This window comes from Labeo rohita, chromosome 25 (assembly GCF_022985175.1).
Source record: "Labeo rohita strain BAU-BD-2019 chromosome 25, IGBB_LRoh.1.0, whole genome shotgun sequence".
Taxonomy (NCBI): Eukaryota; Metazoa; Chordata; class Actinopteri; order Cypriniformes; family Cyprinidae; genus Labeo; species Labeo rohita.
In genome coordinates this window covers 23,211,158-23,355,336 of record NC_066893.1, presented here as the reverse complement: position 1 = coordinate 23,355,336, position 144,179 = coordinate 23,211,158, and the positions used below count along the sequence as shown (strand labels likewise).

The 144,179-nt window shown below is 34.7% G+C and overlaps 7 protein-coding genes and 1 long non-coding RNA gene across 10 annotated transcripts in view; 4 read left to right on the top strand and 4 right to left on the bottom strand.

Annotated features, from left to right (window-relative positions):
• Positions 1 to 2,637, bottom strand: part of rbpms2a (RNA binding protein, mRNA processing factor 2a) — a 15,462-nt gene extending 12,825 nt beyond the window's left edge. The window contains exon 1 of one of the 2 annotated variants that reach the window (XM_051099411.1): positions 2,218 to 2,637. In XM_051099411.1, the coding sequence (XP_050955368.1) occupies positions 2,218 to 2,271 (54 nt within the window). In that variant the 5' untranslated portion in view covers positions 2,272 to 2,637. The remainder of the gene's footprint in view (positions 1 to 2,217) is intronic. The other variant, XM_051099412.1, reaches the window with a different exon arrangement.
• A 3,161-nt stretch (positions 2,638 to 5,798) lies between these two features.
• On the top strand, positions 5,799 to 33,310 carry LOC127156526 (uncharacterized). 2 transcript variants are annotated; one of them, XR_007825758.1, is made up of 8 exons: positions 5,799 to 5,946; positions 13,420 to 13,483; positions 15,088 to 15,424; positions 21,070 to 21,233; positions 23,406 to 23,691; positions 24,573 to 32,695; positions 32,801 to 32,922; positions 33,049 to 33,310. It is a non-coding gene; the product is annotated as an uncharacterized LOC127156526 (long non-coding RNA). The 2 variants fall into 2 exon arrangements; XR_007825759.1 differs by lacking the exon at positions 5,799 to 5,946 and adding an exon at positions 13,284 to 13,326.
• Positions 33,311 to 50,449: 17,139 nt separating this feature from the next.
• On the top strand, positions 50,450 to 63,125 carry oaz2a (ornithine decarboxylase antizyme 2a). Its single transcript, XM_051099701.1, is given in 6 exon segments — positions 50,450 to 50,612; positions 54,910 to 54,961; positions 54,963 to 55,040; positions 58,189 to 58,361; positions 58,795 to 58,880; positions 61,122 to 63,125. Coding segments are annotated over 6 exon segments (618 nt in total). The 5' UTR covers positions 50,450 to 50,514; the 3' UTR covers positions 61,253 to 63,125.
• Positions 63,126 to 65,744: 2,619 nt separating this feature from the next.
• Positions 65,745 to 72,547, bottom strand: psma4 (proteasome 20S subunit alpha 4). The gene is made up of 9 exons (XM_051100391.1): positions 72,458 to 72,547; positions 71,962 to 71,987; positions 71,838 to 71,880; positions 71,569 to 71,731; positions 68,678 to 68,755; positions 68,500 to 68,588; positions 68,276 to 68,406; positions 66,484 to 66,607; positions 65,745 to 66,018 (listed from the first exon to the last, which is right to left on the bottom strand). The coding sequence occupies exons 2-9, from the start codon at positions 71,962 to 71,964 to the stop codon at positions 65,864 to 65,866; spliced, it is 786 nt and encodes a 261-aa protein (XP_050956348.1). The 5' UTR covers positions 71,965 to 71,987; positions 72,458 to 72,547; the 3' UTR covers positions 65,745 to 65,863.
• A 2,559-nt stretch (positions 72,548 to 75,106) lies between these two features.
• On the bottom strand, positions 75,107 to 90,051 carry ireb2 (iron-responsive element binding protein 2). The gene is made up of 21 exons (XM_051099906.1): positions 89,981 to 90,051; positions 86,413 to 86,508; positions 86,103 to 86,268; positions 85,326 to 85,463; positions 84,826 to 85,068; positions 84,664 to 84,733; positions 84,299 to 84,482; positions 84,082 to 84,221; positions 83,511 to 83,682; positions 83,323 to 83,423; positions 82,125 to 82,241; positions 81,866 to 82,025; positions 81,643 to 81,778; positions 80,331 to 80,415; positions 79,969 to 80,250; positions 79,750 to 79,854; positions 78,351 to 78,493; positions 78,113 to 78,260; positions 77,910 to 78,032; positions 77,615 to 77,800; positions 75,107 to 76,109 (listed from the first exon to the last, which is right to left on the bottom strand). The coding sequence occupies exons 1-21, from the start codon at positions 90,003 to 90,005 to the stop codon at positions 75,996 to 75,998; spliced, it is 2,934 nt and encodes a 977-aa protein (XP_050955863.1). The 5' UTR covers positions 90,006 to 90,051; the 3' UTR covers positions 75,107 to 75,995.
• A 2,104-nt stretch (positions 90,052 to 92,155) lies between these two features.
• slc25a44a (solute carrier family 25 member 44a) lies at positions 92,156 to 100,190 on the top strand. Its single transcript, XM_051098905.1, has 4 exons — positions 92,156 to 92,321; positions 95,120 to 95,819; positions 97,430 to 97,557; positions 98,934 to 100,190. Exons 2-4 carry the CDS (start codon positions 95,183 to 95,185, stop codon positions 99,123 to 99,125), a joined length of 957 nt encoding a protein of 318 aa, XP_050954862.1. The 5' UTR covers positions 92,156 to 92,321; positions 95,120 to 95,182; the 3' UTR covers positions 99,126 to 100,190.
• A 1,514-nt stretch (positions 100,191 to 101,704) lies between these two features.
• On the bottom strand, positions 101,705 to 107,784 carry skic8 (SKI8 subunit of superkiller complex). The gene is made up of 10 exons (XM_051098986.1): positions 107,450 to 107,784; positions 107,314 to 107,341; positions 107,095 to 107,200; positions 106,839 to 107,011; positions 105,572 to 105,720; positions 104,088 to 104,181; positions 102,586 to 102,679; positions 102,409 to 102,501; positions 102,250 to 102,328; positions 101,705 to 101,941 (listed from the first exon to the last, which is right to left on the bottom strand). Exons 1-10 carry the CDS (start codon positions 107,459 to 107,461, stop codon positions 101,852 to 101,854), a joined length of 918 nt encoding a protein of 305 aa, XP_050954943.1. The 5' UTR covers positions 107,462 to 107,784; the 3' UTR covers positions 101,705 to 101,851.
• An 8,067-nt stretch (positions 107,785 to 115,851) lies between these two features.
• crabp1a (cellular retinoic acid binding protein 1a) lies at positions 115,852 to 131,338 on the top strand. Its single transcript, XM_051100293.1, has 4 exons — positions 115,852 to 116,048; positions 118,365 to 118,543; positions 127,956 to 128,069; positions 131,049 to 131,338. The coding sequence occupies exons 1-4, from the start codon at positions 115,976 to 115,978 to the stop codon at positions 131,097 to 131,099; spliced, it is 417 nt and encodes a 138-aa protein (XP_050956250.1). The 5' UTR covers positions 115,852 to 115,975; the 3' UTR covers positions 131,100 to 131,338.
• The last annotated feature ends 12,841 nt before the right edge of the window (positions 131,339 to 144,179 follow it).

The window sequence follows — 144,179 nt, the reverse complement described above, 5'->3', positions numbered from 1 at the left end:
AATAATAATAATAATAATAATAATAATAATAATAATAATAAGAAGAAGAAGAAGAACTAAAATATATAATGTATTATTCTCAGTGCAGATTGGCAATGAAACTGCACTTGTTTCTTAGTTATTAAAAAGCAGTAATGATGATGATGATAATAATAATAATAATAATAATAATAATAATAATAATAATGTCATTTATCCTGTAAAGTAAAAGCAGCATACACAATAATAATAAGATCAATAAGTCATGATGCAAAAAATAAATCTAATGCCTATTTTAATTTACCAGTAAGAAAAAAAAAAAATAAAAAAAAATAAAATAATAATAATAATAATAATAATAATAATAATAATAATAATAATAATAATAATAGTTTATTTATTTATTTATTTATTTATTTATTTATTTATTTATTTTAAATCGTAAAATATTTTACCTTGTTTGTTTTAATCGTAAAATATTTTACCTTGTTTAATGCACCCATCTATCCACCGTGACAATACCATGATGTTATGGGCACATACCACAATATTCTTTGAAGTATCAAAGGCCATGGTACAAGAACGAACATCATGTACGGAACGGTAACGACTGAACACCATGGTACATAAAATGCATGCTACCACCAATAAAAACCTAAAAACATCGTGTCAGCGTGCTAAAACATCCAATCATCAGTGTATAACTGGACAAGCATCTATCACTTAAATTCCTACACATCATTTCCACCAATACATCAGCCACTGAAAGCCGTCATTTCCTGAGCGGCTCAGAGGAGCGAGCGACAGAACGGCTGCAGGGGACGACAGTCGCACAGTTCAGACTCAAGTCAGTTTAAAACCCCTCAGCAGAAACTTTGATTATCCTCAATGTTCCTGAAACATGAAACACGAGTGCAGCGCTCGAGCGCTGCCAGCAGCTGAGAGGGTAAACAAACAACAGGAATTTAATCAAAAAGGAATAAACACTCCACAAACACAAATAATGGACAATGTGCCACTTAATAACCTAAATAAACAGTCGATTCCGTCGACGGTCGGAAAAACGGGATGCGGGTTTCGCAGGACAGAAACAAAGGCCTCGTACGGGGATGTGAGCGACCGGTTCGAGGCACAGAGAGGAAACCCCTGTCCTAATTACTGCAGGTTGAACACAATGAACAATCCCAAACAAATGCTCTGACCCAGCGGAACAATGACAGGACACAACTCCCACCCCAAACACTCAACCAGAGTCCAACTAAAACTACACCATTTACACAAAGATCACTTCAACACCAAAAAACTTGCTCAAGACTGATTTGTTCTGACAGGGAGTGTTTGCGAACTGCCTTGTATGGTCTTAAGCTAGTAAAATAATACACTGAACTGCAGGAAATGCCTCTACAAGAGGTCAGAGGTGACATTACACTCAAGAGCTAGAAACTAGTGTAGAATGTAACTAAAAATAAAACTTTATAGAGTAAGTTTTCTGTGGGGACTCGCTTGTTTACCTCACTCATTTGACTGCAAATGCTGAAATATCTACTCCTTTTAAAATGAAGAGGCCAAATTAAAAACAAGCTGCCTCCATTAGAAGTCAGATATGACATCTACTTGAAACAAATACTTAAAAATGACAGAAATTATAACATATACGCGCAATTAACCTATAGGAATATTTTCGAAATAAATAAAAATAAACCTAAAAATGCCGACAACACTTTTCACACATATTAAAAAAAAGTTAAAATCAAAATACAAGACTCCAACTGAAAAAGTAGCGTTTTAATTTTGAATTTTTAAAAAAAATAACGATCTCGCAAACGGACGTTCAGTACGTCACTGCGCGTCTTCAACGAAACCATGAGAATGACGGCAGAAAAACTTGACAGAAACAGAAAAGCGTCGAAAGAAGAGCCACTATAGTATTTGCTCGTTAAATCCGGCTTTAAAACTTTATCCACACAGTCACACAAGAGTGTGTCTCTCATCAGGTGAGTCTCATATTTCAATGCCAACTTTAAGATTAATCATCAACAGACTCCACATTCCTCTCCAGCTTTTCCACAGCAAACGCTTTTCCTCAAAGCGCCAAACGCGTCCGAAACGCTTTAAACGCGACTTTTTAAACGTCATGTCAAACGCCAAAACAGTTTTCCACAGTCAGTCATCCGCCGGCAGAGTGTTGAACTTCACTAAATGAAGTTTATGTTTACCAAAAGAGTTTATTTCTCTTACCTCCTCCTCTAATGAAACACTGGTGTTCGTCTCTGAATCTGACTTCAGACTCATTGTGTAACTTTAACGCTTCTTTGTGCCAGAAAAATAAAAAAACTCAGTTTCCCTGTCGGTGATTTTGTCCCTGGTGTGCGTTAAAGTTGCAGAAGAGAATCTCGTGTCGTTTTGTGCCCAGTGAAGCCGTGAGTTAAAGCCACAATCCGAAAGTAAAGGTGAGAGGTGCTCTGTGAGGGTGACAGAAGGGAAAGGAGGTGATTTTTGGAGTTTTTTCCCCCCTCGCTCACATCAAGCTCGTTTGAGTTGAAGTGGAAAGAAAGGAGGAAAGAGGAACCGTGGGTAGATTTAAAGCTGAAGTTGTGCGTCTGCTCTTCTGTCCTATTAGCGGATCAATCATGTTAAATGCGCGCACCCGAGCTTCAGATGGGACTCAGCTGCGCGAGGCCCGGCCCACTTTACCACCATCATCACCATATCTAACCCCTCCTTTACATCCATGCCTGCCTTTATGTCTAACCCTGCCTACATAATGGCTGTGTCTGAAACCAAGGAGGTTTATAACAACTAGAGAATGTTTACCAGTGTCTACTATTCATCCCAAGTACGCCACTCTAGCTGTTTTGAACTTATGGCATATATGTCAGAGAAAAGGGCCTAAACCAATTCAATGCTTTTAGGAGCTTCCAGTATCAAAAATCTGTTATGATATAATGAAATGTATAAACAATTCTGCCAAAAATAGTCTGAATATGGCTCCTTTTAAATTCTTGTCAATAGAGAATATATATATATATATATGACCCTGGACCACAAAACCAGTCTTAAGCCAAAAAAAAACAGTCTAAATAGCCAAAAATACATAGTATGGGTCAAAATTATTGATTTTTGTTTTATGCCAAAAATCATTATGATATTACACAAAGATTATGTTCCATGAAGATATTTAGTAAAATTCCTACTGTAAATATATCAAAACTTAATTTTTGATTAGTAATATGCAATGTTAAGAACTTTATTTGGACAATTTTAAAGGTGATTTTCTCAATATTTTAATTTTTTTGCACCCTCAGATTCCAGATTTTCAAATAGTTGTATCTCGGCCAAATATTTGTCTATTATAGCAAACCATTCATCAGTGGAAAGCTTATGTATTAAGCTTTCAGATGATGTGCAAATCTCAGTTTGGAAAAACTGACCCTTATGACTGGTTCTGTGGTCCAGGGTCATATATATATATATATATATATATATATATATAGACTGTTGTAGTCATCATTATATATTATAATAATCTGTATAAATAAATTATTTCAATGCATATTTCACAACAACAGAGTAAAATATACAGAATTATAATTTGAGAAAAAGAAAAACTGATATTTATAGATTAATTTACTTCTATCCATTTTTTTTAGTATCATTGATATAGTTTCTTGTAGTTGAATATTGAATATTTTATGCTTTCACTTTAAAGTTTAAGTTTTAGTAAATTTGTTGTGTATTTTTGTCATTTTTAGTATTTTTTATTATATGTCTGTATAGTTTTTACTGATTATTGTAGTCATCATTTCAATAATTTGATTTATTTTATAGTTAAATATGATTTATCTGATTTTAATAATTTGATATGTTTATCATTAAATATGATTTAAATGCTTATTTCACAACAGAAGTATAGGTGATTATATATTTTTTAATCATTTAATTTATTTTAGAGGTAAATATGATGTATTTATAGTAATTTGATTTTAATAATTTGATTTATTTTTAGTAACATGATTTCAGTGCTTATTTCACAACAGAAATATAGAGAAAGATATGTTTTTAATTATATGATTTATTTTATATTTAAATATTATTTATTTATAGTAATCTGATTTTAATAGTTTGATTTATTTATCGTTAAATATGATTTCAATGCTTACTTCACAATAGAAATATAGAGAATTGTATACATAATTTTTTAAAAGTGGACACATTTGTATTTATAGAGTAATTTACTTCTATTCCATTTTTTTAGTATCATAGATATACTATTATAGTTTTTGGTAATATCTGAATATTAAATACATTCTGCTTTGACTTTAAAGTTTAAGTTTTAGTAATTTTGTTGTGTATTTGTTACATTTACATTTTTTATTACATGTTTGTATAGTTTTTACTGATTAATGTAGTCATCATTATATATTTCAATAATTTAATTTATTTTATAGTTAAATATGATTTATTAATAGTAATTTGATTTATTTATAGTAAAATTATTTCAGTGCTTATTGCACAACAAAATTATAGAGAATTGTATACAGAATTATTATGTAAAAAATATATATTTATAGATTAATTTACTTTTATCCATTTTTTAGTATTATTTAGTTTCTTGTAGTTGAATATTGAATATTTTCTGTAGTCATCATTTCAATAATTTGATTTATTTTGTAGTTAAATATGATTTATAGTAATCTGATTGTAATAATTTGATATGTTTATCATTAAATATGATTTAAATGCTTATTTCACAACAGAAATATAGAGGATTATATATTTTAATCATTTAATTTATTTTATAGGTAAATATGATTTATTTGTAGTAATTTGATTTTAATAATTTGATTTATTTTTAGTAAAATGACTTTAGTGCTTATTTCACAACAGAAATATAGAGAATGATATATTTTAATTATTTGATTTATTTTATAGTTAAATACGATTTATTTATAGTAATCTGATTTTAACAGTTTGATTTACTTATCGTTAAATATGATTTCAATGCTTATTTCACAACAGAAATATAGAGAATAGTGTACATAATAATCATTTTTTATCGTAATAATTTTGTATTTATAGAGTAATTTACTTCTATTCCATTTTTTAGTATCATAGATATACTATTATAGTTTTTAGTAATATTTGATTATAAAATACTTTCTGCTTTGACTTAATTTTGTTGTGTATTTGTTACATTTACATTTTTTTATTACATGTTTATATAGTTTATACTGATTAATGTTGTCATCATTATATATTTCAATAATTTAATTTATTTTATAGTTAAATATGATTTATTAATAGTAATTTGATTTTAATAATTAGATTTATTTTATAGTTCAATGATTTCAGTGCTTATTTCACAACAAAATTATAGAGAGTTGTATACAGAATTATAATGTAAAAAATGATATTTATAGATTAATTTACTTCTATCCATTTTTTAGTATCATTGATATATTATAGTTTTTGTTGATATTTGAATATTAAATATTTTCTGCTTTCACTTTAAAGTTTAAGTTTTAGTCATTTTTGTCATTTTTAGTATTTTTTATTATACGTCTCTGTAGTTTTGTTTATTTAGTTTTAGTTACTTAGTTTTAGTTACTTCAAGTTAAACTAAACGAAAATGAGAAATGCTGCCTTGGCAGCATTCTCTGAATCTGAAATAAAGTGTTAAACACTGCAAAATCATTCCACCTAACCCTGGATCAATCATCTAACTGTGCCTCTTTCTGATCTTATATCTTATTTACATGAACGCCACATATCTAAACCTGCCTACAGATCATTTAACTGTCTTTTAATCTAACCAGGACCATTGGGACCAGTGCTAAAATCCAAAAGGCCCAGGACAGCATTTTATGGGTGGACCCCCTCTCTCCTTGGGCCTAATGGGTGAATAATACCACAGAGGACCTTGGTGGGACCCCTCATCGCCCTCATCACAACATCGACAACAGCCCTGTATGTACCCCTCCCTTTTTCCTTTCTGTCTAACTTCTGTACTGCACAACTGAACGTTTTATTTATTGCTATGTCTTTCATTCCAGACATCATGGGAATTTCTGTAGGTTTAATTTTGAATGTTCAGAGTTGTGTGTGTGTATATGTGTGGATAAAATGCCCTGGTTTCCTTGACTGTAATGTGAGACAGAATCAACTCTACATGCATTTTAACTGCTGAACTATTGCTCTGGGGTTTTGGCCCCAGATTACCAAAATGAACTGAATTTGTTCTGTCCACATGTGACGTAAGTACTAGATATGGGTTACACTTCGTTTCTGATGAAATATTCCACATTGCTTGTTATCTAAATATCCTCTGAGGTCTGTGAGATCTCGCGGCTGTCCCGCGTGACGCGCTCGGCTCGGTCTCGTGACAGACTCTTGATTTCCCTCGCATGTTTTATGGTAAATGTGCTTGAGTGTGAAACATTTACAATCCTGTTAAAGCATTTACCAGACAGTTTCCTGACTCGTGTTAAAGCAGAGAAACAAAAAAGAAAAGAAAAACAGTCAGATTAAACATCATCTTTACAGTTTTTTCCATTTCTGTATTTAACTAATGCTCCATTATTTTTTGTAATTTCAGTGCTGCTTTGCACAAAATAGATATAAAAAAATTGTAAATCTTATAGTATGAACTTTCTATAAATATTGTAGTATTTGCCTCTGTAAATATCATAATTTTTCAAATTAAACTGTAATAATTTAAAGAATAATAGATTATGTAGTAAGTTATATAAAGATGAAAACAAGAAGTTTGGTACATGATAATATATAACAATATATAGACTATGAATGTAAATTTTAATCACATTTCAATAATTTTTTCAATATAAAAATATACATTTAAATTTAAATACATTATAAAATTATAATTAACATTAAAATGTTTATTTTTAACATTTATTTAAATATATTCATTGTATTCACTATTTTGCTATTGTTTTTGAGCATATTTCTATGTAATATTTCTATGAAAGAAAGAGTTGTTTTCAAGTTCTGATCTGTAATATATATAGAGAGAGAGAGAGAGGGAGAGATTTTAAATATAAATATATTATAAAATTATAATTTTAAATATTTTTTTTAAATTATTTATTTAAATGTATTTTTAATTTATATTATATTATATTATATTATACTGTATTATATTATATTATATTATATTATATTATTATATTGTTATGCATTATATTATATTATATTAAAATTATTCTTTTCAACATTAATAAATTCATTGATATTTTACAGTGTTGGGCAAAGACTATTTTGCTATTGTTTTTGAGCATATTTCTATGTTGTTTTCAAATTCTGATCTGTAATACATATATATATATAGATAGATAGATAGATAGATAGATAGATAGATTTTTAATATAAATATATTAAAAAATATAATTTTAAATTATAATTTTTTACTATTATGTATTTAAATGTATTTTTAATATATTATATTATATTATATTATATTTATGATTTTTATTGAAATATATTCATTGTTAGATTTCAATAAATAACTGCTTAGAGCCAGTCTTTGTGTTTAAGTCTGTGATACAACTGGTGTAATATGTACACAGGCAAGGCTAAAGTCAGTTTCCGTCTGAAGTGTGTGTGTAAAGGTGCTTGTGTGAGAGTGTGTCGGAGTGTGTGTTAATGCATGCTCAGCCTGTGTGTGTGTGTGCAGGAACGACTGGTTTCCTGACTTTGTATTGGAGCACAATTACTCAGAGACCAGAAACCTGCTGCCGGGATTCTGAGGCCTTAACAATCATTTACCGACTTACTGCTTAACTAAAACAATCTCTGACCTTCCTAGTTTATATGTGAAGAGGAAAAGATGCCACAATATCTGCATTTAACATCTTTAGTCACTGATGTTCTGGTGTCATTTCACTGATTGTAGATAATATTGACAATTACAATTAATGACAATTAATTATTACAGCTGTAGAGTGTTTATTTACAGTCCCTCCCTGTGCAGAATATTTACATGTACCATTTCAGTAATTGTCTGTTTTTAAGATATTGCACAGATCAGCCAGTTTGAGTTGTAAAAGTACTTATTTATTGCGTTATTTTTTCCATTCTTAAGTTTCAAGTGCTGAATATTCATGAGGATTGCTAAAAGTATTTTGAGTCACTGATTAACCCATGACTGACAAATGCACACTCATGTCTTAGGATTTCATTGAGAGTTTATGTAGAAAAGGTCTCTTTAAAGGGATAGTTCAAAAATTAACTCACCCTCATGTTGTTCCAAACCTGTAAGACCTTCGTTCATCTTCGGAACACAAATTAAGATATTTTCGATGAAATCCAAGAGCTTTCTGACCCTGCATAAGACAGCAACGCAACTGACACATTTGAGGCCCAGAAAGGCAGTGTCTTAAAAAAGGCCTTGAAAATGATGCAGTTAGATTTTTTATTTATTTATTTTTTACACATTTCTATATTTAATGAATGCTCCTTTATTTATTGTAATTTCTTTGCACAAAATCAAATAGATAAAGAACAAATTGAACAATTATCTCTAATAATTTTTTTTTTTTTTCTGTAATTTTGTAGGTAATTATTAGCAGGTTTTACTTCTATAAATGTCAAGAGACTAAACTTGTTTTGAACATGTTTCAACCACACATTCTTAAATATTTACATTGTTTTTTATTATTAAAATGTAATAAAAATAAAAATTATTTGAGTACATTTTGCAAGAAAGTACTATTTCAGTGTTTCTACTTCAAAATTTCCACCACAGGATAAAAAAATAAAAAAGGTGATTTATGTTTTATCTCACAAATAGAATTCTGAGGGGAAAAAACTTAGAATTATGAAATATAAACTTGCAATTGTAAGTAAAAGTACAAATTGTGAGAGAAATTGCAATTACCTTTTTTATTTTAATTCTGTGGCAGAAACAGAATCTTATGTCTGGTGATTTTGGCTTTTTTTCTCAGGAATGCAAGTTTATACTTATGCTAAGTTTCTTTTATGTTTTTTAAAGAAATCTCTTCCACTCACCAAGCCTGCATTTATCTGAGCCAAAGTACAGCAAAAATAGTGACATTTTGAAATATATTTTCTAGTTTAATATATTTTAAAATGTAATTTATTCCTTTGATTTCAAAGCTGAATTTTTAGCCTCATTACTCCAGTCACATGATCCTTCAGAAATCATTCTAATATTCTGATTTGCTGCTTAAAAAACATTTATTATTATTGTGTTGAAAACAGCTGAGTAGAATTTTGTCAGGTTTCTTTGAATAGAAAGTTCAAAAAAACAGTATTGTTCTAAAATACAAATGTTTTGTAACATTATAAATTGTCTTTATCATCACTTTAGATCAATTTAAAGCATCCTTGCTAAATAAAAGTATTAATTTCTATAATTTCTTTCTTAAAAAAACATAAAATAAATAAATAAGTAAACAATTATACTGACTTCAAGCTGTTGGTATAATGGCATAGTGCACATTGTTACAAAAGCTTTTTATTTCAGATAAATGCTGATCTTTGGATCTTTCTATTCATCAAAGAATCCTGAAAAATGTACTCAACTGTTTTAAATGTTTATAATAATATTAATAATAAAACATGTTTCTCGAACAGCAAATCAGCATATTAGAATGATTTCTGAAGGATCATGTGACACTGAAGACTAGAGTAATGATGCTGAAGATTTAGCGTTGATCACAGGAATAAATTACATTTTAAAATATATTTAAATAGAATATAGTTATTTTAAATAGTACATTTTTTTCAAAATTGTACTGTTTTTGCTGTACTTTGGCTCAAATAAATGCAGGCTTGGTGAGCAGAAGAGACTTCTTCTCCTTCTTTAAAAATTTAAAATTAAAAATCTTACTGTTCAAAAACTTTTGACTGGTAGTGAATAGATATGATAGTGAATATATAGTGAAAAGTCTGAATTGTAAGTTAAAAAGCCAGAACTGATTTTCACATTTTTTTAATTCTGTGGCAGTAATTGGCTTCCAAGTAATGTTACTTGCTGTTTGTGAAATTTACGAGCAATTTCTAAATGTTTTTCCAAATGTTCTAAATCTCTCTTTAGATCAGTCTGGAAATGTCCTTCTCACGTAATCGAGATATCAGATAAACACTTTAATTAGCAGAGGGCGTGATTTGGGCGTTGCTTTTACCCTGTAGTGTCCCAGCGGGGATCTGCATCCCTTGCAGACCACCCTGCCCCCTTCGTAATCAAGAAAACACTGGCAGAGATAAACAAGTCTGCCACCGTCACCTTGCTATCAGACGCCAGGGGTATAAATAACAACCTCTAACATTCTTCATCGCCACAGAGATAACAGCAAGAGGACCTAAATGAGAGCACTCACACCCTGTTCATGTTCAGAGGAACTGCAGGGGTCACTCAGGGGGTCAGTAATAAAATTCGAAGGATGTAAAACATCATAAACAAATGGAGGGATTCTGGTTTTCTTAAGGAGTAGCGAATAAGCGAAAGGAATAGAGCGTCAGCTCCGGGCCTGTGCGCTCGCGTTCTCCGCTATAAATCGTGTTTGTGTATAGCTGTGTTCCTCTGTTATGCTCAAAATGACAGTGTACAGATCTCTACTACACGAGAAGAGCGGCAAATCAGGCACGTTTGTTTGACAGAGGCAGGCGAGATGTTCTCGCTCTGGTCTGCAATTTACACAGCCTCAGGATTACAGCATTAATGCTTATGAACAGGCAGAACATTCATGTCATCCGAAGTTGTAAATAAAGATAGTTGGAGTATGTTTCACAAGAAACTGTTTTGGTTTTACTTTAAAATTTAATGTTTAATGTTCACAGTGTTACTTGCTGTTCATTTGTGGAATTTACTAGCAATTTCTATGTAATTTTGTTTTTCAGTGTACAAGTACAAAAACCTATGAAAGCCCATTTTCAATACTGAATAAAAAATAAAAAAAGTAAATGTTACATGTAAATCTCACAATTCTGACTTTTTTCACAATTGGGAGTTTACATGTCGTAATCCTGACTTTTTTTTTTCAGAATTGTAAGGTATAAACTCACAATTACGAGTTATAAAGTGAGACTGCGAGACAATAAATAACTGTTTAGTCGAACTTCTGAGAAATTAAGTCATAATTGCAAGATATAAACTTACAATTCTTTTTTCTCGGAATTATGAGATTTAAACTCGCAATTCTGAGGACATATCAGTCCTTTTTTCCCTTTCCAAAATGGACTTTATAACTTGGAATTACGAGTTTATCTCACAATTATGAGAAAAGGTCAGAATTGTGAGAAAAAAAGTCAGAACTGTGAGATACAAACTCGCATTTGCGAGGAAAAAAAGTCACAATTGCAAGATACAAACTCGCATTTGAGAGAAAAAGTCAGAATTGCATGTTTTTAGCTCACAATTTTTTTTTTAATCTCACAATTCTTAATTTATTTCTCGCAATTGTGAGTTGATATCACACAATTCCGAGGAAAAAAGTCAGAATGTGAGATAAAAATCACAATAACCTTTTTTATTAAAAAAAGAAAAGCTTAAAGGCTTGTTTTCACTCTAGTATAAAAAAGAAAAAAAAAGTGAATTTCCACTTTTTTTCTCACAATTCTGACTTTTTTTCTAGCAAGTGCAAGTTTATATTTGACTTTTTTCTCAGAATAGCGAGTTTATATCTCACAATTGTGACTTTTTTTCTCAGAATGACGAGTTGCGAGTAAAGTGAAAATTGTGAGATATAAACGCGTAATTCTGAGAACATATCAGTCCTTTTTTCCCTTTCCAAATTGGACTTTATAACTTGGAATTACGAGTTTATCTCACAATTATGAGAAAAGGTCAGAATTGTGAGGAAAAAAGTCAGAATTGTGAGATAAAAAGTCACAATAACCTTTTTTATTAAAAAAAAAAAAAAAAATTCATAATTATGAGAAAAGAATTGTGAGATACAAAGATGCATTTGCGAGAAAAAAACGTTACAGTTGCAAGATACAAACTCACATTTGTGAGAAAAAGTCAGAATTGAACATTTTTATCTTGCAATTCTGACTTTATTTCTCACAATTGTGAGTTTATATCATGCAATTCTGAGGAAAAAGTCAGAATTGCGAGTTTATATCTCACTTCTGAGGAAAAAAAGTCAAAATCGTAAGATAAAAAGTCACAATAATCTTTTTATTTAAAAAAAAAACTTAAAAGTTTGTTTCCACTGGTAAAATAGAACAAAAAAGGTCATTTTTCACATTTTTCCTCACAATTCTGACTTTTCTTCTCAGAATTATAACTTTTTATCCAACAATTCTGAATAAAGTCATAATAAACTCAACATATATTGCAATACTTAGTTGTGAGACAAAAAGTCTGAATTGTGAGATAAAAAGTGGGAATGACCTTTTTTTTCTTTTTTAGTCCATGGTAGAAAATGGAAAAGAAAAACATAAAAAAAAAAAATCTCAGAATTGCAAGGAAAAAATTTGAATTGTGAAATAAAAAGTTGCAAGCAGTGCTGAAAACATTCAGTTCATTATGAAGATGCATTGTACAACAAAATAATACTGTTAAAAATGCAACAACAAGAGAGAAATATTTTGGGTTAAATGAGTGAAATGAGTTCAAATTTCAGTTTGTGTTGAGTTTTATTGGGTGAACGTAAGTGAAAACTCCCATAAATGCAAACTTTCTTAACATTAACTTGGAATATGAAAAATTAAAATCTATCAAAGTAAATATTAACTCAGTTCAGCTGAAACTGTCATGTTGGACTACAGCCGGCTGATCTCAGATCAGCGGTGGATCGCTGAAAACTTCCTCAGACACCAACTTTAATGTGCGCTGTATCTCTCAGTGCTGTCAGAGCTGCGTGTAAAATATTCAAAACCTCTTATTGCAGTTTCGTGTCTGTCTGAAGATGGTTTCGAGATTCTTAAAGCCTAAATTTGCTCCTGTTATAAACCACATTTCCATTTATATCCAGATGATGCACCTAGTCTAGCAACACAATAAAAAGCACGACGTCATTGCGTTTTTGTTGTCATTGTGGTTTGTGTCAACACAAAATATTCAAATTTATGTTTAATTTCAAAGTCACCTGGAATGGTTACCAATAAAATGCACGCTTATAGCTGTCAACACTGCTGTTTGCATCAAATATAGCGTTTTTTGTGTTTAAACCCCAAGTAAAATATCTTATGAATTACATTAGTTTTCATAAATTGTCAGGATGGCCACCTAGGATCATATATTGCAAAAAAAGAAATCATTTTCTGACCCCTCTTGACCCTTTAACATGTAGCATAATCTGGTTTTATGGTTTTAGAGGTATTTTGAGCACAAGACCAAGCTGCACCAGCTAAAACCAGGTAAGATCAGGATTGCAGGAAGGTTTAACAATGATTTTTCTCAAATTGGAGAATTTGAGGTGTAATCACATATAATCCTGTGATTTATTTTAGGTGTTTATCTGAGATGCTTTGATGCCCAGAGAACATCTTCAACTAACAAAACAAGACATGCTAGGTAAGTCATTTTCTGTATTTTTCACACAGAGATCAAAGTTTTATTCATCACATGCTTGTCTGGTGGCCCAACGGTGAGTGGTTTGTTGTGTAAGCTGGGCATCAGACAGTAAAAAAAGACAATAGATGATATGTGACTGTAAAAAGGACAATAAAAACACACAGAAGTCTCTAAGAAAGTAAAATCACGCAAATACGGACTCTCTCACACACACACTCAGAAAAACAGACGTCGAGTATCTATTTAAGAAGTGCTAGAGTGACTGTAAACTGTTTCATGCAGTTGTATATACACTCTTGGCTCTCTTGGGTTTATAGAGACTCAAGATTGGCTCCTTTTAAGGTGAATTCCCTGTTTGCTCTCTGCATTGAACTTCGGGCTGCCAAGAGCTGTTGGGAGACCATTTCCAATGAAATCTCCCTGAGAAAGAAAGAAGTACTCATAGAAATATAAAAATAAGACCACAATTAAAAATAAGATCTCACTTGCTTCCTCTAAACAGCAGTAATAGAGAAATTTACCTAATGCAAGTCAATATGTCATTTATAAGGGATAATTCAACAACTTTAAATTCAACAACAGATGCAACTTTCACATTCAAAGCCCAGAAAGGTAGTAAGGAAATTGTTAAAAAAGTCCGTGTGACATCAGTGGTTCGATCTTAATTTTATGAAGCTATGAGAATACTTTTTGTGCACAAGAAAACAAAAATAACGACTTTAACAATTTCTTCTCTTCCGTGTCAGTCTTTGATGCATGTTCACTGGACAACCATGATATATGCGTAAAGTCGTTATTTTTGTTTTCTTTACGCACAAAAAGTATTCTCATAAAAGTAGCTTTATAAAATTAAGGTTGACAGTAAGACCAGTGATGTCACGAGGTCTTACTGTATCTTCTGGCTGATTTGTTTTTATTTGTATGATTTCGGCAAAAACATCTGAGGAAAAGTTGATGCTTAACTGGAACATGACTAAGATCTCTCTCCTCATTTCCTCCCAAAACATTCATAAATATCCCCTTCCTCTGCTTTTCAGCACGACTGGACACAGAAGTTCATAGCTGTTGACACACATCAACTAAATAAACCAGCCCGCTGAGTGATTCCTCACCCAGATATGAGATACGCGAGAAGGAAAGCACAGATAGCTGATAAGCAAAGCTTAAACATTCTTTACGACATCCATTCGTTTTTTATTCCTATTGTTTTAGAATCTGTTTTTATATCTAACGTCCAAGAGCTCAAATGTAAACAAATGACTTTCAGAAGACCAAGGCCTTTTATGGAGTCCGGAGCAGCTGAGATAAATTAAACTGTCAGTGTTTATTTTCCAACAAATCAGCAGTTGAGCACTCCAGCCCTTCGTCAGCTGATAAAACACACTGACGGAGAGCAAGAGACGGAATCAAACTAATATAAAAAGCAGAAAACCCTGACTTAAAAGGATAAGCTGAAAAAATGGTTTACTACGTAACCCTGCATTATCGGAATGGAAGATCTGGGTCTTGTAAACCTGTGTGGTCAAGAAGCTTGAAAGTCTTTTATTAGCTTGAGGATTTTAATGTTCTATTTCTGAGCTAATAGATCCTCTCTGTCCTTTTAGGGAGGAGAGGCGCTCATGTACATCAAAGCATGAAGAGAAATATGAGTCCTGACTATTGTTACACACCGAGGCCTGTGTGTTCATACAGTGGGGAGTTCATTTGTGTGTTACTGGTCATTTCGATCTTTTTTTCTGCCTTAAAAGGTCTGGCTGTCAGTCGTATTGTTGACTAGGGGCCGGAGTGACACTGGCCCCCTGAAGCGTCCACCTGATATAGCAGCGAAAGATCACAGAGATGGACTTTTCAGTCCAGTCCAAACTTGAGAAAACTGTACTAAGCAAATTTTAATGGATATCCCTGCTGAAAAGACCAGCGTGTACAATTTCCAAACCAACAGTAAGTTCAAATAGGTTCCCAGCAGGGTTGTGATCTGAGTTAAGAATGTCTTTTATATTGGCCAATTTCAAATTTAATTTGACTTCATTTTCCAGAATGCGTCAACTCTGTTGAATTCCTCTTCCTGTCATAACAATTCCATTTCCCATTTCCTGTGCAGGTTGGCCAATGCAATTCAAATCCCAACTCATGAACTAAAATGAAGCCAATTCTGAATTTGAACTTTGGTTCTCACACATTTTGACTACTAAATTTGCACAACTTTTTAACTTTTTAACTTTTTTTCCAAATTGTAGTTTCAGTGCAGCTTCAAAGGGCTCTACACGATTCCAGCTGAGAAATAAGTGTCTTATCCAGCAAAATGAAAAAAAAAAAAAAAGTATATACTTTTTAACCACAAGTGCTAGCTTGCACTAGCTCGATGTAACGCATTACGCAATCATGTTGGAGAGGTCATGCGTGATGTAGGCAGAAGTTGGGCTGGGCGAAATTGGTTAAAAAAAAAAAAAAAAAAAAAGATCACAATAATATTTTTTCATATCAGTCGATTTTGATAATTATCACGATAAATGTCAAATTAGTGTCAAATTTTATTTCTTTCAGGTTTAAATGTAGATTTTTGCTCCAACGTGAACGTTGTAAAAACCAGATGGATATTTGTGGTTTTAAACTATTCTTTATGGTCAGAACATGACAAACACTTCACTTTTTTGAATTCTTTACACTTTTCCAGTCATTTTTCCTTAACAAAGTAAATAAAAAATAGTAAGAAGAAAAGTAATTTCGTAGTTCTACATTTTCTAATGAGTAATATTGTTTCAAATCAAAAAACAGTTTGTGTTGACTCATAATATTAATAATAATATTACATTTTTTACATTCTGTCTCTTAGAAATACACATTTGATAGCAGCTTGAGTTAGGATGCAGATGTACATTTATGTTCATTATTAAAATATCTGTAAAAATTGTAGCTCAGGTTTTAAATTGTGAAATTGAACTATTCTGAGGGTTTTTTTTTTAGCCATTGGTCTTCCATAGTAGCATACATTTAGATCATGATTATCTCAGTTAAAACCACAAATATAGCACCTCAGTACCATGGTATGGTAATATGGTATCTATGTATTTGTATGAAAAAGCATTAAATGTAAATGCTTAAACGCTATAGCTTAATCAAAAAAAAAAAATACTGTAATTATATTCCCATGCTCCTCCATTTTACACTACATTAATAATATAACAAAATCTGGCACGAATACACATTTTTCTGACAAAATACCATTAGTATTTTACCAGTTAGTATTACAGTAAATCCATGGTAAATGATGGCATTTTGTAAATAAAAAAGCCTTGTGACTAAAAAAAAAAAAGTTGTTGTGCACAGTGTCTCAGTGCCACAGTGCCTGTTTGTCAGCGCTGTATCATCTGGCTATAAACCGAGTTATTTGTGTTTTTCGCTGAATTCAAGCACTTCACACTGGATCTCACAGCACTGTTTAGTGGTCGCATGACCGAGACTCATCAGCGAGTGAACACATCTGCTCTAGTAAACTCATGCCACGCCGCCATTTGAACTTTGAGCCGAGCAGATCAACAAAAACGAATGTCGCGCTTCAAATGACTAGCGCTCTTTTGTTCAGCCTTTTGCATGAACATTATATCGAACATTTATTGAACTCTTGTTATCGTTTATCAAGGAAATTTATATTGCGAGTTAATTATCATTATCGATTTATCGCCCCGGGCAGAAGTACCGACCCAGGTACCGGCCCTTTACAAAAAAAAAGGAAAAAACTATGTCAGACAATATTTTTCGCCCTACCCTACCTTTTTAAACCATAGTACACAGACAAAGAACTAACCATGCATGACTTTTCCACTGTGATTATGTACTGAGGGAGTCCAGCTAGTGCAAGACGAGTATTTGTCGTTAAAAAGTATTAAAAAAATGATTTTTAGATAAGACCCTTGTTCGTCAGCTGGGATCATGCAGAGCCCTTTGAAGCTGCACTGAAACTGCAGTTTGGACCTTCAACCCATTGATCCCCATTAAAGTACACTATATGGAGAAAAATCCTGAAATGTTTTCCACAATATTTTAAACCTAAAGAAAGAAAGACATGGACATCTTGGATGACATGGGGCTGAGTAAATTATCAGGAAATTTTTATTCTGGAGTGAACCAATCCTTTATGCATATTGCGTTCACTGGTCTAGCTGGTGGATCAACAAGATATTCATGGTTAAGCTGGTTTACCAAAGAAATGTTTTTGTTTACTTGGTCAACAAGCTTCAACAGAGAAGTTCACCAGATAGACCAGCACGAAACCAGCATAGAAATTCATGCTAATATTGGTGGAGCTGGTCTTACCATAACATTTCATGTGGCTGGAATTTCTAAATTTAAAAAAATGTTCAGGTTTTGGCTTTGTTTTCCCATTGTTTTCATACTTGTTAAAGCTAATGACTAAAAAGTAGTTTGACCAATAGCGTGCACGCATTGTACATAATCAACCAATCGTGGCATTCGAGAAGGTGGGATCTACAGACAACGATCAAAGCAATGCAAATACATGTTATGTATGAGGATGTCAATAGGAAAACAAAGGTAAAACCTGGACATTTTAAGCTTTTTAATAATCCTAGCCAGGACTTGTCTGGGAAAAAGAAGACATATGGACACCCTAACAAAATCTAAAATGAACTGATAAAAAAACCCTGTCAATGTGGGTTTGGTGTACTGCGTCTGCGTGGGGTTTGACGATCGTTGCCCTGGTGGGGTGTGGCGGTAGAAAGGCTGTACGACAGCAGGCTTTTAGCAGCCCTCAAGAGGGACTGTCTTCCGTCTCACTGCCTTTTCTTCCACACAGTCAAATCTTACAGTTCATTACCCAACCCGAGCTAAAAACATCCTTGTGTGCGTTGCGCCAGGTCTGAGAGCGAACCGAAGAAAAGAAATGAAATGCACATCAAAAATACATGAGTGGAGAAGGAGAGGAAAGCCGTCCCTTTCAATTTTTAATTCATCATGTGTAATCAAATGTTCATCTCAAATCACAGCACACGTGTTGGAGGGCAGAAAGCAGGGCCGTAACCAACATGTTCCACCCTATAATCAGATTAGTGATGAATCAATATGGGTTTTTCAATGACTAATTCCTAAGATTTTACATTTAAATTGTGAAAATATGGTTTCCTCCTTTGCAGAGATTACTAGAGATGCCCATCAGGATCCTTTAAAGGAGCAGTTCACTCAAAAATGAAAATTAGGTCATCATTTATTCATCACTTATTCACTTATTCACATTTGAGATTTTGAATGTTTTTTAAAGAAATCTTTTCTCCTCATCAAGGCTGCGATTATTTGATTAAAAATACAGAAAAAACAGCAATATTGTGAAATATTATTGCAATTTAAAATAGTGGGTTTTCTATTTTAATATATTTTAAAATAGAATTTATTCTTGTGATTCAAAGCTGAATTTTCAGCATCATTACTCCAGTCTTCAGTGTCACATGATCCTTCAGAAATCATTCTAATATGCTGATTTATTATCAATGTTGGAAACAGGTTTTTTAAGGATTCTTTAATAAATAAAACATTAAAAAGAACTTTTATTCAACATTTATTTAACATTTATTCAAAATATTTATATTTTGTAACAATATACACTACCGTTTAGAGGTATGGGGTCAATAATTTTTTTTCTTTCTTTCTTTCTTTGAAAGAAATGAATACTTTTAATCGTCAAGGATGTGTTAAATTGATTAAAAAGTGATAGTAAAAACTTCTATTGTTAGAAAAGATTTCTATTTTGAATAAATCCTGTAAATCCTGTAACTTTTTATTCATCAAAGAATCCTGAAAAAAATATCTTGTGTATACTTGTTTTTCTGTATTTTTGATCAAATAAATGGAACTTTGATGAGCATAAGAGACTTTACAAAACATTAAAAATTTTACTGATCAAAGGTCTTACAGGTTTGGAACGACATGAGGGTAGGCGACCACCTGGAAATAGATCTGTTGCGGGACATACATGTGATTTTGCGGGACAATGCAGGACACGTGATTACATCCGTTGTCATATGCACTGATTTATGTTTCTAAAAGCACACATGAAAGCGAGAGAAAGCCAGTCTTTTTATGAGAGTAAAGAGAATCCACCTGCAAGAGAAGAGATTTGTGCTTGCACATTTTGACAATAATGCGCTCTAGACATTTGTCATTAAAATAACGCCATAGAAACTGCATCAAATGAGCTATTAATGAGCTATTAAGAAGAAAGTCACGTCTGAAAGCTGGATCTATTTTTTAAAAAATGGTTAAAATTAATGGACAAGATTGTGTTTTCCTGCGTGTGCTTGACCATTTGCGTCGGTGGTGCTAGATCACTTGACGAGGTCTGCAAAAATCCTTTGCGCGGAAACTACGCCGCAAAAAGAATAAATAAAAAGCTTAGAAAGGCAAAAGAACAACAGACTGATGAAAATGTGGGACATTTTCTCAATATGTCTGGGACAAGGGGTGAAAATACTGTGCGGTACAACGCAAAGTGGGACAGGTGGTCACCCTACATGAGAATTTTTGGGTCAACTAAGCCATTAAGGTCACTTATCCTTATGAAGTAAAATTTCAAAATATATAGCAAAACGAGAATCAGCATAGTCATTGGCTAAACTTGTTGCATCCACTGATCTGAAGACAACCGGACGCACACCTGCTTGAAGCTCTCGTGTTCATTGCGTCTCCTGCTGCTGCTGTCATACTAAATAAACCTCATTGTTCCCAGTCACAACATGCCGCCTGTCTAGCCTCGTGTGTGTTTTCCTGCGACCGACCCCTCCTGTTCCCCCCCTGGACTTCATCACGTCGTCCGAGGCCTACCGTTCAGACAGAGCGGAGGCTGAACATGCCTTATTCATGCTCTCCAGCTCCGAGAAGCTCTCGCTGGGTTAAAACAAGCCTCTCTCCCCCCTGAACTTCCATAAATGATGAGCGCTAAAGCCCACGCCGGTGTAGCCCTGCTGTTCCCAGCAGCACCGCCGCAGGGACGCTAAATCATTCACAGCACGTGGCTTCGGAAAGAAAAGTTTCTGCTCGCTCGTGGTCTACGGTGAAGTTGGCATGGCTAGTTTAGTCGAAGCTGGTCTTAACTCAAGGCCGCTAAACGAATTCATGCATGGGGCCCGCAATGGAAACGATCCTAACATTAGATTTAAGAAGCAGCTTGTGAAAAAATGAACCTATTGTTGAACAGGAAGTGTGAAGGGAAGAAAGACAGGAAGTGAGGCCAACATACTAAGGGAAGGCTGAGGAATTATACACCTGAGCATAAAGACGGGACAACACCATTGTTTGGAGAAAAAGGAAAAACACTTTATGGACTCACTATTTATTTTGAGATCTTGCAAAATATTACATTTAACAGTGTTATTATAATATTATTTTTTTTATTAATTAACATTTAGATGATGGCAAAGGTAATTCTATATGTAAAAACTTGGGAAAACTGAGCGTGCACAGTTATACATCCAAAATCAGCTGAATCAGTACCAGTATATCATATATCTATGTAGTTTTTGAGCAGTCTTGTTTTGATTGATCAGGCTGTGTATCACACTTCTCTTTCTCTCTTCCAGGCGATTCACCGCAGCCAGACTCCCATGAGGCCATGGGTGTCTGGACGTGATGTCACACCTCTGACATCTTCTAGCCTCTGCTACCTGAAAGTGTCAGCTCTTCGCTGCTTTATGGTGAAGAGAAAGCCTGCTTGGAAGGGATCAGTTGTGTTTTTCTGCACTTGGTACTGTATATATCACTAAAAATTCTAGTTTCACTGCTTAAAAAACACTGCTGTTCTGTTTTGGTACCCAGCGTGGGATAAAGGCTTCTTAGGACTGAAATATATTGAATGTACCTTCATGTTTTTGATTTCACATTGCTTTCTGAAGTGCATCAGAACACATTACATATAGTGTTTCAAGTGGGTTCTACTAAATATTAAACAAACGTGTTTATGGGTATAAAGGACAAAAATACTCTAAATGAAATAAATACATTTAATAATAATTAATTTTCGAAATATTTATGTCAATAAATAATTCAACCAATAAATAAATTTACATATTTATTTTTTTATATTCCATGAAAACAGAATTTATTGTTTAATAGTATTTCACAATATTCACTTTTACAATACTACTGCAATTAAATTGTTATTTTCTCATATTCAATATATTATTTTTCAGTAATTTAAAGCATTATTTATTTTTTAAATAAAACGAATATATCCAAAAGTTGCTGTTTTAATAATAAATCATTCCATGAACACACAGAATTTATTGTTTAATAATATTTAATAATATTCGCTTTTATAAAAACTACTATTGCAATTAAATATTTTTTTCCCATAGTAAACATATTATTTTTAAAAATCATTTAAAGCATTTTTTTTATAAAACTAATATTTCCATAAGTTGCTGATTTAATAAAAAATCATTCCATGAAAACACAGAATTTATTGTTTAATATGTTATAATATTCCCTTTTATAAAAACCACTACTGCAATTAAAAACAAATTTCCCCGTAGTAAACATATTATTTTAAAAAATCATTTAAAGCATTATTTATTTTTTTAATAAAACTAATATTTCCAAAAGTTGCTGATTTAATAAAAAAAATCATTCCATGAAAACACAGAATTTATTGTTTAATGTCATAATATTCCCTTTTATAAAACCACTACTGCGATTAAATTATTTTTCCCCATAATAAACATATTATTTTTAAGACTTTTTAAGCATTATATATTTTTGAAATAAAACTAGTATTTCCAAACGTTGCTGTTTTATTAATAAATCATCCCATGCAAACACAGAATTTATGCATAATAAATTGTTTAATAATATTTTCATAATATTCACTTAAAAAAAATAATCAAATTGTTATTTTTCCCCATAATAAACATATTATTTTTAAGTCATTTAAAGCATTATGTATTTTTTTAAATAAAACAAATATTTCCAAAAGCGGCTGTTTTAATAACAAATCATTCCATGAAAACACAGAATTTATTGTTTAATAATATTTTATAATATTCACTTTTATAAAAACTACTACTCCAATAAAATTATTTCCCCCCCATAATAAACAAATTAATTTTAAGTCATTTAAAGCATTATTTATTTTTGAAATAAAAATAATATTTCCAAATGTTGCTGTTTTAATAACAAATGCTTATTTTTTCCTATGATAAAGTACATGATTTCATATTATTTTCCAAAATCTTATAAATATAAATATAAGATTTAAATATAAATATAATACCTTTATAAATATAAATCTTTTTTTTTTCATTTTTTATTGGTTTAATTATTTATTTATTGATTTATTAATTTAATACTTCTATTATATTTAAAATATTTGATATTTATAATATGTGCATATTTTATATTTACAATATCTACGTAAATATTTTGATATAATTAAAAAAAATAAAAATAAAAAACACTAAAATAACATCATTTTAAAAGTTTTAATAAATATAATTTAAAAAAATTAATAAAGTAGATTAAATTAAAACAATGACTTCTAGGGTGCGTTTCCCGAAAGCAACTATGGTCGTAAGTTACGTCGTTGCCAATAGATTTCAATGGAACTAACGAACGTAGTTAGCTAAGGATGCTTTTGGAAACGCACACCTGACCATCAATTAATTTTCAATTAAGTAAACAGTGCATTGAGTATGATTCTGTTCTAAACCAACAACCACCTTTGTCAGCCAGCTTCACAAGAAAGACTGTTTGACTAGTTTAACCAGCCCTAATTAGCATAAATCAATGTAGACCAGCATGAAAATTCATGATATTTTCAGCAGAGTTCTCTATAGTCATTTGAACATACATTTAGTTTTAAAACATGTCTTTGTATTGTTATTTTCAGCATTTTGGCGCTCTCTCTCTCTCTTTTCCTCAGAGAGGAGGTGCTTCAGGTACAAGTGGAGCCGCGGTTTCACCTAAAAGCAGAAAGAGCGTCCCAGAGGTCCCTCGACATCCCCCGCATGTCTCTTTTCTCTTCCCTCCTTCTTTTTCTCTCGCCTCACTGAAGCCGTCCGATCGCGTTAGCCTCATCGCAGTGCTAAAACGCTCTCTCTGCGCCCCCTCTGTCCTCTGCGCTGTTGCCGCCCTCATTTCCACCAAACAGAAACACTTTGAAAATCTCTCCGAACAGGAAAGATTGCAGGCCTCACTTCCTGCACCAGGTTTGTGTTTGATAACATTTGAGACAACGTAATGCCAATAATGACACAAAATTACTCTAGCGATTCTGTAATTAGCTTGTGGATCTGATCACGTTACGGTTGTGTTCTAAATCTTATCAGCGTTTTTCGGGGTGTTACCAAATGCAGAGCTGATTAATCAGTAGAGATCATCTCAAACAGCCACGTCATTGTTAGCCACGCACTAAAATCGCAGGTGTCTGGACAGGAAAACAGGAATCTGATTGTCTACGTATATTCATATCAAAAACTGATGTAATACTTTTAATCATAGCTATAAATCAATAGTTTTACATCATACCAGTGTTTTTAATTTGATTACATAATTCAGAGTGCATTAAGTACTTGCACTTTTGACTTAAAATAAATAAATACTTTTTTTAATTTTTTAATTTTATTTTTTAAAACACCATCTCCAAACAAAATGCATTTGGTAAAGGACAGAAAATTATAACAACATGTGTTTACAGATTAAAAAAATCAAAAAGTCCTGTTTTTCTGTGCCTTCAGGAGATTACCATACTTTTCATAATAGGCGCACAGCATTATTAGTCATCTCACTAAGTTTTAAGGTAGCCGAACACAATGCTCTTGCCAGTTGATAATACAGGAAATGCAGCTTGTGTTCATTACAGTGAGAGTCTGTGGTGAAAGAAATGACACCGCGATGTGGTTTTCTGATCGATCACATGAGCTCAGAGAGATCTGGCGCTGCTCTAAAGTCAGAAAGAAAAGTCTTTCTACGTCTTAAGCTTTATAAATCACTTCTTTCGAGATGCCAAACAAAAGAACAGCCTGTCCTCGACACGAGGTGTTTACATTCTGTTGGGTTCTCCTCTCTCTCTTTTTCCTGCCTCCCTTAGCCGACCCTCCCTCGCTCTGTGGAGGAGGACAATCTACTGGAAGGAACGAGGGACTTGGCCGCAGACCAGAGCAGAAAGAGAGAAATACTGTAGCTTGAAGTCCGACCGTGTGCATGTGTAGAACAAAAGAGGTCACGTGAACAGCGGAATGAAGAAAAAAGAGGATTGAACAGGGCAACGATTGATCACGAACACACCTGGTGGAAAGAGAGGGAGCTCCCACGTGACGTCAGACGGAGAGAGTGAGGGCTCTCTCTCTCTGCAACCAGGGGTCAAGGGCAACATGTTCCCAACAAACACACAGAGAAAACGATTAACAGGACTTTCACAGCAGGGGAGATGTATGGAGGGAGCTGAGAGGGTCTCTAGAGAACAAAAATAGCAGGAAGCTGACCTTCTTCTTCACAGTGTCACTGAGAGCATCTCCAGTGCTCCTAAATTTAGTTCTCTGAGAAGTTTTTCAGAGAGAAAAGGAAAACATGGGAAATTCCACTCTTTCTCTTTTCTCTCTCTTTCAATTCAGTGTCAAACAAAACAAAACAGCAGTGCGTCGTAAAATTATAACTCAGTTTAGTAAGCTTTGTTGGCGTTAATAAAACTACATTGTTATTGTCAAATAACTGAAACAAAATAAAAACAACCCAACAGTTTAGTGTAAAATTTGAATTTGTATTGCCAAATGCAGTACTAAACTTAACTAAGCAACAGTAGAGTGTTAAATTTAGATTTGTATTGCCAATGCAGTGCTAAACTAACCAAACTAAAAAATAGTTTAGTGTAAAATTTGTATTGTCAAAGTAGTGCTAAACTTAACAACAGTAAAGTGTTACATTTCAATTGGTAATGCCAAAGCAGTGCTTAACTAAACTAAACAGTGCAGTGTAAAATTTGTATTGTGTAAAGCAATGTTAAACTAAATTAAGCTAAACAACTAAACTAAACAACAGTGCAGTGTAAAATTTGAATTTTTATTGCCAAAATCAGTGTTAAACTAAAATAAATTCAGCTAAGCTAAACTAAAAACAACAGTACAGTGTAAAATTTGTACTTGTATTGTGTAAAGCAATGTTAAACTAAACTAAGCTAAACAACTAAACTAAACAACAGTGCAGTGTAAAATTTGAATTTGTATTGTGTAAAACAATGTTAAACTAAACTAAACTAAGCTAATCAACTAAACTAAACAACAGTGCAGTGTAAAATTTGTATTGCCAAAGCAGGGCTAAACTAAACTTAACTAAACTAAACAAGAATTCAGTGTAAAATTTGAATTTGTATTGCCAAAACAGTGTTAAACTAAACTAAACTAAACAACAGTGCAGTGTAAAATTTGAATTTGTACTGCCAAAACAGTGTTAAACTAACCTAAACAACACTGCAGTGTAAAGTTTGTATTTGTACTGCCCAAAGGCAGTGTTAAACTAAACTAAAATCAGTTAAGCTGAACAACTAAACAACAATGCAGTGTAACATTTAAATGTTTATTGCCAACACTGTGCTAAACTAAAATTAACTAAGCTAAACAACAGTGCAGTGTAAAATTTAACTTTTAATGGCTAAAGGCAGTGTTAAACTAAACTAAATTCAGCTAAGCTGAACAACTAAACTAAAATAAACAACAGTGCAGTGTAAAGTTTGTATTTGTACTGCCCAAAGGCAATGTTAAACTAAACTAAAATCAGTTAAGCTGAACAACTAAACAACAGTGCAGTGTAACATTTAAATTTTTTTATTGCTAGCACAGTGCTAAACTAAAATTAGCTAAGCTAAACAACAGTGCAGTGTAAAATTTTAATTTTAATGGCTAAAGGCAGTGTTAAACTAAACTAAATTCAGCTAAGCTGAACAACTAAACAGTGCAGTGTAAAATGTGAATGTTTATTGCCAAAAGCAGTGCTAAAACTAAACTAAACAACAGTGCAGTGTGAAGTTTGAAATTATACTGCCCAAAGCAATCTTAAACTAAACTAAACTAAACTAAACTAAACAACAGGGCAGTGTAAAATTTGAATTTGTATTGCCAAAAGCAGTGCTAAACTAAACTAAATTCAGCTAAGCTGAACAACTAAACTAAATAACAGTGCAAAGTTTGTATTGCCAGAGCAGTGCTAACTAAACTAAACTAAACAAAACAACCGTTCAGTGTAAGATTTGAATTTGTATTGCCAAAACAGTGCTTAACTAAATTAAACTAAATAGTGCAGTGTAAAATTTGAATTTGTATTGTCAAAACAGTGCTAAACTAAACTGAACAACAGTTCAGTGTAAAATTAGAGTAGTGCAAATAAGTGAAACAAAAGAAGTCAATTTGAAATAAATGATCAGACAATTAAAAAATATATATATAAGCTAGGAGGGCAACAGTTACTGTAAGTTAAAGTCTCTCTTTTGTTTTTTTCTCTCCATGTCTCTGAGCAGAAGCCCTGTTCTGAGGTCAGTTTTCTGCTGTAACTGATGTCAGATTCATCTTTGCTCCGGCTCCAGTTTTCCCATGAACACATGACCACATGAGTGACAGCTCCACGACCTCCATGAGTCCCCAGTGAGGTTGAGCCCACAGAGCCAGGACAGGAGGCACTGCTGGGGTTCCACCCACAAATATTCTGTCTTCCTCTGTGACCCATTATTCCCGTTTACGGTGAACTGATCCTCAAACACACACAGCGTGGGAATCCCATCACCCTCACACAACATCTCAGGATATATTTAGACATTAAACTAACTTTCCAACAGTCAAAATGTTCCAGACAGTGTGGATTACATGCATACAACGAAGAACTAGTCGTTGGATGCTTGCCCATGAATCTATGAATTTTGAATATTCCAGATGTCTTCTGCACTCAAATCTTATCAGTGTTTTTAGGGGATTTCCCAATGCATCAAAAGATTTTGCAATAAGTAGGAAGTAAACAAGATATCCTTGACCAAACTTCTGTATTCCTCTTTGTTCTTAAGGTTATATTCTGAGTTACCTGGCTCTAAAGGGAAGTCATGAATGCAGATTTAAACCTTGTTGATGCAGAAGTGAGATGGAGAGCAGAACTATTAGCCTTTAACCTTTTCTTCACGTCTGTGGGACGTGATCACATCACCTCCTCCTAGGGGTCGAAAAGTCACATGGCTACAGGCATAAAAAACATCAAGCGCTTTCTCAAAACAGCATAAAGCCCTCTCAAAGCACTAGCTCCGATCAGATTAGCTGGCTTCTACACAACATCACTGAGTCACAGGAAGCAAAGCCGTATTTACAAGTTCCCAGGACTGCCGCAACAAGCACCTCTGTATAAGAAAAGTCACTAGATTTGTGAAAGTTTGCAGTGAATAGATTGTTCTGGGTGATTTCTAGGGTATTGCTATGAGGTTGGGAAGACATTCTGACTGGTTATTTTGTTAATTTGCTAAGCAGTTGCTAGGGTGTTGCAAGTGTAACCCCTCCAGTCCTAACTACTCCACCTCTTTCTTGTTCTGAGTGGGACTCAAACCGGGTCGCTGACATGGGTAGTGGGTGCACTAACAAGGACGCTGAAGACTGCAGTCACTAGTGTGCCTCTTGAAATTGGGGGAGTGAGGTTTACCTGCACAGCTCTTACCAGCTGGCCTACCTAAACTTTACTTCCATCCGGGTCATGGCACCAATGTAACCTCTCTTGTCCTACCCGCTCCACCTCGTTCTTGTCTCGAGCAGGACTCGAAACCGGGTCATAGGCATGGGAGGTGGGTGCACTAACACGGACGCTAAAGACCAGAGCCACTAGCGTGGCCTAATGGTTAGGGAGTCGGGCTTGTAATCGAAAGGTTGCGGGTTCCAGTCCCAGGTTCCGGCAGGGATTGAAGGTTGGAGGAGTAAATAACCAGCGATCTCTCCACCCTCAATACCATGACTGAGGTGAGTCCCTTGACTTACAGATCCCCCAACTGCTTCCCGGGTGCCGCAGCGATAGCAATATGGCTCCCCACTGCTCCGGGAGTGTGTTCACAGTGTGTGTGTGTGTGTGTGTGCATGTTTGTTCACTACTCACTACTGTGTGTGTGCACTTGGATGGGTTAAATGCAGAGCACATATTCCGAGTATGGGTCACCATACTTGGCCACACGTCCTTTCCTTTCCTTTCCTTTCCTGTTTAGCTGGAATCTATTAAACTCACCGGGTCCAGGTCACGGCACCAGTGTTACACCTCCGGTCCTAACCGCACAACCTCATTCTTGTTCTGAGTGTGACTTGAACTCGGGTCGCTGGCTGGCAGGTGCTAACAAAGATGCTACAGACTGCAGTCACTAGCATCAGTTGCTAGTGCACCTCTTGAGATCAGGGGAGTGAGGTTTACTCTGCACAGCTTTTACCAGCTGGCCTCTGTTACACTCACCCCCATAAACCTCACTCCCATCTGGTGTGAAGGCACCAGTGTAACTCCTCCAGTCCTGACCGCAAAACCTCGTACCAAATGGGACTCGAACCTGGGCCACAGGCATGGGGGATGGGTGCACTAACAAGGATGCTAAAGACTGCAGCCACTAACACACCTCTTGAGATCAGGGAGTGAGCTTTAGGGGGCAGTTGTGGCCTAATGGTTAGAGAGTCAAACTTGCTTTGTGCTTGCTAAAGTGTTCTGCAAAGATTTAGGCCTCTGCTTTGCAGTCGTTAGGGTGTTTTGGGTTGTTACTAGGTTGTTACTAAGGTGTTTTCCAAATGGTGTTTAGTGCATTGCAGTGTAGTTGCTAGTGTGTCTTTGGTGTTTTTAGGTGGTGGCTAAGATGTTCTAAATGGTTTAGTGCACAGCTATGCAGTTGCCAAGCCATTGCTTTGTGTTTGCTAAAGTGTTCAAAGTGGATTTATGCCATTGTAATGGAGTTGCTAAGGTCTTTGGTGTAGTTGCTAGTGATGCAACAACAAGCACTTCTGAAGAACTAAAGTGTGTGACTTTGTCAAACCATTTGCAAGGTTTATACTGCTGTATCTATGAAAGTGGACCAGATATGTTACTAGACTACATGGTTCCTGGCATTGGAGGGGCGGGTTTGTTGATTGAGTTAGTTTGAGCTTGATTTCTGGAAAAACTGTTTCATCTTTCCCTCTTATAAATACAAACTTACAGCACTGCTAACATCCTCAGATTACAGTCTCCATTTCTCAGGCTGTGTGTTTCCTTTTGGAGCTTTGAAGAGTCACTTTAAGATAAGATATCTCAGTGTAGGACGTCCTCTCCCAATCGCAAGCTGGCTCTAACTATTTATAAACTCTAACAGGGCAGAAAGATGGAAATACTCGCTCTCCCCTCACTAATGTGCACATGTGAGGTAATATCACCTGACTCTTTCATCAGGGACAATTGGACTGGACTTCAGGAGATGTTAAAACTTCCTGCTCTCTGAATCGACACAAGAGGTCGTTTGCAAGCGCCAACCTTGCGCTAAAGATCATCAATCAGAGATGTGAAACCATAACACATGCCATCTCTGTTTATATCTCTCTGTCTCTCTTGCTCTCTTCCCGCTGTCATCTGGATTACGTCTATGAGCTGTCAGTGATAAACCACAGGCCCACCTGAAAATCTCTCCTCCGCTCTCGGCATGTTTAGATAACCCCCGGTCTAAGTTTCCAAACTATTCAGTGTGTGTAAAATTGCAACAAAAACACAATGAAACTATATCATTTCTACAATATCTGATGCAACTCATTCAGTTATCAAAATGAAATCCCATCTGTTAAAAACAAACTCATGCAGAAGGTTTTGATCAGCAAGAATGATGAAAACAAGAAGAATGAGCTTCAATTATAAACCAATCAAGAATATAAGTTTGTGCAAAACTTACTATTTGTGTCCCAAATCATGCACTATATACTACGCACACAACTGTGTACTGTATTAATTTTATAAGGTTATTTTGTAATTCAAATTTGGAGTCTGAAATCCCGCCCCCTCCATTTTCGTAGCATTCTCGCTGTTTGTTAGTTTACTGTGAAGTTTTAGGTTGTCAGTCATTGTCAGAGTGTTGCTATACGGTTGCCAAGCTGTTTTCAGTGTTTTAGCATGTTGCTATGCATTTGCTAGGCTGTTCTAGGTCTTTTCTATGCAAAGGCTTTTTCAGCATTCTCTCTTTTTGTTAGTTTACTGTGAAGTTTCTAGGGTGTGAGTTGTTGTCCAGGTGTTGCTATGTGGTTTTCAAGCTATTTTGAGTGTTTTAACATGTTTTTATGCAGTTGCTAGGCTGTTCTGGGTTGTTTCTATGCAAATGCAAAAGCTTTCTCAGCATTCTCTCTTTTTGCTTGTAAACTATGAAGTTTCTAGGGTGTCAGTAGTTGTCAGGGTGTTGCTATGCAGTTTCCAAGCTGTTTTAAATGGGCAGTTTCTATTTAAATGAAAAAGTTTTCTCAGCTTTCATCAGCTTTCTTTCTTTTTGTTTACTGTGAAGTTTCTAGGGTGTGAGTGGTTGTCAGGGTGTTGCTATGCGGTTGCCAAACTGTTTTGAGTGTTTTAGTATGTTGCTATGTAGTTGCTAGACTGTTCTGGGGCGCGTTTCCCGTACAATGACGTAACTCGCTGATTAACCTCCATAGTACAATGCATTGTTGTGGAAACGAACTAGCTAGTCACGACTGTTTCCCGAACAAGGTCGCATCTCCGTCGTTTGAACCACATTAGTTCAACAATGTAGGGCCGTTGTTAATGACATCACCGAGTAATAATTTATGCTATTTAACTTATTAGAGATCTCTAAAATGCAGCTATATTAAACATGGCATCAGGTGACTAATTTACTATTTTTTGTTCCATGTAATTTCGCTTTATTTGATGTTTGATTCATCCCGGGTTCCGTCTTACGTCATACTCCGGGGTTCCCGTAGGCATTTATGCGCATGCGCACTATGCAAAAACGTTGCTTGCAGAGGAAGCCTAAAAATACATAGATTAAAATGCATTTATATTTAGATCGAGTGAAAGATATAGATTGTACTGCATATTAGCTTGCTTATTGTGTTCTCGTTTTTTGTTTGTTTGTTTACTGTTAAGTTTCTAGGGTGTGAGTTGTTGTTGAGGTGTTGTGTTGGTTTCCAAGCTATTTTGAGTGTTTTAGCATGTTACTATGCAGTTGCTAGGCTGTTATGGGTGGTTTGTATGCAAATGCAAAGGTTTTCTCAGCATTCTCTCTTTTTGTTTGCTTACTGTGAAGTTTCTAGGGTGTCAGTGGTTGTCAGGGTGTTGCTAAGCGGTTGCCAAGGTGTTTTGAATGTTTTAGCATGTTGCTATGCAGTTGTTCTGGGTGATTTCTATGCAAATGCATTATTTTTGATGGTTTGGTTGTTTACTGTGAACTTTCTAGGGTGTGAGTGGTTGTTAGGGTGTTGCTATGCGGTTGGCAAGCTGTTTTGAGTGTTTTAGCTTGTTGCTATGCAGTTGATAGTCTGTTTTGGTTGATTTCTATTTAAATGCAAAGGTTTTCTCAGCTTTCGTCAACGTTCTCTTTTTGTTTCTTTACTGTGAAGTTTCTAGGGTGTGAGTAGTTGTCAGGGTGTTGCTACGCGGTTGCCAAGCTGTTTTGAATGTTTTAGCATGTTGCTATGAAGTTGCTAGACTGTTCTGTGTGATTTCCAGGGCACTGCTAGGTGGTTACTTTCCAAATTGAAAAGTGTTTTAGTACTCCCTGTTTGTTTGCCATGGGGTTACCAAGGGGTTGCTATGTAATTGTTGAGGTGTTCTAAATTTTCTGACATGTTGCTGTGCAGTTGCAGTGGTGTTCTGTGTGGTTGCTAGAGTGTCGCTGTGTGGTTTCTAGTGAGTTCTGAGTGTTTTAAAATGTTTCCATGCAGTCGCTACAGTGTTCTAAATGGTTGCTAAGGTGCTATAAATGTTTTAGTGCACTGATATGCACTGCCAGGGCCTTGCTTGGCATTTACTAAGATGTTCTGAGCGTATATATTCGATATTTTGTTGTAGAGGTTTGATTAAACAAGATTTTAAACAATAATACTAGTAATGTTTGTCTTAGGAAGCACCGCTAATAAAATTATTTTCTCATCAAATTTCTTGCTTGGTTCATAGAAAGTCCACACACAAGACCTCAGCTCTGAAATAGCACCATCTATGGGTCTGAAGCAACAGACAGGCCAAGAGATCTGATTTGGGGTCAGGTTTGCCCGTCATACACTAATGACTGACTCATGAGAATGAAACTTTATCTTTCATCATGTGGTCTGTGTTTCTCTGTCCATCTCTTTGTGTTTCTCTCAGATTCAGGAACGCTGCAGCACAGGCAGTGGGTGGAACTAATGTCATTAAATATGAAAGAACTTCCAGTGAATTGAGGAAAGAAAGAGAGAGTGAGAAAAAGAGGAGAGCAGGGGTTACTGAAGGTTGGTGTGTATGTGTGTACAAATGGTTATGCAGCTCATAAATTTCAACACGCTTCTCAAGAGAGTTGCGAGAACTTTGAGTAAGTTTGATGTAATCGTGTCACACTGTGTTTCCTGTTTGGACAGACAGAGGAGGCGGGACTCAGATGACAAACATCCCACTGTACAAATAGCAACTTGAGATCAAATTGATTCTCCCAATCAACAGCAAAAACTCTGGTGTGTTGATGGAGAGCCTCTACAGCCTACTGTGACCAGAACATCTGTGATATAAAGCTCAGAACAAAAAATGAAATGTGAAAGAAAAAAGCAATAATCAGGTGAACTTGGGGTCAAATCATGAAAAGCATGTTTTTTTTATCTTTTCACATGTACCATGTATATTTACTTGAACTGACAGTGATTAAACTGCTGGATGTCATCAAGCCGCTGTACTGTTTTGTGTTAGTAGATGTTGCTGCTCACTTGCATAGACTTGGCGCCAAATTGTGGCTCAAATTCACAGCCTTGGTGAGCAAAAGAGACTTAAAAATAAACAAAACAAACAAAAAAAAACATAAAATCATACCAACCCCAAACATTTGAACAATAGTATACTACAAAAGTACATAGGATTAAAAAAAAACTTTGTAAAAGCATATCATGGGCGTTTCGTTGCACAAAATAATGACTAAGATCATAAGATGACTTCGAGGAAGTGTTTAAAAAGTACACACCAAAAACAAAAAGATTTTGCTCTCCCCATGACAAGGGATATTATATTACCGCCCCTTAATTTGCACCTTTCCACCCACTGTGCAGCAATTTAGTTTTCGCAAGCAAAAACGATGCACTAGTTCTAACGCCATGCCGAAATTTAGAGCAAAGCACGTTAACTGTTCTGTTTTTGGCTGCACAGATGAGCACAGAACACTAGTTTGGGTGCCTGCCTTAGAAGAGACGACAGCAGTCGATTTATTGATTTATTTACTGTATATTATGTTGATGCCACACAGAGCTGTTTAGCTTCACAGACACAACTGACTGTTTTTAACTCGTGTTTTGTAACTCGTGTTTTTAACAAACTTGTGTTTATTTGACAGTTTAAGTGCAAAAAGACATGAAAGAGAACTTATTTTAGTACTCACATGTGTGACAAATGCTTTCTGTGCGCATACTTGATGTGTGCGCTCAGAGAACCATATATCAGAAGTTTAAGATGTTTTTTTTTATTATTATTTATTAGAGTATCTGAGGTACGAGCTATTCAGGAAAAGGGGGCAGGGAGCTGCAGCTCATTTGCATTTAAAGAGACATGCACAAAAACACTGTGTTTCTGGTTCTACTAAAAATAGGCATTTTCAAAATGATATAATAAATTATCTGTATTTTGAGCTGAAACTTCACAGATACATTCTGGGGGCACCTCAGGGCTGTACAGTGCGACCACTTCAGTTGTATTTGCTCACGAAAAGTTTAGAGAGCGTGTTTTGTGAGATTGCAATGAACTAAGATGCGTGACAGCTTTTAATGATTTTTAAAGGAGTTTGTAAATGAGATACGGATTTAATACAACAGTTAAATAAACAAGAAGTTGATATTAAGTGACGCTATTGCCTGATTTTGCTCTATTTTGTCTCAAAAATAGTTTGAAACAAGTCACAACTGAGCCGCTGCACATCTCCATTCAAACACAGCAGTATTTTGTTTGTGAATGAATGTGCGTTTTTAAATAAATCTAGTGAATCAATGATTCAATTTCCCATTCATAATGACTTGCTTTATTCCAGAATGAATCAGCCGTTCGAACGAATCAAATGCATGAATGATTCATTTGAGTAATTAAACCAGTGACTTGCTCCCACCTACTGGCAGTTTTAGTTACATTTTTAAAGTATCTTATTTAAATCATTTAATATTTCTATATTCAAGATTTTATATTAACAACATTATTCTCAACATGAATTTGATTGCACTTATGCCACCTCTGAGCTGATTTTAATACTGATTTTATTTGATTGGTAACTTATTCTACTTGTTATTATTCTGTTAAAAAAGATGACATACTTTTCATAAAGTTACAAAGGTAAAAACAAAATTCCCCTGTAAATCACTTTAGGGAGTCAAATATCACCTCATAATGGGAAAGCTACGTTTTAGTCAGATTTTTTGATGAAGTTAGGAGTACAAGTGCTCCTAAAAACTGTAGAGCCCTGCACCTGAAACTTATATTACATGTTGTAAAAAGGGACATAATAAGTCTGCTTTAAATATTAAGAAACACAACACTGCTGCGGTTTCTAAATGTATTCTGCCCAAAACAACCAACATAAACACTCATATCACTCAAACAAACACTTCAGAACACCACGAATTCCACGATTATTACAGAAGTGCAGTTATTTACTCACGTGATATGAATCTGAATGCACCAAGAACCAATTACAACAAGCAGAGGCCTGATTACATCAGGGAAATGGAAATTAGCCGTATATGGACTCCATGACCAGGATGAGGAAGTTGAATCATGGAAATTTGAATACATCATTTTACTTGGGTTGGCAAGAGAGCTTCTTACCTAACACCAGAGGAATGCACAGAGAGAGAGAGGCTAGGGACTGTAGCGTTTACCATCAGTCTGTCGATGATTGTGAAACATTCGCAACTCCAAAATCTGTGACCTTTCACCTTTACAGGCATATTTGTTTGATTTCTGGAGCTCTTTCTGCTGATGTCTGACTCACTGTTTACAGTTTACAGTTAAGATTACAGCAGAAATGAAACAGAAAAGAAATATTCTGGGAGTTTTTTGGTTGCTGGCCTTACATCAGGTGGAAATACTATGTTACAAGCTACATTTATTTAATTCAAATATTTCAATTATTTAACTTAAACATTTAAAAATCTGAAGTATTCCAAACTTTTGACTGCGGGTGTAAGAGAGCAATTCAATATGTTACTCCCAAAGAGTCCAAAACAGCATGGTGGCGTCACAGCACTTTTTGAAATGGCAGTATATACTTGGCCTAAACTCTGAAAACTCTTCCATCATGATAAATTTTAGATCCTTATTGTGTCTTAATGCAGATCACGGAGATGGAGTGTGTGCGGTTATCCCGCAGGTCTCTCCAGGCTTCATTTCGGATCACAGCCATCCCGTTGAGCTCCACTTAACAGGTTAAATATTTCATGCTCGCACCGAACTGCCACTTTGAGTTCAGAGATACAGACGAGCGGCAGTCGCCCGCAGCTCCCTAAACTCCAGAGCCTGCATCATTCAACAACTCTATTTCTTTCCTTTTTTAAAAAAACATTTTTTCCCCTCTCAAACACACTCCTGGTTTGCTGGTTCGATCCCAGGAAACAAGCTTCTATAATTATTATTTTTTTGTTATTATAGGTTCACCTGTATGAGAAATACCAGTTATTTGCCATTTTTACCTCCTGTTCTTGAATACCAGCCTGCAAAGCTGCATGCATTATATTGTGACAAAGATAAAACAATTTGCACTAAACTTAATTTTTCATTAAATAAAAATTAAATTTATTAAATCTGCAGAGTTGTAGGTTCCTCATACAGCCAGAAACAACACAAGGTTTGACGGATATTGTACACATTGTTCTCTTCAATCCTTGGTTGTTCTGTTGTTAAATTGTGCAAAAATAAGATTCATTTTCAACACAGCCAAATCTGTGTAAAATTGCGCAGCGGATCATAAATTTAGGTAAATATGTTCTTTCGGTTTTGCTGCGGCCTTTGGTTGGGGGATACGAGGCGTTATGGGATGCTGGACAGATTTCATGCTTATATCATGATGCAATCCTTAAAGAAAAGAGAACTCCTCCACGCTGGGATAACGAGCGCTTTCCCGGTTGGAATTCCGCTCGTTATTCATCAACCGCGCCACATTCCAGGGTAGTGACATCACAATGAAAGACTCTTCTCTACAAATCAGATTCCTGCGGCATAAACTCTCCTTTCCTCTCTGATCGGCGTAGGTATGTCCATAGAGAGAGAGAGAAAGGAGGAGGAATGCATGCATGAGATTATTTGCAAAACCTCTAATGTTATGCAATGCACAGGTTTGTGCCAACTGAATTGCCATTCGAACAGTCAGAGAATGAACATACACAACTTAGAAAACATCACTGTCAACCATAGTAGCAAAAGCAAAATAACTACTGAAATATGGGTCATTCTTCCACGATACTTTGCCAAGAGGTCAGAATGGTTGAGCAGTCATTAGTGCTTCCTTTGCTTTGTCAGATTTATGAATACATAGTTATGGAAAAGCGTCTGTGTTAGGCCTTTTTCTCTGAATCAGTGGAGTTTTGAAAGTTTTACGTTCTCTCCCACGTAATGGAAGATTTCGGAGGATTCTGCATATTTCTGGCGCAGGTAAAGTTCTGTCATGAAGCGTTTGGAAGTGCTAATATTTCTGGCTTTCTGTTTCTCAGATGTGCTAATACATCCAAACAGGATTCACATGATCAGCGTGCTTCGTGAAACACAATACTGTGGAAAAACAGTCGGAAGAAAGACAGAAGGAGATTTTGCTTATTGTGTCCAGCTGTTAGCTCTGAAGGTATGTGTATGTGTGAAGCAGAAGGTGATTTTTCATTTTTATTCCAGGATGAGAACTTAAGCCAATTAGAGTTTAGATTTTTACAGCCATGAATACAGTATTAATGATTTCCCTCATATTATTTGCACAGAGCATACCATACACATCTCAGCTCTAGTTTATTGGTACTGACCTCTCTGGCCCTCTGGCTCCACAACAGACTTTTCATCAAACTGGCAAGGAACCTAGTGAAAGACGAGAATGTATTGTTGTTTATTGTAATACCTGTTAAACAATAGCGTCCCCTTGTGGATACAGTTTTAGTTTACTATGAAACGATAAACTTGAAACAGTACTTTAGGCCTGGTACACTACCTTGTTATCCCGTCAGCTTTTTACACTGCAGTTAGCAAGTGGCGTTAACCGTTAACAGCCCGCCATTTCTACTTCCGGTGTCATCCACTTCCACCCTGCTTAAAAAAAAACAATAGAAACCATCAAAGAATTTGTAATGGTTTTACTGATTATAATAGGAATTGTATTGGTTATAATGGAAACTGTAATTGTGCCCAATGGTCTCTACTGGTAATTGGTCGCCTTCTATTGGTGGCTTGTTAAAACCACTAAATCCTAATGGAATATGTCCCAAAACACGCTACAGGAAACTATTTTTAAATGGTTTGTAATGATGCTTGTAGTGAAAACCATTAGAATTTCTGTGATGGTTTCTATTGTGTGGGGTTTTTTTTTTTTTCAGCAGGGTTGCATGAGAAGAACTTCAACTGACAGTATCCCAAAAATGAATGAGGAAAAAAAAGGAAAAACAAAATAAGGAATAAAAAATACATTAAAAAGTGAAATTCGCACACTCGACTTAATTACTCCATTGTTACTTCCTGTATGAGTTTGAGGGAAAATATTTACTATGGTGATAGTTTATACTTATTATATATTTATTGTATGTTATATTTTGACCATCTTTGTTTTTTATTATTTGTGTTTATTCCACTTATTTTTAATGTAACAGCAGGCGCAGCCATTTGTATGTGCCAGACTTCCGATGTCATCAGCTTTTATAGTTATTCTTAGCTATACAAAACAACTCGTTATGCTGCTTGCTATTGCAAACTAGTACAGGTGCATCTCAATAAATTAGAATGTCGAGGAAAAGTTAATTTATTTCAGTAATTCAACTCAAATTGTGAAACTCGTGTATTAAATAAATTCAATGCACACAGACTGCAGTAGGTTAAGTCTTTGGTTCTTTTAATTGTGATGATTTTGGCTCACATTTAACAAAAACCCACCAATTCACTATCTCAATAAAGTAGAATATGGTGACGTGCCAATCAGCTAATCAACTCAAAACACCTGCAAAGGTTTCCTGAGCCTTCAAAATGGTCTCTCAGTTTGGTTCACTAGGCTACACAATCATGGGGAAGACTGCTGATCTGACAGTTGTCCAGAAGACAATCATTGACACCCTTCACAAGGAGGGTAAGCCACAAACATTCATTGCCAGAGAAGCTGGCTGTTCACAGAGTGCTGTATCCAAGCATGTTTATAGAACGTTGAGTGGAAGGAAAAAGTGTGGAAGAAAAAGATGCACAACCAACGAGAGAACCACAGCCTTCAGAGGCTTGTCAAGCAAAATCGATTCAAGAATTTGGGTGAACTTCACAAGGAATGGACTGAGGCTGGGGTCAAGGCATCAAGAGCCACCACACACAGACATGACAAGGAATTTGGCTACAGTTGTCGTATTCCTCTTGTTAAGCCACTCCTGAACCACAGACAATGTCAGAGGCGTCTTGCCTGGGCTAAGGAGAAGAAGAAATGGACTGTTGCCCAGTGGTGCAAAGTCCTCTTTTCAGATGAGAGCACGTTTTGTATTTCATTTGGAAACCAAGGTCCTAGAGTCTGAAGGAAGGGTGAAGAAGCTCATAGCCCAAGTTGCTTGAAGTCCAATGTTAAGTTTCCACAGTCTGTAATGATTTGGGGTGCAATGTCATCTGCTGGTTATCCTTGTCAAGAGGAAAATGAGAAACAAGAGACCAAAAAATGCAGATGAGCTGAAGGCCACTGTCAAAGAAACTTGGGCTTCCATACCACCTCAGCAGTGCCACAGACTGATCACCTCCATGCCACGCCAAATTGAGGCAGTAATTAAAGCAAAAGAAGCCACTGCTAAGTATTGAGTACATATACAGTAAATGAACATACTTTCCAGAAGGCCAACAATTCATTAAAAATGTTTTTAATTGGTCTAAAGAAGTATTCTAATTTGTTGAGATGTTAAATGTGAGCCAAAATCAGTTGAGATGCACCTGTATGTATTTCTCATCATATTATTATTTTAAAGTATTGTCATAATTCTAAACACTCTGTAGTCCAAATAGTGCACTTTATTGTTCTTCTTCATCTAAGCGACTAATGAATCAGAAGTCTTGCACATTTACAGAAAATAAGTTACTCCCGTTTTGGATAAAAGCATCAAGTCGCTTAATTTCATTTTCAACCAAAACCAGCAGATGGCGCTATCTGCCAACTATACAGTGACATATCAGCTCCTGTTTTTTCACGCTGTTACTGCCCCTGACCCTGACTCCTGACCTCTTATGCAATGGATTGTATTTTGCATCAGTTAAATTTCAATCAATTTATGTCAGTCCAATTTAGTGACAGCATTATGTACAGTAACACAATTTTTCTATGTGTGTCTCTGGCCAAATCAATAACCCATCACTGGTCAGTTGTGAGTTTGAACCATTTAGGTCAGAGTTTAGCTGTTGGGAATATAAACCTTAGCAATGGCTTTCCGCTGTTTCCAGCACAGAGAAACGTTTTTTCGCACACATTTTTAAGATGCTTTGAGTTTTTAGAGATTTCTAAATTGCTAACACATGCTGATGAAAGGAGCAAAGCATCTGCAAAGCTTACGTCAAACAAGTGCATGTGTGTGGGTTTTTATTTAAGGGTTTGAGATGATCTTCATAACAGCATTATGTCATACACCAGTGCTGCTGAAACAGCAAAATCATGTGTGTGTGTCCCGCACAAGAATACTAAACGTTCCAACAACACAGATCTTAATAGTTTATTATTATAGGCTTAAATAGATCAAAATTAATGCTTAAATCGAGGTTTATGCTTTAAAAAAAAATACAAAACTATATCACAGACAGATGGTGGATAATGATTCAAGGACAGTGGTTAACAGCTGCTGTATTTTGAGGGCTTTATTTGCAGGCACTAAGCAGTCATGTGATGAATATAGACCAAATATTCTACACCACTGCCAACACACACTGAAAAACATACAAAGTGAGTTCTTAAGAAAATAAAAATGCTGTTTGCTCATGCAAAAGTTGACACCCACAATACTATGTGTCTAAGGTATGCAACAACATACTGGCTAAAGTCAAAAGTGCCCATATTTCACTAATAATACTGGTACTTTTGATTTAATACAGACATGTATTCATATTTCAGTGTGTCTTTTTGGCACTCAGCGGGAACAAAGACGAGCTTAGATCCTGTTCAACTTTCTCTCTCTGTGTCTTTATGTTCATGGCACTGATCTAAGGTTTCCTCTTCTTGCAAGAAGTTTCCTGGATACATGTTTCTCAGCACGCAGTGCTGCTGTGCTTTGAGGTCAAAGACACTCTGACCAAGCAGTGAGTGATAAAAATCACATTATAAACCACAGAGCACATGCTTTTCCTCTCTGCAGTGCTGCACAATGAACACAACAACAGCAAACTACTACATTAAAGGAGAAGTCCACTTCCAAAACAAAGATTCACATATAATGTACTCACCTCCTTGTCATCCAAGATGTTCATGTCTCTCTTTCTTCAGTCGTAAAGAAATTATGTTTTTTGAGGAAAACATTTCAGGATTTTTCTCCATATAATGGACTGATATGGTGCCCCGATTATGAATTTCCAAAAGGCAGTTTAAATGCGGCTTCACACGATCCCAAATACAGTTGTAAACGATCAGCCGAGAAAGAAGGGTCTTATCTAGCGTAATGATCGGTTATTTTTTCTCCTTAAAATAAATAGTTCACCAAAAATGAAACATTGCTGAAAATCTACTCACCCTCAGGCCATCCAAAAAGCAGATGAGTTTGTTTCTTTATCAATCTTGGAGAAATTTAGCATTAAATCACTTGCTCACCAATGGGTCCATTGCAGTGAATGGGTACCGTTAGAATGAGAGTCCAAACAGCTGATTTAAAAAAATCACAATAATCCAAAAGTAATCCACACCACTCCAGTCCATCACTATGTGTTTGTAAGAAACAAGCCCATCAAGGAATTTTCTGGTCAAAATATGAGCCTATAAACCATAATAATGCTTCTTCTGGTGAGAAAGTACATCTGTTGTTCTCTCACATCAAAATCTACCAACATATTTGTTTACAACTGTTTTGGACTGTTTTTGTTTATAAACAGTGCTTGATTTGTGCATATTTCTTTCCTGATTCAGACGAAATGGCTTTTTAAAGCAATGGAGAAAGCAATATTATGGATAGGAGATTCATATTTTAGCTGGAAGCAATGGGTTGGAGTTAAACACATCTTAATGATGGATGTTACTTACAAACATACATCGTTTTGCTTCACATGATGTTAACTGATGGGCTGAAGTGGTGTGGATTACTTTTGGATTATTGTGATGTTTTTATCAGCTGTTTAGACTTTCATTTTGACGGCACCCATTCACTGCAGAGGAAAGGTGAACAAGTGATTTAATGCTACATTTCTCCAAATCTGATGAGGAAACAAACTTATCTACATCTTGGATGGCCTAAAGGTAAGAACATTTTTACTTTTAATGTTGTAGTTGCTGTTGTTGTGTCAGTTGAAAGAGGAAAGCATGCGCTTGTGGTTTATGCCATTGTTTTGTTCTAACACTTGACCCCATGTATACATATATGAGTTAGGCCTGAGCTCTTCCCGCTTCTTGTTTTGCAGCGATCCAGTCACGCAGAAATGGACTCACTGAGGGGAAGTATGGGAGGAATTCCCTCGACTCGGCACAAATCTGCCCCTCTAAAGCCCTGCTGTGCAGTTTGGCCTACTTCAGGCCGTGTGGACAGAATGCTGAAACCCATGTTATTCTACAGATGTTTACAAGCTTGCTGGGAAGAGCACAGAGGCCCGGACATACCCGGAATATCTGTCCTCTCGAAGCGCTCTGTATTTAAACACAGAGATTAAGGAAAGCAGGGCAGTAACAACACGCCGATTAAGTGCTCAGGGATGTTTTGGTGTCAGAACGTCATGCATCGGTCCCTGTTTACTGGAATTTCTACTTAGCAGCTCAGTGTGTTCGTATGTCTAATACCACAAAACAAGAGCCCTTTTAGTATGAGGGTTTGACCCTAGAGGGTTTGACCCTATGGTGTTAGAAAAGTCATTCTTAAAAAATGTTTATTTTTCAGGCTTACAAAATGTTGCAGTTGTTAAAAGACAGCTTCATTTTTACTCTTTATAGTATTATTTATTTATTTAAAAAAAAACAAAAAAAGGATGACAAATGCACAAAAAAAATATTTTCCATGGTGGAATCAATATCAAAACACTACGGAAGCCTGTTTCTGCCACTGAATAATAATAATAAAAAAAAGGTTATTGCGACTTTTTATCTTACAATTCTGACTTTTTTTCTCAGAACTGTGAGAAATAAACTCGCAATTCTGAGAACATCGAAAAAACCCTCAAAAATTGACTTCATAACTTTCAATTGTGAGTTAATATCTTGCAATTCTGAAAAAAAAATCTGAATTACAAGATATAAACTGCGGGGGAAAAAAAGTCAGAATTGCCAGATGCAAACTTACATTTGCGAGAAAAAAAAAGTCAGAAAATTGTGAGCTTTTATCTTGTAATTCTGACTTTATCACAGTTGGGAGTTTATATCATGCAATTCTGAGAAGAAAAGCCAGAACTGTGAGAAAAAAGTCAGAATTGCGCATTTTAATCTCATAATTCTGATTTTATTTCTCACAGCTGTGTTTATTCATGCAATTCTAAGGAGAAAATTCAGAGTAGTGAGAAAAAAATTCTGAATTGTGAAAAAAAGTCAGAATTGTCAGATACAAACTCGCATCTGTGAGAAAAAAGTCAGAATTTCAAGTTATCTTGTAATTCTGACTTTAGTTATCGCAATTGTGAGTTTATCATGCAATTCTGAAAACAAGTCAGAATTGCAAGAAAAAGTCAGAATTGCGAGTTTTTATCTTGTAGTTTTTACTTTATTTTTCACAGTTGTGTATGTTTATATCACACAGTTCTGAGAAGAAAAGTCAGAATAGCGAGAAAAAGTCAAAATTGCCAGATACAGACTCACATCTGCGAGAAAATTGCAAGTTTTTATCTTGTAATTCTGACTTTTTTTCTCGCAATTGTGAATTTATAAAAAGCTATACTAAGAAAAAAAAAAGAATTGCGAGAAAAAAAATCTAAAAATGTGAGATATACTCGCAATTGCGGAACCCCCTAAATGAATAGCAAGAAAAAAAAGTCTGAATTGCGAGATATAAACTTGAAATTGTGAAAAAAGTCAGAATTGCCAGATACAAACTTGCATCTGCAAGAAAAAAAAAGAAGTGTGAGTTTGCCACGAAATGGGATTCGAACTCGGGTCAACACAAACAACGTTGTGCTCTATTTCGGCACACTACTCACGAGGCTATCCCTACCGTAGCCTTCTTTTTGATGAAAGACTCAATATAATGCCACCGGTCGTTGTGTAAGACAGGAACAGAGTGTGTATTCATAATTATTCACGTTTTCATTGCTCAAGCTCCTGTATTGGTCACGTTCTAACTTCCGAACGGGAGTAATTTCAATAAACAACACCCTAAAACAGACATTACCGGTCAGCATGGTTCATTTCCAGCCTGGAGACCTTTGAAGTTACACACCCACACACACATTCAGAAAGTCATACGCACTATCCTCTAACCAGTTTTAAATTTAGTTTTGGAGGAAAAGGAAATAGACTAATCAACATAAAGAGCGGTCACCGTGGGAGCGCAACCAGCGGAATCGTAAACAGAATTATGGGAAACACAGCGTTCTTTTCTCTATGGGTTTCTGGGTCCAGAAAAACGGCTGTCACTGCATTGCAGTCCCACACCCTGATCCAGCTCAGTGTGTGTGCGTTTGTTCAGACTCATACATTGTTTCTCCACTTCCTCAGTTGTTCTTTTACCGCACTTCTGATGCTTTTGGTGGAAATGAGTCTCTGCTCATGGCCCAGGCTGGTGCGCTGAACCCATTCCCACGACCTGCTGCCCTTCCCTCTCACACACTTGCATAGTTTGCTAAAAGATTGTCCGATTTTTTTTTTTTTCTCAGAGCATGGTGTGCAAAAATAGACCCAGATGGGAACAGTGAAAAGTCATGGATCTCAGGACTCAGAACAAAAAATAATGGTGCAATACTCTAAGAAGCACAATTATATTCTATAAATAAATGAATGAATAGCGTGATGTGCTCTTGGAGGTTAATCAGACGGCACACGAGCTTGAGTAATCAGCTGTCCTGTGGGGATCACCTCAATGGAAACTCAAAGGCAGAACAAAAAGTATTAGTGCCAATCAGCTTAATGGCGTACACCACAAAACCTCTGATGCGTGTACACACAATCTCTGTTTGGTGCCAGACACACGCCGGCATCCCTTACCATCCGTCAAGAGTCAGGGGTTGGAAGGGAACAGAATGTCTTTATTAAAGTGTGCGTTTGCTTGGGTAACCAATTGATATGCCTCCGTCTACGTCAGTAAGACAGATATACCCAGGTGAGCGTGCATGAGGAACAGCCTGAACGCAGCATCGCTGCTGAAAGTTCAATTGGCTGAATTGGGACATTTCATTGTCGCTTAGCAGCCTGTCTCACAGAGACTGGGACAGAACGTCACAGCTGAGGTCAGGACAGTGAGACTGAGACAGGGCACTCAAATGTTTTATAATACACCTACATCAGTTGTTTGTTCACATAAAGAGATGCAAGTACACTTATAGGCCGCATTTACACTGCAGTTCTTGATGCCCAGGGTAGATGTACTTACTAGGGACGGCTCGATACCATCATTTTGGCTTTGGTACGATACCAGAATGTGATACCTCAGTATCGATACTAAATTGTTACCATAGGTAACAAATAACCATCCTATAAAAGATAAGAGAATTGAAAACAATTTAGTAAGTAATGTTAACATACTAAGCATGTATTAGTTCATTTATCATTTATAACTAATTATTGACCTAGATTATTAAATGCTGTAATACTGTTAGGTCAGCTTACCCAATGATTTTAACAGTTTGCTTTATTGTAAAGTGTTATTCTAACTGTCAAAGTATTCAAAATTATGTTTATGTCTCTCTGATTGTTTTCAGATTTCAGGCTCAGATAGCCAAAGAAAAAGCATTAAATATAAATCTCACACTTTCTTGGCTAAAACATTTCCTTCATATTAATTATACTATAATTAATATACCAAAACTCTTGCTTCATTCTCTCTTAAATATTGACATTTTAGAACATTTTATGAGACGTGCAACAATTGTATGCCATTTGTCACGAATTCGTCAATTGTTCCATCTGTTTGATAATCCGTCGTGTTGTTCTGTTGTCACATTTACCCGTTTCACAGCAATTTAGGAAGCACTGAAGGTGAACTTCGGAACAGCAGCGTATAAACTACCAAATTGATCAAAATGATAGCATTGAACCGTTCAAAATAAAATATTTACCGGTATTTTTCCAGTACCGGTAAACCGCGCATCCCTAGTACTTACAGGTTGCCAGATCTGCAAAACAAAACCACCCAAACTAGCCCAATCACTTCTGCTCTGGTGGTGGTTTTCCCTTTCTGTCAAAATAGCTGGGGGGAGAGATCACTTTAAAGTGGTCATCATATGCAAAGTTCACTTTTACATGTTGTTCGAACATTAATGTGTTGGCAGTGTATGTACAAATCTACCCTATAATGATAAAAATCCATGCAGTGGTTTTTAATTAATCTGTAAAAATAATATCCCCTTTTTCAAATCAAGCCATTCTCAGATGCCTGTCGGTGTGACGTCACACCAACAGAGGCCGCTCCCACGATAGTTGATTGACATGAGCGTCTTACCTCAGACCCACCTTAAATCAACTGTAACAGTCCGACCTCCATTGTTTGGATGCCGGAGCAGGGATGTAAGTTAGACAAGAATATCTCCGATTGAGCGATTGAGGTGTTGTGTTGCTGGATGTAATAATGAACGTAGTGGTCGTCATTTACTCCCGACATCTGAGACGCTGAAGATGCAGTGGATTACATTTGTTTGTGAATGGAATTCGCCTCCCGATCTACATAAATGCGTCTATGTTTGCGCGAATCATTCGTGATCCAGCTTCACTAACAGCAGAGTAAGTGAGTGAGTATAAGGGTTTTTTAATGAATCTTTGCGATCGCCTTTCCTAATAATCTGCTAGTTAGCAAGTTTAGTGGCTAAATGCGGCTAAAGTAAACAGGCTTGTCACTCCACAGAGAGAAGAGAGGGGCGGGGCGAGCAGAGCTCATTAACATTTAAAGTAACTTCGACCAGAACAGGATGACTTTTGCAGAGCTGATTTTGGAAAGGTAAAAAAGGTGTTATTTACACTACTGTTGAGAAATTTTAACCAAAGCATGTTATAGACTTTTCATTAAGACCCTAAAGAATCATATCAACTTGTGGAAAATGGGCATCTGATGACCCCTTTAACTAAAAAACAACCCACAGCAACAGTGTAAAAGCAGCCCAATTCTGCAGGAAAAACACAGACTTGGCAACCCTACATACAGAGCTGGAAAAGCATCCACCTAAGTTGTTGTCATTTTTTTTTTTTTTTTTTTTTTTTTTTTGTTAGGCAATTCTGGGTTGTTGCTAGGATGTTCTTGGTGGTTTTTAAGGCAATATTGGGGAATTCAGAGTGGTTGCTAGGGCATTGCTATGGTGCTATGGTGTTCTGGGTAGTTGCTTTTGGACTGGGTGGTTGGTTATTTGTTTAGGTGGTTGCTAGAGAATTACTAGGGAATTCTGGGTGGTTCTTAGAGTGTTCCAGGTCAGTTTTAATTTTGACAGCAAGTTTTAGTCATAGTCTTTTGACTACAACACTATCTAGTTTTGTATTTTGGAGTTTTTTGTGCCTTATATGAACAGGACAGTAAAGAGAAAGTACTATTTAGTTTTAGTCAAATTTTAGTCATCTAAATTGTTTTAGTTTTAGTCTAGTTTTTAAATCTACAGTAAATTTAGTTAGCTAAAATCTAATAGGTTTAGTTACAGTGTAATGCATTTATTAAGCATTTCTCTAAAATGCAAACCACCCTGAATTCTGAAACATCCTGACACTTGTTTTTAAGGCCCTGCGCAATTTAGCTCCCGTGTATTTGTCCGGTATGGTGTTATTCAACACCCACTCTAAATCCTTGAGAGCAGAAAGTCAGCACCTGCTTTGCACTATTAGGACAAAATAAACATAAACATAGACAGGACAGAGCTTTTTCTCGAGTGGGTCCTAATCTGTGGAATGCTATTCCATCTATCAAAACTTTACCCATGTTCAAAGCTGAAAACAACATCTGTTAAATACAAACAGGGAGCATTTTTAAATGGGTTATTATGTATGTGTGTTTATATGATTTTTAAATGTTTTAGTTTGTGATTGTGAAGCACTTTGGGGCAACGCGAGCTGTATTAAATTGTGCTATATAAATAAAAAAAACTAAACTAAACTAAATTACTAGTAAATTCAGGGTGGTTGCTAGGGTGTTATTAGAGTGTTCTGGGTAATTGCTTTGGAACTGGGTGGTTGGTTAGTTGTTCTAGGTGCTTGCCAGAGAATTACCAGGGAATTCTGTGTGGTTGCTAGGGTGTTTCAGGTAATGGCTTTGTAACTAGGTGGTGGGTTAGTTGTTCTAGGAGACTGCTAGAGTATGAGGGAGTTCTGGGTACCTCCTAGGATGTTCTTGTTAGTTTCTAGGGCATTATTGAGGAATTCAGGGTTGTTGCTTTGTGAGATCGCGATGAACTGAAATGGGTGACAGATTTTCAGTGATTATGAACAGATGCAACTAATATATATGTTGTATAGAGAGAGAGAGAGAGAGAGAGAGAGAGAGAGAGAGAGAGCACCCTCACTAATTTAAGAAGCACCCTCATTGATTTGATTCTGGAGCCAGGCCTGTCTATATGGTATTTTAGGGCATTACTTGGGAATTCCTGGTGGTTGGTAGGGTGTTGGTGTTGTGGATGGCTGTTATGGTATTCTGGGATGTTACTAGGATGTTGTGGGAGATAACTAGAGTATTCTGGGTGGTTGCTAGGACATTGCTAGGGTATTTTGGGTCTTCTCAATAATGAAACACCACTAAACAAGGTATGAATGAAGCCGAAATCAAAAGCAGTTTACAGGCGCTGCCTGCCGTGACAGAGAGAATCTCTCCATTCGGCTCTGAGCTGATTACCTGACACAGTAAACAAGCATTTCCTGGATGTACAAGAGCGCCAGAGAGGAAAAGATACAATGGAGCTTTTAATAGATCAGCAGGCTGATGCTGTCCATGGAATAAAACACACTCTCGGTTCACACTGGCCCATCAGAACTGCCTGTCCTACATGTGTTTGCATCAAGTCCAAGGATTTAAGCCAAAGGGGTTTTGTACTCCTGAATCTTGTGAATACATTAAAATGTACTGCGTTGATTAACTTTGACGTCATATTAAATTGTTTGATACTTCTTGTTATTCAGGGTGAATCATTATAGAGCATCATTATAGAAAATGGAATGTATTTTCGCTGTTTGTTTAGCCCTGGAGAAAAACCGCATAGAGGGAAGTGTGAGAGAAACTGTGGTGAGATCGCAGCTGATATGTTCTATGTTTAGGCCGTCTAACTAGTTCATCAGTTTCAGACACCATCAAATCAGGTGATTGCACCACACCTAACACCACACCTACAGTAGCCCATAAGAAAATGTAACCAAACACAGGATGGATGTTATCAACAAGAACAAATAAGCTATGAAATCCAATACTGAACCAAATGAAGCAAATTGCAAGTTGTGTCGCTCATTTCTGTGGCGTCTGTCCCCAGATTCAACTTTAAAGGCAGCCACAGCCCAGCTTGATTAAGGTGGGCCAACTGCAGTGCACAAAATAAATTATAATGCATAAAATGATCTGGATCCTGCCCTACACTATTTAGAATGATTTAGGACCCTGTTGGGTCTCCATTACTACTGAAAATTCAAACCCAGTGCCTTGCAGAGTTAAACCCTATAAGATATCGACTGTGTTGTGGGTTCTTTCTGGAGGTCAACACTTCACTCACTGAGACTGATCTTCACCCACCGCTGCGCTGTGTAACGATCACATCGCCTGGTGTCCGGTTCCTAATCCTTTAATCTCTTGGCCCATGGTTGTTTCTATTATCAGGGTTTACATAACACAAGTCCTGCTCCAAAAGTCCCGTAGAGGTCTTAAAAATAAATAATAAAGGAGACAAAACAGTATTTTCAGATGATTCGTAAGTTTTTAAGTCTGGTTTTTGTAAGATTTGACATGCAACATGACGTCTCTGTTGATATTAGCACTTTTATTATATTTATAGGCAAATTAGATGTAAATTAGGTGATTTAGAAACTCTTTTGAAATGTTCAAAGTTGAAAACTTCATTTCCCAGAAGCCTTCAGTGCCTTCACTGTGCTCCCTTAAATACCATGTCACATTGCAAATTCACTATACTGACCTCACTGATAATAAAAACAGAATAATACAAGTAAATTCACTGTCACTTCCCTATTCTGCGTCTGTCTCCCATGATTCTCCGCGCTGCGCGTCGATGAATATTAATAAAGCTGTCGCGACGTTCGATTGGCAGACGTTACGTGGGCTCATTAATATTCAGCAGCAGTTCCACGACGTCAGCGCGCAGTCAGTGCTCAGTGTCAAAGCACGGAGCGCTTATCGCAGAACGGGTCTGGGAGAATTATTACATACATGGTGCATTTCTCCGTGGACTTTCTGCACAACAGTCAATCTTTGGGTTATCAGAGTAAAGCGGTCTACGAGGAAAACATGTGCAACACAGAGGAGAGGTGAGAAAATAACGTTATATGATTATGTTTTACAGTTATGCAACATATGAATTTCGTGCAAGTTTTTGCAGCTGATGATTATGATAATTCGAAATGTCATTTTAGTCTTTTACACGCCATTAATATGTTTAAATACTGAAATATATACTTGAAATGTATTTAATTAAATACACATAAAAATGTATTTAAATAATAATTCATAATATCTGTATATATTCACATTAATATTTATTTAAAATAGTTATATATTAACTATTTAAATGTTTTCTTGCATATTTATATAATTTTATTTTAGTACTCATAGTAATATTTAAATTCTATTTTATATTTTGTTAGGATATATGGATGTAATGTATGAAAATTATGAATGGGCAGGATATATTGTGATGTTCTGAAGGATCAGACTCAGAGAGTGTTACCAAATCCAATTTAATGTCCAGCAGACAGATGAGTGTGTGTGAGAGAGAACTGATGCTATAAATATTTCATCCATAACCCCATCAACTCTATTAGGATTCATGAGCTTGTAACAGGACCAAATTGCTCGCCTTGGCCCAAACTTAATTAGTTTTTCCTAAACAATCTAATTTCCTTTGCGATTTCGTAATCTGGATTGAGGATGGAAAACCCAGCACAGATCACCTGCAAGGACCCTGTTATGAAACACCACTGGCGGTTGTTTTCAATGAAATGTTTGTTTCTATAACAACATTAGCACAAGAAGTGCAGGTGAAAAGCTGATAATGATAAACCACAATAGATCTGAGATTTAAGATATTATGGGCGAGGAATACGGGGACAGAACATTAGACAAACATTACATAAGCTAGTTCATAGAAAGTTCTGTTGTTCAGATGCAAAATAACTGCAGTGGCTGTGTTTATACACCCATTCCCAATTCAAACATCATGGTGAATTCACTGCACCATGCATTTTACGTGAACACGTTTCCTCGCAGGTCAAGGGATGACATCCCAAAACCATCCTTACTCACATTTTATGTGACGTCCTGTTTCTTAACCTCACATTCTGGTTGTGTTTTTGTTGTTTCACTTGGAATCCATCCAGACCTGGAATGCTCAAAAGAGAAGCACTTTACTCAAGAAGGCAGCAGTGCTAAGTATCCGACAAAATAGAAACATGTCAGACTTCTTGTCAAAGTAGGCCGCCTGCATGGGCCTTTGTAATCTGATACGTGAAAAACACAAACCTGCCATGTCTGCTGGTCAGCGATTGGTCCGAAACGCATTCAACTGTGAGTTGAAGGTCGGACGGCACCCTTCGTGTCCCTCTGTAGCCAAATGATAACTGTTTTCCTGGAAGACTCGCAGTATCCTGTTTTGGTTTTGACTGTTTCCTGGTCTTTCTCCAAACACTTACCAGAGCCAGTAATTACTACACTAAAGATTAACCTGAATCCCAGTGTTTAAACAGATCCAGTGCTGGTCCTGGAGGTCAGCTGAAATCAGGAGTGATCTTTAATGACACTGGATTGTTTTGGAGATAGACTCTTCATAAATCAAACATTATTCATGTCTTGTATTACACTCCTGAAAATAAAGTTTCCAAAAGAGTTTTTGCAGTGATGCCATAGAAGAATCATTTTTGGTTCGCCAAAGAACCTTTCAGTGAACAGTTCCTAAAAGAAGAACATTTTTAAAATCTAAAGAACCTTTTCTGCATTTGAAAGGTTCCACGGATGTTCAAGGTTCTTCATAGAACCATTGACGCCAATAAAGAACCTTTATTTTTGAGAGTGTTCTATTGTTCATAATTGGCATTTGAAGTGTTTCTGTTGAAGAAACTTCTTGGGTTCCCTATTCTGAAGAACCTTTCATAGAACAGTTTTTAAAAGAACCATCTTTCTTAGTGTGAAGAACACTTTAGTAACCTAAAGACTTATTTGTTCAATGGAAAGGTTTCTTGGACGGTACAAGTGGAACCAATCAGACAATTTTTGAGGGAAGTTTGTTAATACTTTTTTTCAAGTGATTATTCTTACAATTCTCACTTGGCAAAAATCCCATTATATCACCAGAAAAGCAAGCACAACTTAGCAACCACTCCAAATATCCTAGAAATGTACTACCTGATCTCATGACCAAAACGTACGTGTGGGAACATTTTTGCAAGACGTGAAATTCGTACCAATAAGTACATATTACTGCAGCTTCCAACAGAAATGTCCACTAGAGGCGGTAAAACAGCGAGCACTTTCTAATCGATTTTGTACACAGTTATGATTCGCATATGTTTCGCTTTCCACACGTAACAAGCTTGGTCGGTAGCTCAACCGGTACGGAATTGGGCTTAGGATGCAGAATCCTTGGGTATGAATCCTGTGAAAAACATGACTCCCGATGAAAGAGCTGACAGATGAGATCTGAAAACAAGCTTAAACGGCATGCTTGTGATTGTGTTTTTACGTCACATTCACTTTTGTTCATACTATCAAGTAGGTTTAGGTGTTGTGCAGATGGGACGGAATTTGAAACATCACAAACTGTGGTGACGTACAAAACCATTGTCACATTAAACGTACCATATGTACATACGGGGGGGGACGAATTCTCTTTTAGTGCCACTTTGTGGACATTTCTGTTGGAAAATGCAATATGTACTTATTGGCACATATTTTGCGTCTCGCGAAAACATTCCCACAGGTACATTTTCGTGATGAGACCAAGTTGGAAATATAAGCCACAAGCAAACGTGAAGGACACCTTTGCGATTGTGAAGTTTGCACAGGTGTGCAAGGAAGGAGTTCTTTGAATGTTAAATGAATCTAAGAAAGAACCATAACTGTTTCATAGTTTCTTTCTTTAAAGTTCCTCTGAATATGTTTTGATCCAGAGCATATATTCAGACACGGTGGAAGGTGGGGACGGTCCTTGAATGTCAGAGGGTAAAAGTGTCGGCTTTCAAAACAAGCTGACATTTCACTTACAGATACACACTGCTTCTATATAGAGACCAGGAGCAAATCAAGAACATCTCAGTAGTATATTGAGAAATCGGTCATACTAATTCTTTGTACTTAAGTAGAGTAACCAAAAGGAAAGTAAACAGTAAGAGCTTCACTTGTTTTTTATATGGTCACCATGCAGATTTTGTCACCTGGGATACATGTTTGGTTACCACTACACCTCCCTCCTTTCATTTGCCTGCTGGGTAATCTGGCTCATGAGACGTGAAAAAGCACCCTAGCTTTGCACAGCCATTTCATTTGTGTCAGCGTGCCATAACCATGTCACGCATGGCTGTCAGCTGATAATGGCATAACATATCAATGTTCTGTTTCTTGATCAGCGTATTGCCACTTTGGATCATGAGATCTCATTTTCCTTCATCTAGCTTGGGATGTTTTGCATTTTCTAGAATGCTTTCAATCATAATGAGAGATTTTCGCTGACAGCGTGCGGCCTGGCTCCAGATGAGCCGTCAGATCCAAAGATCTCCCAGCGTGACATGGGGACGTAAATGTCTGTTATTACCATCTCTAAAAGCCAGTGCTGTAACTCAAGCCCTCTGGGATGTGAAATGTTCTCAGCCAAGCTGCTATTTACAGACTTGTTTTCACATCATGTGCTTGTTTGTGATCTGTGCGAGCTGCCTCCCTTCTGTCTAGTGGAAAGTGAAACATCTGTCTCCAAGAATCCAAATATCTCTGCTTACTGTTAGTGTAAACCGGACATCAGGTCAGTTTACGCTTGTGCACAGTGACCTGATGAAGTTTGTGCAAAATCAGCAGGCTACCTGCTTTCAATAAAGTCCAAGATGCCTCCCGAAACTCCAAAAATGCTTATTGCTTGGCTTTTTCAAGCCAACATCAAAGTTTGTCTTGACAAGCTTTTTTATCTAGTTCAGAATACATACCTTTCTGGAATTGATACTGATATTAGTACACTATTTGTTTTACTCCATCTGAATCTCTCAAGTGGCGCCATAGTCTGTAATCAGAGAACTGAGTGTTAATGTGAAAACAGTGCTGCAGAAAATATTACAAGGTGACAGTGTCTGATAAGCCATAAGAACAAATATAGAGAGAGCGAGCCCTTAAAAGTGCCAGCGTTTTACTGAAGCAGACAGTCAGTCTGTTGTTATGCTGTTGGCAGGATGGTATCTGTTATCAGCTGGCACCCTCAGGCCTGTGCCAAGCTGCATCATGCACTTGAGTCATGATGCTGGAGACAAACAGAGTGAAGGTAGCTTTTAGAAGCACATGCCAATTTTTGTTAATGCACTCTAGGATAATCTTACACAGCTGTGAAATGATTTGTTTCTTTCTGTCTTGTAGTTGTGCCGTGCTGGGCTCGAGGCAGCGGGCTCCAGGGCCTCTGTGGTGCTCCTGATGCCCCTCTCCCACTAACGAAGATCCCGGGTGGGCGAGGGACAAGCAGGGATCTCCCTCACAGCGTACTGCACAAGGTAAGAACACAAATTTGTACAAACTTCACATTAAAAAATGTACTGAAAATGTACTCACCCTCAGGCCGTCCAAGATGTAGATGAGTTTGTTTCTTTATCAGATTTGGAGAAATGTAGCATTACATTACTTGCTCACCAGTGAATCCTCTGTAGTGAATGGGTTCTGTCAAAATGAGAATCCAAACAGCTGATAAAAACATCACAATATTCCACAAGTAATCTGCACCACTTCGGTCCATCAGTTGTCTTGTGAAGTGAAAGGCTATGCGCATGTAAAAAACAAAACCATCTGGTCAAAATGTTAGTCCCTAAATAATTTGACATATTCGTTTAGAACTGTTTTAGGCTGTTTTTGCTTGTAAACAGGGCTTAATCTGTGCATATTTCTCTCCTGATTCAGACATGATGAGTTTTTTACTGGAGAAAGCAATATTATGGATAGAGGACTCTTAAAGTTAAAAACACAAGATGTTATCTGATGGACTGGAGTGATGTTGAGATGTTTTTTATCAGCTGTTCAGACTCCCATTTTGACGGCACCCATTCACTGCAGAGCATGTGATGTGAAGTAATACAATTAAGATGTAGACCTAATAATGAAATACACTTATTCTAACACAATATTTAGTCATATTTTGACAAGATTATCTCAAAATTTGGGAATATCAGTAGATATGGGCTATTCTACAGAATTGGTGCAAAGTCAGCGTTTTAAAGAAATGTCTTTTTCCAAAAAATGTGCATGTATGGAAACTGTATAATATCCAAGGTACACATTTCTAGTAATTGTGCAGTTAATACTCAAATTGTATTTTCAGAGTTTTGGAATATTTGTCCTCACTACCAAAACACAGTAATATTAATTTAATTAGAAGGGTTATATTGACCCTTATATTGAAAAGTTTGCTGACATCTACATTGTAAATATTGTTGTACATTGTAAAAAAAATTGTTTTTGCCATTTTATTACAATATTTTTCAGAGGTAAATCAATAACAATTACGTTTTTAACAATATTTCAAGTGTAATTTATGAGATTTGTTGTATTTTGAATCCAGTTTTTCTTTGTAAAAGGCAAAAAGTTGATCATACTGATTTCAAAGTTAAGGATTCATTAGTTTAAATATACATTGAACCAAAAACATAACATCTCAGTTGATAATTCAGTATACTTTTTTTGACAAAACATCCCATGTTTTGGTAGTGACCACATCACATTACAGAATTTTAACTTGCATACTAAAACACTACTAAAACATACTAAAACACAAAAAAATTGCATAACTGTACTAAAAAAAAATGTATTTCCCCCAAATAAAGGACTAGGTGTTCCCATTTGTCACTACCAGAACAATGGTGACATGTTTCGGTCGTGACTGTTCATGGGATAACACCCCAGAAAAACAACGATGTCACTACCGAAACTTCACCAAATGTTTTGGACGTGACGGTTTCAGTAGTGACCATTTTAGGTACTTTTGAACCTAACTCAAAGTTGCTAATCAGCACATGGTTAGCTAGCACAGTTTGGAACAGTGGTACACATATAAAAACTAAATATTATGTAATAACTCCCAAAAAAGTGTGCTTAATTGCAGAAAAAAAGGTGTTCGGTAGTGACGTTCCTTAAAGTTACACACAGATAAGTTTACTGATATTTTAAATATTATTTTGGGTTTCAATAAATAATAGAAGGATCTTAGTAAACATCACAGATCTTAATACTTAAATGCTTTTTAAATGTGTTTTTTGGTTGTTGGGACAGCAGTTTGCACCAATTCTGTAGAACAGCACGTATATTGGTTAATCAATACAGCCCATCTCAGTTTACTACTTTACTACTACAGCATGATCCTGAATAAAAACCCTAAAGAGTAAATGAATACTTTACTCAATAAGACCCTGGGACAGCAAACCATGGCATTTCCAAAAAACACACACAGACAACCAGCCCAAAGGAGGAGCCGGGTGTGAAGAGATCTCTAGAGCTTGTTATTTGTCACGTAGCTCTGTGCCATATTTACAACTAGAGTTTCCATCTGGCCTACATACGCACGGTGTTGGCACTCGGCACTCGAGCTCAGCATACAGCTGACCATGTGTGCGAGACTATAGATGTCAGCACTGTCTGTGTGCAGACATGTGACCGTCTCAAAAAGGTTGAGAGGTTTCGGATCACTCACACCTGTGAAACCTATTGTGTAAGTGACTGTCAGCCTTTCTTGAGCTCATTTATATCAAATGATTGAGTTTAAATATGCCACTCTGGTAATATTCAGACAAAATTAAGGAAAAGGTGTAGGATAACACTGGGCTTATTACCAAAAATACTCCCACATTGCTGAGGGTATTTCCAACTTGCAATACAGATGTCACAAATTCAATACAATGCAGATCTCACATCTGAAAACTGGTTTTAAGGCTGTTTTCAGAAGTCTTGGAAATGATATGTATATTGGTATTACATATTTCTATATGGATGCAATAAGTGACCCTGGACCACAAAACTAGCAGTCTTAAGTAGCACAGGAATATTTACAGCAATAGGCAAAAATACATTGTCAAAACAGTAACAATTATCAAGTTTTCTTTTATGCCAAAAATTATTAGGATATTAAGTAAAGATATTTTGTAAATGTTTAACCGTAAATATATCAAAACCTAATTTTCCATTAGTAATATGCATTGCTAAGAACTTCATTTGGACAACTTTAAAGGCAATTTTCTCAATATTTAGATTTTTTTTTCCACCCTCAGATTCCGTATATTCAAATAGTTGTATCTCGAACAAATATTGTCCTATTCTAACAAACCATACATCAGTGGAAAGCGTATTTATTCAGCATCAGATGATGTATAAATCTCAGTTTCCAAAAATTGACCCTTATGGTTTTGTGGTCCAGGGACACATATTGTGAGAAAAATACAGTATGCTAATTTATGCAACAACAATTGTGTCTGTTTTTGGAATTTTCAGAGAAGCATTAAAAACACAGCTGATATTTAAACAAAACGTAACAGAGTTCTCCATTAAATCTGAAAAGCCAAAGAACAACCTTTGAGCTATAACATTTACCTTTGGGCTTCTATAAACAACGTTCAGACAACAAGCTTGTGTGTAAACACTATGTGCCTATGTCTCCTCCAGGACGAAAAGCTGACGGTGACCCAGGCGGGGTCGGTAAGTGGAGCGCCCCCTGTCCTGCACTTCCAGTACCAGTTGAGCGAGCGACGGTTCTTCTGCTGGGACGCGGTTTTGTCAGACGACGCACTCTACCTGGAAATCCCCGCTGGAGCTCTTCACAATGGCAGCAGAGAAGGGTACGTTGGGTTAATAATCTGTCCCGACACCGGAACCGTATTCGTCTGCTTCTGCATGGTTTGGCTTTAACAGACAGTTTTAGGTCACAGTAGAATGAACGGCTGGTTTAATTTTTTTAGTGAAAAGCAGCTCGAGTTGGTTTTCAGTGTGACGTTTCATCACTGGTATGAGGCTGTGAAATATATAGCCGCTCTTGATGAAAGTTCTTCCAGTCATTTCTCATTTGAGTCCGTTAAATAATGTCAGGCGTTGAGGTCACTGCAGGCATTAGAAGAGTGTTTCACCTTCAGCAAGCAGGTGGTGGACTGTCAGAAAGCTTTAAATGTGTGTGTGTGTTGTTCTGTGGCAAGTACATCTGCATTATTACATAAGGTAGACATTATGTAAAAGCAGCAGTGCGTCACCATCTCTGTCTCTCTCATTACGCTGCAGTTTCACCAGGCTGCTGGAGTTTGCAGAGGAGCAGTTGAAAGTCAGCTACGTGTTCCTGTGGCTTCAGAAAAACAGAGACGATCGATGTAAGATACATTTAAACACACTTTGAAATATTTCGATAATTCTGTCGTCATTGACTCACACTCATGTTGTACCAAACCTAAATGACTTAAGGGATTAGTTCACTCCAAAATTAAAATAACCTTAAAATATTAACTCAACCCTATGTCATCCAAGATGTTGATGTCTTTCTGTCGTAAGTTAAAAAGAAGTGAAGGTTTTTGAGGAAAACATTCTAGGATTTTTCTCCATATAGTGGAATTCATTGGGTCATTTTCTAAAGAAAATAAAAATTAATATACTTTTTAACCACAAATGCTTGTCTTGCACTAGCTGGACTTCATGCATTACGTAATCACGTTGGAAAGGTCATGCGTGACGTAGGCGGAAGTACCGACCCAGTGTTTACAAAGCAAATTTTTTTTAGAAAACGAACGATCGTTTTGCTAGACAGAGTTCTTTGAAGCTGCAATGAAACTTTAATTTAGACTTCCAACCCGCTGATCCCAAATGAAGTCCACTTTTGAAGAAACATCCTGGAATGTTTTCCTTAAAAACCTTTTCGACTGAAGAAAGAAAGACATGAACATCTTGAATGACATGGGGATGAGTAAATTATCAAGTAATTTTAATTCAGGAGTGAACAAGTTCTTTAAAGCCCGTTAACACTAAGAACGAGAACTATAAAGATAACTATATTAGCATCCACACCAACGCATGAAAACGCTGTTTATTAAAAGCGTGCGTGCAGTTTTGTCGTCTGTTGTTTTAAATGCTTGAGTGCTTTAAAGCAGGATAGATTCTGATTGGCTAATCATTCTGAAAGTGATTTAGCTAAAATTGTTTATCTGTTGTTATCGATATATTTGTGGTGTGGATTTACTATGCTTATACAGCTAGAACAATTATTAACTTTATAGTTATCATCTTGGTGTGAACAGGACTTTACTTTCTTCTGTGCAACACAACCACAGATATTTTCAAGTTTTATATTTAAACCCTATAATGAAAAATAAGGTAGCTAGATTCCAAAAATATGGCTCATCCATTCTACTTGTGCACTTTTATAATGGTTTTTGACATTTTTGGAGCTTGACAGCCTTATTATGATTGTGGACAATCTGCAAAAAAAATTCATTGTTTCAAAGCAGCTTCACAGTAATAAACAGGAAAATAACAGAATCGGCAATGCAAACGTATTCAAATATGAGTTGAATTTAAATTTGCTAAAGTCAGTTAAAAGGAAAATTTCACTTCCAGAACAAAAATTTGCAGATAATTTACTCATCCCCACGTCATCCAAGATGAGATTTCAGGATTTCTCTCCATATAGTGCACGTCTATGATGCCCCCGAGTTTGAACTTCCAAAATGTAGTTTAAATGCAGCTTCAAAGGGCTCTAAATGATCCCAGCCAAGGAAGAAGGGTCTTATCTAGCAAAACAATGTTATTTTCTAAAAAAAACAAAAAAAACAATTACAATTGATATACTTTTTAACCTCAACTTTTTAGCCTTATCTAGCTCTGCGTGAACTCTGTGTAATCCAGGTCAATACAGAAAGATTAGGTCAAAAAACTCCCATCTCATTTTCTTCTCCAACTTTAAAATCATCCTTCATCGCTGTTTTACCTTTTTTGGTAATTCCGTTCTGTCACTGGATCGGTACTTCCACAACGATGTAGGACGATTTTGAAGTTGGAGGAGAAAATGAGATGCAAGTTTTTTGACCTACCCTTACTGTCTTGAACCGGAATACATAGAGTTCACGCAGAGCTAGACAAGATGAGCATTTGAGGTTAAAAAAGTATATAAATTGTCCATTTTTTTTTTAGAAAATGACCAATTGAAGCTGCATTTAAATTGCACTTTGGAAGTTCAAACTTGGGGGCACCATAGACGTGCACTGTATGGAGAGAAATCCTGAAATCTTTTCCTCAAAAAATTACTTCTTTATGACTGAAGAAAGAAAGACATAAACATCTTGAATGACAAAAGGATTAAGAAATTATCTGTAAATTTTTGTTCTGGAAGTGAACTTCTCTTTTAAGCATTCATTCACTTCAATTCAATAACCATGTAAGGTTTATCATTTCATAAAACAAGTTCAGTTCAGACAGTGGCAAAGAACTATTTTTCAACATGAGAGTGAGTAAATGATAACAGAAATTTCATTTGGGTTATCTAATCTTTTATACCGAAAAATGACTTTGATACTTACCTTAATACACTAAACAAGCAACTGTCTTTGTCTCCACTTGTGCAGTGTCCATCATGAAGACTTTCCACTACATGGGTTTTGAAGTAGTAAAACCAGGTCACCCGCTGGTGCCGGCCCGACCTGATCTTCTCTTCATGGTCTATTCCATGGACAGCAGCAGTTCTGATGAAGAGTGACCATCACACTCTCACTCTTAAAATGCCCCCACCCCCTTCCTCCCCCTCGATACCTCTGCATCAGTGACTTTTAAGACAGGGGGAGGGGCGGAGCTGAGCCCACTAACACTCTGATTGGTTCAGCTTCCATTATGATCCCACCGATCGGTTCTGATTGGTCGTTCCATCAGCGGGAGGTGGGGTGGTGCTAACGCAGAAATCCAGCATATCCTCTCTGTTAATTCACACCATATATCAAACTGTCTATACTGTCGTGTACACTACGTATGGAACATTCAGAACAGGATACAGATCGCAGACACGGTAGTGATAACTTTTACAGAAGGGAATGGATTTGTAACCAATTGTAGACTGTTTCCACTGGCTGATAATGGTGAAAACCAAAGAAATGGTTTTATCTTTGGTTTATTCCAAACTGACAGTCTCTGTTCTGGTTTTACTCTTCTTTAGGAGTTTCAGCTGAAACTTTCACTAGTTAATCATTCAATGTTCTCAGAGGAAACAAGCTGAATAGCTCTTAGCAACTAAGACTCGACTTCAACAGCGTAGTTCGCCCTTCAAACACTTGTTTGCATTTATGCTGTGTTCCATTCAAGTCAGAACTTCAGAATTTCAAACTTCCAATATACAAAAGTGCAATAGAATGCACTTCAAAATGCAAAATTGTATGAAAACTGCGAGATGTGCACAGTTGATGTTAAACATTCAGTTTTGAGCTAACAAAGCACATCAATAAGACAAAGTTGTCCTCATTATATCAAACGCTGCAGTAACAGATGTGTAAAACAATAAATGATCCTCACTGTTGATGATCACACATTTGCATATTACTATTTTATATATATATCATCCAAACGTCATGCAGTAAACAGCTTATTTTGCCAGTTAAAGATATTGGATGGAACGCAGCATTCTAGCGAAGTTCATCAAAACAGTGCATCATTCCAGACCCCAACAAGGCACTTGAGTTTAAGTTTAGATTGAGTTTAGTTTGTGAGGTTTGCTTTTAACAAATTCTTTTAGTAGAGGTTGTTCAATCAGGCTTTTTATTCTTTAAAAACAAAGCCAGACATGAAAACTTCTAGATGCATGAGCATGTTTGTGATGAAGTCATTCTAGTTTTGAAAATCCTGAAGCTCCTCATTTTTATTTAGGGAGATGCAGAGGTCTTCTACATGAGTCTTACTGTAGTCCATCACACCTTTTGTCTTCACCATCCCAAACCAACAGGAAACATGAGAGCGAACCAACCCCACCCTCAGCCCCTCAGGGGCTTTAACACAAGCACTTTAGGAAAACACAAGCAATTCAGCCCACGGTGCATCGCACATCCGTTACAGCGAGATGTGCTTCGAGCCGTCAAGACGTCTTGCGGTGTTTAGTGAACTTGACATACTTGCCAAAGATAATGGTCTCCATTCAAAGAGAACGCCTCAAGTTTCATTCAGATAAGACTGGTGAATCTACCGTAGCAGCACCTTCAGATAGCAGGCTTGGTCCCGGCACAGTCAGGTATAACATGCAAAAACATTCCCTGAAACGGAAGCCTCTGTTTCTTTGATTCTTTGTCATCTCTGTGGATAATTAGGTGCAATGCAGTTCTGTATACTTCTGAGCGGGATGGCCTTTAGGTTTTGCATGTGTAAATAGATCTTACCTTTCCTCATGGGCTGTGACAATAAGCTTTTAGAGAATGTTTTTTGTTCATCCACTTAAAATTTTATTTTTATCTATATGATTTATTTTGTCTATACTGGTTGATTTTTTTGTAGTGTAGAATTTAGATTAAATCAGATATCATTTAATGACAATCTACACTTGTATACCTTGAACCTTTTCCTTATGTCCAAATAAAACACGTGACAAAACAAAACTTAATGACTTACCTGTTTTTTTGTTTTCCCCACATATGAAGATTATTCCAGATGAATTCTTTGTCATGAGCTGAAAAGAGAAATAAGATGAAGTTATGAATGTTGAATATTGTGGAAACAAGGGGTAAAAAAGTAAACTTTAAGACTAAACTACTGCAACTGGACTAAGTAAAAATGTGTATTTTTAATTAATTAATTAATTAATATCATTCATAGCTCCCCAATGTCATTTATATTAAAAACAAACCATCGATCTTGTTTCAAAACCAATCTATGATAAGAAATCTGTTAAATATATTTATCATAATTAAATTTAGCTGCTAATGAGTTTAGTTTGTACACATTTTGTGTACTGTTAATAAGAAACAGATAACATTCACCAGAAAATATTACATTTAGCATAAGGTTTCTACAACCAAACTACATTTCCCATCATTCTCTGTGGCAACACTATGGTAAAATCCACAGAGCATAAATAACACACCTATGCATGGCACAATTAATCACATTAATTGTAAAATGTTCATACCGTACGATAATTAACCATGATGAAACAGTGAAAACCAAAAAACATGGTTACTGTAGTTAAACCGTGGAAACTACACATTAACCATGGTTTTGCTACACTATATAGTTCAACCATAGTATTTGTTGTAAAACTGTGGTTATACAAATGGCAGTCAATATGCCGAAAAACCACTACACTTTTACCATCCACCTTATTCTTCAAATCGCCTACAGGGAAATAATTAGAAGAATAACAACATGCAGTAAACAGTAAAGCTGTTTGAACTACAAACCAGTGTGTTCATAATTAAGATAATGCATGTATTATCTTAATTTTGAACACACTGGTTTGTAGTGCAAACTGTTTTACTGTTTATTTTAATTTAAAATAATATGGTAAGACACACCAATTTGCATATAAAACATTATCAGTTGCTTAAGGACTAGTTTTTTCCCCCTTTGTTGGTATACTTACTATTTGTTGCTTTTTACAAGAAGATGAAGACTGTTAATATCAATTCTAAGCTTTAAATTTGAATAGCGTTTAGAAATACACTAAGAGCCCTGGTGAAAAAAAACAGCACATGCTGGTAGGTATGTTTTGATGCTGGGATACTGGTTAAGTATGTTTTGATGGTCATGCTGGTCATGTTGCTGGTCAAGGCCCAGCATAACCCAGCAAAGGACCAGCATAAACCAGCAAAGGACCATCTTAATCCAGCAAAGGACCAGCATAAACCAGCAAAGGACCATCTTAATCCAGCAAAGGACCATCTTAATCCAGCAAAGGACCAGTTTAATCCAGCAAAGGACCAGCATAAACCAGCATCAAAACATACCTACCAGCATATGCTGTTTTTCTCACCAGGAAGGCTAGTTATATATCTCCTCAAAGCTAACACAAACAGACTGAACCGAAGTCTAAATATTTGCTTGCTTATGTCTTAAAACTCATTTGAATTCGTTCTCTAGACATGACTTAATAGCGTCTTGAAAAACTATCTGAAAGCAGTTTATTTTGGAAGTACCTTCATTTAAATTCGCTGACTGACTCTTGTTGACTGACTGAACTGAAGAGCGTCTATCGCCGTAGGCCACATGCCCTTAACGATCCGTGCTGGGTTACATCACAGTAATCTCGTCCATTAAAATGACCTACATTTTGGCAGTCTGGAACACGTTAACATTTCTGTGCTGCCAGGTTACTGTGCGAGCTCGTCATTGTGCTCAGGTCAGACTTCTGAGCCTGTAATCCGTTCCCGCACTTATGCAACACGTGCCGAATATTCCCGCGCTTCTTAGAAAGCCGGCAAAATACGCCAAGAGTCAGTCAGAAATCTGGTTAATCCGCCATAAAAGACCTACCTTTTGATATAAGAGCCTTAACTCTTATATCACACATAAAATGTTATTTAAACATCTTGCAACAATTTACCGTAATAACCAAGTCATTTTATAGAGCTTTATACAAAGTAGTATAGTAAACAGTCTCACTAAATGTATTAAATATGACGTCTAACCTGATTAAGGTCTATAAATTGACTAAAATGATATATTTTTGTTTCATTGTAGTAAAATTGACTGGTATCTATGGCATTTTAGGGTTACCATAGTAGTTTTTTTTTTTTTGTAAAGGTTATCCGGGCACAGAAATGCGGTCTAAACCCACACCACCCTGAAAGCTCTTACACAACACAACAAATTTCCAGAATTTCCGCTTCAACATTTTATCTGTTATTCAACATATAACCACCCCTATCATAAACACCAGATGTGGACATTAAATGAGTAACCTTCTAGACAGTGTTGCCAAGTCTGCACTTTTCATGCAAAATTGGGCTACTTTAACAATGTTGCCATTCGTTGTTTTTCATGTCCGTGGGTTGAAGCGACCCTGATAATGTGATATTTCGCTCCTGAAATATGAATTTTACCAGGGTAACCCCACCAAAAAACGTGTATTTTACCCTGTGGAATGCAATTTTTATGGGGGACCCCTCCAAAACGCTAGTTTTGGGTGTGTTTTGTCATAAAAACCTGGCAACCCTGCTTCTAGAATATTGTCACTCAGAATGTGCATTTGATTAAAAGAAACAAAACCACTAGACATGTTTATCTTTTCGTTTGGTGTTTAATAAAGAAAATGACAAATCAACAGACAGAGCAGTATGAATTTCTCTGGGAATCTCAGCGGGTGTTTGCATTTTAATAGAAAACAAGTGCAGGCGTTTTATTTGTCTTTCTCCTTCTGTTCTTTCTCTTTCTTGTCTTTCTCAGCTTTGGCCTCTTCTGCTTCGTGTTTCTTGATGAGCTCTTCCACTTCCTTCTGCTTGAGGACTTTGATTCTGGTCTTGCCGTTCTCTCGTGTCAGCGTGGCGATCTCCACTATGAAGACAGACAGAAAAAAGAAAGCAATTAGATGTTTGTCCATAAAATTGGAAATTTTAAACATCTGTGAATGAGTGTGCAACTGTACATAATAGTTTCAAGGTCACAAATAAAGTCACAAAAGCAATAATTCCTAACATTTTTCAATATATAATTGTGATTTAATAGTAAAAAAAAAAAAAAAAGGTCGCAGCCAAAACGTAAAAAGCATTGCATTTACAGAATGTCTGTTGTTTAAAGGGATTGTTGTTGTATGACCGTTCTGACTGCAGTGTGTTTGCTACTGCAATCCAGCACGTGATCAGCTGCATTAAGCTGAGAGCTCAGATGGATTGTGGGTCTGTATATGGTGTCATGATCATTCATAATGCAGAAGCCTGCTCTCCGCCAGACTGCTTCAATCTACTGGCTTCGTCTGTGTGCTAAAACATTTATTCCATCTCTGTCCTGCCAAACACACACCCTTCTCTGCTGAGAGCTTGCTGACGTCCATGGTCTTGTTCAGCACTTTGACGGCAAGAGCGAGGGCAGACGACAGAGTCATCTCTCCTTCTTTATAGTCCTGCTTCAGCATTGACACAGCAGCCTAAAACACACAGACACACACTTTAAGTCTCCGAACTGAGATGTTTTGATATCTTTTTTTGTCAGAGAACAGAAGAAAAGTCTTGAATTAAGGAGAGGTGCCTCATTGCCATCTACTGGCAGATTTGTGATATTATTGCAGTGCAGTAGCAGATGGACATGCTGATTGGTCATAAATTTTTTAATAAGCATGAGTAAATCACTCAACTTTAAGAGGAAACATTTATCCCAACATGCACCCTTGCAGTTTTACAAACAAAAAGTCAAGTTTGACAAGATCTACACTACTAGTCAAAAGTTTTTGAACAGTAAGATTTTTAATGTTTTTTAAAAAAGTCTCTTCTGCTCAACAAGCCTGCATTTATTTGATCTAAAAAGTAGCAAAAACAGGAAATTATTTGAAATATTTTACTATTTAAAATAACTGTTTTCTATTTTTATATATTTTAAAATCTAATTTATTCCAGTGATTTCAAAGCTGTATTTTTAGCATCATTACTTCAGTCACATGATCCTTCAGAAATCATTCTGATGCTGCTCAAAAACATTTATTATTTTGTTTTTCAGGTTTTTTGATGAATAGAAAGCTCAGCTTTTTAAAAAAATATATATCTTTTGTAACACTATAAATGTCTTTATCATCACTTTTGATCAATTTAAAGCATCCCTGCTAAATAAAGATATTAATTTCTATAATTTCTTACCAAAAAAAAAAAAAAAACACTGTACCAACTCCAAACTTTAATGCTGATCTATGGATCTTTCTATTCAAAGAATCCTGAAAAAAATTACTCAACTGTTTTAAATATTAATAATAATAAATGTTTCTTGAACAGCAAATCAGAATATTAGAATGATTTCTGAAGGATCAAGTGACACTGAAGACTGGAGTAATGATGCTGAAAATTTAACTTTGATCACAGGAATAAATTACATTTTAAAATATATTCAAATAGAAAATTATTTTAAAAAGTAAAAATATTTCAAAATGTTGCTGTTTTTGCTGTACTTTGGATCAAATAAATGCACGCTTGGTGAACAGAAGAGACTTCTTTAAACATTAAAAATCTTACTGTTTAAAAACTTTTGACTGGTAGTGTACATGATTAGTAACAAAAACAGTGTAAAATGCTTTGTGAGGACATCTAAGAACACTTTGAAGCAATTACTCATGCATATTCTGTTTAGATTTTTTAAGAGAAAAATCTAGTAGATCTTTAATAGACAAATATGTTAAATGGAGCTGAAAATACTACTTTCATTGGTTGCTGAAACAATGAGCCAAAATGTTCAAATATAATTTCATATACTACCATTCAAACATTTGTTAAAAATACAGTAAAAACAGTAATATTGTGAAATATTATTACAATTTTAAATTGTTGTTTTCTATTTGAGTATATCATAAAATATAATTTATTCCTGTGAATCATTTTCAGCATCATTATTCCAGTCTTCAGGGTCACATGATCTTTCAGAAATCATTCTAATATGCTGTAGAGTAGTAATGAGTAGTAATGGCTAAAACAGTAGTAATGGCTATTTGGGTGATTTGATTCAAGTGATCAAAGTCCAAAATAAATTGGACATTCTAGAACTAGTTTGGCAGTTTCAGACAAACAAGACAAAGAAGCGTTCTGTTTCCAGCAAAAGAGTCTGTTTCACTCACTGCACTGTTGTTGCCGATGCACGTGGCTTTCCAGCCTCCATAGTTTCCGCTGGGGTCACTTTGGTAGAGCTGGAACCCGTAGTGTTTGTCCCATCCCATATACAGCAGAGACACACCGAAGGGCCTTTTACCTGATAAATCACAAGTACGGTTTATATTCCACAGGCAAAAACTTCACCAGGGTCATGTTAGAAATAAATCAAAATGTTTTTAGATTTTTGTACCTCCAAACTGTGTGTAGGCCTGTTTGATGTCACACAGGGCAGTAACCAGCTGCTCACAGGGAATGGGCTCCTGATACTGCAGCAGGTACCTGCACACACATTATCACATATTAAAGCAATCCAGATGTGCACAACAAACCACACGTTTTAACAGGAGTCAAAATGATGCTTCACTCACCTCTGTGCGATGAGTCTCAACTCGTTCGTGAGGACGTTGGCGTCTGATGTAATTCCCGCTACGCTGCATGCCATGTCTCTGCATTAAAGAATCACAATATACCAGTGCTGTTATTATAAACTATAACAAACTATTAAAAATCATTTTCAGCAACCAAAATAAAGCTGAAATAAAATAGAATAAAACATAAATATTCAATTTTAAATTATAATAACTTCAAATCGATTCACTTCATATATTTTTATAACATTTATTTCACTTTTTAAATATTAAAACAACTACTCCCATATCCAAACTAAATAATAATGATTCCTTAAAAAAATCTGAAAATTAAAAATATATTTAAAATACAAAAATAAAAGCAAAATATTAATAAACCCTATAATATGTAAATAATACTAAACTGACATACACACTTACAGAAAGAGATTTCTCAAGCACAGAAACATAATTAAATATTAATTCTAAAAATTAATTTAAAATACTAAATATTAATACAATTGCTCCTAAACTAAACTAAAAAAAAAAAAACAAACAAAGTAACAAAATTACTAAAACCTTAAGTAAAATTAAAATAAACTAGAAACAGAAAAAGTTAAGCTAATTCAAAATAGTAGTAATCCCTATAATAGCATATTAAAAATCCTAAAATGACACTTCCATACACTTAAAAAAAACAGATGTCTTAAGGACAGGAATGTAATTAAATACTAATTTTAATATTAAAAACAATTAAATGTTTTTTTTTAAATATTAACAATGTATCCATTAAAAATATATTGGAAATACAAAAATAAAAGCTCATTCAAAATATTAGTAAATGTAAATAATACTAAAATAACACTGACATACACACTTACAGAAAGAGATTTCTCAAGCACAGAAACATAATTAAATATTAATTCTAAAAATTAATTTAAAATACTAAATATTAATACAATTGCTCCTAAACTAAAATAAAAAACAAACAAACAAAGTAACAAAATTACTAAAACCTTAAGTAAAATTAAAATAAACTAGAAACAGAAAAAGTTAAGCTAATTCAAAATAGTAGTAATCCCTATAATAGCATATTAAAAATCCTAAAATGACACTTCCATACACTTAAAAAAAACAGATGTCTTAAGGACAGGAATGTAATTAAATACTAATTTTAATATTAAAAACAATTAAATGTTTTTTTTTTAAATATTAACAATGTATCCATTAAAAATATATTGGAAATACAAAAATAAAAATTCAAAATATTAGTAAATGTAAATAATACTAAAATAACAACATACACACTTACAGAAAGAATGAAACATAATTAAATATTAATTCTAAAAATTAATTTAAAATACTAAATATTAATACAATTGCTCCTAAACTAAAATAAAAAAAAACAAACAAAGTAACAAAATTACTAAAAAAGTAAAATAAAATAAACTAGAAACAGAAAAAGTCAAGCTAATTCAAAATAGTAGTAATCCCTATAATAGCATATTAAAAATCCTAAAATGACACTTCCATACACTTAAAAAAAACAGATGTCTTAAGGACAGGAATGTAATTAAATACTAATTTTAATATTAAAAACAATTAAATGTTTTTTTAAATATTAACAATGTATCCATTAAAAATATATTGGAAATACAAAAATAAAAGCTCATTCAAAATATTAGTAAATGTAAATAATACTAAAATAACACTGACATACACACTTACAGAAAGAGATTTCTCAAGCACAGAAACATAATTAAATATTAATTCTAAAAATTAATTTAAAATACTAAATATTAATACAATTGCTCCTAAACTAAAAAAAAAAAAAACAAACAAAGTAACAAAATTACTAAAACCTTAAGTAAAATTAAAATAAACTAGAAACAGAAAAAGTTAAGCTAATTCAAAATAGTAGTAATCCCTATAATAGCATATTAAAAATCCTAAAATGACACTTCCATACACTTAAAAAAAACAGATGTCTTAAGGACAGGAATGTAATTAAATACTAATTTTAATATTAAAAACAATTAAATGTTTTTTTTTAAATATTAACAATGTATCCATTAAAAATATATTGGAAATACAAAAATAAAAGCTCATTCAAAATATTAGTAAATGTAAATAATACTAAAATAACACTGCCATACACACTTACGAAAAGAGATTTCATCAAGCACAGAAACATAATTAAATATTATTTTAAAAAATGAAATTTTAAAATACTATATATTACTACAATTGCTCCTAAACTAAATAAAAATGTTAGTAAAACAAAAAAACAAAGTAATAAAACAACTAAAACTTAAAAGTAAAATTAAAATAAACTGAAAAGAGAAACAAGCCAATTGAAAATATTAATAAACCCTAACAGCATATAAACAATACTAAAATAACACTTTCATACACCTAAAAAAAGATTTCTCAAGGACAGAAATGTAATTCTAATATAAAATACTAATACTAATTCTAATATAAAAAAATAACTAAATATTAATTTAAAATATTAAAAATGTATCCATTTTCTCCCATATCTAAACTAGAACATAATGATATATTTAAAAAAAAACAGACAAAAGAACAAAGACAAAGGCACATAAACAACAAAATCTGAATAAATCCAATAATAGTACAAAAATATTTTTTATATAATTACATTTTATTTAATTTTAATTAATTATGACATATTTTTGAATATATTTTAATAATTTGTTTTTTTTTTATTAATTTTAATTTTACTTATTTAAGTAATTATAATTCTAAATATTAATTCCTTCCCTATTAGAACTTCAACTCCCCTCAGTAAACCTCAAAAGCCATAATTATTAAATAATTTGTGCTCAATTTGTGCTTGAAAATGATCTGAACCCAAATCTATCAAATTCCATATTGCAAACACGACTCACTCGTTGAGTTTGTAAATCTTCTCTGAGAAGAAAACCTCGTCCAGAAGTTTGTGGATGTTCCTTCTCTCAGCCGCCAGCAGCACACCGTCATTGGCCAGGATGCCCAGACAGGTGCCAGCGTGACCGATGGCCTCCATGGCATATTCTACCTGATACAGACGGCCTGCCAACAACACACCACACATAAACTGAGACAATCTCCAAATGACAAGAAATCAACATTTATGATAAAAATAAAACAATAAAACAGTAGATATGGGGTCTCTCACCCTCTGGAGAGAAAATAGTCGTCCTTGAGTCATATCTCCGAGACTGTTAAAACAAAAACAAATTGTGAGTTATAGAACATAAAGTTAATCAATACACTTAATCAATTAATAATGCAACACTTACCATAGTGCCCTTAAATAAAATGAATCCTGCAAAGAAAAAAAGCTTAATTGATCAGTAACAGATTGCACATACATTATAATTAAGAATTGTTATATTTATTAGGTTTAATAATTTGTACTGCTGTCAAAATCTTAAGAACTTAAACACTTAATGAGTAACAAAATGAAACAGAAAGTAGCAGAAAACACGCTCAAAAACACATCCAACCTACCAAAAACGGTGATTTTACTATATTAAATTAATATAAATGAGATATTGAAGCATAACTGTGAATTTTAAAGCTGCTTTCAGTTTCTCATGTATGAATGTGTTTTAGCTTTAGCATTAGCACCTGCATATCAGCATGAAGCAGCAACTTTTCATTTCATTTAAATGTATCCTACGCTCTGTTATTCTTACATCAGCTCAACTTTTCACACATGCACAAAAGGCTTTACTTTGTGATAGGCATCATATATAGTGTGTAAAATAGAGTAAAGTATTAATATTTTCATACCTAAAGCCTGTGTTCGCGCTGTCTGTTCACTGTTGCGGCTCCGACTCCGCTAAAGAATCTCACTGCTGCGAGAAGCGCATCCACTCAAGATTCACTTCCATGGTCGGTCACGTGTGTTACGTGAAGCGATCTGATTGGTTCCCTCTTTAGTTAGCGGCAGCGGTAGTTTGTAATTTAGCTTTTTTATGTTATTAAATAACAAATAAAAATATGACTTGTAACAAGCTGTAATTACAGTAAATTTGCACTACTTTCAAATACCATCCAAACATTTTTTAAATGTCTTTTATTTGTAGAATTATTGTTCCGCATAGGGATATCCCTCAATTAAGTATTATCTGAATAAAACTATGATAATCTAAGTATAGAGCAAATCAGACAATTTCAGTATGTTTTTACAAATTACGTACATCAATTTTCCCCAAAACTATAACTGATGCACTGTGTTGTGTGCTTTAGATACACTAAAAAGAACTGGTTCATAAGAGTCGTGTGTTTAGAAAATCAGACTACAGTTGCACTGTACGTTTTTGATTCACTAAAAAGAACCGGTTCATAAGAATCACTTGTTTCTGAATCTGATTACTGTCTGATGCTGATCAAAGTGGACGAGCTAGACTGAATATGCTCTACATCTTTCAGAAATGACTGGTTTAGTTCCACAGCGCCCCCAGTGTAAGGAAAGCTACATTACCGTACATTATTAATATTCCAAATTATGATTACTTCACAGCATATTTTAAACTATAGCATATTTAAAAAAAAAATTCTAAATAATATTTCAAATAACTTCAGATCATTAAATCTAATTTTACATTTGAATATTTTATACTAAAAATACACAAAGTAATGAAAAGTTCTCTGTCATACTTTTGATTCACTGCAAAGAACTGGTTCATGAGAGTCATTTGTTTGTGATTTGAACTACAGTGACTGTGTTGTATGTTTTTGATTAACTAAAAATAACAGGTTTACAAGAGTCATTTGTGATTTGGACTACACTGATTGTGCTGTATGTTTTTGATTCACTACGAAGAACTGGTTCATGAGAGTCATTTGTCATTTGAACTACAGCAGCTATGCTGTATGTTTTCGATTCACTAAAAATAACAGATTCACAAGAGTCATTTGTTTGTGATTTGAACTAGACTGTGTAGGACAGATTCACTACAAAGAACTGGTTCACAAGAGTCGTTTGTGATTTGGACTACACTGATTGTGCTGTATGAGTTTGATTCACCACAAAGAACTGGTTCACAAGAGTCATTTGTCATTTGAACTACAGCAGCTACGCTGTATGTTTTCGATTCACTAAAATGACAGGTTCACAAGAGTCATTTGTGATTTGGACTGCACTGATTGTGCTGTATGTGTTTGATTCACTACGAAGAACTGGTTCACAAGAGTCATTTGTCATTTGAACTACAGCAGCTACACCGTATGTTTTCGATTCACTAAAAATAACAGGTTCACAAGAGTCATTTGTTTGTGATTTGAACTAGACTGTGTAGGACAGATTCACTACAAAGAACTGGTTCACAAGAGTCGTTTGTGATTTGGACTACACTGATTGTGCTGTATGAGTTTGATTCACCACAAAGAACTGGTTCACAAGAGTCATTTGTCATTTGAACTACAGCAGCTACACTGTATGTTTTTGATTCACTAAAAATAGCAGGTTCACAAGAGTCATTTGTTTGTGATTTGAACTAGACTGTGTAGGACAGATTCACTACAAAGAACTGGTTCACATGAGTCATTTGTTTGTGATTTGAATTACAGTGGCTGCACTGTATGTTTTGATTTGCTAAAAATAACATGTTCACAAGAGTCATTTGTAATTTGGATTACACTGATTGTGCTGTATGAGTTTGATTCACTACAAAGAACTGGCTCACGAGTTATTTAATTGTTAACTGGACTACACTATTTGTGCTGTTTGTTTTTAATTCACTACAAAGAACTGGTTCACAGGAGTCACTTGTGATTTGAACTACAGTGGCTGCACTGTTTTTGATTCACTAAAATAACAGGTTCACAAGAGTCATTTGTTTGTGATTTCGACTACACTGCTTGTGCTGTTTGTTTTTAATTCACTACAAATAATAGGTTCACAAGAGTCACTTGTTTGTGATTTGAACTACAGTGGCTGTGCTGTATGTTTTTGATTCACTAAAAATAACAGGTTCACAAGAGTCATTATTTTATGATTCGGACTACACTGATTGTGCGGTACGTTTTTGATTCACTAAAAACAGTTGGTTCACAAGAGTCATTTGTATGTAAATTGGACTACACTATTTGTGCTGGATGGTTTGATTCACTAAAGAACTGGTTGACAAGAGTCATTTGTTTGTGATTTGAACTACAGTGGCTGTGCTGTATGAGTTTGATTCACTACAAAGAACTGGTTCACACGAGTCATTTGTGACTTGGACTACACTGATAGTGCCAGTTTGTTTTAATTCACTAGAAAGAACTAGTTCATAAGAGTCATTTGTGATTTGAACTACAGTGGCTGTGCTTTATGTTTTGATTCTCTAAAAATAATTGGCTCACAAGAGTCATTTGTTTGTGATTTGGACTACACTGACTGTACTGTATGACAGCCTATGTTAGTATAAATACAGAAAAGACAAACTCACCATGCTGATCTTATTATTTATTAAAAATTATTTACAATAACAGCATAATTCAAAGAAAAGAATGTTGATTTTTAATTTCTACTGCATCTTCACCCCTGGGCTGAGGAGTTGCATACTGTCTTCACATACAGAACACAAGGACTGAAGCCAAACATCGCAACAAGGCAAACAGCACTGATAGTACCAAAACCAGCCATCGTTCACTCTCTAATGTGAGCTCAGATTAATATATTATGTTTATGGTTGAACAAACTTCCTTAGTCATCACTGTCACTCATATTCCCAGTAACAAAAGACATTAAATGGACGTTTACAATAAATAAATCAATATTCTACTGGATCGGATCAAATCGAAGAGTGCTTTTTTGTTGTGACGGCAATATGTGGACGTTCATACAGCTGGGAAATAAAGAAACAGTGAGCTGGAAAGCTTTGAACGCGTGGACACTTTCACTCCATCAAATTGGCCGTGTCAAAATCAGCACCATGAAAGAAGAGCAAAGCCTCTATTGGCTGAGGTCGTCGTGCAGTCTTCGCGTCCAGCACCGAATAGTTTCACACAGACTGAAAAGCACAGTTCAGAAGAACAGTTTCTTGACACATGTTGCAGGCACTGCAATATGAAATGCCCAAATCAAACCTACCAAAGCTCACGCTCCACAACCAGACCACCAAAATATAGTCGCGTCTAGGTGTGGAGAGAATGATTTGGAGGGAAACGCTGGACATTTGTTGTTTTTAAGTGCAAAATAATGACGTCCTCCGGGACGGGAGGATTCGGCAAACAAGAGGCACAGCGTTCAGAGTTCGTAAGGCCTCCTGAAGGCCTCTGGGTGGCGCTGTGCTGATCAGAGGTCCATGGGCATCTCCGTGTCTAGGAGTCTGATTGTGTTTTACGGCAGCAGAGAACGAGCTACGTACTTCAGGATGCCTCCGTGTCTGAAAAATGCCACATCCATGTCGTTCTCGAAAACAGCCGTGACGCTGAAACTCTTCCCTGTGCTCGTCTGGAAACAAAGGCAGACATGAACATTAGTTGTTGCATGCATTTAAAAGCAAAACACAGTTTAAGAGTAGTTCTCTATTTTGGTCTATGATTCACTAAATAATGTACTTGCAGAACAGAAATTCTTGCAAAAAGCAATTCTTTCTTAGCTACTGCTATAAATAATAAAAGAAACTTCTAATGTCTATAAATTAATTTTAATAATGGTAGGTCACAAAATATGCAGTTCCTTTGCTATTTAACTAACAAATGAGTGAGTCTAGTTGAATGATTCATTAAAAAGATCACTTCAAAAAGGTATTTTGTTTGTAAGTCGACCTAAAATTGTGCTGTTTGTTTTTGATTCACTACAGTACTGGTTCATTAGAATCATTTGTTTGTGATTCTGACTAAACTGATTGTGCTGTTTGGTTTTGATTCACTACAAAGAACTGGTTCATAAGAGTCATTTTTTTGCGATTTGGACTACACTGACTGTGCTGTATGTTTTGATTTAATATAAAGAAATGTTTCATAAAATGCTTTTGCTGTCTTTTCTTTTAAAAAAAAAAAAAAAAAAAGAATCAGACTACATTGGTTGTGCTGCGTTTTTTATTCACTACAAAGAATCAGTTCAAAAGAGTAATTTGTTTGCGATCTGGACTATACTGATTGTGCTGTATGTTTTTGACTGATTGATCCATTTGGTTTTGATTCACTACAAATAACTGGTTCATGAGTCATTTGTTTGTGTTTTGGACTACACTGATTGTGCTGGATGGTTCTGATTCACAAAGAACTGGTTCATAAAAGTCATTTGTTTGCGATTTGGACTACACTGATTGTGCTGTATGTTTGAATTCAATACAAGGAAATGTTTCATAAAATGCTTTTGCTTTTTTTTTTTTTTGAAACTACTCTGATTGTGCTGTATGTTTTTGACTGATTGTTCCATTTGGCTTTGATTCACTACAAATAACTGGTTCATGAGTCATCTGTTTGTGATTTGAACTACACTGATTGTGCTGGATGTTTTAGTTCACTACAAAGAACTGATTTCATAACATGGTTTTGCTTTGTTTAAAAAAAATTAGACCACAGATTGTGCTGGTTTTTATTTCACTACAAAGAATCAGTTCAAAAAAATCATTTGTTTGCGATTTGGACTACACTGCTTGTGCTGTAATGTTTTTGATTGACTACAAAGAAATGTTTAAAAACGTGATTTTGCCTTCGTTTTTTTTCTTTTTTTTTTAAACAGACTACACTGGTTGTGCTGCATTTTTGATTCACTACAAAGAGTCAGTTCCAAATTTGTTTGTGAATTGGACTTCACTGGTTGTTCTGAATGGTTTTGATTCACTTTAATAAACTAGTTCATAAGATGCTTTAGTTTAGTTTTTTTAAAAATCAGACTACATTGGTTGTGCTGTGTGGTTTTGATTCACTACAAAGAATCAGTTCATATGAGTAATCTGTTTGTGAATCAGACTACAGTGAGGTGAACTGATGTTTTTGTTGATCTACCTGTACTGTGAGCTGTTGTCTGGGTGTGAGCTCCTGTGGGATGTTGATGGTGAATCGCTCTTTTCCACACAGTTCCAGTGAGTCGGCGTTTTGTCCCGGCAGGAACTGCAGCGGAGCGATTCCCATCCCCACCAAATGATTCCTATGAATCTTCTCAAAGCTCTCTGCTATCACCGCACGGACCCCCTATATAACACAGTCAAGACAGTCTACATGTTAAGTGTTTCCGAATTATTCACAGGAAATTGTGTAGTACAAAAGTGGTTTCTTAAGAAAAATATTATAGGAGCAGTACCAATAAATAAGGTCCTTTGGCGGCCCAGTCGCGTGAGCTCCCAGAGCCATACTCTTTTCCTGCCAGGATGATGAGGGGAACTCCATCTCTCTGATAGCGTTCAGCAGCTTCAAACACATCCAGCTGTGATGGGAAAACAAATCAAACCATGAGTTCAGAGTCAGAAGGAATCGTGTTCAAACCGGTTCAGTCTGGTCACTAACCGTCTGTCCTGATGGAATGTACAGTGTTTTGGGTCCGGTTTTCCCGATGAGGCGGTTTTGGAGCTTTATGCTGGCAAATGTTCCTCGAGTCATTACAGCATCGTTTCCTCTTCGTGCACCGTAGGAATTGAATTCGCGAGGGGTCAAACTAAGTCGGATGTATAAAAGAACTGAACTTAGTTTCTAGTATTTACAAGCTGAGAAGAAACAGTACAAAAACCACCCCAGATCATCTCACCGTTTACTCTGTAGGTATTTGGCGGCAGCGCTGACTCTTGCAATGCTTCCCGCTGGAGAAATGTGATCTGTTGTCACTTTATCACCCAGAAAGAGGAGTGGGTACGCACCCTCAATGGACTGAGGAGTGCACACCTCTTTAGACTGAAACAAAGAGAAACAGGGGATGTGTTAATGTCAAAATACTGTGAGCGTGACGCACAGGGAGTAACAACACCAGTGTAACCTGTTACTGTTACCTAAAATCATTACAAATGATTTTCATTAATTGAAATAAAGCCAAATTAAAATGCAAAATTACTAAAACTTGCATTTTGCAACTAACTGATATAAAATATGTTCAAGTTAATTACTAAAACTACCAAAAATAAAATGGAAAAATAAGCTAAATAAAAATATTTTTTAAAAAATGCATAAAAATTACATAAAATTACAACAAACAAAAAATTTAAAAGTACATAAAATGACTAAAACTTGCATTCTGCAACTAACTGACTAAAATTAAAAAAAAAAAACTAATATTACTGAAAGCTAAATAGAAAAAAACAAAAGTTAAATAAACATTTTTTATGATTACATACAATTATTTTGCAGCTAACTGAAATAAAATATGTTCAGGTTAACTAATAAAACTACTGAAAATAAAACAGAAAAAAATTGAGCTAAATAATTAAAAAAATATTACATAAAATAACTAGAAAAAAAATTACAAAAGTACATACAATTACTAAAACTTGCATTTTGCAACTAACTAAAATAAAACATGTTTAAGTTTACTACTAAAATTACTGAAAATCAAATGGAAACATTTTTGCTTGATTAAGATATTTAAAAATGCATAAAAATTACATAAAATAACAAAAAAAAACCTAACAAATATTACAAAAGTACATAAATTACTAAAACATGCATTTTGCAAGTAACTGAAATAAAATGTTTAAGTTTACTACTAAAATTACTGAAAATTAAATGGACAATTTTTTGCTAAATTGAAATATAAAAAAAAAAAATGCAGAAAAATTACATAAAACAAACAAAAAAAAATTACAAGAATTATTTTGCAACATTTTGTAACTAACTGCAATAATGTTTAACTACTAAAATTACTAAAAATAAAATAGAAAAAAAAATAAAGCTAAACAGAAATATTTTTAAATTGCATAAAAACTACATCAAATTACAAAAAACAAAAATTACAAAGTTTCATAAAATCAATACAACTCGAACTCTAAATTAATATATTTAAAAAATAAAAACTAATAACATTTACGGAAATTAAATTAAAAATTAGTAATATTATAATGAAAAATGAAAATACAAAAATAGAAGCTAATTCAAAACAAACAAAAAAAAAAAAAAAATACTATAACAATACATAAATAATACTGTATGACACTCACCAGTTTGCTGAAGAAGGACGGACATCGAATGTAGGTGGATTTGTGATCCCATGGGAAGAGGGCAGATTCGACAGACTCTATATTGTTCCAGAACGTACTTCCTTTCTGCAGACAATCACATAAATTGGCCAGCATTATCAGACAATTCTACTGAGTCAACTGATTCAGTAAATCAAACAATTCAAATAATCATATTGTTATATTTGACAATCCTCACACCTCCATTCGACTCCTCAGATCTTTGAACATAGAGGCGATGACGATGTTCTCCTCTGTGTGGTTCACCTCTTCTTTGGACGGCCAGATATCCCGCAGATACACATCCTTCCCATCTGAGTTCACTCCTAGCGGTTCTGTCTCCAGGTTGATGCTGACTGTGCCTGCGATGGCGTACGCCACCACCAGTGGAGGAGAAGCCAAATAATTCGCACGAACACAGTCACACAGGCGTCCTTCTAAATGCCTGTTTCCGGAGAGCACGCCACACGCCACCAAATCACCCTGCACACAAGCAGAGAGATTAATACACAGCAGATCAGAGAAAGGGAGTGAGACAGAAATGAGAGATTAAACTGTCTCACCTGTTTAATGGCGTCCACCACACTCTCAGGTAAAGGTGCTGTATTGCCCACACAAGTGGCACATCCATAACCCACCACCTCAAACCTAAAAAACATATCAAAAGGCATGCTTTTTCAACAAAACTAATATAATATATAATATAATATATAATACACACACACATTTTATATAACATTTTTATTATTTTTATTATATGCATTTTGTTTTCTTATTTTTATTTGTAATAAATATTAAGTATTTAATAGTTTAATATATTACAGCAGTATATGAAGAGTTAATTTGCAAACACAGATAACTCTGTTTTTAAGAATTTAAAAAAAAAAAATTTTTTTCATTGCGCATTCCAATTAATGTCAAACTGCAGTTATTTTGATTACGTAAAAATAACTAAAAAACACTGCTAATATAGTAAAACACAAGAAACACATGATGGCATAAAAACATGTTTTCTGAAAATTAAAAAAAAAAAAAAAAATCATATACATATACACATATATATATATATATATATATATATATATATATATATATATATATATATATATATATATAAATCAATTAAATAAATATTACATTTATTTTTTGTTACATGTATTTTGTTTTTTTTATATTTAATAAGTAAATAATAAAAAATTTAGAATATAAATGTATAATATAAACATATTATTTAACTATATAACATTAATATTTATATACACACTCTAAAAAATATATTATAAATATATTATATATAATAAATTATAGCACTAAAACAAACAAATAAATAAATATTACTTTTTTTTTGATACATGCATTGTTTTCTTCTTTTTTATTTGTAATATGAAATAATTTATTTAAATATACAACATTAATATTTCTATTATATCTCCCAAAAATATATACTGTATGTTATATATACTATTTTATAATAAATTATAACTACAAACAAAACAAATACATGAATACTATATTCATTTTATTTTTGTGACATGCATCTTATTTTTTATTTTTATTTGTAAAATAAAATATGTATTTAAATATAAAACATTAATATATACATTTCTATTATTTCCTAAAATATATACTGTATATTATATATAATATAACTATAAATAAACAAACAAACGAATAAAAATACATTTTTTCATTGTCACATGCATTTTTGTTTTATTTTTATAAAATTATTTTATAAAATTATTATAAATTGATATTTACATCTGACAGCTGTCATTAATGATAAACTATGTGGGTGCACATATGTCAACAATAATGATCACATCTGTCAACAATAACTTTGCTACATGTGAATGAGTGTACATATTTTGTGTGTACCCGAGTTTCCTGAGGTAGGGCAGAACTCCACTGGTGTTCAGATAATGTGTGACGGTTCCACTGCCAGGCACTAGACTGGTCCTGATATATGGTTTTACCATCAGACCAGCCTCAACGGCTTTCTTCGCTAGTAGACCTGAACAAAACACAGACATACATGTGAGATACGCTAAAAACTGTGCAAATAGCTCATATCAGATCTAGAAGCGTGCTGACGTCAGACCTGCGGCCAGCATGACGGACGGGTTGCAGTTGTTGGTGCAGCTGATGACAGCAGCGATGACGACAGATCCGTGCGCCAGGTTGTACTCGGCCCCATCGTGCAGGAACGGCACCTGAGTCGCCTGTTTCTCTTTGGATATGTGGAAGCCCTTGAAACCCACCTATGCATACATAAATGGCACAAAAAACAGGTATTAGTGATGTCAATGCTACTTTGCTACCATTTTTTTTAATTTAGTATTGTGAATATGTGCATCCACCTTCTCATTCAGGCAGCTGATAAAGTCTTCTTTCATGCAAGTCACGGCGACTCTGTCCTGTGGCCGTTTGGGTCCACTGACATGAGGCACAATTGAGCTCAGGTTCATCTCGATGACCTACGACACCAATTGCATCACATGACTTAACACACCTTGGAATTAGGAGGCAAACCCTGAATCTGTATTGCTTTATTTGGTTACTCATTTCACATGTGAAGGTTAGTCAATGATTTACACGTCCATTCAAAAGTTTGGGTTAGTGACAATAAAGAAAGTAATAAATGTACATAAGATTTGCATTTTGAATGATTTTTTTGAGCTTTCTATTTATCAAAAAATGTTGACAAACTATGACTGTTTTCAACACTGATAAGAAATTTTCTTGAGCAGCAAATCAGCATATTAGTGTAATTTCTGAAGAATCATGTGACACTGAAGACTGGCGTAATGATGCTGAAAATTCAGCTTTGCCATCACGAAACCTCAAGATGCAATTTCACATTGCAAAGGTCTATAATGTAGACTGACCAAATATAATGTTGATGTCATTAAATCTCGATGAGGAGTTCGTTAGAATGTAAAACATAACACTTCCTGTTTCCAGCAGGTGGCGCTATAACAGTAACTGAATATGAGCATGAGCATGTGTTAAGGACAGGACTCTTATCAAACACGCAAATTTTGATGCAGATCGGACATTGTATGCCTGAATTATAACAACTTCCTTTTTCATGGTGAAACACTGACATTTGTCAGGGCGCCATGGACACGCCCTTCAACGGAAACAAGATCTTCCCAATTTAACGCCACGAAGGGCTTTAGATTACACTGACCAATTTTGGTGTTGATCTGTTTAAATCTCTAGGAGGAGTTTGTGTAAAAATAACGCCTGAAAATGGCAAAACAGCACAAAACTTGCAGGGAAAATTCAAAATAACTGACTTTTTTGTAGGTACTGGTGTTACACGTGTCTACCGAGTTTCATACATGTATGTAAAATGCAGCTTGAGGGGCATTTTGTTGAAATTTTAATAGGTGGCACTACTACTGCAGTTTCATACGTTTTTAGAGCATGTTCAGGGCCTCAAATATGGGATTCATTTTGGAGAAGAAGAAACTAAGCAATTCCAATAGGGTCGTCGCACCCTAAAAACCCTATTTAACTCTCAAAATGCTCATTAAAACTAATTTAACCAACCTCTGAATACTGTGGCTCTTCTGATTGCTCGCCATAGCTTCTGAAGAGTTTGATAGCCTTCAGATAGTCTTCTAAAACCACAAGCTTCTCCTCACTGCAAACTGAAAAGAAACACATTTTTGCATCAAGCTACATCTTTATAAACACTTGAAGATTTATAACCTATAAGTACACAGGGTGGTCCATACTGGTGTGTTTAAAGTGCTGAAGAGTGATGTCATCCACAGGAAAGAAGCTCACGGTGGCGTTGTACTCAGGGCACATGTTAGCGATGGTGGTCCGATCGGGAGCCGAGAGTTGCTGTACACCAGGCCCAAAGAACTCAACGAACTTCCCGCCGATTCCTGCCTGACGCAGATGCTGAGAAACAAAGATCAGATCAGTGCATGATATGTAATTTCTTGAGATTTGTGAATGGATGATTAAATAGATTAAAAGGATAGTTCACCTAAAAATGAAAATTCTGTCATTAATTGCTCAATCTCATGCCGTTCCAAATCCATAAGACCTTCGTTCATCTTCAGAACACAAATTAAGATATTTCTGATGAAATTTGAGAGCTACCTTCTAGGCCCTGAACATGTCAGTCATGTATGTTGTCTATGCAGGGTCAAAAACCTATCAAAAATATCTTAATTTGAGTTCCAAAGATGAACAAAGGTCTTGTGGGTTTGGAACGACATGAAGGTGAGTAATTAATAACAGAATGTTAATTTTTGGGTGAACTATCCCTTTTAAGACACAAGCACCTCATTGTACCTTAGTAATGCCCAGCACAATATCAATTGACGTGGCGAGAGGATTGATGGTCCCCACGAGTTTACAGCCGACGACCTGTGGCAGAGTCAAAGACACTGGCTGACCTAACATGACTGCCTCTGATTCAATACCTCCAACTCCTGAAAGAGAGCATGACACATTGTGAGATAAACAACACAGAAAATTGCAAATATAAATCAACTGACATCATGCTCACCCCAGCCTAGGATCCCGAGGCCGTTGATCATGGTGGTGTGGGAATCTGTTCCCACCACGCTGTCAGGAAAAATAAACCCCTTTTCTTCCTGTACCACCTGACACAGGTACTCTAGATTCACCTGATGCACTGTGTTGATGTCTGGCGGAACCACGTTGACGTTTTTAAAGGCTTTTGAACACCACTGGACGAGATAGTGAAAAACAAAGTTTACAAGGTTTTTATGCTATGCTCATCAGTTTATTTAATCAAAAATACATGAAAAGTTGTCAAATATTACAATTTAAAATAGTTTCTTTCGATTTAATCTTGTGATGGCCAAGCTGAATTTTCAGCCGCCATTTCTCCAGCATCTGAAAACTCACCTTAAAGAATTGCAGCCTCTCTTTGTTTCTGACTAGTTCCATCTCTTGGTTTCTGATCATCGTTTCAGGCCTGTGTGTGTCAGTGAGAAATTAGAGCATCAGAAGATGCGGACAGATTAATGTGAGAGCGTGGTTTAGTGTGTGTGAGAGGTGAACACGTACTCTGAAACAGGCTGCAGGTGGAAGGGGCAGAGAAGAGGCGTGTTCTCTATCTGTACTGCTGCGCTTCTGCCACTGGGAGCGTCGGAGCAGGAGGGTTTACTGCAGCTGCCCCGATGACCCGGTCGTTGACCTGCACAGTGACCACCGCTGCTGCTGCTGCTCCCTCGTGGGGATGGTCGGCCGGCAGGAGATCTGACGGCACTGTGACTCTCATCCGTGGGGGTTGGAGGGCTCTGGATAGCACTGAGGAATGTGGGAAATGCTTATTAGCGATTTTGTCGCTTGATGGTGAAAACGTGTTGCATCGTGTCTGGTTAAACTCATCAAGTAGATGGTTTTCACAAAAACAGCAGCAAGCAGCACAATACATTATCGCCCTAATTACTGTGTACGTTAGGAGGTTTGCCCGTAATCGCTGTTTATGTAAATGCTGTAATTATTGGGTTTTACAACATAAATACTGCCTTAATCCGACCTTTAGACTTTGGATTCACTCTCACCATTTGCTGTAGTCAATCTGCAGAGAATGATCTACGATGAGGTCCGTGGGGCATCTAGGGTTCACCAGGTTTGGATCGACCCCCTGTTTAGCTAAAGCATCTCTCATGGCTGCCAGGTCCACCATAGCAGGAATTCCTCTGTGAACACAATGGAGCTATCAGATCACATGCAACCTTATGAACAGGCCCAGTTAGCGAGCAAATGAAGACTGTTAATCTAAATAAAGCTGTGATTGTAATATGATTTATTGCGATCAAAGCCCATACTTGTAACAAGAAATGCTTAACAAAACAACAGCTTTAAAGGGATAGTTCACCAAAAAAGGAAAATTCTGTCATTAATTACTCACCCTCATGTCGTTATAAACCTGCAAGACATTTGTTCATCCTCGGAACACAAATTTTGATATTTTTGATGAAATCCAAGAGCTTTTTGACCCTGCATAGACAGCAACACAACTAACACAACAAAGTCCAGAAAAGTAGTAAGATCTTTGTTAAAATAGTACCCAACCCTAATTCTCATAGCTTCAGAAAATTAAGGTTGAACCATTGATGTCACATTGACTATTTTAAAATTGGGTTGCTGTCTATGCAGGGTCACAAAGCTCTTGTATTTCATCAAAAATATCTTAATTTGTGTTCTGAAGATGAACGAAGGTTTTACCAGTTTGGAACGACATGAGGGTGAGTAATTAATGACAGAATTTCATTTTAGGGTGCGGTTTTTTCATCAAAATAAAAGTTTAAACTGTGCAGCACTAGTCGATTACTCACGTAAAGTCCTGCAGCAGAACCCTGGCGGGTGAGAACGCAACCTCAGCCTGGTTCTGCTGCTTCTGCCAGTCCAAAATACTGGAGACATCGTCAGTCTTTATGTAGAAGCCGTCACACTTCCGGATAGCGGACTCCAGGAGAACCCGCATACAGAACGGCAGTTCCTCTACAAGAGAAAGAGCCTGTTAAGACTTTATTTTACATCACTTTATTTTTACATCTGAGCTGCTTTTTAAAACAAGTGATGTCAGCAATGATGTCACTTGCATCTGTGCATGATTTAATTCCACTAAAGCACTGAGTAACTCACCGTATCTGGCATCGCTCAGCTTCTGTGGGTTGAAATATCGCCGCTCTTCATATTGTTCGCTCTGGAGAGTGTCAATCAAATGGCCGAATGGATGTTCTGTACAGAATAAGACAGCATTTTTGTACAAGCATATAAATGAATGTCATTTGCGTAACACTGACAGGAAAAGAATGGCTTGTGTGTTTGAAACTCATTAATCTGATCTGAATTCAGGTTTGGCTGGGACTGTGTAATGTGCACCTGCAACGAACAAACAGAATGAAAAACTGGCCCAGATTACAGCAGCCCAACACCTGCAAGGCTCATATATCTCAGATAGAGTGTATCTTCTCTTAAACCGCCTCTGTTCGCCGGCCTTCACCTCTTCCCTCCTAAAGTCCTCATTAGAAAGCACAAGTGTGCAGCTGTGGGACTCGTGTTGGCAGTGAGTACTAAGCCCAATTCACAGCCATTCAGGGCAGTACATGACATGCGAACATTCAATTTAGGAATTAACCAAAAATTCAGCAACAAGAGAATGAGATAAGCTAAATACGATTCAGGTTCAAAGGCAAATGTAATTTATAGAAGCACACAAAAACACAATTGCAAATTAAGTATTTGCATTTCCTAGAAGAAAAAAAGCCCTGTTGTTTACTGAGGACATTAATAAACCATTTTCACATTTCCTCTCGTGGGAGAAGGCAGAGAATCTTCTGTTATTAAAGAACCTGTCTATTTTCTTTTCAAAGCTAGAAAAAAGGCATTTTGTCCTTTGTTGTGTAACAAAGCAGTTAATTGTTAAAAGACACAGAAGTACTTTTATTATGCCAGTTCAGAGTTTTGAGATCACCTTACTATTTTTATCTTAATTGTGTCAAAAAACAACATCTACTGTGTTTTTGGAGTAGACTTCATTTACAGTCAATGATGCATTGAGAAACACATCCATAATTGTACCTACACTACCTGTCAAAGTTTTTGAACAGTAAGATTTTTAATGTTTCTTTTACAAAAACGTCTCTTTTGCTCACCAAGCCTGCATTTATTTGATCCAAAGTACAGCAAAAAAGTAATTTTTATAATATTTTTAAAATAACTGTTTTCTGTTTTAATATATTTTAAAATGTAATTGATTCCTGTGATTTCAAAGCTGAATTTTTAGCATCATTACTCCAGTCACATGATCCTACAGAAATCATTTTAATATTCTGATTTGCTGCTCAAAAAACATTTATTACTATTATTTTAAAAACAGCAGAGTAGAATTTTTCCAGCTTTGATGAATAAAAAGTTCAAAAGAACAGCATTTATCAGAAATAAAATATTTTGTAACATTATAAATCACTTTTGATCAATTTAAAGCATCCATGCTAAATGAAAGTATTAATTTCTATAATTAGAAATCACAGAAATTAAAAAAAAATTATACTGACTCCAAGCTTTTGAATGGTTTAGCGTATAATGTTACAAAGCTTTTTATTTCAAATAAAGGATCTTTATTCATCAAAGAATCCTGAAAAAGAATGTACTCAGCTTTTTAAAATGTTAATAATAATAATAATAATAATAATAATAAAACATTTCTTGAACAACAAATCAGCATATAAGAATGATTTCTGAAGGATCATGTGACACTGAAGACTGGAGCAATGATGCTGAAAATCTAGCTTTGATCACAGGAATAAATTACATTTTAAAATACATTCAAATAGAAAACAAAATTTTACTGTTTTTGCTGATGCAGGCTTGGTGAGCAGTGGAGACTTCTTTGAAAAGATTAAAAATGTTCAAAAACTTTTGACTGGTAGCGTGTATCTCCCTCTTTCTCATTTTTATTAAAATAAATCAACGCTTTTAATCAGTAAGAATACATTAAATTGAGCAATAGTTACAGTTACAATAAAGACATTTGCTTAAATTTCAAATGAATAAATAAACAATTTTAAATCAAATTGTAGCCATGGTGAGCATAAGAGACTTCTTTAAAAAAAAAAAAAAACACTGAAAAACTAATTTTTTAACTTGAACAAACTTTAAAAATATAATAAATAACACAAATATATTTTTAAAGTTGTCAGAACTAGATGTTATTTTAGCAATGTCAACATAAGTGTAACATTTTCCTAACTGATTACATCTAAAAATGTTTTGTTTTTCTTTTAAAAAGGCTGATTAAAAATTTTCATTTATGGTTTCAGGCCAGTGTGTTTCAGCCAAGAATTTTTATTTCAATTACTCATTAGTTTGGTTGGCTCTCATGACATTGCATTTGAAGCAGATCGAACCAGTTAGATCAAATCAGTGACTTTTACAGACTAAAAGAAAGAAGAGAAACAAGCTGTTATAGTTTCACTACAAAGTAACACTAGCACTGCAACAGTCAGATCCGCATGCTGTCACAAGAAATTCTGACACAAAAAAGGAACGAGATTTCAAACCATCCATGCAAACAGTTTGACAGTTTTCTAAACAAAGAGAGATCAACAAATCCCAGTTCCTAGGCATATTATTAAACACACTAGTGCTGATGCACAGCAGTGTATAGCAGTATATTGTGATTGCATGTGTGGAGGATGAACACGTACAGACACTCTTATCACTCCCAGCCTGCGTCTGCTGCCTGCTGCACGCGTTAGATTAGGTTAGATGAGTTCAGATTAAACAGAAACTGCAGCAAAGGAACACACAAACCTGCATCGCCACCTAGAAACAACCACAAATCCCCTGATCTATATTTATGACACGGAAGATAATGACACTGGGTGGGAAAAGCAAATACCACTCTCACTAACAGACAAACAGATTACAGCAGGATGAGTCCACTGACATGAAGACTAATATACAAAGTTAATTATAATTACACTCCTTCTACCTATAAAATGAACCACATAATTCCCTCCTAAAATTTTCCACAATGTAGTTTTACTGCAGTGAGAATAAGCTCATATTAGACAAAAAAGGTCTTATTACAAGTACTTGTATAATTATGAGTAAATATTTAATAAATACAAAGAAAAGCTGTACTTTCCCCTTACCAAAGTAATATAGTATAGTGGCTGTAAACGACTACAAATCAAATGCACACACATAAATGTACTGAATGATTACCATATTCAGATACTATGGTATTTACATAAGAACACCACGGAAAATCATGTTACGTGTCCAGAAAGCATGGTAGTATCATGGTACATATGTAGTATTGTAAACAAAACATACTAATACATTATTTTACATAATAGGCTATGTCTCAATGCTTAACGAGCCACCTACCTAGACAACATTTTAGGCATTATATATGCATAAAACAGTTGCTGTCAAGATGGGCACCTCACTTGGTTATGACACAAATCAGTATGTGATCGAGTGAGCTGCATGTAACAACACGCGATCTGATGTCTGTCGCTTTTTCGCCGCTAGCCGCACTGCTAACGGCAAAACCGCCTCTTTCATCCTTCTAAAAGTGAATATTTAGGAGCTGTTTTGACACACTATTGTGACTTCGCATATAACCGGTTATATATATATCTGTTAGAGCGTAAATGAGATGAATAGTGTTATTTTTGTTAGTAAAAACAGCCCTTACCGTGCTGAGGTAAAGCGAGCGCCATGATGACTCCTTGTATTAACACGGACTCCACTCGCTCAAGCCAGGACAGCTAGCCAATCAGCGCACAGAACCTCCCTGGAGGACTGTCCAATCAGAGTACAGTGTAGCGTATAGCGTCGTCCAATCGACAAACAGTGTCTCCTACACTACCCTTCATCACTTTGGTTGATCAACAAATCTTAATTTAATGAATATTAATTAATTGTTAATTATGTTTTATTGATCCTATATATTTTAGTAATGTTAAATAATTTGTATAGACAATATTTACAACTGTAAATGTCTGAAGACATCTTATCTATCTATCTATAACAATAGATATAATAAGCGCTTTACATTAACAAATAAAACAAAATACACCATATGGAAATGATGAAATAAGCAAAAAAGATGTATCTGTAACACTATAATACATTAATATTAATATTAATTCTAATGGTATTTTGTATTTTATCTAAATAGGCAAGTATTTTTTTTTACTCTTTTGCATTGTTTTTATTAACACCTTTTTATTTTTTTATATATGTATATATTATTTTATATTATTTTAAGAAATTAACAAAAATTTGGACAGACATGTCGAAATATATATATTTGCATATATATATATATATATATATATAATATCTTAAATTATTATATATAAATATTTTTTATATATATATATATATATATATATATGTATATATATATATATATATAATTAAATATTAAATATTACATTTTTAATTGATCTTTATTCTTAAAACATTGAATATTTATGTTATTTGCAACAAAAATCCAACATTTCTCCTGTTGTTTGTTTATATGCATATAAAAATTTCGACATGCCTGTCCACATCTTTGTTAATTTCTTAAAGTAATATAAAATAATATATACATACATACATATGTATAAATACATACTGTGTGTGTGTGTATGTATATATATATACATATATATATATTTACATTTTTTATTTAATACATTTTTTTAATATATATATATATATATATATAGTTATTTAATTAATTGTTAAATATATATACATATAATATCTTTAATTGTAAAATAATATATAAATACATACATACATACATATATATAAATTATATATAAATACATACTGTATATATATACATTTTTATTTAATTAATTTTTAATATATATATATATATATATAGTTATTTAATTGTTAAATACATATAGATATATATAATATATTAAATTATTATATATAAATATATATAATATGAATATAAATAAATATTTAATATTAAAGTTTTAATTGATCTTTATTCTTAAAACATCGAATATTTATGTTAAATGCAATGAAAATCCAACATTTCTCCTGTCGTTTGTTTATATGCATATAAAAATTTCGACATGCCTGTCCACATTTTTGTTAATTTCTTAAAATAATATAAAATAATACACACACACACACACACACATATATATAGTTATTTAATTAATTGTTATTATATATATATATATATATATATATATATTCTCTTAATTATGCCGTTGTTCATGATAATATGAACATAAAAAATAACATCTTTAATGCTTTAAATGGTTTAACATTAAAGCAAGCATTAATTTAAAAACTGTGTTAATAAAAACAACAAAAAAGACGAAAAAATGTTGCTTGCATATTTAGAAAAAATACAAAAACCATTAGAATTAATATTTATGTATTAATATTAGTGTTACAGATAGATCTTTTTTTGCTTAGATCTTTTCATATGGTGTATTAAGTTTTATTTGTTCACGTAAAACACTTTGTAACATTGTAACATTTGTAACATTTAAACATGTAAAGATGTTTATATGTATATAAAAATGTAAAAAAAATAGAATTAATGCAGAAGTTCGACATGATAGTCTACATTTTGTTAATTTAAATTATTTTAAATTATATATATATATATATATATATATATATATATATAATTGTTAATTGCAATAAGTATGTTGTTCATTGTAAAAAAACCTTTTGTCCATATTGTTCATGTTAATATGAATATAAAAAAATAAATAACAACGGCACACATCACCGCCCAATCATCAAACTGCTCCTCCTGTGTGAATGACCAATCAACAGGCAGCAGCGGGCGCTCGATCTGTCCTATCAGTGACGTTTGAGCATGCGCCGGAAGTGTGGAGGAGCGCTCGGCTCGATCGGCATGACTTTCTATCAGGAGCTGCAGGCCACGAATCGATCAGGCAATGTGTTTTTTATAGCCATAATATGGGACTTCTCTCATGACAAGACCACGCAGCTTCGCTTGAGCCCGCTGGATGGAGAAACAGCAAATATGGCGAGCTAACCGGGTAAGTTAGCGTGCGTCTGAGAGGTCAAATCAAGTGTCATGTACTTCTAATGGGCGAGGGGAGGGACACAACATAAGCTGGTTTTTGTTGTAGGGGGGGTGTCAGGTGGTATATTGTCTCGTGTAATGCGCATGTGCAGTAGATAGCAGACATTGTCATTTTTGCAGCTTCACCATGAAAAGGTCACTATGACTGATAAACATTCAACTCCGTGCCAGAGCCAAACAACTGATGGAGTACAGAAGAAAAGAGCAGTTAATGCTGGTACATGGTGTCTCTTAGATCTGTCATTGGCTGTTTTTTGTCATTCATGTCAGAGAGCTGCATCAAGGTTGTGTGGTCCTTCAAAATTATGTAACATAAAGATGAAATTATTATTTTTGGAAATAAAAACGTTAGAATTTTTCTGTTAGATTTCTAATGCAATTTTGCCATCATAAACACATTGTTTTAAACAGGCACTGTCATCAGGTTAATTCTAAATATAATGCTATAAATTGTTAGTGCTGTCAAGCGATTAATCGCATCCAAAATAAATGTTTGTTTACAAAATATATGTGTGTGTACTGGGTATATTTATTATGTATATATAAATACACATACATAAATATTAATATGTATTTAAATGTGTATATATTTCTGTTCATATATATATATATATATTTCATATATAAACATAACATATTTCTCTTAAATATATACATGCACGTGTGTGTATTTATATATACATAATAAATATAAACAGCACACATGCATATTATGTAAACAAAAACTTGTTTTGGATGTGATTAATCACGATTAACTGTTTGACAGCCCTATAAAGTAATATTTATATAATAATTTTCTCCTCTTTAATGTTTACTTTGGCAAACCAGATATATAATTTAAAAATAAATATTAACTATTATTTTTTATTTTAACAGGTATAATCCTGAGGAATGTTCTGGTAATTTACAGATAAATATAAAAGGATTACTTTTTTTGTTGAAAAATGTTTGATTTTTAATTGCCAAGCCCTATTTTTCTTCTAATTCTAAATATGATGCTATAAGTGTAATTTTCTCTCATTAATGTTTACTTTACAACACCAGAGATAATTAAAAATATATTAATTATTATTAAAATTAATTTTAAAATTAATAATTGTGTGAAAAGTGTGGCATTCAAGTGATTTAAAAATTAAAATAAAAAGATTTTTAGAAATATTCATATTTCTGTTCTGTCGATAAATCTTTTTCAGGACCGATACCGATTATTAATCGATTATTAATTAAGTAGATCGATAACCAATATTTTTAACTGATATATATGTCTGGTGCAAAAATGAAATTTAATGTCAAAATTCAGAATAAAAAGGGCTCTGACAAAAACCTTTCTTCAAATGCTTTTAAATTATTTTATTGCCAAATTGATACCGATAACCATAATAAAAATGCTTAATATCAGCGCCGATAGTCAGCCAGGCCAAGCTCTATTATTCTAGTTAATTCCAAATGTGATGCTTTAAATATAATTTAATGTTTACTTTACTTTAATAATATTACTATTATTATTATTATTATTATTATTTTCTTTTATTGTTTTTTTTTTTTTTTTTGACAGATATAATCCCAGAGTGGACGTATGGCATTTCTAGAATTAGAGATTGTTTTAAGATTTTAGGAACATTTAGATTTACATCATTAACAAAATGTAATTGCTTTTATTTGTTATTTTGTTGTTTTATTATACTACACCTTTTTTAGTTTAAAAATGTATTTATTTATTTTGCTCACAGTAAACTTGTAATTTACAGATTAATATAAAAGGATTGCTTTCTTTTTAGTATTAAAAATGTTTTTTATTTTTATATGGCAAACCCTATTTTTCTGATTAATTCTAAATATGATGCTATAAATATAATTTTCTCTCATTAATGTTTACTTTAGAATACCAGAGATAATAAAATAATTTAATAATTATTATTTAAATTAATTTTATAATTAATAATCCCGTGGAAAGTGTGGCTAGTGATTTAGAAATTAAAATAAAAATTAAGATTTTAGAAATATTCCCATTTATGTATTGTTGACCAAAATGTTTTTTTAGGGCCGATGCTGATTATTACAGATCAAGTAGACCGATAACTGATATTTTCAGCCGATATATATGTCTGGTGTAAAAATGAAAACGAATGTCTAAATTAAGAATGACAAGGACTTTGACAAAAACTTACTTTAAATGCTTTTAAATTAATTTATTTTTAACTAATTTTGAAAATGGCTACTAAAATTATTATAATATTTTAGAAACATTTATGTAATTTACAAATTGTAATTATTTTATTTATTATATTTTATAATATTATCATATTTTTTTTTATGATGGATGTTGTTTTATTAAATTTTTACCACTTTTTTTTGGCTTTAAAAGTTTTGTTTTTTTGCTCACAGTAAATGTTCATTGTAACAAAAATGCAAATACAATTTATATTATTAAATAATATAATTATTAATAACAAATATACTTTTATGCCAATATTTACTGACAAGTGTAAACAATAAAATCTATATAAGAAACCTTTATATAACAAATAGATAAAGATTTTAATAAAAGCAGTTGAGCTGTAAAAATGTGCATATTTCATAGATTTCAGATGTTCAATATCTGCTTTTTTGTTGACACATGTCAAGAAATTATCTCTGCAGAGCATATGATTATGGCATAACCCAGCGGTCACATGATCTCTGAACTCTGTACCTTCAGATCTGCAACAGGACATGCAGCTTATTCAAAATGTTGTGATTTTGTCATTTCAGGTTGTGCGGGAGCGGAAGGAGTGTGTGTGCGTATGATTTTTGTGTGTGAGGTCATTGCACGCTATGATGCAGCAGAAGCGCAACATTCAGATCATCGAATGGGAGGATCTGGACAAGAGGAAGTTCTACTCGCTGGGCGTCTTTATGACCATGACCACACGGGCCGTCGTGTACCCCTTCACCCTGATCCGCACCAGACTGCAGGTCCAGAAGGGGAAATCGCTCTATAACGGCACCTTTGACGCCTTCTTTAAGATTCTGAAGGCCGAGGGGGCTCGAGGCCTTTATCGAGGGTTCATGGTCAACACGTTCACGCTGATCTCAGGTCAGGCGTACATCACTACCTATGAGTTGGTACGAAAATACGTGTCCTGTTACTCGTCCAATAACACGGTCAAGTCTCTGGTGGCTGGCGGCGCAGCTTCACTGGTGGCGCAAAGCATCACGGTACCCATCGACGTGGTGTCCCAGCAGCTGATGGTGCAGGGTCACGGGTGTCAGCTCACACGCTTCAAACTCAAGCCCAAGATGGTGATGGCCACGTCCAAACAAAAACTGACATTTGGCCAGACCAGAGACATTGTGGTTCAGATTTTTCACGTGGATGGATTTCGGGGCTTTTATCGGGGATATGTGGCATCGCTACTCACCTACATACCCAACAGCGCTGTCTGGTGGCCATTTTATCACTTTTATGGAGGTAAAGAAAATAAATATTTAGTGATGCACTGAAATTTTCACCCCAACACCAAAACTGAAATTAAAGCTTTGATTTCGCTGAATACCTAATTGAAAATAAAGTTAGTCAATTAATACAATTTATTTAATGATCAACACTCATGTAAGAGTTGTATATAAACATAAAAACAACCATTTAAAAATATAATTCTTAAAAGAAATGTTGCATTTTTGTTACAATGAACAACATGAACAAGTTTACGTGTGTTTTCATGACAGATTTATTCGAAACGTTAAGTAAAATATATACTGAATATATGTAATATTCATTAGGCTATTTGTTTAATGCTTAATATTGAAAATCTGTTAAAAAAATCTATAAACGAAATGGGTATTAAAAACTTGTTTTTACAAACATACACTAGCAGTCAGATGTTTTTGAACAGTAAGACTTTTAATGTTTTTTTAAAAAGGTTTCTTCTGCTCACCAAGCCTCCATTTATTTAATCCAAAGTAAACAGTAAAATTTTGAAATATTTTTACTATTTAAAATAACTGTTTTCTGTTTGAATATATTTTAAAATTTAATTTATTCCTTTAATTTCAAAGCGGAGTTTTTAGCATTACTCCAGTCATATGATCCTTCAGAAATCATTCTACAATTATGTTACAAAAGATTTGTGTTTCAGATAAATGCTTTTCTGCTAAACTTTCTATTCATCAAAGAAACCTGAAAAAATTCTACTTCGCTGTTTTTTAACATAACAGTAATAAAAAATATTTTTGAGCAGCAAATCAGAACATTAAAATGATTTCTGAAGGATCATGTGACTGGAGTGATGATGCTAAAAATTCAGCTTTGAAATCACAGGAATAAATTATATTTTAAAATGTATCCAAATAGAAAACAGTTATTTTAAATACTAAAAATATTTCACAATTTTACAGTTGTTGCAATACAAGCAACAGAGACTTTAAAAAAAAATGAAAATCTTACTGTTCAAAAACTTTTGACTGGTAATGTAGATTAAATACAGAGGACAACCGGTTAAATAAAATATATATTAAATATGTAATATCCAGTATGTATTATAGTGGATATATTTAGCCAAATGCTTTTCTTCTGTCGCGTTTAATGAACACTGAATGGCTTTCCTGAGGTAAATGTTAACGTTACTTCACGTATTGTTTACAAACTATTTTACTGACGTCTTTTCGCGGTTGAAACGCTAAATGAGAGATTATATGAGACGTGATTTATTTCAGTAAGTTACGCAGTTTCTTTCAACATAACGACTGATTTTTCATTCATGTTTATGAAAGATTCACTTGCCGCTTAAACTGAGGCGGTTACACCGCTCGGTCTCGCCACATTAACGTGCGTCAAAACGGCATTTATTATTTGAATTTCATAATAAATTGAGGGAAATTGAAACTTCAAACTTAGTTTCATATTAAAACTAACGAAGCAAATACAAGACAGTCAAAACGCGCTAGCGGAGACGCGCTAATAAACCGTCACTTTCAGTCAGTGATTTCGGTTATCCAATAATCTTTCGGTGAACAACTTAAATGCTGTTTCATAAACGCTCTTACTGTGAAACGTGAATTTTCCGGGTTGTGTGTTTCCAGAGCAGCTCTCCAGACTGGCTCCAGCGGACTGTCCTCACCTCCTCCTCCAGGCCGTTGCGGGACCGATGGCTGCAGCTACCGCCTCCACCCTCACCAACCCCATGGACGTGATCCGAGCCCGAGTACAGGTACAAACTCACCCATAATCACAGCTGTCAAGAAACTTTTCTTATTATCATTATCCACGTTTTTCTTCAACGTGGAAGTAAGCCTATGGGCAAGACTTCCAGTAAGGAACAGTAACAACATGCAGTAAACGGTAAACAACTACACTACAAACCAGCCTGCTCATAATTTAAATAATACATTAAAATAATATGGTAAGACACCAATTTGCAATATCAAGCAGCAAATGAGCTGTTTTGTACAGCTTAAAAATAGCTAGACACAGATGAGATGAAGATGAAGAAAAAGGTGGATATCACTGCATCTGTAAGGCTTTTTATATGTAAATAACACCTATTATACTTGCCTAACCTCTGTGTACTGATGTTGTTCACATTGTTCATCATCTGGATGGTTGTTGTGTTGATATGGCACATTAAAATGATTTGTCTCATTAATGTATATTATTACTATGGATATAAAGGAGAAGTCCACTTTCAGAACAACAATTTACAGATAATTTACTCACCCCCTTGTCATCCACGATGTTCATGTCTTTCTTTCTTCAGTCGTAAAGAAACTGTTTTTTTTTAAGAAAACATTTCAGCATTTTTCCCCATATAATGGACTGGTATGGTGCCTCGATTTTGAGCTTCCAAAATGCAGTTTAAATGCGGCTTCAAACGATCCAAAATGCGGTTGTAAACAATCCCAGCCGAGACGATCGGTTATTTTAATAAAAATAATACAATTTATATACTTTTTAATGCCAAATGCTCATCTTGTCTTACTTTGCCTGGAGTGTTTTTGTTCCGGTTCATGACAGTTAGGGTATGTCGAAAAACTCCCATCTCATGTTCTCCCTCAACTGCAAAATCATCCTATATCACTGTTTTACCTTTTTGTTAAGGGTGTTTGATCTTCTTTGCATATTTACTTTGCAAAGACTGTGTCGGTAGAATACAGAGTTCAAGGACTGCAAGGCAAGATGAGCGTTTGAGAATAAAAAGTATTTAAATTGTATTTTTAAAATGTAAATAACCGATCGTTTCGCTAGAAAGACCCTTCTTCCTTGGCTGGGATCATATAATGTATTATTTTTATTAAAATAACCGATCGTCTCGGCTGGGATTGTTTACAACCGCATTTGGGATCGTTTGAAGCCGCATTTAAATGGCCTTTTGGAAGTTCAAAATCGGGGCACCATATCAGTCCATTATATGGAGAAAAATGCTGAAATGTTTTCCTCAAAAAACATAATTACTTTACGACTGAAGAAAGAAAGACATGAACATCTTTGATGACAAGGGGGTGAGTACATTATATGTGAATCTTTGTTTTGGAAGTGGACTTCTCCTTTAAGCTTTTTTGAGTTAATACACTGTGTGTGTGTTTGCAGGTTGAAGGTCGCTCCTCTATAATAGAGACGTTTAGGCAGCTCCTGGCTGAAGAGGGCGTGTGGGGTCTCACTAAGGGTCTGTCGGCACGCATCATTTCTTCTACGCCCACTTCGGTCATGATCGTCATCGGTTACGAGACACTAAAGAGACTCAGTCTGCGGCCTGAACTGGTGGACAGCAGACACTGGTGAAACACACATACCTCAGCCTTTTAAACAGATGCCTTTTATTATTTTCACATTTTATGAGGACCAGGCAATAATTGGCACTCAGATGTGAAGCTATATTTCCTTTCTCCCTTTTGGTGGATTTTGTATATTTTGTAACCTGTGAAATCAGTTGTGTGCGTCCGGCCCAAGCCAGTATTTTGTAATGAGACATCATGGAACTCCTTATTTGCCGTCGCTGAAGTGAAATCATTTTGAAATTGTGAATTTGACTCATGCAGTGCTCTTCACTTCATCTGACAGGAAGTGAGAACATCACATCTGTTACATGGTAGGAATAATCAGAACACAAATGGCTTTTTACACTTGAAACCCTGGGTTGTTTTAGTCAGGTTTGTGCATTTTTAAACTAGGTTAACATTATTTGCATGTTATTTACAAGGTTATTAACAGTGTTGTGCTGTTATTTATTTAGTTTGTATAGTTAGAAACATACTAAATGAATAATATTGTCAATTTTATTGGACCAGTTTACATATTTACAGCGACAGTTTGAGTTAAATGTTCCCTCAGACACTTGAATAAAGTGTAAAAGTATCAAATATCATGTCACTGTGCTCATGAATATTTAATGAGGCAAGAATTGACTAAACATGTACCTGAGATTTCCATAGTCATGAAAAATCTGGAAATATTAGTGCATTTTTATTTTGAAATTCATACCTGGAAAATTTACACAAATGTTTATAGTAAATACAAATGTACTACTTATATACTAAGCTCAGGTCTTAAATATTTAATAGGCCTGAAACTGTTTTTCAAGTGTAGCTACTGTGCAATTATTGTTTGAATCCTTATGCATTGATCAAAAGAAATTATTAAATCATGTAAGTTAATTTTAAAGGTGGCCTTTATCCAGGGTTAAACACTGTGTGAAAAGTCTTGTGAGAAAAGTTAGAAAGCATCACGTTCTCTTGAAATATTTCAGCCTGAATCTTCTTTGGACTGTCATATTTTCTGTTTTTATCATGCCTTGTTTCTAACCTTCAGAAAAAACTGTTTTGGGGCCAAAGCTTTTAAATGAGTTTAAATGTTTTATAAATGTGCTTCATATTTTAAAAATAACTGCCATAGTAGTATTTGTCTATGAGATTGTTTCTAACTGGATCTTTGTGTCACAACGGACAGTGAATTAAATGAACCACCTGAGAATGAAACTGTTTGGGATTTTTTTTTTTTTTTTTTTTTTGCTAGTGTTGCACACATGAGTTTAACATTCAAACAAGTTCCGCATTGGATCTTTATATATTATACTTAATTTTGCACGTCTGCTATAATACAGTCCAAAGCAAGGACTCTGAATGGATGCAGTAACATTTGGCGTCCTGTAGAGGGCGGATGGTGATCACCAAAGCCATGTTTGCACTTAAAGTAGTTCACTTCCAGAATAAAAATTTCCTGATAATTTTCTTAACCCCATATCATCCAAGATGTTCATGTCTTTCATTCGTCAGTCGAAAAGAAATTAAGGTTTTTGAAGAAAACATTCAAGATTATTCTCCATATAATGGACTTCACTGGAAGCCAATGGGTTGAAGGTCTAAATTGTAGTTTACAAGATCCTAGATGAGGAATGTAGCAAAAACGATCATTTTCTAAAAAAAAAAAAAAAAAAGCCTATATACTTTTTAACCACAAATGCTTGTCTTGCACTAGCTCAACCTCATGCATTACTTAATCACGTTGGAAAGGTCACGCATGACATAAGCAGAAGTACCGACTCAGTGTTTACAAAGCAAACATGCAAAGAAAGTCAAACGGCCTTTACAAAAAAAGGTAAAACAAGGTTCGATGATTTTAAAGTTGGAGGAGAAAATGAGATTGAGTTTTTCGCCCTACCCTACCTTTAGGTATTTCAATTGTATTTTTTTTTAATAAAAATAAACGACCGTTTCTCTAGATAAGACCCTTTTTCCTCGGCTGGAATCGTTTACAACAGCATTTGGGATTGTTCGATGTTGAATACACCTAATGCCATCTGCTGGACTGAGCGTGCTCGTTGCGTGTACAAATGATTTTATTTTTTACCACCTGCAAACTCACGAAGAGCTTATAAAAGGCACTTTACCTCCTCATTGCTCCATGTTTGCCCTCTGCTCATTTTGTTTTGGATTCACCACTTGTTCCCTTCGTGAAATCATGTCGCATAGAATCGCATATTGCCATTACTTCCTGTTTTTGGTTCGTTTATATGTATTTGGTCCATGTTGTGTTCATATTTTAATCAAAGCACACCAGAGTTCGTTTGGAAAACAAACAAACTCTGCTGCAGTTTGATTAAAATACGAAAGCAATATGAACCAAATACATATAAGCTTGTTTGGTGCGCACCAGGGTTCAGATGGCAGTTCACACTTACTCAAATGAACCGCACTAACAGAGCAATCGCACCAGCGTTTGTTTTAATCAAACCAAACATGACAAGTGTGAACACACCCTAAAACTCATAATAAAATACTTATCCTACTAAAAATGTCATGCAACATTGATCAAAATGAATGTGTGAATCCTGAACAGGACAAACGGCAACAACTTAAAGAAACTAGTAAAAAAAAAGACATTTATTTGTATCACCATATAGAGATGCTGAAGTTGGCAACGAAAAAAATAATAATTTGCATATATGCTGTGGTCTTGAGAGGGTGTGACTCCTACAGAGCTTCATCAGGAGGCGGTGGTTTTGTGGAAGTTCACATGGGACAGTCGTAAATGTGAATGGCTCTGTCATCACCCGCAGAGACGATTTTGGAGCCCGTGGGGTTGTACTTCACACTCCAAACCTGCGCATACACACATTTGAACATGAACATGCATGATTCATGCCTTTCAGAAACCAAAACACATTGTGAAATACTATGAAACACTATTACAAGTTAAAGAACTGTTTTCTATTGTAATATATTATAAAATTACATTTATCCCAGTGATCAAAGCTGATCAAAGCATCATAACTCCAGTCTTCAGTGTCACATGATCATCATTCTAATCATTCTAATATGCTGATTTACTGCTTGAGAAACATTTATTATCTTCAATGTTTAAAACAGATGTGCTGTTTAATATTTTTATGAAAACCGTGATCTCTCACCTGGTCCTGATGATCAAAGAATGTGTTCACACATGATCTGCTGCTTGTGTCCCACACTTTTACGCTCTTATCAGACGAACTACAAAAGAATCGCAACAGTTAAAAACACACAAACTACATTTTGAAATTTCCATTCCACTGAAGTGCATCAACTCTTACCTGGACACAAAGTGTGTGTCGTCGGGGGAAAAGGCAACGTTCAGCACCCAGGATCCGTGACCACTGAGAGTGCCGGCCAGGTTAGCGTGCTGCCTGTGAGACACACGCACAAACAACCAGAATGTGAGATTCAAACGTGTTTGGAGGCGAAGAGATGGACACAAATTTGCAACTTACACATCATAAATCTTAATGTAGCCATCGTCTGATGCGGTTACAAGCAGCTGAGAGTCTGGAGAGAAAGTCAGAGACCTGATAGGCATAGCGTGACCTGAAAAAAGGAAAAGGAAAAGAGCATGTCTTACTTTTAATCCCACAATTTGGCTACTGTACCTTTAAGACGTCTGTATGTAAATAGTGTAGTATAAACAGTAATAAACTCTCTTATGCTCATCAAGTCTGCATTTATTTGATCACAAATACAGTAAATAGAAAAAAATAGAAAAATATTACAACTTAAAATAGCCGTTTTAAATGTAATTTATTCCTGTAATATGATACACTACCAGTCAAAAGTTTTTGGACAGTAAGCTTTTTGTTTTTAAATAAATCTAAAGAAGGCTCTACTGCTCACCAAGCCTGCATTCATTTATTAAAAGTACAGCAAAAACTGTTAAAATTCTGAAAAAGTTTTACTATTAAAATACCCGTTTTCTACTTCTAATATATTTAAAACTGTAATTTATTCCTGTGACTTCAAAGCTGAATTTTTAGCATCATCACTCCAGTCACATGATCCTTCAGAAATCATTCTAATATTCTTTTTTGCTGCTCAAAAAGCCTTTATCATTATTACTATGTTGAAAACAGCTGAGTTGAATTTTTTCAGGTTTCTTTGATAAATAGAAAGTTCAGAAGAACAGCATTTATCTGAAACAGAAATATTTTGTAACATAATAAATGTCTTTTTCATCACTTGATCATTTTAAAGCATCCTTGTTAAATAGAAATATTAAAAATAAAAATAAATAAAAAATAAAAATTATGCTGACTTCCTTTGAATGGTATAGTGTATAATGTTACAAAAGCTTTTTATTTTAGATAAATGCTGATCTTTGGATCTTTCTATTCATCAATATTAAAAAATGTTTCTTGAGCAGCAAATCAGCATATTAGAATGATTTCCGAAGGGTCATGTGACACTGAAGAATGGAGTAATGATGAAAATCGACCTTTGATCACAGGAATATATTACATTTCAAAATATATTCCAACAGAAAGCAGTTATTTTATATAGTAAAAATATTTCAAAATTTACTGCTTTTGCTGTATTTTGTATCAAATAAATGCAGGCTTGGTCCAAAAACTTTTGATTGGTAGTGCATATTTAAAAAAATCATAACTATTCCAAACTTTTGACCGTGTAATCCTATAAAAACTGAACTACTTAAAACATTCAACATTATTTCCAGCTGTACTTATTGGAGCAAGTGAAAGGGATGAGTGAGCGATGGAGCGACGCAGGAAGACAAAGAGGAAAAATGGAGTCGCTCGGTGACAGGAGCCACAGTTTACGACCCTTGAGGGACGGCCAGAGACGCAAACAGGTTTTTCCACCACGTTCACGAAACCCATAATCACCCTAAATGCATTTAGCAGGCTAAAGGACAGAACGTCCACAGAACGTTTTAATAGAGGGAACTAAAGACAGTCTGAATCATGTGGGAGACGATTTTCACCTTCCAGCGTGTGCAGGAGTTTCCCAGTCGCAATATCAAAGATATTAATGATTCCGTCTATAGCACCACTGGCTAAGTACTTTCCATCTGGACTCTAGAAAGGGAGAGAGACAACTTTTAGGGCCTGGAAAACGTTATATTATATGGAAAAATCAGGATCTTCTCAAATATTCATTTTAATGTGCAATGTGAATGCAATTTGGACTGTCATTTCCTTTTTGAACACTGAAGCTGACTGTTACACACTTTTTTATTCAATACATATTTATGAGTTTTTCAATACTTCATATGTGGTTTGATTACTGGATTAAGACTTTTAAGAATGTTTGTTTCTTGCTGACAAAATACTTTAGAGCCAGGTATGACAAAAACACCCAGGTGAAAAAAGTACACTTCCATAATGTACTTAAAGTGCTATTCTTTAGTACTTAATATAATCTTATGAACATCTAAGTGTACTCAAATTTGCTATAAAATAAAATAAATAAAATAAAATATTTAGTTACCACTTGTAGTACACACTTGAACCCACTAGTGTATGTAAGATGAGTTCAAATGTACTACATTTTTTAAGTATGCATAGTATGCTTAATGCATGTTTTAGTTCTTATTCATGGTGTTCCAAAATAGCATATTTGAGTACACTCAGATATTCTTAAGATCATCTTAAGAAGTAGTAAAGAGTATTTTTGTATATTAAGTACAAAATTAAGTGTGGGAAAATAGAGTACTCTAATAACATTATGGAAGTGCACTTGTTTTTCACCAGGCCATTTATGCTCATTAGAGATGTTTTAAAAATGTTTTAATAATTTAATTTAATTAATTTGATTATTTTTTGTTAAACCTTAAACCTTGTTAACCTGCATTTAGCGGGACAGGAAATTCAATTTTTTTGTATATTATGAACAAGAACGTATTATACTAAAGAAAAAAAATTAATTAAAATAATTATTTTTTCAAAAAATGAAAAATGTGACACTACAGTTTAAAGGTTAGGAGTTTGTAAGATTTTTTCTTTGAAGTGAGTACTTATTTTTATTCTGAAAAGATGCATTAAATTTATCAAAAGTAACAGTAAAGACAATTATAATGTTGCAAAGAACTCTTTTACAAATAAAAAAGTCTTGAACAGCAAATCAGCATATGAGAATGATTTCTGAAGCATCTTGTGATGCTAAAGACTGGAGTAATGATGCTGAAAATTCAGCTTTGCATCACAGAAATAAATTACATTTTAAAATACATATTTAAATAGAACATATTTTTAATTGTAATAATATTACTGTATATTATATTCAAATCTTACCAACTCCAAACTTTTGTTTATATAGAATTATATAAAAAAAAAAAAAAAAAAAAATTAAAATCCACAGAATATTCTGTTTTTTTGTTTGACAGAAATAAAACATCAGAGCCACTTGTTTTTAAATGAGATTAATGTTGCCCTTGCAGCATTATTGCAGATACTCAGAGACTCTTACATAGGCGATGCTCAGAATGAATTTTCCTCTGGTGTCCAGCGAGTGCTCCTTTTTCCCACTTTCCACACCGAAGATGTTGACCTTTCCCAGATGGCTGCCGGTTGCAATGTATTTGGAGTCAGGAGAAAAGGCGACCGTCCATGCGTCAACTGCAGATAATATAGAAAGAGTTCATCTGTGTTATTTTAGTACATTTAGATATTATTATATTTTTTGTTAATACTTTGAACTAGATGTTACTTTAATATTTTGTTTAATTTCCATTTAAATGTTTTCTTTTTTATTTTAAGTTATCAAATTTCTGTTTCTGTCATTTTTATTCATTTTTCTAAATACACAACAAGTCAAAAATTTTGAACAGTAAAATATTTAATGTTTTTTAAAGATATTTTTTCTGCTCACCAAGCCTGCATTTGTTTATTCCAAAATACAGCAATATTGAACAGTAATATTGTGAAATATTCTTACTATTTAAAATAACTACTTTCTATTTGAATATATTTTAAAATGTAATTTATTCATGTGATCAAAGCTACATTTTCAGCATCATTACACCCGTCTTCAGTGTCACATGATCCTTCAGAAATCATTCTAATATGCTGACTTGCTGTTCAATTATCAATATTTAAAACAGTTTTTTTTCAGGATTCTTTGATGAATAGAAAGATCCAAAGATCAGCATTTATATGAAAAAAAAAAAAAAAACTTTTGTAACATTATACACTATACCATTCAAAAGCTTGAAAGAATTTATAGAAATTAATACTTTTATTTAGCAAGGATGCTTTAAATTGATCAAAAGTGACATTTATAATGTTTTATAAAGATTTCTATTTCAGATAAATGCTGAGCTTTCTATCAAAAACATGAAAAAAAAATTGTACTCAGCTGTTTTCAACATAATAATAAATTATTTTTTGAGCAGCAAATCAGAATATTAGAATGATTCTGAAAGATCATGCGACTGGAGTAATAATGCTAAAAATTCAGAAATCACATACATTTTAAAATATATTCAAAAACAAAACTTATTTTAAATGCAAATATTACAAAACTTTCAAAACGTTACAAAACGTTTTTTTGCTGTACTGTTTCAAATAAATGCAGGCTTGGTGAGCAAGAGAGACTTCTTTAAAAAAAACATTAAAAATTTTACAGTTCAAAAACTGTAATTCAAATAATAAAAATGTTTTGATTTGGTTTTAGTTTTAAATTTAGTTAACAATAATCTTTATAAATAATTAAATAAGTAAATAAGTGGCTCAACCTGGGCCTGCATCCATAGACTTGATCTGTTTGCCCGTCTCAAGATCCCATAGCCGAATGTGAGCATCTAGAGAGCTGGAGGCTGCGATTGCCCCATTTTGACTGATGTCGACAGACACCACACCCAGCTGGTGACCCTCCAGCGTCCACTGCAGCTCCAGCTTTTCATCCGACCTGCGAGCCATCAGAACAAGTGGTGTACGTTCAGAAACACACTTGAATCGCAACAAACTGACACTTGGATAGCATTAACTTACCATTTCCACACTTTCACCAGGTCATCCAAAGAGCCGGTCACAATAGTTTCTGACCCGTCCTTCTCACTGCGACCCCATGCTGCGGTCCAGATGGCATCTTCATGAGCTGCAGAAACAGAGATTTATTGACTGTGCCCAAATATGCTGCCTAGATAGACAGCTCACTAGATTTTTGGGCTATAACTCAGAACAGATGACTAAGAGTGTGTGTGGACTCACCATGCTCTTGCTTGAATAGTATACTGTACTGAAAACAGAACAATAAACATATTTACATCACATACAATGATTATTCTGACCATCATATGCAGACAGAAAACACACAGGTGTTTGTTTATATTAGAGATGAACTTACTTGTGTGCTCATAGTCTTCGTTTCAAAATCTGTTTGTAATAGAAATAAGCTCCTTTGAGTTTCTAAACGCGTGTGTGAGCTGGATTATAAATTACTTTGAGTTTATAAACTCACTCATGCAATGATGCTAGCGTAGCTTAGCTTATGACTAAATAAACAGCTTATGTAAGACGTCCACGCGTCCTGAAGAGGTTTTAGCGCGTCCGCGGAAAAGTCGGATAATCCTTAATATTTGTTACATACATCCGAAGAAGTATCAAAGCGCTTTGTTAACAATAATAAACACCCGCACTGACGCTTACTAGAGAGCCGCCATGACACCTGTGCGCAAAGTACCATGGGAACAACCGTTTGACTCCGCCCTCCCTGTACTGGCTTTCAAAAAGTGCGCGTCACATACAATATTATCAAAGCTTTAACAGATACCACTGATAGTAATTAAATAATAGTAGTGATATTAATTAATAAATAAATATATAATAATAACTAATTGATGTATTTATAAATAATTGATGCTAAGTATAATTTGATAATTTTTTTTTTTACAAAATCTATCTAATGCCAGATACCAGTGATAGATATAAAATAATACTACCAGTATTTAAAAATATATAAAAATAAAATAAAAAACAAATGATAATATAATAACAATAAATGTATTTATAAATAAATTATGCTAAGTATAATTAGTTTAAAATAAATATTCAAGTAAAATAATAAAGTCAAATACAATAAATAACACACTTTTAAATACATAATTAAAATGATATAATAACAACTAATAAATGTATTTATATATATAATTAGTTAAAAATAAAATAAAAAACAAATAAATTCAAATATAATAAATAATACTTTTAAATACGTAACTAAAAACTAAATAAAATACAGTAACTACAATACATCTACACAATATAAAAAAATCATCAATACAAATGACAGATACCAGTGATAAAAATTAAATAATACTACCAGTATTTAAAATAAATAAATAATAATAATAATAAACAAATAAATAATGATATTATAATAACTAATGTATGTATTTATAAATATTATTAGTTTAAAATAAAAAAAACAAATTCTAATATAATAAATAATACACTTTTAAATACATAACTAAAAACTAAATAAATAAACACTAACTACATACATTTGCACAATATTATAAAATCATCAATACAAATGACAGATACCAGTGATAAAAATTAAATAATACTACCAGTATTTAAAATAAATAAATAAATAATAATAATAAACAAATAAATAATGATATAATAATAACTAATTCATGTATTTATAAATATGATTAGTTTAAAATAAAAAACAAATAAATTCTAATATAATAAATAATACACTTTTAAATACATAACTAGAAACTAAATAAATAAACACTAACTACATACATTTGCACAATATTATAAAATCATCAATACAGATGACAGATACCAGTGACAGAAATTAAATTATACTACCAATATTTAAAATAAAAAGAAATATTAATGATAATAATAATAATAACAAACAAAACAAAAAAACAAATAAAAAAAAATTATATAATAACTAATAAATGTATTTATAAATATTATTGGTTTAAAATAAAAAACAAATCAGTTCTAATATAATAATATACTTTTAAATACATAACTAAAAATTAAATAAACACTAACTACATCAATACAAATGACAGATACCAGTGACAGAAATAAAATAAAAATAAATACAATAAATGATATAAAATAAATGAGAATATAATAAATGTATTTATTATTTATAAAATAACGAAATAAATATACAATATTATTAACACATCCATTCAAATAATAGGTACTAGTGATGTAAATGAAATAATAGTACCAATAAAATAAAAATAAATAAATAAAATATTATATAATTATAAATAATGTATTTAGAAATTAAAAAAATATGTTATACATTTTAAATAAAATATTATATATATATATATATATATATATATATATATATATATATATATATATACACATACATAAAATATTAGCAAATCATTCGTAAAAATAACAGATACTTATAAAATAATAGTACCTGTATATAAAATAAAATTTAAATATATATATATATATATATATACATATATAAAATATTGATAATAAATACATTTATTTAAAATACATACATAAACACAATACTATTACAGCATCAATACAAAAACAGGTAGTGAATAAAGAGCACAACATAAGCAAGCTCTTCACCAGATTGACCTCATTTATTGCTTTGTATTCAGTTTCTAAAATAAGACATTTAAAAATGGATATTAGTTCTATTTTCATGCAAACTCAAAAAAAAAAAAAATTACATTCTGCTGCTACTATGTTGAGGCACTAAAACTCAGGCGAGACCTCTCTCCATCCTATAACATTTGATTACAGAAAAGACCAATCAAAAACCTCTCCTCTGTGTTTGAGAGTCAGACAGAAGGAAGTCCATATGCTACGAGGGATTTTAGTCCTTTTATGTCTTAAGCAGTGAGAGTTTCTCAGCTGATGCCCTTTGAGGTGCAATGTGCCTCGCAGAGGGAATTCAGCATCGACTGACCTAGATCTGACAACGCCAGCAAGAGAGAGAGAGGGGGGTGTGCTGCTTTATGATTTAGATGAATGAAATATGGTCTATTTTATAGCTCTTAACAGCTTATACAATACAGCAGCACTTCACAAAAATAGCTTTAAAACTCATGATGTTAAGAAATATTACTGATTTGAAAAGAAAAGAAGAAGTTGATTGTATAGAGTCACATTCCAGCGTGACAAGAACCACCCCGGCCCTCTTACAAAAGAGTACTGTACCACAGTACAGTGATAGTATCAGATAGTACTATATCATGTTACTGCTGGATTACCATTTTCACATACCATGGTATATACATAGTAGTTAAAGGTACCTTAATGGGACAATTCTGTCATTAATTACTCACCCTCATGTCGTTCCAAACCCGTAAGACATTCATTCATTTTCAGAACACAAATTAAGATATTTTTGACGAAGTCCGAGAGCTTTCAGACCCTGCATAGACAACAACACAACTACCACGTTCAAGGCCCAAGGCAATATCGTAATGCAAAATTGTAAGTGAGCTCCGCCCAGGTGACAAAAAAATAACACAAAAGTAAAATAATGTATTACTTCCCATAAAACATAACTAATGCATTGCTATTAGTTACTTTTTTATAATGCAGTATTGTAATGCATATAAGCAAGCTCAGCCCAGCTGACAAAAAGTAATGCAAAAGTAACATAATGCATTACTTTCCATAAAAAGTAACTACGTAATGCAACTAGTTACTTTTTATAATGCAATATTGTAATGCATATAAGAACGCTCAGCCCAAGTAACAAAAAGTAACAGAAAAGTAACATAATGTATTACTTTCCATAAAAAGTAACTAGATAATGCAATTAGTTACTTTTTATAATGCAATATTGTAATTGCATATAAGCAAGCTCAGCCCAGGTAACAAAAAGTAACAGAAAAGTAACATAATGCATTACTTTCCATAAAAAGTAACTAGATAATGCAATTAGTTACTTTTCACAATGCAATATTGTAATGCATATAAGCCAGCTCAGCCCAAGTGACAAAAAGTAACTAAAAAGTAACGCAATGCATTACTTTCCATAAAAAGTAACTAAGTAATCCAATAAATTACTTTTTTTTTAAAAATGCATTACACTTAAAAGTAGCTTTCCCCAACACTGCAAATCACATTGAACAAATAAAAAGCAATTGAAACTTGTTTCATAGAATTGTGACAAGTAACCGAAAAGTAATGTAATGCATTACTTTCCAAAGAAAGTAACTAATGCAATAAGTTACTTTATAATGCAACTTTTTTTAAAAGTAGCTTTCCCCAACACTGCAAATCACATTGTACAAATGAAAACACAATTGCCACTGCAACTAATTTGTATGAATTCATACAATCTCATCCGTATGTTTTTGTACGATCTGCTCACTTGACAGTTAGCTTTAGGCGGGGGATTGGGGGTGTATCTTCACGTTTTTTTTTTTTTTTTAATCGTAAGTTTTAAACCAATTACATCGTACAAATTCATACACAAGCAGCACCTTGTAAACTGCATTTTCTCATGGGATTGGGTTTCTATATCAATCCGCTCATCTTGACTGAAACCGGCACTACTTTCATGTCTCATAAAAATGCAACTGCTGCAAATCTAGCCACTTGTTTATAGTGTAAACAACTCCAGAGAACTTTAGTATTAAAGGGGTCATCGGATGCCCATTTTCCACAAGTAGATATGATTCTTTAGGGTCTTAATAAAAAGTCTATAATATACTTTGTTAAAAGATCTCAATGGTTGTGTAAAACAACATCCTTTTTACCAAAATGAGCTCTGCCAAAATCATCCCATTAAGAGGGATTGTTCCTTTAAATGCAAATGAGCTCTACTTGCCCCGCCCCCTCTTCTCTCTGCTGCATGGAGAGATTGTTTACCTTAGCCATGAAACTTGCTAACTAGCACGTTATTAGGAAAGGTGATTGCAGAGATTCATAAAAAAAAACCTTATACTCACTTCTTAGGTGAAGCTGGATCACGAATGATTTGTGCGAACATAGATGCATTTATGTAGATCGGGAGGTGCATTCCCTTCACAAACAAACATAATCCACTGCATCTTCAGCGGCTCAGATGTCGGGAGTAAATGACGACCACTATGTTCATTATTACATCCAGCAACACAACACCTCAATCACTCAATCGGAGATATTTTTGTCTAACTTACATCCCTGCTTCTGGCATGAAACAATGGAGGTCGGACTGTTACAGCTGATCTGAGGTAAGACACTCATGTCAATCAACTATACACTGCCAACAACTCAAACAACATGTAAAATGAAATGTAAAATGAAGTTTGCATCCGATGACCCCTTTAATACTACTGTAATGTTGTAGTGTTTGCTACTTGTTGCTAGTGAGTTTTTAGTGACTATTTTTCTTAGTGGAGGCTTATATGCAACTAAAATTGGTAAGTTATTTAAACTAAAATCCACGATTTTCAAAAATTTGAGTAGATTATTAATATGCAAGCTAATGAACAGTTAATCACAAAATAAACATCTTACATATTGACTCGCATGTAGTTGTTTTTGAGGGCGCCAAAACCCAGAATAATTTCTAAAATATTAGATCAGTTTGACCTCATCCACAAAACATTTTAGGTAAAATATAATGGTCTGTACTTTAGAGTTCCATTAAGTCCTCAAACTCAATCATCTGTTTTCCATTTGCATGGTGGGTTAATGTGGGTCTGTGTGCATTTTCCCTCTTTTCTCTCTGCTTTTAATTGCTTTTGGCTCATCTTGTGCTTTAACTCAGTAAAGACACTCAACTAAATTTACCATCAGGGTTTAGCTGTAATTAGCGCTTAATTTTATCATGTTTTTGTGCTCGTGCAAACCAGTCCATTTTCTCAGCAAAACAGCTCTTCATTTCCCCTCGTTAGGTTTCTCAGAACGAAATGAGACGAAGAAGCTGTTTGTCTCGAGATGCATTGTACTAAGAAACCCTTTAATGTGCCTTCTGGAAACCAGTTAGCATTTAAGAGGTTGTGGAGTTCATTTGCGTCCATCTTCAAGAAGAAAAGCTCAGCGTGCGACGTCAGTAAAGGCTCTCGAAGCTTCTCAGACTGCATCTGAAAAATGACTGCTCCTGGTTTCTCATGGCTTAATACTCTGAAATAAACGTCACCAGAGGGAGAAATGACTAAGGCAGCCTTTTCACAGCCACTGGAGTGTTTATCTCTGGGAACTGCGTTTTCATTTAAGCACTTTTGAGGGCAGGAAACTTTAGAATGGAAATAGAAGGACCTTCATGCTGGACAAAGCACAAAGCTTGTGTCCAAACCTAATTAAGACCTTGTACAGAAAGTATTTTGTCATCATGAAGGACTGTAGCAGGGCTTCAGTCCAGCAAACATAATGAGATGCACCATGGAGTCCGAGAATCGGTCTAAACTTGCTGTTCAGTAACATGCTTTCTGAACTACTTGGTTCTGATTGGTCAATCGCAGCACTCAAGTTTCAACTTGAATTAAAATATTGTGTCTATTTCTTTACTTATTTGTGAAGAAGCCATGAAATTAAAAGCATTTTACTACTACAGTCAAGGTCAAAAGTTTATATACACCTTGCAGAATCTGCAAAATGTTAGCTATTTTACCAAAATAAGAAGGATCATACAAAATGCATGTTATTTTTTATTTAGTACGGACCTGAATGAGATATAGTACATAAAATACATTTACATATAGTCCACAAGAGAAAATAATAGTTGAATTTATAAAAATGACCCTTTTCAAAAGTTCACATATTCTTGATTCTGAGTACTGTGTTGTTACCTGAATGATCCACAGCTGCTTTTTTTGTGATAGTTGTTTATGAGTCCCTTGTTTGTCCTGAACAGTTAAACTGCCCACTGTTCTTCAGAAAAATCCTTCAGGTCCAACAAATTCTTTGGTTTTTCAGCATTTTTGTGTATTTGAACCCTTTCCAACAATGACTGTATGATTTTGAGATCCAGCTTTTCACACTGAGGACAACTGAAAGTCTCATTTGCAACTATTACAGAAGGTTCAAACGCTAACTGATGCTTCCGATGCATTAAGAGCCGGGGGTGAAAACTTTTGGAATTTGAAGATCAGGGTAAATTTAACTTATTTTGTCTTCTGGGAAACATGTAAGTATCTTCTGTAGCTTCTGAAGGGCAGTACTTAATGAAAAAATATGATAATTAGGCAAAATAAGACAAATGTACACATCTTCATTCTGTTCAAAAGTTTTCACCCCCTGGCTCTTAATGCATCGTTTTTCCTTCTGAAGCATCAGTGAGTATTTGAACCTTCTGTAATAGTTTTTACTTATTTGTGAGACCCATATGAGTCCCTCAGTTACGGAAAATAAAAAACGATACGATGCGCACAGCTACTGAAAGAGCTTACAGGTGGCGATGGATATGAGCGTAGGCTTAAACCAAATGCTGTACCATTGATTTTTCCCCACAAGGAGTCTAAACGCCCCCGGATATTGAGTGAAATCCATGCTCAGAAACTCCTTCAGTGGCTGCGGCGTCATGACAAGCGTCGGCATGTTTACATCCTGCCAGGATGGCATTTAGCGTTTCTTGTCTCTGTCATTTAAAAGCTCTTTCAGTAGCTGTGGTCGACTAAAAGTCTCAAAGGCATCAGGGCTAAAGTGGAGAGAACAAAGACGCTGGTCTTTAGGAGGTTTTATTCGTCCACAGACATCTTCCCATTCTTTTCACCTCTTCTTATCGCTAGTGAAGACTACCATTAGTGATGGGAAGTTCGGATCATTTAACCGACTCGCACTTTTGAGTCTCATTCATCAAAATGAACGAATCTTTTTTTGAGTCATTTCGTTCATTTTAGCAAAATATAATAAAACGTGTTACCTCCCTAACACATCTACTGCTTACACAAACATTGATCACACTACAAACAAGACAAAACTATAATGCAATAAGAAACAGAAAAGATTAATTCATTGTTTACCTGGGTCTTTAGTCTATGATTAGCTCACCTCACCTCTTATCTGACAAGTTTTCGGGTTTGAGTCGTTCGTTCATCACGTGACACCCCCATAAGGTGAACGAACGACTCCAAAAATAATAGTAATCACTCCCCAAAATGACTCGTTCGTCCCGAGCCACATTGAAGATTCGTTCAAAATGAACAAATCGTTCAATAACGACCCATCACTAACTTACATCACTTCTCTTGTTGCCCTTCAACTGAAAATGACCAAACGCCACACAATGTGGCATCATATCAGTTTTTTACTTTCCAAGTTGTGTTGCGTTAAAAATAGCAACAAGTAGCACCAGTAGCTCACCGAGTGCAACCATTTCATGTCATCAAAATATTGGTGTCCCCTATAGTCCAAAATATGCATGAAACGTAAATCTTTCATTTCAGTAAGAGACATCATTATGTTATATTAAGCTAGATAATTAATTACAGTTAATACAAATCTGAGAGATGCATTGCAGCTGGGCAACCTTGTGATTTTCACAAACACTTCCAGTCTAGAAACATGTCACCTGTGAGGTGCTTCCGCACAAAGACGTGTTAAAAATCACAGCTTGAGTGTGTGTCACGGATCACCGGACACATTAGGACAGGAATACAGCGATGCATCCTGTATGGAAACCACATACACACCCACAATACATGGTGAGGAGGAAACATTAGTGGATGCTAGAACAGGTTGTTTGATGCAGCAGTCTGAACGGTGAGACAGCAGCACTGCCAGTGGGCGGGAGACAGACAGAGAGAGAGAGAGAGAGAGAGAGAGACGGTTAAGGCGAGAGGGGAGGGACGGGGTGAGTGAGAACATAAGACAGAAAGGCAACGGACGATCACAAAGAGAGTAGAAAAGGAGAACAAGAGTAGCGAGGGACCAGAGGAGACGAGTGAGAGAGACAGAGCAGGACAATCCGAAGCTCAAAATGCCTCCCAACTTCGCCGGCACCTGGAAAATGAAGAGCAGTGAGAATTTCGATGAACTTCTGAAAGCTCTCGGTAATATTTCATTGCATCCGTTCAGCTGAGCATCACGCTCGCCTGTCATTTCGCCACCAGGCGTTCACATTAGAACATCTCGAGAGATGTTTCAGACTAGATTCGGTTCTAGGGGAAGATGTTATCGTACGGTAGACCGCGAGAGGGCTGATTATTCACATTTATCACGATGGGCGATGTGCTTAAAGTGGGTCATGTGCTTGTTAAAGTTAACTGAGGGCTTTGTGTTTGATGCATTCACTAAGACAGCAGAACCGTTTGGGAAGAAACATGTGGAATCAGGCAGACGGGAGCAAAACTCTGGGTGTGACAGTGACAAATCTGACATTTATGCAATTGGTAGACGTCTTATGCAATGTATTATATCTATATGCATGTTTCTTTGCATCAAACCCATTATTGTGGTGTTTCAAGCACTTTGCTCTAACAGCTGAGCTGAGGAACAATTTTATTGCTTTTTCAAAGCTTAGGACGCTAAATGTTAAAGACGCGTAATTCATTTAATTAAAGAAAAAAAAACTACTTTAATTTTTTATTTTTTGTTCAAGTTAAACAAATTGTATGTGCTTTGTCATTTTAGTATATATTTAATTTTATTATTTTAGTATATATTTTAATTGAATTAATATTTAAATATATCTATTTTGCTTTTGTAAATAATACACTGTACTATTTGTAGTTTTTTGTTTTTTAAATGAAAAAAATTTGTTTTTAGCTTTCAGTACTTCAACTTGTTTAATTCAAGTAGTCACCAAGGCAATTTTCTAAATTAAAAAAAAAAAATTAAATATTATTTAAAAATATATTTAAAAAATTCTTTTTAGTTTTGTTTTTATTTAACCTTTTAATCATTTTAGTTCTTCAACTTGTTTAATTCAGTTAGTCAACAAGGCAACATTTCTAATTTTTATTTAAATGTTTAAATTTATAATTAATTATATAGAATTATTTTTTAAGCTGTTTTAGTTTTAGGTAATACTGTCTTAAAAATCAGTCACAAATAACAAAATTATCAACATACAATAAAAATATAGAGAAAAATGTAAAAATAGGAGAATTTAATAAAAAATGTCTTGGTTTTCTTAAACAAAACGTCTCTATTTTGTTCCTAGGAAAGCAAACACAGTCGTTTAAAAATTTTTTTTTATTAATATTTAAATATTTCTATTTTGCTTTTGTAAATAATAAATTGTACTATAAGTCTTTTTTTTCATATTTACAATTTTTAAAATAAAGAATAAAATGTTTAAAAATATTTAAATATCTATTTTTAGCTTTATTTTTATTTTAGTTTTTAGTAATTTCAGTACTTCAGCTTGTTTAATTCTGTTAGTCAGCAAGGCAATTTTCTAATTTTTGTTTAAATGTTTTAAGTTTATATTTAATTTTATAGAATTATTTTTTACATCGTTTCAGTTTTAGCTAACAATAACAACACTGTCTCAAAAAGTACTTACAAATCAAATTATCCACATACAGTAAACGTATAAAGAAAAATATAAAAATAGGAGAATTCAATAAAAAACCTCTAGGTTTTCTTAAGCAAACATCTCCTTTTTGTTCCTAGGAAAACAAACGCAGTCTAGGAAATGTTAAAAATATCTTGTTTCAATTTTTTTCTTACCAGTGTACAGGTTTAAAATGGGCTTTATTGAGCTGTTACACTATTTTGTGAGATTTATGATTTTGCATGATGTAAAGGAGTTGCATAACACTGTTTTTTGGACTGCAAACTGATCTTAATATGGTAAATTCTTGCAAATGTTGCTGGTTTTAAACCACAAATACTGAATCTCCCTTAAGTGGATACCAGCATGAAGTGAGGAACACCCAGAATGAGAGAGAGAAATGATGAACTCGCTCACCCGCTAACGTCTTTCTGTAAAAACTACGCTTCGGTCCAAACCAAAGCAAAACTTTTCAAACACTCCCAGAATTCCTCAGATTCATCCTGAGGGATCCTCCAGCATTTCTGGAGTTTTGCATGGCAGAGAACTGAAACGACGTCTTCTGAGGACATTATAATTTAAGAGAACGGCAAGACTGGAATTATGTTAAATTAGTATCGAGGCTAAAACAACAGTCTAGGATAGGAGAGGGTTTTCTTAGTATTTCCGCTTTGAAATACAAGCGAATGCTTTTTCTCATTCCTTTCAATTTTAGCATATTTCACACAATGGGCTAAAAGTATATACTTCACCGACAATAGGTTGAATACAGCTTTGTATTTTGCATGTCGGTTAGTTTAGCTACTTTAATACTTAAAATGCATTTTTATTTTACTCTTTGGTTCATAAATTTTAAACTGCAACCTAGGTGTGAACGCTATGCTCCGAAAAGTGGCCGGCGCTGCTGCAGCCAAACCACACGTGGAGATCCGACAGGATGGAGAGCAGTTCTACATCAAGACCTCCACCTCGGTACGCACCACTGAAATTAACTTCCGCATCGGAGAGGAGTTTGACGAAGAGACGGTGGACGGCAGGAAGTGTAAGGTGAGTCACAGCGACGGCTGACAGCAGAAACGAGACACTGACCTGCTGAGCTTCACAGCGAGCAGTTAAGCCCCTTAAAAACCACCTGAGCTCCAGAACACATAAACAACAGCCGTTCGATAACTACAGGACACAATTACAGATGGATGAAGATTAAAAATGTATTAATAAAAATACATATATATATATATAAATATAAATACATTTATAATAAATATAAATATATTTTCAAAATATAAATTTAATGTGATTTTTTAAACTCACATCATTTCAAATAACACTGTATATTATATATTTTTTTATTGATTTTAATTTTATTTTATTGAATATAATAAATTTTTTGATTTACATAATTTCAAATAGCACTGTACATTGTTTTTTTTTTAAGTATTTTAATTTAATATAATATATTACATTTTTATATATAAATATATACACACATACATAAAAAATACATTAAATTAAAAAATACCAATATATTAATATTTACAACCTTATACACACACACACACACACACACACACACACACACACACAATATTCTCTCTCTCTCTCTCTCTATATATATACAAAATTCAAAAATATATTAAAATACAAAAAATATTAACATTTACAATATTATACAAACACACAAAATTATATATACACAATATTTTCTATATATATATATATATATATATATATATATATACACACAATATGTATACAATATTATATATAATTTATGTATTTTTTAAATTAACATAATTTCAAATATTTCATAATTGCACACAACACTGTATATTATATTTTAAAATTTATTTTTAATATATATAATTTTTTTAAAATATAAACATACACACACACACACACACATTTATATATATATTGCTTTTCATATAAATATATAAATCAAGTTTTTACTATGCTGTCAAGTTTTTATTCTGTTTTATTGTGTTGGCTGTATTTTTTAGTTATTTTTACTTAATCAAAATAACCCAACTGCAGTTTGATTGAGATTAATTTGAATGCACAATGAAAAAACATGATTTTGTTTGTTGTTTTTGCAAATTAACTCTTCACATATTATCTATATATTAGCCTATCAGCTTTTACATGGTTACTGACATTTTCGACATTTAGAGATTTTTTTAATTTAATATAACGATTAAATACGTTGTTTTCTGTTGTTTGAAAATATGTTGAAATGTTAAAGAATTACAAAATTTGCTGTCTTTTGTGGGACAAGTAGTTTATTACATGAGTAAACTTGTATCCTTCTTGCTTTTTAGAATACCTTTTTTTTTTTTGCTTAAAATTTAACATTGTAATGTTCTGATTGTTTTTAAATGACTGTGGAGAACATTAATGGGTAAAACACACTTCCGAGAAACATTTCTCAGCAAGCACCTATAACAAAACAAAACAACATTAATGGAAAATGCTGTTTTTCGACTAATATCCCCAGAAATCATGGACTCTGATTTCAGAAGATACTCAGGCAGACACGTTTATGTAGATTTACATTAGTTCACCTCGCATCCACCAGGACAAATTAACCACTAATGTGAGCATCAATTTCCTCAACATGAGTCTGTCCATCTACTCTAATGTCCCTTCAGATGAATCTTAATTTCTCCATATCGTCTTAATCGGGCCTTCACATGTTTTGCAGAGGTGCAGTTTTTCCACCCTGTAACCCGAGCAGATCTAGCGATCCATCCATTTACGTTCAACAAAAGCCATCCTACACAATAAAATCTAGAACCTCGTCCATAAAACCGAGAAGCAAAACTTTTAGATTTTATTTCACTGACCTTAACGGTGTCATCTCACCAAGGAAAATGATGGCGTCATCAAACTGTGAGAAACCTAAACCTGGTTTCAGACTGCAAAGCTCAGCAAAGAGTGAGTTTTCATGTACTTTTCGTACATGAAAACCCAAAAACAAGACAAGGGCAGGAGGGTCGCTAGTTGCAACTACACTCTTAAAAATAAAGGGTTTGTGCAGTGATGGCATATAAGAACCATTTTTGGTTTCCCAAAGAACCTTCCAGTGAACAGTTCTTCAAAGAATTTTTAAAAAAAAAATAGAAGGTTCTTTTTTGGCACTGATGGTTCCATAAAGAACATCCATCCATTCCACAAAAGGATCTTTATTGTGGAAAAAGGTTCGTTGAATTTGTAAAATGGAGAAGTTCACTTCCAGAATGAAAAATCACCCCCATATCATCCAAGATGTTCATGTCTTTCTTTCTTCAGTCACAAAAAATTAAGGTTTTTGAGGAAAACATTCCAGGATTTTTCTCCATATAGTGGACTTCAATGGTGGCCAACTGTTTGAAGGTCTGAATTGCAATTTCAATGCTTCAAAGAGCTAATGCTAGCCAAGCATTTGTGGTTAAAATGTGTATAAATATCAAATGTTTCTCTAGATAAAACCCTTATTTCTTGGCTGGAATTGTGTAGAGCCCTTTCAAGCTGCACTGAAGCTTTAATTTGGACCTTCAAACTGTTGGCCACCACTGAAGTCCACTATATGGAGAAAAATCCTGAAACATTTTCCTTAAAAATCTTAATTAAAAAAGGTTTATTTGGGAATGGTTCTTCTATGGCATAACTGCAAAAAACTAAATTTAAAACCTTTATTTTTAAGAGTGTAAAGAACCATTTTTGACTAAAAAAAAAACGTTTGTGTAATGGAAAGTTTCCATGGATGTTAAAGATTCTTCATGGAACCATCAATGCTAATAAAGAAGCTTTATTTTTAAAAGCGTAGATGTTACATTAATGCCGATGTCTCATAATCAAGTGAACTGTCTACCTGGATAACATTTTTGGATATTACAGCCACATGTAGCCTATAATTCCCTAAAAAGATGTCTATGTAGGCAACTCACAAGCTTTTAATTTGTTAGGGCCTTAAAAAGGACATCTTGAATCAAAGGATGTAGAATAATCAGGATGATTGCTTCCCAAAAAATGTAGGCCTAGTCTTTACTTTGAGAATCCATTTTCATGGAAATAGGTTTGTCGTGAGACAGACAGAGACGTAGCGAAAGGATGGGCATAAAGACAGAGTTTTGACCTCATTTTGTTCTGGAACAGACAGCGGTGGGAGGGGGATTATTTGGGAGACTTGCAGCCCCTGAGAGTCACGTAACTGTCTGTCTCAAGCATTTGGTGAGCGGAGACATTGTCAAGTCAAGTGTATGTTCTGTATTTATTTATACATGTCTGTCTTTCTGACCTAGCCACACGTTTGGGAACAAAATTTCTGAATATGTCCCAAATTGAGAAGAGCTGGACCATCAGACCCTGAAGCACCATGAAAATTGCATACACTATTAAAAATAAAGGCTCTTTACTGACGTTGATGGTTCCATGAAGAACCCTTAACATCCATTTGTCCATTGGACAAAACGTTCTTTATATTATTAAAATGTTCTTCAAATGAAGACAAATTGATTCGTTTAAGAACTGTTCACTGAAAGGTTCTTTAGTGACCCAAAAACCCCCTTTTGGAAACTGCGAGTGTAATAATTGGAGGCTACGTCAGGCTATAGAAAACAATTCGTTAAATGTCCAACAACAGAAGTCACTGAAATGTCTCCATCATGACATAAAAACAAGTGTGTGTGTGTGTGTAAGATGGTAGTGCTGTCTCATGCTGGGCACATTATTACTGAGAGCAGTAGATCAGATCCCCGCAGGCCTGACTGACACCCCATCTGCACTGCAAAGTAACACGCCAAAAATACAACGCACCCTTTATAAGCAACAAAGCTGTGAGCCGCACATATGCAATGTACAACTTTCTCAATTACAATGGAAGCGCTCATGAATGTTCATACTTACATTTGTAGCTCTAAAGCGACTAGAAGTCTTTCATTTTCAATGAGAGTTGAAAATGTGTGAAAAAAAAAATGTGTGGAAGCTGCTAAATCTAATAGAGAAGGACTTAGTAAGCAGGAAAGGGCACTATATTTTGACAAACTAAAGTTAGTAGGTGGTAAAAATATGTGCGAGCAGTATTAATTAAGATATTAGCCTAACATTTCATCTACCTGACCGGAAATGATAAGAACAAACACGAATGTTGTTAAGATTCTTGCCCTGGCCTTTGGTTCCTCAGACAGGTTTTTTTTTTTTGCACTCTTCTCTTTGATTTGTTGTAACTTTTGGCAGTCGTAGCTAGTCCAAATTTTTTTCCCAGTCTGACCGATTAGTACAGCCCAAAACATGACAATAATTAACCATTTTAAGCAGCAATAATCAGCAAAATATGCATGTTTTGTTCGGTTCAGTGGCATTGTTTACATTCAGTCCTGCCAATATGGCCAGTTGATGACGCGTCAAGAAAAAAACTCTAGGTTTTGTGGCGTTTTGAGTTTTCCTTTAGACTTAATAGGATTTTGGGTAAATTTGGACAGGCCCTTTTCTAAACAATCCCGTTATAGCCTCCCAAAGGGTAAATTTCAACATTTTATTTGATAATTACTGACCTAGAGAGTCCTGAGAATTATACTGCAGTGTTTTTTTTCCAGATTGATCGAAAAACCTAGGACTAGTTCACAAGTAGGTTTTTTACATCTTCTCAATCATCTAACAAACGATTTGATTGGGAGCAGTGGTTCTGCAGGCAAAGCTGTCTGGAATGAGGAGTTCTATTGTATGATATGAATATTGCGCGTAAGTGCGAAATACCAATCGTGATGGCCTCTGTTAACCTTGTCTAACAGGTGCTCAAAATTCATTAGCTAATGGCAGACATGTTTTTTGAGATACGCAAATGTCTTTATAGACACTTGTGGCACTTTGGACCAAGACCATGCACACCAGTTTCTATGTTGAAAGGACAAATGGTTGCACAGTTATAGACATTTTTATTTTACTAATTTATTAATAGCACCACCAAGTGACCAAGCTCCGCTATTTTTTCCTGTGACCTCAGATTGAGCTCTTAAGTGTTCTCAGTTTGGCAAAGATATCTCATTCATTCGGTGAGTTGAAAGTTAAACTTTTTTTGATTATTATTGATATTCACTCTCCAGAGAATCTTTCTTCACTGGTTTGGTTCCGATCAGGCGAAAAACCTAGGATTAGTTCGCAACAGCATAAGACACGTGAGCCTGTGACTGACGGTTTAGGAGTTATGAGTGATTTCGTACTTTTGTTCACTGTAGTACCCCCATTAGGCCGATTGGGGCAAGCCTTGGTGACGTTGTAGACGATGCGAGTACTACCATCCCTCCAAGTTTCAAGTCTCTACGACTTACAGTTCGGTCTGCACGATCAGTTTTACATGGAGATCACTGATCCCTGACCATTCTGACAATTACAAACCAATGTGCTCGAGATTAAGATAATACATTCAAATATGTTAAGACACACCAATTTGCGATATCAAGCAGCAAAAAAGCTGTTTTGCACGGCTAAATATAACTGGACGCAAATGAGACCAGAAGCCATATCCATAAAATTTACAAGTGGCCACGCCCACTGTTACAAAAGAAAAAGGTGGATAGTCAGTGTGAACACACTACTCACATTACAGTATAAAACGACACAGAATAGTGTATAAGTAGGCAAATTGTGACAACTGTTTGTTATGTGTACGCGCTTCCCCACTCCTCTCGAAAATCTCGCTATGCAAGTGTGCATGCTCTGTGACAGGGTTGCCAGGTTTTCGCAACAAAATCCGCTACTCGTTTTGGTTGGGTTTGTTGGGTTACCCTGGTAAAATTTGCATTCTAGGGGTTAAATATCGTTAGGTCGGCTTAAACCCGCATCGAAAGTGTTAAAGTAGCCCAATTCCGCTTGAAAACCACGGACTTGGCAACACTGCTGTGTGAGTGTGTGCGAGAAAAAGAACGAACACGAACGGCTGCGGAACGCAGGTAAGAACAAATTTATGTGCACACACTTGTTGAGAAACAGTAGTTTTGCTGGCGAACTTTTTCTTCGCACATACACTACCGTTCAAAAGTTTGGGGTCAGTACATTTTTATTGTTTCTTTTTTTTTTTTTTTTTTTAAGAAATTAATACTTTTATTCACCAAGGATGTATTAAGTTAATAATTAAAAGTTTTTTAAAAGTTCATAATAAATAATTTACATTTACTAATAATTTACTGAAAAAAAAAAAAAATCACAGGTTCCAAAAAAATATTTGGCAGCACAACTGTTGATATTATCCAACAGTGATCATTCTAATAATAAATCCGCATATTAGAATGATTTATGAAGGATCATGTGACACTTAAGACTGGAGTAACAGCTGATAAAAATTCAGCTTTTCATCACAGGAATAAATTCTATTTTAAAGTATGTTAAAATAAAAAACATTATTTTATATTGTAAAAACATTTTGCAATATTACTGTTTTTTTCTATATTTTTAATCAAATAAATGCAGCCTTGATGAGCATAAGAGACTTCTTTAAAGACTATTACAAGTCTTACTGACCCAAAACTTTTGAACGGTAGTGTAAATACGCACATTGTACGAAATAACAAACAATGCTAGCTATTTGTGTACTGTCATAATAAATATAACTTTAACTTTTTGAACGCTGTGGTCTTCTACTGTATTACTAACGGCAGCATTTTATAAAAATAAGACATTACAGTCCTTTGTTTACCTCAGTTGTCCTGTTGTCGATGGGGGGCAGAGACGTTAGCAGGCAGGGGACTCGAAGTAATCCAGCCGTTCTCAGGGCCGGTTGCTATAGAGACAGACTGCTCACCTGCCACAGGGCAGAAGGTTGAGACTAAACGACCGTCTGAGAGAGAAAATGAGACAGCGAGAAAAGATGGGTGGCCAAGCTAAACTAATTGACTCCTGGAGCTTTTGTTTTTTTGGGAGAACAGACACTATACATAGCATCGATATATTCTTTCATTTCAACTTCTGTGTTTGTATTATTAGTTCGTTTTTCTTCATTTTCACTTCGTTACTTTATTGTACAGACCATCATTGTCTAAGCTGCAGATGCTTTAACAATGCAAATGTATACTCTTAGTGTTTGTCATGCCAATAAAGCGCATTAAACAGACAGAGAGAGGGATGATGGGATGTTTGGTTTATATTGCACGCTTTACTGGAGGAGTTTTATGATTTAGTTGCCTGCACATACATTTACATTATGCATTTGGCAGATGCTTGTATCCAAAGCCACTTAAAAGTGCATTCAAAGTACATTCGATCATCATGTGCATTTCAGTCAGCGCCATGCTGTTCCAGTTGAGCTAACTATGGGTTTTCGGATACATTAATATCATCCTCACTGCATCCCAAAGTTATCGCAACCACAGATTAATGCTCCATCAATATGGGTTTTCAGTGCCAGATTACTAAACATTTACATTGGTTAAGCAGCAGTTCTTCATTGTGTTTTACTCTGTGTCCTGGTTAATGCACAGAGCTAAGATTGTAAATGAAGATGTTTGTGTGTGTGTGTCTGTGTCAAGAGTTTTTGTTAGTCTGAGCGAGACGAATGAGTGTGTCAGGACGCTCTACAGTGTCTCATTTTAAAGGGATTTTAGATCAAGCTGCATAAATTAGTTTAAAGACAGTGCCTGGGGCCAGAGAGAGACGAGAGCGAGAGACAGGCACAGAGAGGTGATATAAACGGAGTCTGATTGCTGATGTGTTTTGCTGCAGTTCTCCGACACCGTTCATTTATCTGGGCACTCCACATACATCCAAATGAGCAAATGTACTGCTCTATCTCAATGAGGACATACCATGGACTTCTACTGTTTTATATTTTATGTTTATAAATGAAATAATCATTTGGAATATATTTATATTTCTGTATTTATTAATAAAAAAAGATACATTATATACAGTATACTACACTGAAAAAATGGTTTAAGATTTACTTTCCATTCAGAAATTGCTACTATTTTAGTAGAAACACTAAAACTGTTTTTTTTTTTTTTTTTTTTTTTGTAAAACCTACCACAATAATCTTGATTTTTTAATAGGGTATATTTATATTATACATGTAAAATTAATTTCATTCTTCTTTGTAGAATAAAAAAAGTTAATTTAATTGTATATACATATTGTTTTTCTAATTGAAGATGTCCCCAGGTGTCCCCAAACTATATAACTATAATTAAATTAAAAAAAGAAAGAAAAAAAAAGATCTGAAGTTCTGAATAAAATCCTGGGCACTCCTTGAAATATAATGAAAGTGAATAGGGACTGGGAATGTCAAGCTCCAAAATGACACATTTTTTGTCCGATTCATTAAAGAATCATTCTTTTCAGTCAAATCAATGAATCATTTGATCTGATTCACTGAGTCGGAATGATTAGTTCTGAAATCAATCTGACCGTTTCTCAAATTCAAATGATTGAATCAATGAGTTGAATTCATCAGATCAGATTGATTCTAATGATTCAGTCTCTTGTTAAAATGTTATGTTTTCAATATCTAAATCCCCCTACACATTCACATATGCAATCTTTGATCATATATAAAAGCAGAAAATCATTTTAACACAGCAAAAGATAAAAGATTCGTCACGTGACGCAAGAATGAATCGTTCAAGAACTGTCTAATCACTAATTGATTTCTGAACGAATCGTTCAGTTTTTGCAGTGGTTAACAGATCACTAGATGTAGGGCTGTCACTAACTACTTTGGTAATTGAGTAATCTGTTGATTATTCTGACGATTAATCAAGTAATCGGATAATTAAAATTTTTTCTAGTAATAAAATAGACCTAAGTAAACAATAACCCTTAAAACGACTTAAAATACATATATGATAGCAATAAGGCAATAATTAGTTCAAATAAAGTATCAAAAGCAAGTAATCATATGGTTTTATTGAACAAAACTGTTAAAAATGTTAAAACGAACCTGGCGGCGGTCATGTGGTACATCTGTAAATGGTTTAAGTCTGAATTCTAAAAAACATTCAGAGTTTACAAGTTGTAATTACGAGTTCAGGAACACGTGAGGGCTTTGCCGTTGACAGTGTTGCCGTAGAAATACATAATTCAGAAATGTCACGTATTTTCATGTAATGCATCATAAACCCAAACTCATAACAACATACAGAGATGGAGTTTGAGACGCTTCCCACATGTAAAAGATAACAGTTTGCGAATCACGTACTTAACCTACACACATATAAACAATTAAAGCGCATATATTAAACCTGCATCGCATATATTCATTGACTGAATCGCAGCATTTATGCATTCTTAATAGCATTATGCTTTATTATGATTTTTATACGGGTTTATTTTGTTGAATGCTCCACTTCCGGTATTTTGCCCGATTACTCGACACAGGCAAAATGCAATCGAATACTCGAACAGAATCGAGGAATTGTTGCAGCCCTAACTTGATGCACAGATTATAAATTAATTATCATATTTACAGATACTAACAGAATTTTTCGGTCTGCAGAGTTTGGCCATGTGGGAGACCGAGAATAAAATGTACTGCAAACAGAAGCTGGTGGATCAAGACGGACCCGTTACATACTGGAGTAGAGAGCTGCGTGGAGACGAACTGATCCTGGTGAGAGACACACAAAAACACCATATCTAAGATCTAAGACTTCTTTCGTTTCATTTAAGTATCAACTTTGTTATAAAAAAGGGACTCAGTCCTGATTAAACCTCACAACGTTGTCTACTAGTTTATAGACTGAAATGGAAAAGGTTGTTTCTGGTGTTCACTTCTCCAGACAGGAGGGGCTGGATGAATTTACAGCCTTCACGGCTGAACATGGCAGTGTTCGTATGAGGGATCACTGTGATCATATTTTATGACTTCAGACAGGAAACAGCTTATGGATTTATTTCCATATAGCTTAACATTAAGACAGAGAGAGAGAGAGAGAGATGGTGGGTGTGAGATGTTTAATGGAGCAAATCGATCTGAGAGGAAGAGAGCAGCTCACAAGCTGCTTTGCTCACTTCTGTCTCATGCGACTTGCACTTTGGGTGTCCTTCACATGGAGTTTTGACCACAAAAAAGGTGCAAAATAGAGAATGAACATCTTTTCATAAAGAAAATGTGGACTGTCATGCTTAGGTGGTTAAACTAGATTTTATTTTCTATTCATTTTCTGTGCAGTTTATCAAAATTAGAGAAATATCTAAGTTCTGTACACTCTAAAACGCTGATTTGTATGGTTTTGTTATTTTAAAAAGATTAAACAGATTTATTTAAAAAACATAAGTGACAAACTTTTTTCCCCCCTTACAATAGCTTTGGTAACAGGGTTGAATGGTTGAGTTGAAAAATTTATTCTACACTATAATTTGTTTAAGAATTGATAAAAGTATTTGATTGTTTTTGCACTTTCAATCTTAAAATATGAACAACCCATCCTAAAATGATTATATTATACTATTAAAAATGATTATACATGTATAATAGTGATTATTAATCACTATTATAAAACATTTTCTTAATAACATAATATTAGAATACATAATAAAGGATGCATTAATTTGACAAAAAGTGACAGTACAGACATTTTATAACACAAAAATTGTTCTTTTGAACTTTCTTTTGAAGAATCCTAAAAAGAATGTATCATGATTTCTACAAAAGAATGAAGCAGCACAAAAAAAAGGTTATTGCGACTTCTCTCACAAATCTTTATCTCAGAATTGAGTCTCACATTTGTCAGTTATAAACTCAAAATTGCGTGATGTAAACAATTGATGCAATTCTAACTTTTTTTCTCAGAATTGATATAAGCTTGCAATTTGCGAGAAATAAAATCAGAATTGCGAGATATAAACTCACAACTCTAAATTTTTTCTCAGAACTGTGATACAAACTCACAACTTTAACTTTTTTCCTCAGAATTGCGTGATATAAACTCACAATTATGAAAAATAGAGTCAGAATTGCAAGATAAAAACACAATTCTAACTTTTTTTTCTCAGAATTGTGATATAAACTCACAGTTGTGAAAAATAAAGTAAGAATTGCAAGCTAAAATCGTGCAATTCTGACTTTTTTCCTCAGAATTGCGTGATATAAACTCACAATTATGACTTTTCTCAGAATTACCAGATATAAACTCACAAAACTCGCAATTATGACTTTTTTTGTCAGAATTGTGAAATAAACTCACAACTGCAAAAAATAAAGTCAGAAATTGGATAAAATTCACAATTCTGACTTTCCTCGCAAATGCGATATTATTTTTTTGCAATTCTGAGAGGAAAAAAAGACTGATATGTTCTCAGAATTATGAGTTTATATTACCTAATAACTTGCAATTGCGTCTTATAAAGTCAGAACTGTAAGATATAAACTTGCAATTCTGAGAAAAAAAGAGTTATGAGTTTATATCTTGCAATTCTGACTTCATCTCTCAGAATTGTGACTTTATAACTCACAATTGCATGAGAAGAAAGTCAGAATTGCGACATAAAAAGTCGCAATTACCCTTTTTATTTATTATTCAGTGGTAGAAACGGCATCCATAGAAAAGTTTTTGAGCAGCAAATCAGCATGTTATAATGATTTCTGAAGGATCGTGTGACACTGAAAATACAGCTTTTCAGTCACAAGAATAAATTAAATTTTAAAATAAATTAAAATAGAAAACATTAATTTTAAATTGTAATAATATTTAGCAATATTACTGTTTTTTCTGTATTTTAATCGAATAAAAGTTGATTTGTCATACCAACCACAAGCTTTTGAATGGCAGTGTATGTTTAGAACAAAGAGTGAAGATCATTTTAATTAAGAAACTTGTTTCTATTTAGGATACAAGAAAAGCTTGCTATGATATAAACCTTAGAAAAACAAAAGTGTCGACTGTTTTATTCCAAAAATGTTTAAAATGTCAGTCCACCACAATACATAATGTGTGAAATGACATTGAAAGAGAGAGAAAAAAAAAGACTCTTCTGTAATAGATGTCCACTGTTGAACATTATCGTAAGACAAGTTCAATAAACTTGTAAGAGTGTGAAAAGAGTTTATTTTCTAAAAGTCCACAGGGCCGAAAGTGGTAATTCTTGGAGAAACCTCCATATGTGGGCCTTGGTCCAAATTCAACAATAAAATAAGAGCATCATGAATCAGTTCCAAGACAGACGCTCCTGACGGCCGACCCCTGAGAGCGAATGTCAGACGCTTATTCAGGCTGAACACAAGAATGTGAAGGACTGTCCAAAACAAATGCAGGTTTTGACCCGAATCAGAACCGCTCACTTTAAATCTGACAGTCGGGCCGCTTGACATTTCTCACGGTTTGCTAAGTGAATTCAAAGCTCGATGTCTGCAGAACAACAATCCCAGAATGCAACACTGTTTGTCTTTGGCGTTTCCCTCCAAATCTAGGGCACATTTCCATAAGATAAATGTGCTTTGTTTAGTTTAGTCCAAAATAAAGCACAAAAGGGATTACGGACGGCTCCGATTGTCTTTAAATCATAAACACAACACGATGCAGGATAGACCGGCTGATTATCTCTGCAAGAGCTTCAAGAAAATGTCTTTGTTCCTTTTTCTCATTCTCAGATCTTTGGGGCCGACGACGTGGTTTGCACGAGGATTTACGTACGAGAATGAGATGAAGTAGAGACAGCGACCTTGAAAAAACGCAACCAAACAGCCCCGCATCCTGAGAAACCTTCTGTCTAGAAAAACCAGAGCCCTTCATTGCATGTCAGGCAGTGAACATGCATTCGTGCAGTGCATTGTGGGATTTCATTATTCGTCACTCTGTTTGTTTCTCTCTCTTTGTCCGTTTCTGACACAGATATGTGTATTGCAAACAAAAACAGTAATAAAAATGGAAACGAACATCAGTGCTTCTCTCTCTGTCATGTTTTTGGAGAATAATTTAAGGTTTCAAAATGTCTTTTTAAGATTCTTTAGAAAACAGTCATGTACTGGTGCTTTAAAGAGGCTGGAAAACAAAACTGCTAAGATCAGCTCAAGAATCCAATGTTGTAAAAAACAGAAGATGGTTCATTGCTGAACTAATGAGTCTTATGCAGAGAGACAGTTGTTGTGTCATTAGACACAGACTCTGGCCCGCAGTCAGACTCAGGCGGGTGGCAGACGCAGATAAGCTGCAGACGGTTCCACCCTTTAAGGGATGGGATGCTGAAATGAGTGATCAGATTTAGCGGGTGTCATGCTCAGAGGGAGCTATTATGTGAATTTCCCTAAACAGAACGGAAATCCAAACGCACAGACAAAGAGGTGTTTTTAGACCTTAAAAGACATTCCAAACACACTGTCTACACTGAAAAGTGGGTTATGCAGCACAACAAAACTACAATGCTACATATTATGATCAAAAAAGCTCTTTACACTAATAATGGGCGATTTTTAGTTTTTAACGTGTGCACTTGTACAATAATACAACAGGACCTGTGATGATCTTTGAAGCTTTCTACACTTCAAAAAGAAAAATGAAAATAATAGATAGATAGATAGATAGATAGATAGATAGATAGATAGATAAAAAGAAAGATACACACAGATGGATGGATGGATGGACAGACAGATGGACAGATATACAGACAGACACATAGATAGATAGATAGATAAAACAGGCAAAAGGATAGATAGAACAGTACGATGATAGAGAGAACTATACAACTATAGAACAATAGAACTACAGATAGATAGATAGAACAAATAGGCAAAAGGATAGACAGAATGGTACGATGATAGATAAAGGGATAAATAGAATGACAGACAGATAGATAGATAGATAGATAGATAGACAGACAGATAGATTGATTGAACAATAGACAGAATGGTATGATTATAGAACTACAGAGTGATAGACAGAATGATAAAATGATAGATCTACAGAACGACAGACTGAACAATCAACAACGATGGAATGAAAGATAGAATGATAGAACAGTACAATGATAGATAGACAGAACAAATAGGCAAAAGGATAGATAGAATGGCACCATGATAAAGGGATAGATCGATAGATAGATCAATAGATAGAATGATAGATAGAACGATAGATAGATAGAGATAGAACATACATTGATATATAGACAGAACCACAGACAACAGATTGAACGATCAACAGAACGATGGAACGATAGATAGAATGATAGAACAGTACGATGATAGATAGATAGATAGAACTACAGAGTGATAGACTGAATGCTAGACGGAATGACAGATTGATAGAACTATAGAACGAACAAATGAACAACATAGATAGATAGATAGATAGATAGATAGACTGAACAATAGACAGAATGGTACGATTATAGAACTACAGTGTAATAGAACGATAAAATGATAGATCTACAGAACGACAGACTGAACAATCGACAGAACGATGGAATGAAAGATAGAATGATAGAACAGTATGATGATAGACAGAACAAATAGGCAAAAGGATAGATAGAATGGTACCATGATAGATAAAGGGATAGATCGATAGATAGAACAATAGATAGATAGAGATAGAACATACATTGATATATAGACAGATAGAACCACAGACAACAGATTGAATGATCAACAGAACGATGGAACGATAGATAGAATGATAGAACAGTACGATGATAGATAGATAGATAGATAGATAGATAGATAGATAGAACTACAGAATGATAGACTGAATGCTAGACAGAATGACAGATTGATAGAACTATAGAATGAACAAATGAACAATATAGATAGATAGATAGATAGATAGAACAATAGACAGAATGGTATGATTATAGAACTACAGTGTGATAGAACGATAAAATGATAGATCTACAGAACGACAGACTGAACAATCAACAGAACGATGGAATGAAAGATGGAATGATAGAACAGTATGATGATAGATAGACAGAACAAATAGGCAAAAGGATAGATAGAATGGTACCATGACAGATAAAGGGATAGATCGATAGATAGAACGACAGAACGATAGACAGATAGATAGATAGATAGATAGATAGATAAAGATAGAACATACATTGATATATAGACAGATAGAACCACAGACAACAGATTGAATGATCAACAGAATGATGGAATGATAGATAGAATGATAGAACAGTATGATGATAGATAGATAGACAGATAGATAGATCTATCTACAGAACGACAGACTGAACAATCGACAGAATGATGGAACGATAGATAGTTCATAGACTGAACAGTATAGTAGATAGATAGATAGACAGACAGACAGAGAGATGTCGAAAGTTGAGGCAAAACTTCTGACTGCACACCGGTTCAGCATGGTTTGTTGAGGACGAGTGTGTGGGAGAGATGGAGCTGTTTTGGCCTGTGGCTGCAGTGAGATCAAAGCTGATGGATGAGGCAATATATCACTGCACTGAGAAACACAGGATAGAGACTCTCCTCGTCTTCCTCTCTCTGTCTCGCTCTCCACAAACAGTGACGACAATACAAACCAGAGTCAAAGAGCGTGCTCAGAGTTTCAGACAGTGCTACTGATACTGTGTGTGGTCCTCACATGAAGAGAAACCCTCAGACTAACTACCACATAGACGGTTTATACAGTGTGTAATTTAACATGGCCAGATTTTGACATGTGGCAAAAAGCCTGACCTTCACTGCCGCTTGTTCTGGCTAAGAACCGTACACTTATTACAGAAAGAGTCGACCTGACTGACATAGGCGACCAACCACATTTTAATATTTTTATTTTTATAAGAAAGATCCATTTAATCAAAACACACCGGTTTCACAATTTTTGTATCCATAAAACATTAACAGCTATGAAAAGCCTTTTGTGAGACCTCTGTTCTGGCAACACACCTGCTCAGCTAATAAAAAACCCTGAATGTCCAACTCAATTCCCGCTTTTAATATAAACCTCTCAGGAAGACGTGACTCTATTGTTACAGTCGTTCTGTGCGCCTTTGCCTTTGCTCTGGCTCAACTCGTTCAAGTTCTGAATCACTGTCACCAACAAACAAACCCCAAGACACGAACAACAAAGCATCAAACGCCACAGAACGATTAGTCTTCCTGCCACCTGGCTGCCAGAAGCTAAAAGCTGCTCTTTCAACGTGCCGTTTAACAAAACTGAACACCACAACCTCCCAAACTGGCGGTTGCCAGGTCCTCCTCACATCGCCCTGATTTCTGACCCGCTACACTGTAGAAGAATGCGTTCGTGCACAATAAACACCCTTAGAAAGCCGAGCAAGTGTGCGCCGTTATGTTAATTTGATGAGGGCTTTGGTTCCGACGCTGCTTTCTACGCTGAAAGAGCTCATTGTTGAGAACGGGCAGCAGACGGGGGCTTTGAGGAACACTGCGCGCTCTATGAGCTCGGATAGGGGTTCCCTGCAGCCCTCCTGATCTTCCGAGGGGCCCGCAGGGGCCAAAACGAGGCCAGCGCCGCTGTGAACTAAAACAATTAGAGCTCATCTGTTGTTTGAAGTGAATCTGAGGGAGTTAATGAGAAGATTTTACGCATTTGATGCTCAAGCCATGTAGAATAGATTTTCCACATCCAGATTTGCATACTACCCATCCTAAACAGCATGCACGATCCGATTAGCACATCAAGCTCACGGTTTAGCTAGTTAGTATTCGCCCCTGCTGATAGATATTGTAACTACAACGTGTGGATGAAAAATATGAACAAAAAAAGTTTACATACACCTTATTTTTTAATTAGTACTGACCTGAATAAGATATTTCACATAAAAGATGTTTACATATAGTCAACAAGTGAAAATAATAGCTGAGTTTATAAAAACGACCCTGTTTAAAAGTTTCAATATGCTTGATTCTTAATATTTTGTTACCTGAATCATCCACAGTTTTTTTTTTTTTTTTTTTTTTTTGTGATAGTTGTTTATGAGTCCCATGTTTGTCCTAAAAGATTTAAAACAGGAAAACTCCTCTAGGTCCTACAAATTCTTTGGTTTTTAGCATTTTTGTGTATTTGAACCCTTTCCAATAATGACTGTATGATTTTGAGATCCATCTTTTCACACTGAAGACAACTGAGAGACTCATATGCAACTATTACAGAAGGTTCAAACGCTCACTGATGCTCCAGAAGAAAAAAAAAATGATGCATTAAGAGCATTTGAATTTAAATATCAGGGTAAATTTAACTTATTTTGTTCTCTGGGAAACATGCAAGTATCTTCTGTAGCTTCTGAAGGGCAGTACTAAATGTGAAAAATATGATATTTAGGCAAAATAAGAAAAATGTACACATCTTCATTCTGTTCAAAAGTTTTCACCCCCAGCTTTTAATGCATTGTTTTTCCTTCTGAAGGATCAGTGAGTGTTTGAACCTTCTGTAATAGAGGCATACAAGTCTCTCAGTTGTCCTCAGTGTGAAAAGATGGATCTTAAAATCATACAATCATTGTTGTAAAGAGTTCAAATACAAAAATGCTGAAAAAACAAAGAATTTGTTGGACCTGGAGGATTTTTCTGAAGGACAGTGGGAAGTTTAACTGTTCAGGACAAACAAGGGACTCATGAACAACTATCACTAAACAAAAAAAAAAACCCCCACAATATTAAGAATCAAGTGTATGTAAACTTTTGAACAGGGTCGTTTTTATAAATTCAACTATTATTTTCTCTTGTGGACTATATGTAAATGTGAAATGTCTTACTCAGGTCATTACTAAATAAAAATACCACACATTTTGCATGATCCCTCTTATTTTGGTAAAATAATTTACGTTTAGCAGATTCTGCAAGGTGTATGAAAACTTTTGACCTCAACTGTAGTAAACATTGGACTCCACTGACTTTAATAAAAAAAAAAAAACTTTAAAATAATCTTATTTTATGTTACACGTTAGACAGGAAGTCGTCTTCTGGAACGACATGAAGGTGAGTAAATGTTAACGATTTCCATTTCGAGCAAACTATCACTTTACCACGCCAGTCACCGCGACTTCCTGTCCCGCCAGAACGAAAAATCAGCAAAGCAGACCTAACTTTACGACCATAAGTTTGGCTCTGCGTGACTCGAGTTTATTTGACAGTTATATCAGCTTATAGAGTCGCCAGATCAGACTAATGAAGGTTCCCTCGGTACCCGTCTGTCTTTCTCCCACATTCACCTCAGACAGCGCGGTCTCTCTCTTTCTCTCTCTCGTTAGCTCTCTGCAGGAGACACACAGCACCTGTCAGGCCGAGCGCCCGTCACAGACACACACAACAATCTGGGTCACTCTGACTGGGCCGAAGAAAAAGCACCATCCTTCACCTGTCCAAAACAATTGTGTCTAGTCACTAACACACACACACGGATCATTCCAGTCCTGCGGAGTCAGACGGGGTCTGCTGAGAAAATAGACTGGATGAATTATTTTTCACCTTGGTTTTGCTTCTACTTATCTGCTTAATTTTACCTCGCAAAACATCTTAATGTAAACACATATACCTACTGCGATGTAAAATTATTCTTTTATTAATATGAACGCTGGTATAGATGAATACTAACAGCTTTAGGCATTATCCACCTTATTGTTCAACGTGAAATTAAGCCTATGGGTGAGACTTCCGGTTCATTAGCTTTTATTATTAGAAATAAATAACGAGAAGAATAACAATGTGCGGTAAACCGTAAAACTGTTTGCATTTCAAACCAGTGTGTTTATAGTTAAAATAAAACATTGAAGTAGTATGGTAAGACACACCAATTTGCAATATCAAGCAGCAAAACAATACAGCAAAAAATAGCTAAACCCATAAAATTTACAAATGGCCAAATCCGCTCTTACGGGAAGAAAAATGTGGATAGGATACATTAATACTTATGTAGTCTTTACTCAAAATAGACAAAGACCATTTTTGGAATAGCATACTACATTTTTGCAGTATGTAATGTGTATGCTGTGAACACTTTTCAAATATGTATGCCTAAAATACATACATGACCAAAATGTACAGAGTATGACACATCATGTATCCCATAATGCAATGTGCTCAACTTGATTTTTCACTTCCATATAGAACTTTTATCAGTCACGTGTATAATGACACCTCATTATACACAAAACCTAAAAATGCAAAAGAATTTCATTTCTAATGTAATGTAGGATAATGACTAATGTGCCATGTTTGCGCATACACATATATATTTACATGTTATACTTAATACATTAAGTACATATTAATACACAAACTTTATTATAAACAATTGTGTATACTTATGTAGCTTTTAGAAGTTAACATTCTAAAATATTACACACATAATATACGTTTTAAATATATTTGTCAAACATATATTTAAAACGTACATTTATATATGTATCAATACATAGTAATTTAAACAATATATACATTATTTTAAAATATTTAATATATATTTATTTCAATATTTCATTTAATATTTATACTATTTTACATATATATACACACACACACACATATATACATATATATATATGTATGTGTGTGTGCATGAAATAAAATATACAAACAACTGTATACTTGCGTAGCTTTTAGTCACATTTTAAAATATGTAAAACATACACTCTAAAAAGTGCTGGGTTAAAAAAAAAATAACCCAACCTTAGCCCAGCCGCTGGGTAACTATGGGACAGAACACGCGTTGGGTTGTTTTGACCCAAGTCCTGTTTTTAACCATTTGACCCAGAATGCTGGGTTGCTTATTTGACCCAACCAGTGGGTCAGGTTAACTGGGTTAAACATAACCTAAACATTGGGTTATTTGTTGCCTTATTACCTTGCTACCTCTATATTTACCAAAAATAATAATCACAAAAGAATGTACAATTACTATTGCTTTTCTGTAATACAGTTAGAAAAACACACACAAAAAACAAACATCAAACTGTAAACATCAGTTTAATGAGTTTTATTTCTTTTTAAAACAATTTTCAAATGGGTGCAGCAACATTTTATCCAACCATTACAGACACATAAAACAACTTTAGTAGTTCAGTTACTTAAAAACACAAAACTGTGTAAACTAGGCACTGTAGATTCTGATTCTTTGTCAACACTGCAGCAGCAGAACACTCAAAAAATAATTACCACATGAGAATCATTTCAAACGTGCTATTAAAACTAAGACATACAAAGTGTCCACCAGACAATACATACAACAATTTAAAACATGTTACAAGTGGCCAGAAAAAAACTGTTGGCCTCAAAAAAAAAAAAAAAAAAAAAAAAAAAAAATCACACATGACTTATGTCCATCAATATAATATACTGCAAGCTGGAAAAATTCCAAGGCAACGAGTCCACTTCAGTGGCACAGCCCGTAACAAAGGCGAAGGTCTGGGATGTCGTTGTCTCGTCCCCAAGGCACAAATCCACCATGCTGGTCCCCACCTGTTACATATACGACACTTAGTCTTGAATTCTCATTTTAAAAGAAAATTTCAAACTGTACATTTTTAGTCTTTTACATCTGAACACTTCATACACTGGTGGCCAAAATGATTGGAACACTAGTATTTTCACCAGCTAAACAATTGTTTTAAGTCAGTGATTTCTATTTTTTGCTGTAGTGTGTCAGTGGGAAATATCAGTTTACATTTTCAAAAATTAATAGAAAAAGTAAAACAAAACTTACAGGTTTGTATGTCAATGAATGGCTTCCAGAATTCTCTGGTTGTGGTTCTGTGGACCCTTCCTCCAGAATGGGCAGGACTTTGAAAGCACTCCTCCCTTTAACATCTAGATCATAAGAATAATACAGTGCAAACTGTGAAACTCATCATAGTCAAAACACATTGAAACACTTTCATATGAAAATTTCTTCTTTGCTTTAAATAATGAAATTGTAATAAAATAAATATAAATTATAATGGTATTAATGCAAATGAATCCCCACCCCCATTCAACTACTGCAGGTTAAGATTAGGTATGGGGTGGGATTCAGGGATGTTTATTTCAGATAAATGCCGATTGTTGGATCTTTCTATTCAAAGAATCCTGAAAAAAAAAAAAAAAAAAAAAAAAAAGTACTCAACTGTTTTAAATATTGATAATAATAATAAATGGTTTCTTGAACAGCAAATCAGCATATTAGAATGATTTCTAAAGGATCGTGTGAAACTGATGACTGGAGTAATGATGAAAATTTAGCTTTGATCAAAGGAATAATAGGATTTCTAAAATATACAAAATCAAAAACAGTTATTTCAAATATTAAAAATATTTCAAAATGTAACTTTTGCTGTAATTTGGATAAAATAAATGCAGGCTTTGTAAGCAGAAGAGACTTCTTTAAAAACATTAAAAATCATACTGTTCAAAAACTTTTGATTGGTTATGTATATCTCATAAGTCTAAATGTGTCTAAAAATCACGATTTACAGGGAATTTTTGAAATATTTCAAAGCTTTTGGAGCCCACAATCCCTTTCCACTACAGATTTTTCTGATGCAAATATATGCAACTATATGCAAAATTAGTTAGTGATCTTGCATCATATATAAAGCATGCCAATTTAAAATCTACAGTATTCTGTGGAATGGGTGGTAAAATGTGTAAAAGTGGGCCAAGATCCTCTACATCCTCTACATCCTTCTTGGAAGCTGACAGCATAATTGAATTAGTTCAATGAACATCCAGCCAAGGTGTAGGACTTCGTGAATGACAGGGGTTCCAAATCTGGCTTGTGTATTTGAATGTGATTATAGCCGACTGATATAAAAAAAAAAAACTGAAAATTTACTCACCTTGCAAGCTGTCCAGATTGTAGATGAGTTTGTCTCTTCAACAACAGATTTGTAGAAATTTAGCATTATATCACTTGCCCTCCAATGGATCCTCTGCAGTGAATGGGTGCCACCAGATTGCGAGCTCAAACAGCTAATAAAAACATCAAAATAACCCGTAAGTAATTTACACGACTCCACTCTATCATTTAACATCTTGTAAAGTGAAAAGTTGCATGTTTGTGGGGTAGGCCCTTACACTTATAGGGCATTGCAAGCCCTCCTAGGCGTAAACCAGGGCTATTTTTGTAGTCAACAATCTCAGGAGAAGCTGTCTTTGACACCATCCGTCACCCACCGAGCGATGCCTCACTACTGATCTCTCACTGACAGTGCGAGAATATAGAGCAGCGTCTCGCTATGGTAAGAGTGCTTCAGGTGAACGTTGGGCGAGTGAGACAGTCACACCACCTGATGCCTTGGCTCATTCCCATAGATATGGTGTGATGGGACAGCACTCACCACCCAACGTTATCCACCACCACTATTCCAAGACAGCAATCCCATGAGAAATTGACTAAAATTTTTTTTTTGATGGATTCGCATCTTTAATTTATTTTTCATATGACTAGATTTTTTATTTCAAAATTGTCAAAATGGCGTAATTTAAATTAGTTTATTCATTTTGCATATTACTAGTTTTCTGTATTAAAAATTGTCAAACTGCATTATTATGGTGCTTTAAATGGCAGAAAACGGCATTAGTTGTGGTGCTCATTATCCCCTAAACGGCGTAAATTAACTTTATTTATTAATTTTTTTTTTTTTGCATTTTACTAGTTTTATTATTTGAAAATTGTCAAACGGAGTTATTTAAATGTCAATTTATTGTTAAACCTCAAAAAGCACCGTCAGTTGCTGCACTCATTATCCCCTAAACCAGACCTGGGCAAACTCGGTCCTGGAGGGCCAATGTCCCTGCAGAGTTTAGCACCAACCCTGATAAAACTCACCTGTTTGTAACTTTCTAGTAAACCTGAAGACACTGATTAGCTTGTTCAGGTGTGTTTAATCAGGGTTGAAAGTAAACTCTGCAGGGACACCGGCCCTCCAGGACCGAGTCTGCCCAGGCCTGCCCTAAATGGCGTAACTTAATTTTTTTTCTTTTGCATTTTATTTTTTTTTTTTTTTTTTTTTTTTAAATTGTCAAACGGCGTTATTTACGGCATTTTAGACAACACAAAACAACGTCAGTTGTGGCGCTCATTATCCCCTAAACGGCGTAAATTAACTTTATTTGTTTTTTTTTGCATTTTACTTCTATTATTTGAAAATTGTCAAACAGCATTATTTAATGTCAATTTATTGTCAAACGTCAGAGGCGCTGTCAGTTGCTGCACACATTATCCTCTAAACCAGACCTGGGCAAACTCGGTCCTGGAGGGCTGGTGTCCCTGCAGAGTTTAGCACCAACCCTGATAAAACTCACCTGTTTGTAACTTTCTAGTAAACCTGAAGACACTGATTAGCTTGTTCAGGTGTGTTTAATCAGGGTTGGAGCTAAACACTGCAAGGACACCGGCCCTCCAGGACCGAGTCTGCCCAGGCCTGCCCTAAACAGTGTAACTTAAATATATTTATTTTTTTATTTTGCATTTTACTAGTTTTTTTTTTTTTTTTTTTAAATTGTCAAATGGCATTATTTACAGCATTTTAGACAACAAAGCGACGTCAGTTGTGGCACTCATTACCCCCTGAATGGCGTAAATTAACTTTTTTTGTTTTTTTTGCATTTTACTTTTATTATTTGAAAATTGTCAAATGGCATTATTTAATGTCAATTTATCATCAAACGTCAGAAAGCGCCTGGGCAAACTTGGTCCTGGAGGGCCAGTGTCCCTGCAGAGTTTAGCTCCAACCCTGATAAAACTCACCTGTTTGTAACTTTCTAGTAAACCTGAAGACACTGATTAGCTTGTTCAGGTGTGTTTAATCAGGGTTGGAGCTAAACACTGCAAGGACACCGGCCCTCCAGGACCGAGTCTGCCCAGGCCTGCCCTAAATGGTGTAACTTAACTTAATTTTTTTTTTTTGCATTTTACTAGTTTTTATTTTTTTATTTAAAAATTGTCAAACTGCGTTATTTACGGCATTTTAAACGACAGAAAGCAACGTCAGTTGTGGCACTCATTATCCCCTAATTGGCGTAACTTTATTTTTTTATTTAGTATTTTACTAGATTCCTTATTTGAAAATTGTCAAACTGCGTTATTTATGGCATTTTAAATGACGTCTGTTGCGGCACTCATTATCCCCTAAAAAGCACAACTTAAGTGAATTTATTTTATAATTTTACTAGTTTTATTTACAAACTGTCAAACTGTGTTATTTACGGCATTTTAAATGACAAAGCAACATCAGTTGTGGCAATCATTATCCCCTAAACGGCGTAACGTACATCTATTTTTTTTATTTAGCATTTTACTAGATTCCTTATTTGAAAATTGTCAAACAGCATTATTTGCAGCATTTTAAATGACAAAGCGACGTCAGTTGCGGCGCTAATTATCGAAAATTCATTTAAGTTACGCCTTTTAGGGGATAATGAGTGCCGCAACCAACAGCGCTCTCTGTCGTACAACACCGTTTAGGGCAGAACTGGGCAGACCTGGTCCTGGAGGACCGGTGTCCCTGCAGAGTTCAACTCCAACCCTGATAAAACTCACCTGAACAAGCTAATCAGTGTCTTCAGGTTTACTAGAAAGCTACAAACTGGTGAGTTTTATCAGGGTTGGAGTTAAACTCTGCAGGGACACCGGCCCTCCAGGAAGAGGTCTGCCCAGTTCTGCCCTAAACGGTGTTGTACGACAGAGAGCGCAGTCAGTTGCGGCACTCATTATCCCCTAAAAGGCGCAACTTAAATGATTTTTTTTTATTTTGTATTTTACTAGTTTTATTTAAAAATTGTCAAACTGTGTTATTTACGGCATTTAAATGACAGAAAGCGACGTCAGTTGCGGCACTCATTATCCCCTAAATGGCATAACTTACATTTTTTTTATTTTGCATTTTACTAGATTCCTTATTTGAAAATGGTCAAACGGCGTATTTTGCGGCATTTTAAATGACAGAAAGCGACGTCGTTGCGGCACTCATTATCGAAAATTCATTTAAGTTACACCTTTTAGGGGATAATGAGTGCCGCAACTGACAGCGCTCTCTGTCGTACAACACCGTTTAGGGCAGAACTGGGCAGACCTGGTCCTGGAGGACTGGTGTCCCTGCAGAGTTTGGCCCCAACCCTGATAAAACTCACCTGAACAAGCTAATCAGTGTCTTCAGGTTTACTAGAAAGCTACAAACTGGTGAGTTTTATCAGGGTTGGAGTTAAACTCTGCAGGGACACCAGTCCTCCAGGATAGAGCTTGCCCAGTTCTGCCCTAAACGGTGTTGTACGACAGAGAGCGCAGTCAGTTGCGGCACTCATTATCCCCTAAATGGCGCAACTTAAATTAATATTTTTTTTTTTTTTTTGTATTTTACTAGTTTTATTTAAAAATTGTCAAACTGCGTTATTTACGGCATTTAAATGACAGAAAGCGACATCGTTGCGGCACTCATTATCGAAAATTCATTTTAGTTACGCCTTTTAGGGGATAATGAGTGCCGCAACTGACAGCGCTCTCTGTCGTACAACACCGTTTAGGGCAGAACTGGGCAGACCTGGTCCTGGAGGACCGGTATCTCTAAAGAGTTTAGCTCCAACCCTGATAAAACTCACCTGAACAAGCTAATCAGTGTCTTCAGGTTTACTAGAAAGCTACAAACTGGTGAGTTTTATCAGGGTTGGAGTTAAACTCTGCAGAGACACCGGTCCTCCAGGACCAGGTCTGCCCAGTTCTGCCCTAAACGGTGTTGTACGACAGAGAGCGCTGTCAGTTGCGGCACTCATTATCCCCTAAACAGCGTAACTTTCATTTATTTTTTTATTTTGTATTTAACTAGTTTCTTTATT

Bases quoted from the DNA above. Each gene is read 5' to 3' on its own strand.
- psma4 (XM_051100391.1), bottom strand. The intron at 68,407-68,499 runs GTACAAAAATCT...GTGATTTATCAG, and splicing joins GGCCTACACACAGTTTGGAG to GTAAAAGGCCCTTCGGTGTG. The intron at 66,608-68,275 runs GTGAGTGAAACA...TGTGTGTTTTAG, and splicing joins GCATCGGCAACAACAGTGCA to GCTGCTGTGTCAATGCTGAA.
- ireb2 (XM_051099906.1), bottom strand. From the start codon at position 90,005: ATGGCGCTCGCTTTACCTCAGCACG. The intron at 83,683-84,081 runs GTACAATGAGGT...TTTGTTTCTCAG, and splicing joins TTGTGCTGGGCATTACTAAG to CATCTGCGTCAGGCAGGAAT. The intron at 83,424-83,510 runs GTATGGACCACC...GTTTCTTTTCAG, and splicing joins TCAGCACTTTAAACACACCA to TTTGCAGTGAGGAGAAGCTT.
- slc25a44a (XM_051098905.1), top strand. From the start codon at position 95,183: ATGATGCAGCAGAAGCGCAACATTCAGATCATCGAATGGGAGGATCTG. The intron at 95,820-97,429 runs GTAAAGAAAATA...GTGTGTTTCCAG, and splicing joins ATTTTATCACTTTTATGGAG to AGCAGCTCTCCAGACTGGCT. The intron at 97,558-98,933 runs GTACAAACTCAC...GTGTGTTTGCAG, and splicing joins TGATCCGAGCCCGAGTACAG to GTTGAAGGTCGCTCCTCTAT.
- skic8 (XM_051098986.1), bottom strand. The intron at 104,182-105,571 runs GTAAGAGTCTCT...CTCCCTTTCTAG, and splicing joins TCATTCTGAGCATCGCCTAT to AGTCCAGATGGAAAGTACTT. The intron at 102,329-102,408 runs GTAAGAGTTGAT...ATTCTTTTGTAG, and splicing joins GACACACACTTTGTGTCCAG to TTCGTCTGATAAGAGCGTAA.
- crabp1a (XM_051100293.1), top strand. From the start codon at position 115,976: ATGCCTCCCAACTTCGCCGGCACCTGGAAAATGAAGAGCAGTGAGAAT. The intron at 116,049-118,364 runs GTAATATTTCAT...ACTGCAACCTAG, and splicing joins TGAACTTCTGAAAGCTCTCG to GTGTGAACGCTATGCTCCGA. The intron at 118,544-127,955 runs GTGAGTCACAGC...TTCGGTCTGCAG, and splicing joins TGGACGGCAGGAAGTGTAAG to AGTTTGGCCATGTGGGAGAC.